This window comes from Sturnira hondurensis, unplaced genomic scaffold (assembly GCF_014824575.4).
Source record: "Sturnira hondurensis isolate 20B ecotype Veracruz unplaced genomic scaffold, ASM1482457v3 Scaffold0022319, whole genome shotgun sequence".
In the NCBI taxonomy this organism is placed as follows: domain Eukaryota; kingdom Metazoa; phylum Chordata; class Mammalia; order Chiroptera; family Phyllostomidae; genus Sturnira; species Sturnira hondurensis.
The window spans coordinates 4,270,623-4,414,801 of NW_028094950.1; positions in this window are offsets into that span (position 1 = coordinate 4,270,623).

Consider the following 144,179-nt stretch of genomic DNA (forward strand, 5'->3'; position numbering starts at 1 on the left):
AGCACTGAGTACAAATGAACAACTTCATGCATAAAAATTAGTCATCATGGAAATGTGAGCTTTTCCTTTGAAAATGTAACAAAATCAATTTATTTAAACCAAAAAGTAAGTGGAGGCAGGGGCACTAACGGGAAGTGTCTGGATGATATTGGCTCCCGAGGTACAAAGCTCAAGGAAGTGGTAAGAGAACCCAGAGGAACGCTAACATTTCTCACAGCTGCTAACAGCCATTCTCCCAGAGAGAGAAACCCTTCTTCACCCTCAGGATGGTGGCCTGTTCATGGGTCTCTCCAAAGTCCAGCAATGTTTAGTCATCTTGCAGCAACATTCTATTTTTAGGACTTTGTCAGATGCTTGACACATCAACAGGATTGCTCTCCTGGCCAGGTATGACTTCTGACTCTGCTTGGCACCAACTCTATATACAGCCTTTGCCGACTTATCTGCCTATCTGTTAACGGCATAGTGGCAGTAGCTTCCAGAGATTTGGTGACAAACAGAAATAATGTGTGTGAAGCCCCCACTCCCAAGCACAATGCTTGAGCACTTAAGAGAATGATTAGGAACTCTGATTCTTAATTGTTACCAGCAACCAACCTCAGAGTCAGCAAAACATATGCCTCAAATAATTTCTGTCTGTTGTTGTTATTCTTTAAGTGACATGAAGAATTAAAATACCCATAGATGAGAGATTCCATTGATATAAACAGCAATTTGGCTATTGACTCACTCTTTGACCAAAAAACAACCCAATTCAACTTTAACTTCACTTCATATTTATAAAGCAATTCACAGGTTCAAGAATATCACCTCATGTAAAAAAAAAAGAAGATAGAGCAGGTGCTGATATCGCTAAACTAAGTAAGGGTTCAGAAGGGATGGTTCACCGAAGATCACACAGGAAGCAGGAAGTCAGGACGGAGCTAAAACCTAGATTTCTGGACTCCAATACAGCACTTGCTGACTTGCATTATGATACCTAATTTTCTGGGCTACCCACCTTTCTTGCTCTTGCCTATATGTAGGAAAAAAGATTAATCGTAATAACTATCTTCCCTCATATGCAAAATAATGGCCTGGACTCAACAGTTTAATTCACATCAATAAATACACACACACACACACATACACACACACACACACACACACACACACACCTTACTCTAATTTAGTAAGATAAAAGAAATTTCTTTATTTTTAATCTAGGTTTTTATTTGATGATATGTGTTGAATCATAAAAGTGATTTCTTGTGTGACATCTTACTCCGATGCTAAATGACAGGGAGTTTACTAGTGACATTTTATAAGGCACCTACTCATTAGTATTAGAAGCTGCTGCTGCTCAAGCGAAATCGGAAATAGAATACATCTTCCATTAAAAGAAAGGTCAAAATCAGCTATTCACCAAAGAGGTTTAAATTTTTAAACACTGTAGTACAGCCAAGGCGACAGGAGAATATTACAGGTGTGAAAAACAAAGAATTCGTTTTACCGTGCAGAATTTAGAAAGCAAATGAGCCAGTCGGTGTGTGGCAAACTGAGAGGGGTTTATCACCCTTCCTCGCCAAGTAAAACCAAGTTATTATTCATGCCGAATTTTAGAGTTCTCAAAACCCAGCACCCTGTGCAGCTGCTGACAGCGAAACTAGAAAGTGAGACTGAGATAATTGGCTATTACAGTGAAAATCATTTTGGAACACAGATGAATGAATTTTCTTTCCTGTTTTTTTTTAGGTTATTGGTTAGGAATCAAGGCATTATGATAATTTTACAGAATTTATTTCTTTGATGCTTCTTCCACATGATATTTTAGTCAGAGAGGAAAGATTATTTCCCTTGAAAGAATGGGCTTAGAAACATTTTTTCAGTTGTCATGCATTTGTTTTGTTTCTGTGTTACACCATGTGTTACAAAGGCATGGCCAAAGGCAGTAGGCAGAGTTTGCTAGCAAAGACGCTTACAGTCCAACAAGGCACACAAGCAGGTGAGCAAGCTCCTCCGTAGAGTCACTAAGCAAATTCAATGTGCAGACTTGGACTCTATTCATAGACTTTTCTGTAAGGGCTATTCTACTACAGAACAGAGGAATGCTAAGTCATATAAGTGAACCTGCTTCTATCTGCCCACAGAGAGTTGCTTGAAAATGATAGGTGATAGTTCAAGACTATTGATCATTTTAGAGGTTCACATTCACTGTCCTGTAAGTTTGGGGCTTGTAATCAATGTCTTCAAAGAATATTACTTTTCTCTCATCTAGAGGAAAAATACAGAAATAAAGATAATGTGAATCTATAAACACAATCATATACACATACCCATGAATATATCCCATGAGATAAGAAGAGTAAATTTTTAGTAACTATGATTTAAAGCTATATTTTGTCTACAAGCTTCTGGTAACAGATGGTGAGAAGAAATAGAAAATTAGTGTGTAGATTCATTTTTATAAAAGGAGAAACGACATGAAATCAAGAAAGACGGAGCAAATGACCCATTTTAGATAGACTCATCTAGGTTTCTATGGGAGCATGTTAATTAAAATAATATATCTCTCCTAAAGAAAAAAAAAGAATGGCATGACTTTAGCAAGATCCTCAGTGTGAGATTATTTATCCTTAACAAGAAGTATGAACTCTAGGAACCAACCTGAAAACGCTTTCCACATTTCTCCAGCCCACTCCCACTGCCCCCAGCTCCCTCTACGACCACAGACCCCTGTATAGGCAGGCGCTCACACTTCCGTGGCTGGTGTGTAACCTGGGGATTGCTGCTCTTCATCATGGTCAAGGTGGCCACACATGCCTACTAGAAATGATGTACTGCTCCACCGTGGTCAGGTCCTGACTCCTCGGAGTCACCTCCTGTGAAAGCACTTACATTACGCATCGTGTAGAACTGCAAAGTCAAATGCATGCCTTACGAAGCTCATCTGCTGTCTCTGTTTTACTAGATATGAATCCCATATTTTTGTCTGTTAATAAACTAACATTTTTTTTTTTACCAATGTATCAGTTTCATTTAAAACAAAATCCAAAAAAAAAGATAGGGAGTTTGAACTATTTCTTCTCTCCCATGATGTTTGTGATTTCTCATAAAGGATTTGAAAACCCAAATAATACAATGTCTAAGAGGAGAAAATGTTGGATATACATTCAGTAACTATGGACAAGAGTTATTCAGTACGTGTCTATCTGCAGAATTAAATACACCAATAAGGTCAGTTGGTGGAAAGGGAACCAGGTTGAGAAAGAGCTGTGTCCTGAGCAGAAATGGGCCAACTGTGGAGTGGCCACAGTGACCAGGACCACCACCTGATGAGACAAGGATCGAGATGAAAAGGTTCCGTGTCCACAATATGTGGATCTCCTTCTCCCTCTGTCAATAATGAAGATGCAGAAGGGACATATTTTCATCCCTCAGGTCCAAGAGGAACCAAGATAAGATCAAGATAAAACTACTAAATCAAAGAGTGTGGAGTATGATGGAAGAAATGGGAAATAGCAAGAAAGAAAGTTTTCCCGGAGGCCCAAGAAAAAGTTAAATCTGCATAGGTCTCCTTTCATATCAATGGGACCATGTGGGGATATTTCAAAGCTGAACTCACACCCTGGTAAAGGCTGGTGTGGGCTCAAAAATTGATGATATTAATGTTCTAACATGTTCCACAAAGGACTCAGGACCTGAGTCAGTGTCACTGCTTAAAACCAGGCATTGCTCAGTACCTTCCACTGCTAAAAGGAGGTGACAAAAACTACTGTCAAACACAGGTGAGGCAGTACCTTTGCTCAAGCTGCCCGGTGAGCAGGAATGAACTATACCTGCCACTCGGGCTGTGATCCCAACGTCACTGACATGGCATTCAATTACCTGAGTCTGGACCACACTCAGCGACCCAGCAGAAGCAAACAGAAAATTGCTAGATGGTGAGCAGTGAGCACCGAGCACGAGGGAGATTAAAAAACAAAGTTTTTAATCCTAACCAAAATTAGTTCATAAATAAAAATTTGGAAAAATTAAATATAGGAAAGACAGTCACCATCAACATTCGGAACATTATTTCAGAGGCAGTAAATTGTAGGGATAATCTAATGAATACTATGAAACAAATGTTTAGACTCTTTCCTTAAATAGAACAAAAAAGCATGGAAAAAAAAAAACAGAAACGAAACAAGAACATGTGGATAAATAACCACTTAGCTTAGAAATGAAAAATATGCGTGTAAACAAAGCTCAGTAAACGAGAAAAGCTGTAGACTGGCCACAGAGAGCGAGACTTCGAAGGGAAGAGCGTGCTAATGAATGCGTCCAGGTGGGCACGGAGTCACAGATGGGGAAAGACAAGTGCAGCGTCTTCTCTAGTTCTTCTGAGGACCCTGGGGAACCTGGGGGGTGCTCTGTTTCCTTGACTTGTGTGACAGCTCTCACTTCACCTCTACCTCCCCACCTCCACAGCCCTCCCCTGCCCCTGCCAAACTCATATCTTATGCTCAAAGACTGAAGAGCTCAAAGAAGAGGAAAAATATGCTTCACTTTTCACATACTCCATTGAGAAGGTTCTAGAAGGGCGTGAGGGTCAGTCTGGACGCCCAAGCTGAGCACAGGGAGAGAAAGGAGTCCCTGTTGCATCACACAGAAAAGTCTTGGGTTCCTTGGAACTGGGGGTAGTGGGAGTGTTAGGGGACACTGCGACCAGCATCTAGCACTTGTGCCTTCTCACCGGGTGCTTTAAAGTCAAGGTAGGCAAAGGCGATGGTACACCATGGAGGGGTGAGAAGAGAGAAAAGGGGTTCGCTATGTCCCTAAAATGCTTCCACTTTCTATGTCCTTTCCTTAACACGCTTTTTTTACACATACCCCATTTCTTATCCTGAAGCTAACCCGCTCATGTGAGAGACATCATCAGGCATCAGTTAGATGAAGGGACCCAGAGAGAGTGAAGGGTCCAAGTGGTGAGGCGCTCTAGCCCAGAAGGATATAAGCAACTCCCTGACTCCTCCTCTTCTGGGCCCAGGTTGCCTCAGGAACATTGTCAGAACATCAGCAGTCTGGGCCTTCACAACTGGCCACACTTCAAGGAGCCTGTTGTCACTCTGTTCCGCAAGGCTGCCTGGTCTCAGAGCAAAGACTGTGTGCCAATGGTCACAAGCCCCGCGTTCTCTCCCCAGCTCCAGTGCACACCCTGGGGAGACTATGGTGGAGTCACTTCTGACTCTAAGAACTCATTTTCCTGCTCTGTAAAAGGAACAACAGATTAAGTCACCCTAATGATCTGTCTTTACCAGCTCCCTCAGGCTCCACTGATGAAATGATAATGTTCGTCCACTGAATACCTTTGCTGCTAATGATGCTATTCAATCAATCCCTGCGTGCTGCAATGAAATGGCGGTAACAGCAGCTCTCTCATAAAATGGGGTTTTTATTATTTACGCTTATTTGTTAGTGATAAAGAAAGGTAAAATTTCTTTTTAAAATGTTGTGGCCGAGTTCTTGCCAACCATTTCACAAAAGGAGGTAATTTAGATCGCCCAGGAAGTCTGACGTTGATTTCAGATCGTGATTGCCAAAGCCGCGTCAGCTCTGCGAGGGGGTGGGCATGCATGGGCACCTGGCTCAGGTTCAGAAAGCACTGCAAGGACCCCTGAACTAAGGACCTCGGACACACTACAGAGGGGGAGGGTAAGAGCCGCCCCTACAGGGTCAGAGTTTAGGCTTCCTAGAGAGAATGTTTCTGTATTGTCTGCCTACCCATCATATCTATATTTCTCAGAGTATGCGTGTATATGTACACACACATATTTATATAGACACATTTATCATATATAATACACCTAAAATAGTTATTAATACAAATGCATAATTTCCCCTTTCTCTGTCCTCAAACTTTCAAGATTTCTAACTATCTCCAGTGTTTCGAAATCCAATTTCTTCTAGCACTGACCTGGTTGATTTAGCTCCAACCCACGGACATGAGTGGAATAAATTAGTACGGCTATGTTAGCAGATAATTCTACAACCACGGAGCAGCACTTTTCTCTCAATGCTCTCTCCGCAGCCCTGTCTCCGGGCAGAGAAAAACAGCAGAGCACGTACAAAACCTCATCATGCCTCACCTGAGTGAAAGTAGAAATAGCCTTCAGGATAATAACACACAGTAAATTTTCTTGGGTTTGTGATTTATATATTGTGCAGGGAATGTTCTTTTAGTAGTCAAATAAATACAGTTTTTGTATAAACCTCTTTATTGGTCCCACTGAAACCAGGAGTGACTAAGTCTGGATTCCACAGCAGACCCTGTGAGTCATCTCACTGCACTTGCAGGCCTCACAGAAGAAACACAGGCCGCATGAGATGCCCAGTCCGATCAAAGTGGGGCACCTGAGACCGATGACTGCAAAGCCTCTGGGGAGGGAACCCTGGCCTGTGGCTGTGGCATGCTGTGGCAGGCCTCTGACAATTTCTCTGGACTATAGTTTACACTTCCCTGGTAGGAAAGTGATATTATTGCATTATATTCCAGGCACTAAGAAAGTGAAAGAACATCTGTTCATTCTTATGGTTCAGTCCTATTTGGTGGCAAACTGTTTCCTGAGAGAAGCTACACTTCTCAATCAACTTTTTTCAGAAATCGACAAAACTCATAAACATCCCCCAAAAGGCTCATTTAGTTCCTGCTGATGCTACTACAGAGCACAGTGTGCATTAATTGGCTTCATTAATTGAGCAATCATGGTAATAGATTGTCCATAACTCACACACAGGTTTTGTGGAATAGAATTATTGTTTAATGCTGGAAATCTCTGCCTTTCTCCCACACTGTGTGAGGAAATAAAGCACATTTGCAGTCTGTGAATCCAGTTTTACAAACTGTCCCAGGAGAAGCCAAGTTTGGAAGAAATAAGTTATCCTTGCAAGTATTAGGCTTTACCAACAACAACAACAAAGAAGTTGATGGGTTTGAGGCCAATTAGGCTCATAAATCATTACCTAATAGATGTAGATTTATTCACCCTTTGTGTATACCAATAAAATGCCACTTCAGTAGTTTGAAAGATCTTGTCCAATGTCAGTATCTACAGGGTAATCTAAGGATGAGAAAAACTCTCCAGCAAGCTGTCCGATTAAATGTTTGCCAGCCCAGGGCACACACACAGACGTGGGGTGGCGGTAGGAGCAGAAATTGAGAGCATCTAGTATTGCAGGAGCCCAGGGAACAGGTCTGTTCATTTGCAATGTAAGCCAAGATTCAAGGTTGAAAATCTTCTTAGGAGAGCTTATGTATCTCTCCACGATAAGAAAAGCTCATCTTTCCCTGGGGCTGTGATTTAGAGAAGAGGGACAGAGCACTAAGCACAGGATGATTTAGCAGAGGGGAGAAGAGGCCCAGACAGGGGAAATGGCCAAGGGGATAGTCTAGGGCTTCCGTGACAGTGCCTGGGAGGTAGGAGTGTAGCCATGTCACCTGCCATCCCTCAGGCAGAGCCATGAGGACTGTCCCAATGCACTGCACCAGGCTCTGTAGCGGTCAATTCGGCAGGGGCAGAATTGAGATCTGGAGAGTAGGCTGAATGAGGGGTCATTCTCTACCGAGAGAATGGATAGATCTGTCAACATAGCCAGATGACTGGTCATGGTCATGATGTGCTCTCGTTGGACAATCCTGACTAACATACACGGTTGCTATTCACCAGTTAATGCCTCCACCTTGTTTTATCCGGCCCAGCACTTGTTTCTACCCAGCGGCAGTGCCGAGCTCCTTGCCCCTAGATGAAGAGTAGTTACATTTATACAGTTCTAAAATTACACTTGGCCCTTTGAAGGCAACCACAAGGCAGATATGGCCCCCGGTGAAAATGAGTTGGACAGTCCTGCCCTAGTGGCTGAGCTAGAATTGTTTCCTATTCAGTTTTCTGAAACCAGATGTTCAAGCATATGGAGATTAATCAACATTACTGTCATCAGATCTGTTTGTTGCAGTCACTGTTTGTGGCTTTAGCTTAATAAAAGACATTATAGACCCATATTTACAAGATGGACTGGGAGGTTTTTTTTTTCTATTAAAAGCCTTTAATCCATAAGAAAAGCAAAGCTAATCAAGAGTTGGAGATGAATAAAAATTTATAGCTTCCTTATTTAAATATATTAGTTTTTTGTATTTAATTTAAATACATTTAATGTTGAAATAAATTATATAGTATATTTTAGATTACAGATTACATTGAACAGATTCAATGACTCTTCTTCCAATTAGGAACAGAAAGATATATCTTATTAAATCATCTTTATTGTCATTTATTACAATTTCCTAATTTTTCACCTTTTGCCCTCTTAGAAAGATAAGATTATTCCAAGAGATAGCAAATAAATATGGAACAAACATAAAACATTAATAAATATAAATAAGTTAGAGTCTCGCTCACTGTCATCTGATACAGAATTGATATGATGCACTGGAAAGACAGATAAGAAGCAAAAAGAGATTAAAATGAGAAAATAAGTAGGAATAAAGTACAGAATTAGGAATCAAAACAGGTACAAGCAAAAGGGACTACAGGAGAGAAAGAGGAGAAATTAGGGAGCTTAGAGACTCAGGGAGAAAAACACCAAGCAATTTAGATGACAACACACAGAGTAAAATAGATGCACCCAAGGGAAGGGGGGGAAATACAGAGCAAGAAATAAAGGAATAAGAAATTAGATTGCTAATGCAATAAATTCCTGTTTTTCATCACAGAGCGTGTTGCTCACTTGCACTACAAATCTTTAAATATTTTGACACTTTCACTACCCTAGGAGAGAAATATTATGGGATTTCACTCATTATGTATTTATATATGCAACGAATAATAATTAAAGTCTCATGGATGAGGTTGAACAAGCTACTGCTAATGCCTCCTATAGTTTATGTGCTGGGGTGAGCAAAATTCAATCCATGTGGAATGTGGTAAGGCTAGCAATACATTATGGTTGGGAACCCCACCAAACACAGTGAAAAAAGAGCAACTCCCCCCCCAAAAAATACCATGTGCCTATGTATATAAGGTCAGGAGAATGCCGGATGCCAATCAGAACTACAAGTACCCAATATTCATTTTATATAAATAAATAAACAAACAAACAAGCCTGAAGCAGATTATCTATATAATTTGGCTACTAAGAGGCCTAAACAGAATTTCAACCCAGATATGTCTATTATAGTCCATTCCATACCATCAGAGTCTCATATTTGAAGAATAATGGTTGAAAATTTCCCAAGTTTGGAGAAACACATAAATCTACACATTCTAGAAAGCTAAGAGAACCTCAAGGAGGTAAATCCAAATAAATCCATGCCAAGGAACATTATAATTTAACTTCTGAAAAATAAAAACAGAAACCATATTGAAAGAAGTCAGAAATACCAAATTGAGTTACAGAGATTTCTTGTCTGAAACAATGGGGGACAAAGAGAAGTGTTCCAATATTTTCCAAGAGCTGAAGAAAAGAACTGTTAACTGCAAATTTCATAATTCGCAAAGCTATTCTTCAGAAATGAAAGGAAAATAAAAATATTTTCAAATGAAAGAAAGCTATGAGAATTTGTTACTTAGCAGACCTATTCTTAAAGAATGGTGAAAGAAAATTCTTTAAATAGAAAGAAAATAATGAAAGATTAAAATCTTAGAACATTAAGAGGAAAAGATATAACAATGAAAAAATATGGCTAATTATTAGCCAAGAATCATCTACAATAGACTGTTTCTCCTGCTGAATTTTCGAAATCTTATTTGGGAATTGAAACAAAAATTACAGTCATCACCATCTGTATCGATAAGCTTGGACTGCCAGGACAAAATCCTGTAGACTGAGTGGCTTAAACAAATGTATTTTCTCATAGTTCTGGAGGCTGGGAAGTCCAAGATCAAGTTTTCAATAGGCTTTCTGGTAAAGACTCTCTTTCTGGCTTGCAGGTGGCCCCCTTCTTGTCGTGGGCTCACATGGCCTTTTCTTGGGTGTGCTTACAAGGGTCGCCAGGGGATAGGTGTTGGAGAGGGAAGGAGAGAGAGACAGAGCTCTCTCCTGCCTCCTCTTGTAAGGACACTGATCCTATCTGATCAAAGCCCCACCCTCATGAACTCATTTAATCTTAATGACCTCCTTAGAGGCTCTCTCTCCACATCCAGCCACACTGGGAGATAGGGCTTCACACATGAACCGTGGGGGACACAAACATCCAGTCCATCCAAAACTCAAGACAATGGTGTTTCAATAGTGGGGATGGCAAAGGGACCAAACGAAAGGTGTCTGTGCTAGAATCAAAGCAGTATAACACTGATAACAGCAGATCGTAATAACTCACACACGTATACTATCATGCCAACAGCAACCACTAAGAAGACTACAAAGCAATGCACACAACAACACTACAAACATATCCAAGTGGAATCCTGAAAAATATTCAAATAACTACCGTAAGAGAAGAAAAAAGAAACAGGGGAATAAGAAATGGAGGGAACGGAAAGAAAAGAAATAACAAAATCATTGACTAAAGCCCTAATGTATTAATTTAAATGTAAATGGCATAAATATACCCATTAACAGGGGGGAGTCCTTAAGAGTAGAGATAATAAAAAAGCTAAAAAACAAAAACAAGGATCTAATTCAATCTATGCTATGACCTCTACCTTGTCCTGCCTCTCTGAAACCAAACTGAGTGTGCTTGCTTTTTTTGGCTCTTTGTAACGGGGATGTCAAGTATGGGCCCAAACCATAACCTGGGCAACTTGTACTCTATTGCATCAAACCGTAGAGATACTCTGAGAAGTAAACACTGAACATCCAGCCTGTTCATATATGACATTAAAGCACTCCGCAGTAAGGCGAAACACGCGGCAGCTGTCCAATTGACATGATCTTTAAACACACCTGATCCGACAGTAGAATTATGATTATTTCAGAGTCAGGCAAATATAACCTTCAAGATTGCCACTCCTCTCTTCTCTCAAAGAAGGTGGTACATATCTAAGAATGCCCACCAGTTCACTAAGTAGACATCAGCCTTTGAGACACCTCACTCCAGTGGCCAGCATGTCTGCAAGGGGACAATATGAAAAGACACATCAGAGATAATAGTGGAGAGACCTGCCAATGGATTGAGAGACCTATCAACGTACGAGTGAATTTTTCTTATTTTGAAATTAAGAAAGTCACTATTATTATCCAAGCAGGCAACAAAAAGAAAACTAACCATTATTGGGAGACTTCATGTCTCTAGAGCATGTTGCAGCTTTCCAAGAACACTTAAAATACACAGATGTGGAGTCTTCCAAAAGAAGTATGAGAATTTTCCATACCATGTCTGTATACCTTTCCAGAAGAAAACTGTAACTTCATACACTCTTAAGAAAAGGGGATGATCCAGAAGTCGTAAAAAGGGCTTTCAGACATTGAAGTTGCATAACGAAGTAATGAAGTACCCCAAGGGGGGGAGTTCAAAAATGAGACTGATTGTCGTAGAGACTCACGATTCCCTCTTAACTCTTCCTCTAACTCACTGCGGGACACTGGGCAAATCCCTCGTTCTTCTAGACCATGAAGAAATAATGACAAGGGCATTCTGAAAAATCAATAGATGGAAGTGACTTTGGAAACATCAGGAAAAATTGCCTTTCAAAGCATTTATAGTTTTATTTAAAAAGCGAAACAAAAATAGGTATCTTTTATTCAAAAATTCCCAAAGCAAAAAAACAAATGTTTTAAAACTGTGAGGCAGGTTACAATGTACAAGGTTAGGTTTCCAGATGAGCTGAGAACTGACCCAGAGATAGAGGCCCAAAGTTTCCCTCAGGCCTCCAGCCCTGGTGCCTGGGGGGGGGGGGGTAAACTTCTAGAAGTTTGTATTGTTTGACAACAGAAAAGGTGGTTCTCTTAATCTACAATGAATTGATACAATATGATTAAAATATAAAAGTTATGCACCAGCTGGTGTGGCTCAGTGGACTGAGTGCCAGCCCGTAAACCAAAGGATCGTTGGTTCGATTCCCAGTCAGGGCACATGCCTGGGTTGCAAGCCAGATTCCCAAGGGGCGGTCCACAAGAGGCAACTACACATGGATGTTTCTCTCCCTCTCTTTCTCCCCCCTCCCCTCTGTCAAAAATAAATAAATAAAACCTTTAAAATATGTATGTATATATATTTAAAAAATCATGTGCTTCTCCCTTATTTCTATACCAGGGTTTCTTTCTATGAGACTGTTTATGGTTTTCTGAAGGCTAAAGAGAGTGTCAGTGTCTAAAATGTCAGATTAAAAGGCAAAAGTATGTTTTCACATTTTCATCCCAGGGTTGGGCCAGTTATATCATGTTCAGAAGTGGAACATTGAAAAATAATAATAATATGTCAATTATAACTCAATAAAAATAAACAAAAAGATTAATTATAGCAAGGCTGAATTCTTTGTCATTTGTCATTGACAAATGTGTGTCTTTTCATGCTTCTCTAAAATCAAAGGATTATCCTTGCTCCAAAGACATTAGGGATATTTATTATGATATCTTTCAAATCTGTTCAAGCAAATATTATTCATCTGTTACTTTATATCATCTTTCAGAGGCTGTCTTTGACCTTGAGAGTTTTAATCATTTCTGTCTTAAGATATAAGGAAAATATTCCATTTGATCAGGAGGCGGTTCTGACTGCACCTCCCCTATCGACCAGCTGAGTGACCTTGACCACTCTCTTAGCTCCTCAGTGTAACACCCATTGTGGTTTTGCTGAAGCATGAGCCATTGGAGAAATCCATCTGGGGAGTCTGAGAGTCACAGTTTAAATGGCAACATGAGAAGTAAAACAAGTTGATGTAGGATAATGGAGATCTTTACTAGTTATGCCAATGGTCTTCTTAGAAGAAAAAGAGACTCAGGTCACTACTTTTACTTATACCCTCTTTATGTTGAAAAGGAAGTTTATACACTTATTTTTTAGAAACCCCAAACACTATAATTTTTAAGTTTGAAATATTATTTCACCATTCAAATTATTAAAAGAACTAAAAACAAAGGAAATAATACAACGATCAAGAAAAACAAGAATTAAAAAGAAAACCTGAAAATCAGAAAGTAAGGGCAAAATGATTAGAGCATCTTCTGCTAAGGGCTTTATTTGGTCAACTAAGACTCTGCCTCACTTTATTCCCAGGGAAGATAGGTCATAATCAATAATGCATCAGTGTTTGCTTTGTTGGCTATTTTGTTGTTGTTTTTGCAAACATGTCAGCAATTATACTAATTTAACTGCAGTCTATTTTAAAAATCTAATAAGTCACATTTAATTAAAAGTTACATTACTTATAAGAGACACTTGAAATTCATGAAAGATGAAATACAAGTTTAGATGTGCAAAAGCATGCCTAAAAAAAGTCAGTAGTGGTAAACAAGATTCAACAGAATTTAGGATATAAAGCAATAGAGCAGAGAGAACAAATTACTACTTATCACTGGTTCAATTTATAACAAAGATATGAATCACAAGCTATGTGAGAAACAGCATAGTTTTGAAGTATATAAAGTAGTTCTTTAGAATTTTAAGGAAAAAATAACTAAACTACAGTATTGAGGAAGAATTTTGCATGCTATTCACAATGCATAACATGGTCATCAATAATGAAGTACAAAATGAGATTTAGTCAATAGGTACCTATTGAATGCTGTACTTTACAAAAAATACGACATCCTTTTCAAGTGTCCATGGAATATTTATAAAAATTGATTGAATACTAACTGGAAAGCAAAGAAATCTCAATAAATTCCTAAAGACAGATATTGTAGAGAACACATTCTAACAATGCCATCAAACAAGTTTTAAATTAAAAATCCAAGTGCTGAGAAATATTAAAATATCCCTCTAAATTATATTAGGCCAATGAAGAAATTCAATAGAATGATAATTTAGAAAAATAAAAAGAATAATATCATTCATCTAGATTTAAAGGTTAGAACATAAGCTACACTTATAGGTAGACATTAGAAACAGTGAGAGAGAAAGGAAGGAAGGAGGGAGGGAGAGAAAGAAGAAGGGAGAGAAGGAGGGAGGGAAAGAAGGAAGAAAAGAGAGGCTACATGTTAAACTTAAGAATCAGTAAATAAATAAGTAAAGCCCTAAGGGGCACAGCAATGAAAAAAATTAAATAAGGTAAAATTAAGAAATTAAAATATTAGGGTATGAACCATGTAGTTTTGGGGGTTGGAACCACATGGCCTGGGAAGCAGGAAAGCAAGATGCAGCAGCTGTGCAGAGCTCTCTCTTAGCAGTTTGAGATCACAGGAGAGACAGAGCAGGACTAGGGACAAGGACAAGGCAGGACAATGAGAGAGGACAATGTGAAACCTTGAGGGTGAAAGGACTCTTGCTGGCTGCCGTGAGGAGGTGCCTCATGGTTTTGGATTAAGGGCTGGAGCACCAGTGAGTGCCACAGCTGATGGTGCTGGGAACTGTGGGAGACCTGCCCAGTGGAGCACGGATTACTTTGTAGTATAGCTGACTGGCCGGGCTGGCAAAGGGGAAGAAGGACTGTGTGTGTGTGTGTGTGTGTGTGTGGGGGGGGGGGGGGGGGGGANGGGGGTTTAAGGGACTTTGAGAATTTAACACCGGCATTCTGCCATTACTCTAAACCTGTATAACTTTTGAATAAATAGTTCCTTTCCTTTTCACCAAAAAATTAATACATTAAAGTTTATTTTTAAAAACCTAAGAACTTGTTCTTTGAAAACAAACAAAAATAAATATAATAGCTCTGGCAAATGTCACTCAGGAAAAGAGACACTTATTAAAATAAAATTTGATAAAACTCACAGGACAAATGTGGAAGCAGAACCAGAATCTGACAAATAAACTGTCTTGCCCAATGAGATTATCAATTACTTGAGAGGGTGTCAATTTTAACTTATCTTTACTTCCCACATAAAACTAAACAGCTTTAAAAAATAAAACAAAGAAAAACTTGTGTTACAGAAGGTCTTTTTTAAGAACACAAAACAGAAATTTGCATAAGACTCCACTTTTGCTAAGAGCAAAGAGAACTCCAACTTTTATTAGTACACTTAGCAATTGAGAAACATTCTGGTTTTCTAGTTATCAGTATTGTATGGTCCCTTGAGAGCATCTTCTGCTAAGAGCCTTACTTGGCCAACTAAGACTCTACCTTATTTTATTCCCAGGGAAGACAGATCAAAATCAATAGTGGATCAGTATTTGCTTTTTTGGCTTTTTAAATTTTTGTTGTTTGCATAACACACTCCTTATCTTTACTAAAGGAAAGTTTTTTCAGAAAAAAAAAATACTTCCCATCAAGTTACTTGCCAGGCAGAGAAGGGTCTTCAGTCATGGGGATGGATACTGTAATCCGGCTTGGAAAACTAGGCCCAAAGAAAAGCTACAAGGTGGGTCCTACTGCTCATTCTTTTATTCAGGTGCATGGGGTTAAAATTTAAAATCAGTACAACATTTACGAAGGCTGCCCCTCAGAGGGGAGTGGGAAAGTTTACCAAGCCAGGCCACTCTGGATTGTTTTTGTATCAAATCACAATGCCTCTTGTAACACCTGTGCCAGCCGAGCCCTTTGCATGGTCCTCCAAACATGAGTCATGATTCAATTCATTCCTCTCTCCCCCCACCCAAAAAATAGTAGACAACTCAATAAATATGAAAATATCAAGTGTGTTCCAATTTCAACCAAAACAGAGCATTAGAATTTAGTCAAGCAATGAGAGGATTAAGATTTTTCAAATGCATCCCTTGAATACTTCTTTTAGTAAATAATCATTTCAGTGATTGAATTATTGACAGTATGAAAACCTAACATAATAAATCATTCAATTGCTAAAATGGATTTAGATCCTGAGACTTGAAAGCAGAAATAAGTGCCCAAATCAGTACCTATGTAAACTGATACCATCCAGGCAAATCAATCACTGTTTCTAAAGTGTTTTTGCTTGTTAGTTAGTTTTGTTTTGTTTATATTTGCTTAGTTGTTTTACCATCAATTATCTTCAGATGCAGTAGAGGCCAGAAACCAGAAACAGTCAGCTCAAAGTTCTGAATTTGGCAGCTTGTGTTGCCTTTAATTCCTCTTGAAAAGGTAGGCATGATTTATAAAGATGATCTATGATTTCTGGATGCTGCTGTCAATGAAAGGATCATTAGTATGGGTCATTAATAAAGTAGCATTCTGCCAAAGAATCCAGAAACCAACCAACCCTTTCTGTGTTGTCCAGAATGGTAGCCACTAGCCATATCTGCCTGTATAAACTTAAATCAGAATTAATCAAAAAGTCAAAATTCAGTTCCCTTAGCCCATGTGCTGTACCTCAATAGCTCATGGTTACCATGTTGAATAGCACAGATATAAAATATTTTCATCATCACAGCAAATTCTAATAGAAATCTGCTTCAGGTGTAGAAATGAAGGTAGACTTGGGCTTTTAAAACATTGACCAAGACTTTAAGATGTTGTTTCTCCACTTTTCCAAAGAGGAATTATTACTAATTAGGGAAATGGCACGGTTCCATGCCCAGACCCATACTGCTCTTCTTCATATTCTCCCCCAGACCAGAATGCCCGCTGCCATCTACCCATCATTCAAAACCATTACAGGGCCTGTGTCTTCCCAAAGCCTTTCTTGGCACCCTACCTCATGGCTTCATCTCTTGCAAAATGCCATGACATTTTTATCTATAGAAGGTAGCATATTGTGTTTCTCCCAAATGTAAGAGGACTCACAGATAGAAAATTACTTACTGCCTCTGCATCCCCCGCCCTTCTTTTTTCTCTCCCTATATTGACAGGTGAACTTGTTGTTTCACAGCAAGCGGGAACATTGATGTTTCGGCATGGACTATCAATATTACTTCTGGGAAAAAGTTGCCAATGTCCCCATACAAAGGTCACGTTGACCTATGTCTTAGCATTGGTTGCATAGGTTTTCCCATAGTCGCTGAGGCTTTCTATGGCTTGAGTCTGTCTCCGCAGCCATCCCATGAGACCCTTACAGCAGAAATCAAGGCTTTAACTTCATCTCCATTCCCCAGTACTGAGCCAGGGCAAAGCTCTACAAACACGTTTCACTTGATAGAAAGCTATTTTCACCTCTATTCCCCTTCCCTTCAAAAAAAAAAAAATCACCTTCAGTCGTTCTCATTTTCCCGAACAAGAGTTTGTTCTCTGTAATGAACTTGCTCACCGATTATCAGACTGTAAATGTCTAATTTCTCACTTACGAGTACATGAGTTTGGCAAAGTAACATGAAAGCTAAATCCATTAACAAAAATTCATGAATTTCTCTGCTCTTGTCCCTGTGTGCCTACACACACACAACTCATACACACAAAATCTTCTTAGACTTAGATAAGTCATCAATTAATGAAATGTCTTGGAATACATGCAACAGCATCTCCAGCACCCTGATCATCTTATATCTACTATTTCTACTGCCATTACAACAACAATGGCACCAAAGTCTTACCAGGAGAAGAGCACTGGGCACAAATCTACTGGATTAGATTTGTCGATTCAGGCATTGAAGGAGGACAGTCCGGCGGAACCATGCAATGCCACTTGAAAAGAAAAAGAAAGAAAGCATTCTTTGTACTGTTTGGGTTCCTAATGAAGGACTTAGAGGAAAATCTAAAGGCGATAGAGACTGGTTCTATAGCTTGGTTGCTGTCTCGGAGGTTGTATTAGAAAAAGCAGGGACTCACTGAGAATTAGGTCTTGAGGTGAAGGTGATTTCGCAGTTAAATATCCCTGGTAATACATGGGAGCAGCGGAGAGAGTCTGGTGGAATAGTACATAGGAAAGAAGTAACCAGTCGACGAGGTAATCATATGGGATTTAATAGTAGCTGCCTGACATGGGGAGACAGTTTCCTGTTAACTTTGCAGCTGCATTTTCTGGACCAGTCCTCCCAGTCCCTTTAATAGGCTGAGCTAATCTTCACCATTTATATCTTGGAAAACTCTTTCAAAAGTTAAACTTCCCAAGGGGTAACTATGTGTTGGGCACTATTAAAAGAGCCTCTTAATTAATCCCCACCATGTTCTATGAAGTAGGTCTAATAACAGCCTACCCCCAATCTAATAAGGAAAAACTGAGGCTCAGAACGGTTAAGTAACTGGCCCAAGGTTGTTCAGCAGGAAGATGGCAGGCTGGGATCCAGATAGGCAATGTGTTTCCAGAGTCCACATCACCAAGCACAAATCCACACTGATACAAACCCTTGCACAGTGCTACTCGGGGAGCCAGGGGTGGGACATTGGTAAATGTGGAAGGAACGCTGAAGCCCTTGCCATTTTTTCCCATACCCAAATTGTCAGCCAGTACGTTTTGAAATACTTACCTCTAAAATTATTTTTCAGCAGTACATACGCTAAGACCTTCCAGATGCATTCACACACCAAATAGACCCTTTGGCCTACTGCTCTGGTTTCTTAATAACCAAGTCAGGCTGCCTCAGGGAAGCCAAGAAAGACCAGGTTCCGTAGGGTACCTTCCGGATTTATGGAAAACAAAAGGTGTGTAGTATAGTTTTTCACTCTCCCAATTCCAAAGTGAGGCTATTTTATGTATCTACTTTGCTGCCCAGGAGACTAAATGAATCTGAAATAAGAGTAATAAAGTGCTTCTCAGATAAAATCAAATTCAAGGAGTTCATCATCACCAAGCCCTTATTATATGAAGTGTTAAAGGGACTTATCTAAGAAAAAGAAGATAAAAAATATGAACAGTGAAAGGACAGCAAACTCACAGTGATTAACAACCACACCTAAAACAAAAGCAAACTAAGAAGACAGCTAGATTAGGAGTGGAACCATAGAAATGGAGATCACGTGGAGGGTTAGCAACAGGGGAGTGGAGTGGGAGGAGGAGAAGGGGGGAGAAGGCACAGAGAATAAGTAGCATAGACGGTAGGTAGAAAATAGACAGGGGGAGGGCAGGAATAGTATGGGAAATACAGAATCTAAAGAACTTGTGACATATGGACATGAACTAAAGGGGGGGAATGGTGGGGGAGGGGTGTGCAGGATGCAGGGGAGTAAAGGGGGAGATGGGACAACTGTAATGGCATAATCAATAAAATATATTTTTAAACAAAGAGCTTTAGTACATAATAAAACCGCCTGGTTCTCTGGGCATGAAGAAGATCATTCTGCTCTGACTTCAGGGAATTTGGACGCTGTCATCGTACCAGTCTGGCAACCCCTCAGTTCCTATTAGTCTGTGTTCATTGTGTTCTGTTTTCCAGCCCCATGATATGCCCAGGGCTTCATCTAGGTGGTTAGCAGCCTTTGATTCTTATCCAGGATGACCCCAAGCTCCTGAGCCGCTGTCCCATGCAGGTGCCCTGCAGGCTGACCCTAAGAGCTCTCCCCACTTGGGTAGACGTGTTTGAATTCAGGTCTGCTGAACACGAGGGGCAGCCCCAGATCCGTGGGATGGCCTGCTGCTCAGTCTTTCCCTGAGGGAAGGCTCGGAAGCCCTGCCTTCACAGAGTGCGGTTAACAGTGCTCAGCAGCCCTTAGTACCCTGAATTCACATGCAAATTAAATTCCAACTCTGCAGCCCTATCCCAGGCTGCAAAGATGGCAAACCCAAAATCTGTAAAGTCAGGGTGTTTTCATAGGAACAGATATTGGAAGATACCTAGTCCACCTTGTCCCCAATTTAAATATGAAAAAAGGCTCAAATCCATAGCAACTTTTTTTGATAATTGCATTTATGTTTTACTAGCTGCATATTTTCTTTTCATCAGTAACAACAAAAACAATACACACTAGTTCAAGGCATTACGCTTCTCAACATGATTTTGCATGCACTTTTAAAGTGTTTTTTTTTTTAAGTAGGAATCCTGTGAATTTTGTAGAATGTTATTGTTATTCTTCCCCAGGGTAATAGGTGAGCAAACTGAGACCTAGCCTGATTAACAATTTGCTGTAGTGATTGTATTTTTGATGTTTAATATGATGTTTAGTGATGTTTAGTATTTCATGTAATTCTGGAGGTAGTAGTTTCTCCTTCCATTTAATACTCTAAATAATGCCATGACCAAGGCAAAAGCTCTATGTGGTGGTGTTGGCTTTCAGTATTCATAATTAAGATAGCCTTTATTGGAACAAATAATTCCATATGCTAGCTCCCTAACAGATGTACTGAAAAAACACTGCAGTGACAAGATAAGTTGTCCTGTTTCATCCCGTACGTCTGTGTTCTAACAATTCCATCATTTTAATTGCTTCCCTGCAGAATAACATTCATAAGCATATGGTATGGAAAATGCTGACCATTTTTGTTAGTATGTATTTTAGAAGCTATGGCCCTAGCTAGTGTAGCTTGGTGGATTGAGTGCCAGCCTGTGAACCAAAGGTCACTGGTTCAATTCCCAGTCAGGGCACATGCCCCAGAAACCCAGGCCTCCAGTGTGGGGCGTGTGAGAGGCAGCCATACATAGATGTTTCTCTTCCTCTTTTTCTCCTTCCCTTCCCCTCTCTCTGTTGCAAAATGAATAATTTTTTTAAAAAAGAATGACAAAAACAATTTTTAAAAAGGAAGAAATTGTGGGGGCCCCGTTTCACTCACCCTGTAAGTGTGATTATGAGACGATTTAATGCAGTTTAAGTGGACTTCTGATTAAGGTCGCAATGCATGTTAGGGGCATAAGAACTCTATTTTCTAGACCTCTTCCCAATGACACCAGGACAAATGGTCAGAAATAATAGTGTTGTTACTTCCTCCCTAGACGGTGGGTTCTTTTGTACTGTATATTTGAAATATGTATTTGTATTATATACTTATACTATATGTATGTATGTGTATATAAATATACATACATACACATACATATATATTTTTTACCAATGTAACTAAAGCTTCCTGGTATTTCTGTTCTGGTTTTTTGCATTAGCCTCTGCCAATTTGTCAGTTTGTTCCAACTGCTTTATTTTTATGCTCATAAAAAAGCTGACCAAGCAACTCCATTAAAGAAATCACCTTCTTTCCTCTACCTCATGGTATTGCCTGCTCAGAAGCCTTTTCATGGTCTGGATTCATTTTGCAATGTTCTGCCCTGGTGAAGTTCCCGTATACCTGTTCACACAGCAACTTGAGTTCACTGCTGGCTCATTCTTATGACTTGGGCTGATTGTACTGAAGGATATATGTGGTACGCCCACCCCCACCCCCATGAGGAGGTGAAAGGATCTGAGGAGTGTGAGGGTGACTCAGTTGCTTTATACAGGGAAATAAGGATGGAAGATTCCCCTCCTCCAGTAGGCGCCTCCAGCCTCAAGGCTCGACCTAAGTTGTGTTGTGAGGTAAATCATGCATGCCACTATCTGGGGACCTTTGTAAAAAAATATCTGGGCTGTAGAGGGGCTGAGTCACCTGGGTGATTTGACATTTTGCCAAAAAACTCTGCCCAAGACATGACACATTGGTGGGCACTTTGTCGTGATGAAGCTGCCACTCACCAGTTGCCCATAGCTACAAGCTTCTAATCATCTGAATGGTTTCCACAGAGGAATGTTCAAGCTTAACACAAAATCTGATGCAGCGTCATTGCTCTGCTCACTCAGTTATTTTTAATGAGACAACCACGCAGTACACACGCTCACTCAAAGACATCGACTGTCTCCACTGACCAGAACAGTGAAGTCATCATTGTTCACACATGCACATTCCAGTCCACTCTCCTTGGCTGCCAGGTTACATTGATGTGGTGCAAACTGTTCTCGTTATATTAACAATGGCTGGACTTTCTCTGGACAGACCTCATATATCATCTATTATATGTTATTTATCTATCTATCTATCACCTGTCTATCTAAAGAGAAGCTTGTGGGCATAACAGAAAAGAATCTAGGGGAAGAGAAATGATGTACCTTCTGAGGAAGTCTCTGGTTAACTTTAAATCCAAAAGAAGTTCACATATTATTATAAGGTGGTCTCTCATGTTCTCAAAGGAGCAATTCACAGGACTATGTTATTGCCTCATCACATACATGCACACAGACTTCCACAGACACACCATGCAAACACAAACTGGCCATTTGCTGACCATGCAAGATGGCAGGGACACCAGGTGCACTGGTAAAAGGGTCTTCATATATTTGTACCAATAGTAATAAACTGTTTCATAAGGCTCAGCTTCTGAGGTGACACGTGCAATCTCAACCTCCAGGTATCTTCTTCATTCCACCCTGTCCATCACACCAAATGAGGTTCCCCAGGCAGCAGCTAATCCAGGGGCTCTCTCGCTGCCCCTAGACCAGGCAGCAACCTGCACTAAGCAGCCATCTTTGCTAACTCGTGACTAGAGAAGGAATGATAAGGCCGAATACATTCTGAGTGATAAGTTTTAATTCTACAGAAAATATAAGCCTGGCACACGCTGGTTGGAGATCTGAAACCCTACGCCATCCCATTAAGAAAGTGTCAGTCTTGTCTGTCCTTCTGGAGGTGCCCTCTGGGGGGCGGGTGCTTGACCCAGGTGGGTCACACGGCTGTGACAAAAGTGGAAGCACAATGGATGTCAGGAGGTAGCAGCTAAAATCTTTTTTTTTTTTGGCTCTCACATATACATGATAAATATGTTTTAACAAATATATTTTGTACTTAAAATAAACTTTTTCCTATTTAAGTGATAATGGTTGGTGTTATGACTCTGGCTTTCGACAACCTATAAAGGGGGGACATACAGCCCTGTAGGAAAAAGGGATCCTTGCTTTCGGATAGAGAATCCCAATAGAGGTGAGAGTACAGGGGAACAAAATACCAGCTCTGCATTTTAGTTTTGGATGGTCCCCAAGGAGAAAAGAATTGAGCGGGCATTACGAACAAAGCTTTCGGCTAAGATAGCATTTGGCCCGGCCTGTCTCTCCCTCCTTCCTCCCTCCCAGGGTGTGTAAGGTCTTGCTGCTCTTGCTTGTCCCCCTTCCCTCCTCCTAGAAGGCTATTTCCCATCCCCCGCAGGGCAGCTTGCAGAGCTGTATACCACGGAGCAGATGCAGGCCCAGTTATTTTCCACTGAAGATTTTCTGCTAGGAGTTGTGCCTGGAAGCTATCAGGCAGCGTGTAACATAGAACTGATTTTAGACAATGGTACCAAAGATGTTTAGATGAGAATATCTACAAACTCACCTCTCCGTGCCACACACAAGCCGCACAACAGAGCCCCTCATATGGGCTCTACCAGAATTGACCCCTGTATTATTTTCTGATACATAAGCACTGTTAGTATTTCTGTAAGCATGGGCTTTTCTGTTGAGCAAGAACCTCAATAAGTCTTAAATGCCTTAAAGAAAAATTGGTGTATGACAAGGTATTACATCTTAGCTCCTTTAAACATTGTTAATGATGATGGTCCATGAATAATCCTGCAACTCTGAAAGAGAAGCTAACAAATGTGGAAACTCAAAAGAGGCTTCGTTAAAGCTGGTTCTCTCAGCAACTGACATAATTTAGCCCAAATAAATGAGATACCTGATATTTTATAGCATTCAAAGGATCCAATTCAGATAATAAAAATCAATGATTACCCCAAAGAGGCTGCAAACTCAGTTGTATACCAGAAGACTCTTCATGGAAAATACTGTACATAATGTTGTAATCAACTTAAAAGAGACACCTATACAATTTAAGCATATAAATAAATAACTCAGTAATGTTACCACTGCTTAACGATATTGCCATAGACTTGGGAGTTAAAACAACACATGTTTACTGTCTCAGTTTCTGTGGGTCAGGACCCAGGCAGGCTTAACCTCTGCTTCAGAATTTCTCTGCGGTAAGTTGTTGGGCCGAAGTCACAGAAAGTTCAGCTCAGAAAGGATCTGTTTCCAGTCTCACTGGGTTGTTGGCAGAATTTGTTCCCCGAGGGTCGTGAGACCAAGGGCCTCTGTTCCTCACTGCTGTGAGTCCAAGACACCCTCAGTTCCTCATCTCACAGACATCTCCAAAATGGCAGCTTACTGCACCAAAGTGGTAGAGAAAAACAGCTAGCAAGACAGAGGTTACAGTTTCTTAAGCTTCATCATGAAAGTAGTGCCCCTTCGCCTCATGAGATGTGTGTTGCTGGAACTGTCCACACTCTAGGAGAGTGTTACCCAAGGTCTTGAGAACCTGGAATGTAAGTCCTCAGGGCAGATCCTGGAGGGGTCATGAGAGAAGTCGCCACCACACCCCCCTTCCCAGTCACTCATGTCCATTAACTGCTTGTTTTCTTCATTGCTCTTAGCACGACCTGAAATTACATTATTAATTTACTTGCACTCATATTTTGTATCTGTCTGCCACCACCAGACCGTTAGTAGCTTAGGATATGTGTCTTGGGAAAGTCTTTATACTTTATACTTAAGTCTTTATACTTAGTGGGATTTGGGTCTTTATACCATCATACAGAATTGAAATTCAACTTCCTGCAGGACAATGAGGAGCACGACTATCCCACTAAAAGGCAAAGTCCAGTCAGAAGCCTCTGGGTTCAAGAGAGAACACAGAGCATTCTGTCCCTCCTGGGATCACACTAAACAGGCAAAGGACAAAAAGATAGGAGCCAGCAACTATATTTAAGAGAATGGGGGAACCATTCCCCACAAGACACAGCCTAGAGACCAACAGCGAATATGTCAGCAGGTACTGTGCCAGACGGGCACTGGAAATACCGAGGGGAAGACTATGTAAAGTGTATGATTGTTTAACCACTAGGCTGTATACCTGAAACCAACACAAAATAATATTGAAAGTAACCTGGAATTGAAAAATAAAAAATAACCAAAAGAATAAATGCCCTAAAGGAAATCCTGGAGGAAGTATACATGTGAGAATAAGAGCAGGGAGGGGGAAAGAGTAGAAAGAGTAATAAATTGAAATTCTTGGGCTTTGTCTCCCACTCCCACCACCAGCCTAAACCACCTGAGTACAGAATGCAAAACAGCCAGATGTTTACCCCAAGGCAAAAAAAATCTTTTTCACCTAGTCTCTCCTTCCCCTGTGGCAGCTACAAAATAGTCTTGGGGATGTAGAGTACAGCAAAGGAAATACAGTCAATAATATTGTATTAACTATCTATGGTGCCAGGTGGGTACTGAAAATAGAGGAAGCACTTTGTAAAGTATATGACTGTCTAACCTCTATTCTATACATCTGAAACAAACATAAAACAATATTGAATATAACTGTAATTGAAAAGAGTTAAAACAATTTTTTAAATCTTTCTTGGGTGAACAAACCATCTAGAGAGAATATGGTATGTATGATAGTTCTCCAGAGTTTAGATACTTTACACACACACGTGACAAGTAAATGACTGAAGGAAACACAGAAGGCACAAAACAGAAAACTTTAAACACCTTCCAATTAGCATCCTCACATTATGTCTCAGGCCAGGCTCCATGGGAAACAGACAGAGAGATCTGCATGCTCCCAGTGAAGGGAGTGAGGTCATGGGGAAGCAGGCTTGGGTAAGGAGAAGTTGACATGTGTTCAATTGTCACAGCAACTCAGGCAGTCCCAGGGGGTGCTCCAGAGCTGGGTGGTCCTTCAGATATTTGTCGAATTAAAGCCAAGAGGCCAGCTGTTTATGCATCCCAATAATGCTCTACTCTCCACCTCCACGGGTCAGTTATCGGACTCAGGTTGCCTGCAGAGGGGACTGTATAATTCCCATGAGGGGACTGAGTGCAGAGAGTGGAGGAATGAGTGATTCCATATCGGGTGGCATGAAAGAGCATCTCTACATATAAATTTCAGAAGCTACTGTATCCGTCAAATAAAAAAGTAATGATACATTGTTGTAATAAAAAATATCAAAATTTTTTATTTAAAACAAAACTATTTGCCAAGTCAAAATATTCCATAGAAGCATGTGTGTATAAAGTGAAGAAATCTCAAATGAAAAATAAACGGACCAACCTATCAGCAAAAATTATCCAAGACAGACATTTAAACCAAGAGTACCGGTATTTGAGAAATAAAGGACATAGAAAATGAATGAAAGGAAGCTAACACATACTGATAGAATAGAATTTGCAAAATGAACAAAGCAAATTAAAGGGACCCACAAAGTACTTAGAAAGATTTTCAAAACAAAATTCATGCTCAGATATGCTCATGAAATATCCGAATCTCAAGAATAAAGAGAAGATTATAAAACTGGTTGGGGTGGGCATAGAATGAAAAACAAATAGCTCACAGAAGATAAAGAATCATCCCTCTGGCATCTGATTTACCTCCAGCAATTAGCTTTGCATTCTTAAAGAAAAGTGACTTTTAATCTAGAAGTTCATCCTACACAATGTCTGTATGAATCAAAAGTGAGTTCAGAAGAAAGACATTTTTTAGACATGAAAGAGTTCAGAAAATGCTCCTCTTACAAATTCTTTATTAGAGGCTTGCTTAAATATATGCTCCAGTGAAATGAGAATATAAATCAAGAAAGAGAAAGAATAAAGATTCGAGCATGAAATTCACATCCAACCTAGGAGAGTCTGAAAAGGGAAGATGGGCTTAAAAAGGAGCCAGTTCAATGTAGACGTCCTGCCACAAGGGGAGTTCCTAGATTAGACAGAATTACTGTGATGTTGGGGAAAATGTTATATTCTCAAAAAGGTAAACAATGCTAGACTTTTTTTTAACATGCCATTGGAAACAACAGGGAGAAAATAAACTGTTACATGAGAAAAAGTAAATCATAGATTCAGGCTCTGCCGTGAACATTTTCACTTAGTCAATAAAATAAATGCATTTTATTGATCTTAAACTTTTAGAATGGTACCCTAGACAAAGCACAGAAAGAAGACTTAATTAAGGTTATAAATAAAAATGTAAAGGTTGAACATTTTAAAGTTGAAGAGAAGAGGGGAGAAGACATATCTACACTTCACCAGGAGAGCGGTCAAGAGATACTGTCAACAAGTGACTAAACAGGCAAGCAACAGAATTTTTAAAATACTGAAATACAAAATTAACCAATAGAAACTAAAAATATTGATATAAATATAAGGATTATATAGTATATAAAGACTACTGCATGAATAAAATCCTCATCAGGAAGTCAATAATTTGTGCCTACAGTTAATGTGCTAATGACTACACCTGAATATTGTCTAAAATATTGCAGAAACTCCAGAATAACTCAATACATAAATAATTTAAAGTATTTATTTCTGAAAAATATACCTTGGGACAGGTCAAAATGTGGCAGAAGTCTTTTATTTATAAGTCTTCTTATACCTGTTTGACCCTGTAAATACACTACTTTCTTAAAATAGCAGATGGCTAAATGAGATAATAAGAATAGATAGATAAGGAAGGAAGGAAGGAAGGAAGAGAAGGAAAGAAGGAAGGAAAGAGAGAGAAAGAAAGAGAGAGAGAGAGAGGGAGAGAGGGAGGGAGAGAGAGAAAGAAAGAAAGAAAGAAAGAAAGAAAGAAAGAAAGACAGACAGACTAGACAAAGAAGAGTCATCCTAGCAATCCTATGTGGAATGAGAGAGAACTAGAAACATGGAGAATAAATATCACTACTGCCCACCACTGCGGATGTTAAAATGGTGAGGGTTGTAATCAAGGTACAACCTTAGAAAAACAATTGTATCTGTCACAACAAATTCAAAATCATAGTCTTATGTACTAGGCAAAAAAATCATTTCATTGAATTAGCTGGCTCTTTATGCTCTCTAGCTGACCAACTTTGAAATACCAGGCTTTACACAGACAGCCTAAGAGTTGAGAGAAAATACACAACAGGATTTCCTGAGAGAAGTAAACTCCAAAGCCAAGGAAGATTTTCTTTAATTTTATTTTTATTTGATTATTTAAATTTTTAAAAAGACTTTGGTGGTCAACATTACTGATCTTAGATTCCCTCTGACAACAGCAATTTAAAACCAAAAAAGCGTTGAGGCAAGAAATGGTGTTTAGAGCCAGCTCTTGAAGGACATGGGAGTACTGAAAAGAAAGCACTCCGCTCAGCCAGGGCTGACGTGTCAATCCCAGAGTCCCAAGGGCTTGGAAAACTCCGGCGCATTGAACCTGAGGATTTCGTCCACGTTATTTCTCTTACTTTTACCTTGTCAAAGGACAGAGGCAGGTTTCCCCAGGTAGGTTCACAGATCACTGCTAAAATTGCAGACCATCATTTGAATTGAGAACATACTCAGCCACGACTCACCAGTGCTGATGGCCGAAAGAGGTTAGTAAAGGAAGGTACAATGGACCCTGTACTCAGTAAAAGTAAACCATTGCAAGAGATTTCTTTGAAGCAATGTCTCTGGATTTAAAGGGTAAATCCCTTCCTTCTCCTATCAATGGCCTTTAAGGGGCAGGTATTTCTTATTCACATTCATATCTCTGTCATAGTTGTTTTATTTATGGTCAAGAATAAAATGACAAGCAATGTGAAAAAATTTAATTTATATATTTGAAATTATGCTCCACATCTTACATATTTTCAACATGAATAACTCCTTGCACTTAAGACGTGAAAGCAGCTTTGGCTGAAGTTATAAATACCACCCATCAGTGAGAACTATAAATGCCAAGGACACTCAAGCGGATTGATGAGGCCATCAGTGTTCATCTATTAGGGATTCTAAAAATAAGTTCATTAAGGCTGTCAGCAACTATTTTTTCACTCTCATTACAACAAAATCACAAGTGACAAAGAATTCCACAATGAGACTAGCATTTGAGGATTATACCATTTAATTACTTTATAAAATTATGCAATTACCATATAATAATAACCACAAGGCACCTTGGTATACCATTTTTAAATCAGTGCTATGGAAAACACTTCCTATATTTTTAGATAAGATTACAGTACCCTTGGAATAGTGATTTGAATTTCTACATTCAGAAGAAAAGCTGAGATATGAACTGAACAATATATTCAAATAACCCTAGGACGGGATGGGAGATTTTTTCCTTGAGAGCTGCCATGTGGATTTGTTAAGAACAAATGGCATTGAAGAGCATAGATTTTATGACAGCATAACCTCTTGCCCATGGTTGGAGAGCTAAACGTTACACACTATTTCCAAGCATTAGGTCCTTTACCTGTGAGGTGGGGATAATAATGTCTTTTGAATGATTAACTGAATTAAATGAACATTTCTTTATAAAATATGTATTACAGTTCCTAGACACTGCAGCTAGACAATAAAGTATTAATAATTCTTAGCTAAAGCTCCACTCCTCGGAACGAGCCATTCATTAACTAGAGCAAGTCTGGGATTGGCAGCTGGGCTAGCAATTGACGCGTTGGGGCAGGACACATGTGTTTAAAAGTATCTACCAAACATCCAGGAAATCATCTCTTAGCTTCAGGAGTAATAGTCTCAATTTCCCAGTTTCCACCAGTTATTCTCTAAGGGTAGAAGCGTATTACTAACAATAATCCAGATAGGGCTGAACTTTCCTTTATTTCCCCCAATGTCACTGCCTTCAGCCCAGTGCACCCACACCAGACAGAAGCGTTGCGATACTGTATAGCATTTGGAATGCGATGAAAAAGTGCCCTGGCAGTGTGCTCTCCTTCCAGAATTATCCTCTGCCGTCCTCATTTCATCCTGCTGAGTTCAAATGAGAGACCAACCAATACCCTCATAACCACTACACACACACCACACACACACACACTCATGCCCATCCACACAGGTACAACAGGTTATGTCAAACTGGCTTCAAATTTAAGGATGGAGCCTGTTCAGTAACCTTTTCTTCTGTACCTTCAATCAGAATAAATATCTTTGACGAATTGTTGGGTGTAAGGGTTTAGCCCCAAGGCAAAGCTTGACTATTTAAAAAACAACTTATTTTTTGTTTTTAGCCTTTCTTGTTTATTTTACTTCTTTAAATATAAGTATATAGTTGTGAAGAAGTATTGGTTTAAACAACCAAGTCCTTACCACATTTTATCTATGCCATCACAATGAACAATAACAACATATTGTTTAGTTTGCTACCGTGTTTAAGGACACCTCATGTGTATATTTTAAATTGGTCCCCACAATAGCTCTGTGAGGTAAATAGGGTAGGAGTCCCTATCTCCTCTACTCTGAGAGAACACTCGGACTTGGGAGGAGTGAATGGACCCAGCAGGAGTGACACCGTCCGTGAGTGGCACACTCAGCCTCACACCGTGTGCCCTCATGCTGCTCCCCACATGACATGCACACCAACACGGGACTGGAGCTCTATGGAGGGATGTTGAGTTTATTATAACTTTTTAAAAAGGTTTTATTTATTTATCTTTAGAGGGGAGGGGAAAGAGAGAAGGAGAGAAATATCAATGTATGGTTGCCTCTCATCTGTCCCCTGATAGGAACTGGCCTGCAACCCAGGCATGTGCCCTGACTGGGAATCGAACCACGATCCTTTGATTCACAGGCCCATGCTCAATCCACTGAGCTACACCAGCCAGGGCTATTATAACTTTATTTTGCACTTTTTTTTGCATTTATATATTTTCAAACATATAGGAAATTTATAAGAAAAAACACTTTAAGGAAGTTGCAAAAATAGTATAAAAATTTATTTTTCATCCTCAGCATTAGCTATTTTTAACATTTTTGTATTTAATTATTCTTTCTATGTTTGCACAAACATCATATAGCATTTAGTCTTATTTTTTTCTTTTATGGATTCTAGAGAGAAGGAAAAGAAGACAGAAAGAAAGGGAAAGAAACATTGATGTGAGAGAGAAACGTTGGTTGCCTCTTGCACATGCCCCTACCAGATACCAAACCTGCAAACCAGTCACGTGTCCTGATTGGAAATCTAACCAGAGATCTTTTGGTTTGCAGGACAATACCCAACCAATTGAATCACACCAGCCATTTTATTACTCTTAAATACAACAAAATATATGACCTAACAATAAGGATAGTTTCTAACAAAATCACAATGCAGTTACCAAAATAAAAAATATGTAGTTCATATTAATGCATACAATTGTTCCAATAAAGTTATTTATGAATATTTTCCCAGCCCAGGATTCAATCCATAATCGTACATTGTGTTTGGTACGCACACTCCAAAGCTTTTGATCGGAAACAGTTCCTCAGCCCCTCTGTCATCACCTAGATATTTTAAAAAGAGAACTGGCCTTTTATTTAGTAGGGTGTCATTCACCTTACATTTGTTCAGTACTTTAGGACTCTGGTTTTGACAGGAACACTGTGTAAGTGAGGATGTATCCTTCTCAGTTCATGGCATCAGGAGGTATATGTTGTAGGTTCCTCCCAGTAGTGGTGATGTCATCACTCAACATTTGGGGAAGGTACTGTCCCCCAGTATCTCCCCTCTAAAGTTACTGTCCTCTTTTTATAATTAGTAGTAATTTTTAAGAGGTATTTTCAGATTCTGAAAATGTACTGGTCTTTATTAAACAGTTACCAAGTAGTTTTTGCATCAGGTAGTGAGTCTTACCTGATTATTTTGTTTACAAATAATGATTTTTTGATCTCTATCATTCTGTCCACATTGATGAGTGCTTTATTAGGACTACACAGTTCTACCATAAGGAGGCACTTTTCCTTCTATCCCTATAAATTAATGTTCATTTTGATGCTCAAATTGGTTATGACCATCTATTTACAGGGTATCCAACCTTTTGGCATCTCTAGGTCACACTCAAAGAAGAATTGTCTTGAGCCACATATTAAATATATTGCAACACATAATCACACAAAAAAACCTAATCATTTTATGTAGATTTACGATTTTGTGTTGAGCCACATTCATAGCCATCCTGGGCCACATGTGGCCCATGGGCCATGGGTTGGACACCTCTGATTACAGCAAGGCACACAAAGTCCCCTCAGGAACAGTGCTTGGGAGGACCTGACAGTCTTCCTCCAGCACCATGAGCTACACTCTACATATCAGGTCCTGTGTGATCTTCATCCACTTCTGTGGGACCCACCACTGACCCCCAGTTCCTGCCAGGGAGAGACCTTGGAGAAATCCGCCCTCTCTGGTCTCTCACACCACCCCAAACAATATCTGTGCAGCGTTTTGTAGTTTTAAAATCTTATTTAAATCCCTTGAAATCCTCCCAGCAGTAGGCCGTAGTGCTCTAAGGCCACAGTGTTTCCAAAACAGGACTCTTGCCGTGTCATGCTGCTGCTAGCTCCTTGTGACACAAGGAATGAAAAGAACAAATGCTAAGCTTGCCATTTAGGCTTGCCCATTATCAGTCTGTCTGTGAGCTGCATTTCTCCTTAAGTTTAACGAAGTTGAACTGTGGCCTTCAATTCCCTAAACTCGTTGAGGTCTCCTATCTCTCTCTCTGCTTTCATGCCTGCTATTCCTTCTTGAAATAACATTCCCCTTGCTTTTGTCTTGGCTCCCCTGTATGGTGAGCTTAAATAGCATCACCTTGTGAAGCCCCAGCTGTCTTCCTTCCTCTCTGTGTTTACTCTCTTCCATCTCTGAACTGTTCCTCAGGCTTCCTGACCCTCTGACCCACCTCCTCTGTGGAAGGGACAAGGTCTCATCCACTCCTGTCTCCAGCCTTTGGCGCACACTGTGTGCTCAGTAATGCTTATTTTTTTAATAATACTGGGTTGGCAGGGTAGGGGCCTCCATTAATTCAACAAAAGGACAAAGAAAAGGAAATTATTCACAGATCAACACACGCATAATATTACAACCTATAAGACCAAAATACAATTAAATGTTAACTGTTTTTAATCATCCTCCAAGCAGCACAAGAATGGGTTATTACCTCTCTCTATTTCATAAATACAATCTTTCCACCTGGACAATTTCTTTGGCTAAAAATTACGTTTACTTAAAGAGAAGTATAAAAAGCAATTTGCCGAGGAATGTATTATCCAATTCACCTGTTTATGCCCAATTCAGAACTTTTTTCCTGTGAAAGGTATAGCGGAAAGAATGCAGATTTGCTGTGTCTACCCACTGTTACAACATTATTTCCATAATCACTTTGATGCAGACAGACCACATTGGAACACCCTTGAAAAATCACTTCGGATTCTTTGATATGAAAGAAGCCAATACGCCACTAAATTATGTATGCGTATCACTGCAGCTCAGGCGCTGAGGACAGCTATCCCAGCAAGGTAACAAGTAGAATCATTTCAATGGCCATTTTTCACGAAAGTGGTCAAGAACCATTCTTTCAAATTTAAGCCACATGGCAAAACCTACTACTAACTGTCTTCCTCGTTCAGGGATCCTAACCCACTGATAAGGCCACCAGATATACAAGATGACCCTCAATCTTAGGTACAACTGAAGCTCAGGGGGCTTAAAGATTAGCCATGACAAATATTGCACAAATTCTCTGCCTGAGGTTCCATGTGAAGCTGAGAATTTACGGAGGATATTTGTACCTAAGGTCATCAATTAAATATGTAAATATAGATCCAACATAGTTCTTCTTCAGCAGGAAAGTAGGGCCACCACCTCTTATACCAGCATGCCTTCGTGTATATTAGGAAGATGCCACCTTGGGGACCTACCAAAGGACAGAACCATACTTCTGAGTTACCATTTTGANCCAGATATACAAGATGACCCTCAATCTTAGGTACAACTGAAGCTCAGGGGGCTTAAAGATTGGCCATGACAAATATTGCACAAATTCCCTGCCTGAGGTTCCATGTGAAGCTGAGCATTGACGGAGGATATTTGTACCTAAGGTCATCAATGAAATATGTAAATATAGATCCAACATAGTTCTTCTTCAGCAGGAAAGTAGGGCCACCACCTCTTATACCAGCATGCCTTCGTGTATATTAGGAAGATGCCACCTTGGGGACCTACCAAAGGACAGAACCATACTTCTGAGTTACCATTTTGAGTGGTAACTTTGTGCCAACACGGTGGTATTTTATGATTGCGGTAGGGAGTAATCCTCACAGGAAGAATGGGTATGATTATACCCATTTTACAAATAGAGTTACAAGCTCAAAGAGGTGAAATAACCTGAGAAGATTCACTCTGTTACAAAAAGCAGAAAATCAGGAATCAAACTGAGATCTGTCCGACCCCACAGTTGTAGCTATGACATGGGATGGCCTTCAAAATACCCTGGGTCTCATGGAAGAAATAGACTGCTACTAATGAAGGTTCTGGCCTTGATTCTGCATCCCTCACCTTAGCTGCAAGCTCTTAGAAGAGACTGAGATCTAGCTATCTCGAATCACTAAACCTGAACATTAACCCAGCTGCCATGTCTTCTCACTTTATTAGTAAAGAAGAGCTAACAGATTACATCCCTGAAGCACCCTCTCAATACTGACATATCGAAATGCTAATGTAAATAGATAAGCAAACAAACAAATCAAGAGAATGAGAACTCCATAACCTAAGTAAAATGGGGGTCCAAGTGACATGAAAGGGTCAAACCCAGCTTTCCCCTGGGTCTAATGTGCCGAACCTTGAGTTTGAGCTCTACATCCATCATATGATTACATCTGTACATGATATTCTTCCATGTTTTCTCACTACTAGAATAACCTGATAGAGTACTACACATAATACATATAAATGACCTTTAAAATGAATTGTTTTATAAAAAAGGGATGAAATTAGCCACACTTTTCTGTATGCCTCTTTTCCTACTCAACTGTACACCGTGGACTTACACAAGTACTTTGATATAGCTCTCATTTACTTTTCTATAATGACCACATCATACTGTGGCTGCTCCCTGATTTATTTAGCCATTCTGTAATCGGTGGTCATTCACTTTGCTCCTACTTGGGGACTAGCATAAAAAACACTGCAGCAGACATCCTTGAAAATATGTATATGGGCATATCTCATTTTATTGTTCTTTGCTTTATTGTGTCTCACAAATAACTGCTCCCCACACACACACACAAATTGAAGGTTTGTGGCGACCCTGCATTGAGCAAGTCTGTCGGCACCATTTTTTAACAAAATTTGGTCTTTGTGTTTCTGAGTCACAGTTGGGAAACTCTTGAAATATTTCCAGTGATCTTGGTGACACTACTGTAATTATTTTGAGGTGTCATGAACTGTGCCCAACCCATACAGCAAACAATCCACAGAGGTTGTGTGTGCTACGACTGTTTCACTGACCAGCGGTTCCCTCATCTCTCTCCCTCTCCTCAGGCCTCCCTATTCCCTAAGACAGAATAATATTGAAAGTGGGCCAATGAATAATGCTACAGTGGCCTCTCACTGTTCAGGTGAAAGGAAGAGTCACACATCTCTCAGCTTAAGTCAAAAGCTAGAAGGGATTAAATTTAGTGAAGACGCATGTCAAACAAAAGCCAACACTGGCTAAAATTAGGCCCTTTCTGCCAGTTTCCAAGTTGTGAAGGCAAAGGAAAAAATTCCTGAAAGAAGTTACGAGTGCTACTCCAGTGAATACACGCCTGATAAGAAACCAAATCAGCCTTATTGCTGATGTGGAGAAAGTTTTAGTGGTCTGGCTGGAAGATCGAACACGCCACAACATTCCCTTAAGCCAAAGCTAAATCCTGAGCAAGGCCCTGATTCTCTTCAGTTCTTTCAAAGCTGAGAAAGGTAAGGATGCTGCAGGAGAAAAGCCTGAAGCTGGCAGAGGCTGGTCATGAGGTTGAGGGAAAGAAGTCATCTCCGTCACGTAGAAGTGCAAGGTGAAGCAGCAAGTGCCGATGCAGAAGCTGCGGGAATGTATTAGGAGACCCAGCTAAGATAATTCATGAAGGTGGCTCCGTCAAATAACAGATTTTCAGTGTAGACACAACAGCCTGATATTGGAAGAAGAAGCCATCTGGGGAGTAAAAGACAGAAGAACACTGTACTTGAACAATTAAAAATTTTTTAAAAAGCCATCTAGGAGTTTACGTACAGCTGGAGAGAAGTCAATGACTGGCTCCAGAGCTGACTCTCTGGTTAGGGCCTGGTGCAGCTGGTGGCTTTAGGTTGAAGCCAGTGCTCACTTACCATATTCTAAAAATCCCAGGGCCCTGAAGAATCACACTAAATCTGCTCTGCCCGTGCTTAATAAGTGGAACAACAAAGCCTGAATGACAGCCCATCTGTTTACAATATGACTCCCTTAATATTTTAAGCCCACTATTGAGACCTACTGCTCAGAAAAGAAGAAGAGAATTCCTTTCAAAATAGTACCGCTCATTCACAATGCACCTGGTCACCCACGAGTTCTGATGAAGATGTACAACAAGATTAACACTGTTTTCATGCCCATGAACACACCCAGTCTGCAGCCCATACATAGATCAAGGAGCAATTTTGACTTTCAAGTCTTATTATTTAAGATACACATTTTCCAAGGCTAGAGCTGCCATACATAATGATTGCTCTGATGAATCTGGGCAAAGTAAATTGAAAACCTGGAAAATATTCATTATTTTAGATGCCATTAAGAATGTTCAAGATTCATAGGGAAAAGTCAAAATATCAACATGAACAGGAGGGTGGAAATTGATTCCAACCCCATGGATGACTTTGAGGGGGTCAAGACTCCAGTGAAGGAGGTCTGCAGACATGGTGGCAATAGCAGGAGAGCTAGATTAGAAGTGGAGCCTGAAGAGGTGGCTGAACTGCTGCAGTCTCATGATACAACCTTGAAGAGATGAGGAGTTGCTTCTTATGGATGAGCAAGAGAGTGGAGTTTTGAGTTGAAATCTACATTTGGTGAAGATGCTGTGAAGGTTATTGAAACAACAAAATATTTAGAATATTACATAACCTTAGTTGATAAAAGAGCATCAGGAATTGAGAGGACAGACTCCAATTTTGAAAGTTCTACTGTTTGGAAAATTATATTGAACAGCATCACACGCACCAGGCAAACTAGTCATGAAAGAAGAATCAACAGACATGGCAAATTGCATTGTCTTATTTTAAGAACTTGTCAGAGCCACCTTGACTTTCAGCAACCGCCACCTTAATCCATCCCATTGGGTGCTCAAGATTCAGTTTGGAGGTGGGGAGACAAGTTGCCCCAGTTGGTCCAGAAGACAGGACATCAAACCAAAGAGGATTAAGTTCTGCTAAGAGTTTTGACTCTTAATATCCAATGGCATTTGCCTTGCTAGATTTTGGATTTGGTTGGGACCTGTCATGCCTTCGGACTATAGCCTGGGATAACAACTTTACCTTTACTGTTTTTGCTAAATCAAAATATAGAAGGGAATATTTTCAGGCCACACAAAACACTGTGTGACAACCTCCAAGAGTCAGTCTATCTTGCTTGCTTCAACTACCAGCGACAATCCACCTAGCATCTCTTCAACCATGTGAAATTTGGTAAGCCCTCTCCTCAATCAGCTCGCACCCAGAACTGTGCCCACTGTCACCCCCAGGGAAGCTGCCCCAGCTCACGGCCCCTGGAAGAAGGCCTTTCATCTTCAGGTGTCAATTCATTTAAGCTTCCTCAGTTACCTCATAGATAAATGTCATTGTTATTTTATCTTGATTATTTTAGCATTGCAACAAAATGAAAATCATTATTATCCATACACACCCAAATTAAAATCAAAATCTACATTTTTAGGTTAAACTTTTAATTTGTTTTGAGAAAATATTTCATTTAGGGAAAGAGATATCACTTCTAAGTCACATGAACATTAGCTGAGTATATAGCAACGAATTTGTTCTCAATTGCAAGAAATGTATTCCTATTAGTAACTAGTTTATTTAGATTCCTATTTATAAGTAATGTGGTTCTCCATCGTTTTTCTTGGTTACTGATGTCTGAAACAAACCTCATCAATTGTTTTTCAATATAAAACACTGAGTTATGTAACCACTGATTTCTTTTAACTAATAAAAGAAACACAACCTTTCTGACTGTGTTCCAGAAGAAAGAATTTATAGATGGCAAGCCAAGTTTTTGATCTATGTAAACAGGGAAACTGAATTCATTTATAAGTTTTATTTATTTCATTCAACAACCCCTGATATAATGGAAAACACTGTGGAATATTAAGTCTTGCCAACTTAGATTAATAGAAAAGAATAGCAGTCCGAATTTTTTTTAATTCTAAGTCAAATAATTTTTCAAAATAAAAGAGCTGTTTAGATTAGGAGTATAAACAGATTCCCAATGGCTATTAGTAATATACTAACAGAGATTTTACTATGCTACCCTTCACTAACACACATAGAAAGGAATTGTAGCATGAAATTTACACAAATCGTTCCCTTTTGTACATATTTTTACGTTTTCAAACATGTTCTTTCTCGGTCATGAAAGAACTAACTCAGATTGAGTTTATTGGGCTCATTGTATTCACTGCACACACAATGAATGTCATATATTATTCTTTGAAAAAATACCCCAATACACCATAGTTTATAAAAATGATAATTTCACCAGGATGCATTGTTTTACTGGTACATTTTTGCTTTGATGTTTGATATATTTAATCAACATCAATAGGCTGTCAATTAAAAAAAAAATACCTTTTAGTTAGAAGATGATTTGCTGTACCTTGAATACAAAGCACCATTCACCAGACATAAAATGTTTATAGTATCTTTGATTTCAGACTATGAATTGGAAGTTCATGTTCTGACAACAGTCAAACTGACCTTTCATTGTGTTTTTGCAGAAAATGTCCCCCAATTACCATAGTTCCTCTTTTCCTAATCACAGCTTTTACTTATCACAAAATAGGACCCTCTATAGCAGCCTGGTTAAAAATCACTACAACCGGGGGGTGGGGTGGGGAAGGACAGGACAGGGCATCACCCTGGATCTCACCCCACATCCTGCCTTCTGCGATTTCTCCTTCTACGGGGGTTTCCTCACTGACCCTGTGACACTGAGCATCCTGTGTGGTTGCTGCCTCAGAAAGAAACTGTCCCTCAACAGACCCCCAAAGGGAGCACCCCAAAGAGGGCCTGGTTTAGAGAACAGACCCACAGGGATGGCATTGGGGGTGGGGGGTTCTCCGCCACTTATATGTTTGTCTTTAGTCCTTTGGATCTAGTCACACAAACCTACCTCTTCTTATTCTCTTTTCACCACCTTCCTCCATGGACACGGGGGTCCAGACGAGCTTCACGGCTTTATTTATTTATTTATAAATAAATAAAATAAATAGAATAACTACCCATCCCCTCTTTGCATCTTGAGCACAAAGTGTTGGTTTTACTACTTTCAGCACATAAGTTTAAGACCCAGCTCCAACAGTATCTTGTCCAGTAAAAATGACTAGATTCCCTTTTGATGTCCCTGCATTGTTTTCTGTTCTGTTTTGCTAGTAATTCGTATCACATCTTCCACTTCCTACATGGCTGTAAGCCACGATACATACAACTGCATCCGGGGCAGCACCCATTAGGTGCTTAGTGTGTACCCTCAGAAGAAAGTTCGAAGGAACACAGTGTTTTCAAGGAAAAGCCATTTATTTTGCACATCAGAAAATTAGACCAGTGTGAACTACCATGATAATCTTATTAAGTCCTACCAGAGATCTGAAGTCTGAACAGAGACAATAATGATTTTTAAGCATGCTGACCCTTTCTTTCTTAAAAAAGAAGGATGAGAGAAAAGGTGGGGATAAGTAGGAGACAGTGGAGGAGAAGGTAAAAAAGAATAAGTGGAAAGAAAGCTGTTAGCTGGACAAATGACATCTGATGATCTTTGGGGTGTGGCGCTGGTTTTTGGGCAAAGCCAAAGACCTTAACACTAAACAAACTGATTAACTGGAATGATGATCAAGATGCTTTTCACATGCTGTCAATGACTTCGAATGGCATTACAGTGAATAGCGGAAGGGATGGGGTCTCCACTCCCAGTTATCTAAGTACACTTGTTGACCCTGGTCAAGACTGCCTGCTTGCTCATGGGATAGAGGCTGTGGAAATGCCGCGACCTCAGAGCACTTTTGCTGAGTGGTGCTCAGCCTTGTGTTACTGTCTGGGGTCAGGGAAACTTCCCGTTACAGTTGGTGATGCTCATGGACTGTCACGTCCTCAGTACAGACTCACACACTACGGCCCAGGAGTTGGGCTGTGCTTCTTTCAGGATGTATACTGGGACTCAGCGGTCCCACTGTGTTCCCCTTAGTGCTTAGGACTGGCTCAGAGATGAGAAGACCCCAGCTCCAAACAATGAGCAGAAAACTTGCCCGCTCTGGGACTGAATTCCACAGCTTCAACACATAAGGCCCCCGTCCTCAAAAAAACACCCTTGGTAAAATCCCTGGTGGTTGAAATCCCTTGCAGGTGAGAAGCCACAAAAAGGTCAGATTTGGTGCCCAGCTGTCCTTTCAAGAAGGAAAATCTAGTTTGGAATGTGATTTACCAAAACACAAAGGAGTGTGGTAAAAACTTTCCCCAGGAGCAGAGAGTCGTAGGGAGAAGCTGCCGCTGAATAAGCACACGGTCCATCGCTGGCGCTGAGCTCAGCGGGTCAGACCTTCCTCACTGCTCCCTTCAATCTTCGTTCTCATAATATGCTCGTGAGGTAAGCATTCATATCCCTGTTTTACACATGGTAACACTAACATGCCTAGGTTTGGAGTAATATGCTTCAGATAATAAAGCTAGCAAATTGTGCGGTGGATACTTGTATCTTCATGACAGCAAGCTCCCCACCCATTGCACCACACTGAGTGACACAAACACTTCCTTAAGGGGAACAGGTGGAAGAATGTTCCAGGAAGGGTGAAGAGTGTTAGGAAAGAGGATTTGGGGCTCTGAATGGACCTCCCCTCGACTCCACTACCCAGTGTGACTCTCTTTCACTTTCATCCTTGCCCTCTCTCCCTCATGTCCATGGAACAAGGCTTCCCCATAACCTGTGCTCGTGTGAACTCTTTCCCACCAGTTCCCCCAGCCTTCTGGTCAGAGGCAGGAAATGTCTCCTTTGTGAGCCCCAAAAGCATCGCACAACCTCGTTCATAAGAAATCACACATTGCCCTCCCACACAGCAGTGTCCTACGATGGTTCCACACGAGGACCCCACCGTCACACTGACCTGGTTCAAATACCAGTCCCAAGACATATTGCATATATTATCTTAGGTAAGTTACTTAATGCCTTTAAAGCCTCAATTTCCACATGTTTAAAACAGGGGTAATCATAGTGCCTGTTTGGGGGACAATTGGCAGGGTTAAATGAAATAGCTCATGTCCAGCGCTGAGTGAGATGTGGAACACATAAAAAAAAACTTAAAAAATGTTAGCTGTATTTATTGGGCATCCCACAGAAGAATGTAAGCACCCTGAGGATACCAGTATTGACCTGGTCTTCGAATGGGCTTGGGACATAAAGCGTAGCTAGTGGCAATTAGAAAAGTGCCTGTATATCTCTGAATGTGACATAGTTTTTGAATAGAAACCTTTCAGACCTTTTCTCGGGGGCCTCTTTACTCCCTGTCACACAGGATTGGTTGCTAATAAACTCTAAGTGCATGGCTATATCATTTCTGAAATACAGAGAATGTAAATCATTAAATTAGAGTAAGATCAAAGAACAGGCTCAGAAACCAGACTGGGCCTAAGTCAAGAGCAAACTGTACAAATAAGTACATGCAAACAGATCATTTCACACGTACCTAGGGACCTCAGACTTTCCCTCATGACCAAGAAATTGTGAGAGCTTCCAATAAAATTTTGAGTCATCAAAAGTTTTCAATAGATCCCACCACCAATTAGTCAGCTTGCAGGACTCCATATACCTAGGGTGCTTACAATTTTGACAATGTTTCTAAACATAAATGTGATGCATTGTACCTAAACATCTTAATCAGCTGAAATGAAATTACTTAAGATTCCCCCAGGATCTTATTTCCTGATGGCTTTGGAACTAAAATTAGCTTTAATTCAATAGGTTATGTGTTCATCAATTTTCCAAAGAGAATGAGGAGAGGGATGAGGGAAGAGAGGAGAAACAAAGCTACTTTATGATTTGTGGCCACGTGACCTGTGCATGGTTTCTGATGTTAAGACCAACCCTGGTGTCACTACAGCCGATGACTTCCCCAGGCCAGAGTGCTGAATCCCTTTAAGCTTCAGGATTATAGAAGACTTATCATTGCAAACATACATCATAGAAGTGGAAGAAGGAAAACACATTGCAGTAGAATCCAATTGGATTAAAGAAACAAATAGATCCAAGGTGTGTTTGTGTAGCTGCAGGAGTTACAGCAAAGGGTTGTGCCTTCTCAGGGTCAGCCTGGACCAATTCAGCAGCAGTGTTGAACTGCTCTTGACCTTGCACTGGTCTAGTCTCTCTGTGAGATTAGTGAGTAGTCATCTGTTGACGCAGTCATTTAAATATAACATGTCTGAGTATATCAGAAATTTCAGCCATCCCAGGACTAAAACAGACACATTGGAAAGGATTAATACGGAAGCCGTCCTAATTTCCACTGCCCTCTTGGTCAGGACAGCTTGGCTGAGGCTCATTCCTTGCCATTCTAAACGGCAGAGGTGATTTCAAAGACCTGCACTCGGCCATCTATCCTGCATAGATGTTCATAATGCCTTCACACAGGTCTGATACAAGACAAGCCTGCAGGGGTATGGAGAGCACCAGAACTGAGGAGAAACTCGTACAAACGCTGGTTCTGGAAAGGCTGTCTGGGAGGTTCAGATGGCAGTGGGATTGTGGGAAGAGAGGCGGTCACAATCTCCGTTCTTCTTTAGCTCAGGGAGGCTGAGAAATAACAGGAGGGAATCTGGATTTGGGGCAGATGCTCCAGAGGTGGATGGTTGTTGCCTGTTGTTCTGGAAATCATTGCATAGACAGCGTGGCTCTGATTAGTAGCCAAGGGGGATTGAATGGGACCAAGCCAGGGAAAGAGGACTGACAAGAGCTTGGCTGGGCCAGTATCTGTTTATAACTAAGAAAAGGGTCTGCAGCAAATAAACAGCCTTATGAACAGCACCCTTGGCCACCTACAGACATATGATGAAGACTAGTCGGGTGTCTATGATTCATCCATGAAACAGTAAGACAACCCCCAGAGTCATCACGAAGAAAAGAAGTACCCCCGAGACTGCACGAAAGCCAGGATTTATGACTTGTCCCCTGGACCAGTGACTGTCAGATTAAAAGTCCTAGCCCCTAGCTGGGGAGGCTGCTGGGTGGGAAGACACTGTTCTTATGAATCCTTTTTCTAGGACTCCCTGTGCCCACCCAGATGGCCTGACACCCTCTAAAGGACTGCACCCCCATACGTGCAGGCAGAGCTTTCTGTGCTGACAGTTCATCAAGAATAGTTACATAGCCCCCCAATCCAGGGACTCTGAGGAAAACATTCTCGACTTGATATAGGTCTCCCCACACTAGATCCCTTAGGCCAATATCTTGCTCAAATAGAGGACATTTCTGGAACTCCCTAATATAATGGTGACAACACTACACTCAGTGGCATGGAATGGTCAGTCTAAAGTGCAACCAAAATGAACACCAAAGGCAACACTGGGCCAATACAATGGGTTGTTGGCCAATAAGCCTTAAGTGTGTCTGCGGTCTCACTTGAGGAGCAATAACCACATAGTGCTGGAACATTGTTTAAAAATGAAACTGCCCTGGCTGGTATAGCTCAGTGGACTGAGCAAGGGCCTGCAAACCACACGATTGTGGTTTGATTCCCAGTCAGGGCACATGCCTGGGTTGCAGGCCAGTTCCCAGCAGGGGACTCACGAGAGGCGACCATACATTGATATTTCTTTCCTTTTCTCTTTCCCTTCCTCTCTAAAGATGAATACATAAAATCTTTTAAAAAATGAAATTGTCGTGTTTTATAAGACTCCAAAAATAAAGAAAAAAAGAAGACACAAATCGTAAATATTGAAGACACAGACATTGATCTCCACTCTTGTAAATACCATTCCTGACTTTCTGTTTCACACATAGTCCCTGTAATCAGACACACTGGGTTTCCAAATCATTGGGTAAAACATTTAGCTTTTTCTAAATCTCAGTTTCTTCATCTTTAAAGTGGGAATGACAATACTCATTGTGCACACTGTGGAACTCGGTGAGATCATGTTCATGGAGTGTTAAGCACAATGTCTCACTCAGAGTAAGAGCTATATAGTACCAAAGAATACTGGGTTTGCAGACATTGTATCCATCAGTCCCTTCCTATTGACCTTACAGTCTCATTCATCTGTTTCTTCATTTATGTTTCTTCAATTCACTCATTAGCTCAGTCAGTCTGTCACTGATTTGCTTAATCATAACACAACAAACACTTAATAAATATCCACTGTGTGCCAAGAACTATGTCAGGTACAGAAAGGATTAAATGTCTATCCTGCTACTGAGGATTTCTACNCACTGTGGAACTCGGTGAGATCATGTTCATGGACTGTTAAGCACAATGTCTCACTCAGAGTAAGAGCTATATAGTACCAAAGAATACTGGGTTTGCAGACATTGTATCCATCAGTCCCTTCCTATTGACCTCACAGTCTCATTCATCTGTTTCTTCATTTATGTTTCTTCAATTCACTCATTAGCTCAGTCAGTCTGTCACTGATTTGCTTAATCATAACACAACAAACACTTAATAAATATCCACTGTGTGCCAAGAACTATGTCAGGTACAGAAAGGATTAAATGTCTATCCTGCTACTGAGGATTTCTACAAATTTAATATGAGACTAGACTATGGTCAGTAGTAATAATAATGCAGTGTTACGTTGCACATACTGGGCTCACTGAAATGTATTAGAGTTGAAAGAAGGAGTTACTTTAGCAGGGGAATCGGGACAGGCTTGAGAGAGATGGTGCTATTTAAGCTAAAGCTTGCAAAAAAGCAGCTGAAATTGGGCTTTCAGAAATGAGAAGGACAAGAACTTTTCAGGCAATCTGCTGTTCCACCTTTTGCCAATAACCCCACCCCACGAATTCCAGATCCACAGCATGTAAGAGCTGTTCAAATATTTATTCTACACATGTCTAGGTAGCAGAGCCGAATTACAACACAAGCCGAACATCAATGACTTCACTTGCATTTGGCACAAACACGGATATGTGGCTAAGGCTAGAATCTGTCTGGTCTGAGCTGCAGTCTGATGGCCACTTCCATAAAGCGCCTAACTTCCCATCCCTGCTTCAGTACTGATCCTGATACTGAGGTTAGTTCCACACCCGGCTATTTCTCCAGTACATATTCTTTGATTCCACCAATATATAGGGTCACTCTTATGTGCAAAATCAGACACCTAGAAAGTAGTGAATTTTACAATTTTACAACTAAATCATTGGATCTTTGGTGCCACTTATGAACAATAGACAGAGAACAGTGGCCCTCAAAGAAACAAAGGGATCAACAGCCAAGCCTGGGAGGGAACCTGAGACAGCTGGCTTCCTGAAAGTTCTGGCAAAAAGCCAGCAGAGGAGCCGGAGTCAAGGGAGGAGTCCTGGCAATCTGGCAGATTAGGGACAGGGCAACTTTGGAGAGGACAGGCGGCAACACTCCAGATGTAACAGTTCTGGGCGTTTGGAGCAGGAAGAGGTAGCTTGCCGGTTTGCCCTTCAAGACCAGAAAACCAGATAGGAATTTATACCCACACATGAAACATAGCCAGGGCCCTGCCAAGCCAATTCCACCCTTTGCAGGACTCATGCCTCAGTGACGTGAGCTGCACGCCTGCCTGAAGATCTGACCTCTCAGCTTGGGACGGCAGAAGTAGGTCACGGTCCCCAGCCCTTTGACCTGGAGCCCTGACATGGAGAAGCAGGTAGGCAGTGTCCTCGCTCTCCGGGCTTGCCCAAGTAACCAAAATGACTATTATTATTCAAGGAATGAAATGATTTAGCCCACCTCAAAACTTTTTAGTTGATTGATCAGTCATCTGCATACGCTCTAAGTGCTCAACTCAACGTTACATGGGTAAAAATTCCCATTTACAAGGAACTGATAATTCAAGGAGCTCGTATTTTGCTTCAAAAGCATCCACCAGGCAGCTTTGGTGGGTTTTTTTTGTTTGTTTGTTTTCTTTCTTTTGTTTTTCTACTTATGTACTTACTCATTTGAATTTAAATTGTTAGGAAATGCGTTACTTCACTCTCTACTGCTTCCCTTGGATTCTAAAGAACAAAAACAAACTTTATATAAATTCTGTAAATTACCTTCCAAATCAGGAGACTCGGCCCTGGTTTTGTCAGCATCTGCTTAGGGGACCTGACCCACACACTGTCCTTTCTCTAGGCCTTAATTTTACTTCCCTGAAAATTCAGGGAGATGGATCAGAGATCTCCAAGGCTCCGTTCAGGACTTCAATCCGGAACTCTCTCAGCAGAGCCTCTCCTGTATACATACACTCACACCTCCTTCCACTCCTTCCCCAGCAAAAGCCAGTTTCCTGACTGGTAGACAAAAACAGTTATTTCAGAGAATACTTCTGGTTGGGAAGCTGTGCAGTGCTGAGAATTTTAACAGTCAAGATAGAGATACCAGCAATGCCATTTTATACGAAGCACTTGAACAATGCTTTATTCCCTTCAGAGCACCACACCTCATGGACCCATTCTGCCCCTGGTGAACCAGACTAAGACATTTCATTAGCGGCACGGAGAAGCCAGCCTGCTGCAAACAGAGAGTCATAAAACCGCTATTACGTGCGTATTAAAATTCTAACGGTGCCAGCTGTTGCAGACAGCCATAATTGGGCTTAACTTTCCTCCTCTGATAAATGCAGCCTTTTGCTGATAGGACCAGACAAGGCAGAACGGACCAATTCATAAGTACTTGGGCTTTGCTGCAATCCCAAAACGTCTAAGAAAATTACTCAGGCAAAAGCAAAGCTGTTGATTTCTAGAAGGCCCCTCCACTCTCTGGGCCTCAGGTTCTCCATCTATAAATGGAGGGATCGGGGAGTCAACAGCTTAGGTCCCTTCCTATTGTACCATTCTGAGTTCTCGCCATCTCGCAAGACCCATGATCTAGGCAGATCCTGGTTCTGTCTCCCTACGTCCCGCCGAGATAAAGAAGGAGTGGATGGCAAACCACATTTTGACTGTGGCCACAGTGAGTGGTCAGGAAGGGCACTGTCAGGAAGCCAGAAGCCAATTAGATTTCAATCAGGATTCCTGGGTGCCTTCATACAGCCCTGACCTTGACCAAATGGTAACAAACACCACTCCTGAACGACAGACAATTCCTAGGCACCACATTGGTGCTTTTGTTTAACTCTCACAATCGCTTTGAGAGGTAGGTATTGTCAGGCACATTTCACAGAGGAAAAAAACAAAGCTTAAAAATGCTGAATAACCTGTTCAAGAACCTGAACCAGTTCAAGTTAAGCAGCATAACCAGAACTGTGGGATCTTCCTAGGAATTAGGCATTCTTACTTTCTGTACTTCAATTTCTCTCCTATGGAATAGAATCACTGACACTTAAACTTTATTTTGAATTACTTTTTCAGAAAAGGTAAAAATTAAATCAGCAAAAAAAAAAATGCAAAATGACCTTGAAGGAACAACTGATAAATCGAGGAGAAATGGTTATGCCTTGTTAAAGGACATTAAGTCCCCAAATAGCTAGTTGCATTCTCTAAAGTCCTCATTGCCCAGCAAAGCTCGAATAAAAACTCACCACTCTGAGCTTGGGGTGCAGGACAGGAGCGCAACTGCTGGAGAATTCTGCACCACCGCAAGTCCCTTGGCTCTGCTTCTGCTCGCACCAAGTGGCCAGGTTAGCAAGTCATGGCGTTTCTCTGGAGTTATGGGGTCTTGGTATCCACAAGTTCCCTCTGTCTCGTTCATTCTAAACACAAACAAGTTCTCTCAGTCTCTTTCATTCTAAACACAAACAAGTTCTCTCAGTCTCTTTCATTGTAAACACGTCCTCTAAGAAGCTTCCCCAACCCCCAGATGTACGCTTTGATGTGAACAACATACGGGAGCTCTAAAGTGAGACCTGCAAGAGTAAACCTGCAAGTTTGTTAAAGAAGTACTATTATTGACTCCTAGAAAGAAGAGACCTACCAAGAAGGACTTCTGTGGCTAACTTGTTTCAATTTTAAAAAGTTCCTAGCAGCTGTTTCTGAACAGGGGCCATCCACACAAACTACAATTCAGGCAGAAGCTTGCCCTAAGCCTGGTGCCTCCTGCACGAACTGCCTACCTGCACTGTGTTCCTACCGTCAAAGCCTTCCCTTATAAAGGACTTCCTGGAATTGTGTTTCATCCAATAGGACTAAGACTCTCTCTATCCAATCAGATTGGAGCCATGCAGCAACATCACCATCAACATCTTCACCAACCAATCAGAACAGTTCCATTCTGACCAATCAGGACAATGTCTTTGGGGCCACTAGAATTTTGAGAATTTAGAGTTCTCATCTGCACGAGGATAGACCAATCAGGGACCAGAAGTGAGACTTCTCTCTCTATAATTCAGCTCCCTTCTGCCTGGGGGAGCTTCATTTCCCTTTCCACGGAAAAGTCCCTCTCCCATGTTGGAGCTGAGACACAAAGGCATCTCCCTGGAGTGGAGCGGAGCAGCAGAGCAGAGCTGTCTAGCCAGAGGACTACCTCGCAGCCATGCTGTTCTGCAGCTGTGCAGTCTCGTAACTGAGCTGTAACACTGCAGAGCTGCTCTGCAGCTGAACCACGTCACAGTCAAGATGTTTGCACTGAATAAAGTTTCCTTGTTCACCACACCCCAAACTGAGCATTCCTGTTGGCGTTGAATTGGCACCAGTGACCTCTGGTTGACACTCTACGGCTGTAATTCCCGAAAACTCAATCTGCTGGCTTTTGAAAACATTAAGCATCACCTTATATTTTATTGTTTGACTTACCTAATGGTGACCAGGTCACCAAAATTTCAACGCCACTTAGAACTAATTAGTGTGGTACTCTAGAGTTTGCCCTGCCATTTACATTACAAAGTATCTCTCAGACACGAGATACTTACTACTAGTGTCCGCAGTGAGAAGACTAGCATTTACAGAACAGAGTGACTGGCTCCAAGTCTCGTCTTCAGTCAATGATTGAACTGACCGAGAATCCAGGTCTCCTACCTCCGCGCACCCACCCCTCACTCTCAAGCCTGCGCGTCTTGGCGGAAAGGCCCCGTGGCAATACTTGGGTGCAGGTGCTGAATGCCTACCAAGGCGGAAGTTTTGCATAAGACTTCCAGACATCTCCTTAAAGGGAGAGTATCTGTCCTCTGCTCCAGGCGCAAACATTCGTTATGAAACTTGCAGCCGTGAGAGCGGCAACCTAGCAATCCCATCATGGAGTAAAGCTAGAAAGACTCTGCTTCCTCTGTGACCCAGAGGCTTAATCATTGTGCTAGGCTAGAACCACCTACTTCACGACTTTGTTTATTTAGCAAACAAATACATATTGTGCTTAAGCCTCTAGTTTGGGGATATCTGTCATTCAGTGTTGAACATGAACATAATTAATGCACCTGCCTCATAGGATTCTTACCAAAATTAGGAGAAAGTAATCAAGGTCAATAGGTGTCAGCTGTAGATAGAATGTATTTCCCTCTCATAGGGGCGCCCACTGTGTCTCTGGGTGTGGGTATGTGTGTGCGTAGGTGAGTGCATTTTATGAGCTGTTATACTGTATTTTGTACAATCTCACGGTGACTTCTAAAGGGCAGAGGCCCTGTATTATTAGTCTTTGTGCTACAGGTCCCAAGCACGTTGCTGGCAACAAAGCATCTCTGTGAGTTGACAGTATCCCCTGAAGGGGCCATACAAAATGTAAGCGCTGGTAGAATGCAAGGACACAAGGTCGCAGTTGTTATTTCAGTGTTGGTTCTCACCCTCCGGAGCTTCCTGGGCAAACTCTGAAACTGCCCCCCCGCAATACACACACAAAGGGCAAAGAGAGAAGGAAGAAAGAAGGGGTCCCTTCCAGATTGGTAGGTGGCAGGTTTAGTAAATAACAAAACATATTTAAGGTTTGTCTCCAGGACACAAAACAAATCGATCCTTGCACCCGCCGGCTAGGATCTTAAAATTTTATAGTGAGGCCTTAATTGGTTTCAGTCACATATTGAGTCTGGAAGACAGTTGTCTCTCAATACTGTGTCCTTGAAAATGGCTTGCCCTGTGGGAATGGTGGGCAGCACACACACTCCAGGGATAGGGGAGGGGGTGAGGAGCCTCTGAGTGCCCGGGTCCAACTCACACACAGGTCATCAGCCACCGTGTCCTCTTGATGACCTCTCCCAAGACTGAGAATACAGCAAACTGAAGCACAGACAATCGAAATGAATCAAGTTATCGCATTGTCTATGCTTTCTGGGAAGAAAGCTTACATGGGAAGACTTATTGTGACTGCAAGCATAAATGCTATGCACGGAGTCCCAGTAATTCAACTGATTATGTGTAAAGGTAAATTAGTAACCTCATGCAAACGCAGAGTGATTTGAGGTTAATTACTCTTCCTTTTTAAGGCAAAATATAGGTGCAGCGCTACTGTCCAAAACCCTGTAAGCTGAGAGAACACATAGTAGGCATTTCAGGCCCTCAGGGGTCTAGGGCACAGAAGAATATGAGACACTTTGAAGAACGACCCACAAGTACAGGAAGACTGTGTGGATGCCTAAGCATTAGAGTCTGAATTTTGATAGGCCCTCAGGATTAGGGATCAGATCATCGATATGGGTTTTGGCTATGTTATCCACACACTGATAGAGGAAAGGAAAAAACTCACACGGATGAATCACGTCGAGATTCCTTCCTCGACCTGTGGTGAAGTGTGAGCATCCCAGGAGCACTGGTGTGCTCACAGAGACCTAATTTTCTTTACTTCTTCGCAAGTTCACGTTGTATTACCCTTCCCCTTGCTGATGTGCACCAGGCATGAGAGTAAAGAATGAAAAATGCCAGGAGTGCCTGGTGCACAGGAAAATGGCACCTTCAAAACAGTTAACCTTCTAAGCAGCAATTGTTTTATTTTAGACTTTCAGTGGAATAATATTTTAAAATCCCTATTCTTCAGGGTTAAAATAATAATGATGCTTATTTACATATTATGACATTCCAAGACAGAAGAAGAATGGATGACTTTATAAAAGACACTGAGAAGGATGAGAAATCTAATAACTAGCCTGGAGAATCCCTCATTTTGACATCAGTGACTTTTTGCAAATATACTTATTCCACACTATACTTTAAACATGGAATCAATCCTCAATCTTCAGGTTTCAAAACTTAAATTTTAACCATTATTCTACTGAAAATGACCAATGTCAACTATTGGCCAAAAAAAAACAAAACAAAAACAAATGAGCACACTAGTACTTGAGAGGGTTAGGAAGTTAAGACATAGAGATTTCTGGAAATATGCAATGGTGTAATGGCAAGAGCATCATTTTCCTTCTCCCTAGGAGCATAGTCCTCTGCTTGCTTAGTTTGCAATATCTATGAATAATTGTTTTATATATTTTATCCAGTTTTCTAGTTGTATATGACAGGAGGATCATTTCCGACCTTAATAGAACCTTAATATAGCTGTGAATATGGCTCCTTCTATGAGCCACAAAGTAAAAAGAGCAAAGTGGACCCTACAATTACCCCAGATTTCCATCTAGACATCTATTGTGGGCCACAGTGCAGAGAGGGGGACTCCTAGTGGTACAAGGTGATCTTCTTGAGATGAGAAGACAGAGATTAAGTTAGAATCCAGGGAAGACGAGGCAGCAGGAAGGTGCAGGAATAAGTTCCAGAGAAGTGTGTGCTACAGAAAAGAACTCCAGAAATCTCACTGGACTCTCCTTGAGTCTTTGCTGAAGACTGAGCTGTGCTTCCATAGGATTACATTGCACGTGGCCAAGGAAGGCATGACTCGGGAGCCACCAGCTGAACAATTCCCAAGCGGTGCACAAGTTGAGAAGCAACCAGCCAAAGAAGAAAATACTCATTGACAACTTGGGGCAGTCAGAAGAGACCAGCCTGGGGTCATAGTAGAAGAACTGGGCTCCATTCTCACTGAAAATAACATTTGAAAGTTCAGGCAAAATAGAGACTTTTAGACAAACAAAACCTGACATATTCTGTCTTCAGAAAATCTACACTCAAAAAAAGTTAATGATAATTTTTCCATTAAAGAGAAAATGATGCCAGCTAGGGACTTGGGTCTATTAAAAGGAATAAAAAGTGCCAGAAATGGTAAACATGTACATAAATATAAATTAAAAATTTTAATTCCTTTAGAAATAATTGATTTTAAAATGATAAAAACGTGTCGTTAAATTTGTAGTATGTGTAGAAGTAAAAATGTATGACGGCAGAAGTACAGGAAAGGGAAGGCGGAAGTGAAAGTACGATGCTTCAAAGTTTTTATATTTTAAGTGGAGTGGTATGATACTACTTAATGGTAGACTGCTATAAGTTAAACATTTATTTATATCTCATTTAGAAATGAGATATATTTATTTACATTTTTGTTATACTATAGGCAAATCTGGAGTAGGCAAACATAGAACATAAAAAGCAAGTTTACAATTTCTGTTTTTCAAAAGACTCCTCTTTCAGAATGGAAGGGTAGTCCACTCACTGCCTGAAAACTATTTATAGATATGAACAGAGACAGAGATAGAGACAGAGACAAAGATAGAGATGGAGATATCACATCCAGGGCTCACATGTATAATCACATCTATAAATATTTACCTATGATAAAGGACTTATGTCCATAATATGTAAAGGCACAACTTAAAAGGCAAATACCCAATAAAAAATAGACACGAATTTGCATACATCACAAAAAATATATAAATGACTAACATATACCAAAGATATGATTGGCATTTGTCATCAAAGTAATAGGAATCACAGTAAAATGCATCTACTCCCTACCCATCTGAATGTTAAAATCAGGAGGACTAATGTGCCAGTGTTGGCAAAATGTGTGGAGACTGGAACTTTCCAACACTGTGGATAGTAACACAGAATGCTGCATCCACACTGGAGAACAAGTTGATAGTCTTTTATAAAGTTAAATATAGCATTTACCATATCACCCAGTGATTTCATTTCCAGGTTTTTACCCAAGACAAAAATGAAAGCCTACACCCACTCAAGTGCTTTTACATAAGTGCCCACGAGCAGATGATGGATAAACAAAACGTCCTATGTCCAGTCGATGGAATAATGGCCAACAAGAAAAAGAACGCCTGCAAGAACATAGATGTCTCTCAAACACATTATCATCAATGAAAGAAGCCATACACAAAGGATGCACATGCTGTGATTTTTGTTTGTATAAAACTCTAGAAGAGACAAGTATAACATAAACTGTCAAGAAGCCAACTGGCGTTTCCCTGGGCCAAGGATGGAGGAGTCAGAATTGTCTGGCAAGGGACACAAAGGAAATTTCTAACATGATAGAAGTGTTCTGTTTCTTCCTTGTGACAGTGGTTACACAGGTGAAAACATTTTTCAAAACTCGGAGAAAGGTACACGTGAAATGAGTGCTTTGCACACATTGAGGTGTGATTTACAACTCAGTAAATCTGATTTAAGAAAGAAGATGCACGGGCTTCCTCTTCCACACTCTGCTTCAGTGTTCGGGGTTTATGCCCTGAATCTGGAATTCAATTTTTCTGCCCCTTCCAGATCGTGGGTTAATTTTTTTCTTTTAATAAAAAAGATCTGAATGTGAAAAAAAATCATCCCAACCCCACAAAGAAAAGGAGGCTTATCCCGCTAGACATATTACAATAGGAAGACCGTGTTCATCAGACAAAGCAGCACAGTGTGTAAACCTAGGCTCTGGGCACAGCTGGCCCAACGCGGACCACGGGCCCCAAACAGGCGAAGTCAGGACAGCGGTCTGCAGTGGAGTGACACACTGGCCTTAGGTTCTGATTCCAGCTACTCCAACCGGTGTCTTTGCTGAGAATAGTTTTGATTTTTTTCTGGATTCCTGGGAGGCTAATGAGAAAATCAGGCCTTGGCTGTTTGTGTATTGATCAGTCCAAGCTCATCAATAACATCACTGGCTGCTCCATTGGCACTCTCTATTGCTATCAAGTAAAAAGGGGAGAAAAAAAAGCCAGTATTGACTGGACTCCAGATAATCAGAGAAAATCTGGAGTTGCCTTCAGGGAATGCAACCTTCGTGGCCATTCCAATAATAAATAGGGACTAGGGAGAACAAGAGAGCTGGGATTTTATATATAAATATATACTTATATATTCATACAGTTATATATATACATATGGGTGTATATTCCTAGAAAATTGAAGAGCCAGGAGAAAAGAGGAATTCTAATTTTTATCCATGGTTGAGGCATTTCAACACCGCTATTGATAGAGAACACACATTTGTCAGTGGTGACAGACTGTTCTCACTCAAAGAAACAGTAAGTTGGAGGTATCATCTTTAGGATGAAGCAGACTTTCAGACTTATGTAAATAGGTACCAAACAAATATAAAATGTTGGAAGTCACAACATGTAATTTCCTTTCAGATTCCTTCAAAGAAGATTTGCAAAGAATAAAGGACCTGTCTCCAAATTATTGAGAGGCTGTAATTTGCAAGAAAAAAAAATATATATTTTAGGTGGAATTTAGGATAAATAGATGGAAGTTATACTGGGGCAAATTGTGATTCCATAAGAGACTTTTTAACCTGGAAGCTGCCCAGCAATGCACGGCATGTGTGGGCACTGGAGATGTTCACGATGAAGTGGAACAACCTCCTTTTGGGGGTGGTCTTGAGAGGAAGTTTGCAGTAGATCACAGGTCATTCCCAAGGGTGATGCAACAATTCTTGAAGATTATATAACTTTCTTAAATTCCTTTCAGAAAGGTGAGGATAATAAAATATTGCTCATGCCTCAAAGATTGCAATTCCCATTTTTACTGGCTCCCAGATGAATTTATTTGACATCTTTTACTACAAGGATTTAACAACTTTTCATTTAGCAAATAAGAATCCTGCTTCCAAATCATTCTCTGACTCTAATGATATGCATATGTCAGAAACTGAAAAGTCTGGTTTAATTTTGAAACAAGCTTGGGCTCGATTTCAAAATAGTTCTTGAAGTGCACCCTTGGCACATCTTGATTTAGCAAATTCATGTCTCTCAGAGGAAGGTGAACAGTGATTCTGCTTCTCACAAGGCCCTGGTGATTTTTCTTTTCTGCCAAAAAATCAGACCTAAGTGCTTTTCATTCTGATCTTGGAAATTCTTTGAATTCTTCAATTTCTCACAAGTGGTTCCAATCTCATTTCTTCTAGAAGACATTTGGGAGAAAGGCAATCACAGGAGATGCCATTTTTTCATGAGAAATAATGAGATATGTTCAGTAAATTGGGCTTTACTCCTAGGAAGAACCACACCAGAGAAAAATTCAAGATCAACGGCATTTTTCTTCTTCAGCACAGCCTCTCCCAAATACAAGGAGCGCAATTAAGCACAATCCAGTTTGAAACATGTTTTTAAAATGTTGCTCCAAACTTCAAATATCAAGAATGAATGAATGAATGAATGAATGAATCTGGTTTTATTGCCTGGAAACTGAAGTACACATTTCACCAACGCCTGTAGGTTTTCCTTTGCAGACTCATGTCACACTCCCTGACCCACGAGGGAGGAAGTTTATGGTAAAGACCCATCTCCTTACTCCTGACAGATGATATTTAAGGATGGCTACTGCCCTTCGCCCTGGCCAGAGGTGTTCTGTTCAGAGTCCACATCATCTTTCTCTCCCTCACATTCGAGAAAAAGAAAGAACAAAGTGGTGGATAAGTCATTTGGTGCAATATAAATAAATAAGTAAGTAAGTAAGTAAGTAAGTAAATAAATAAATAAATAAAATCCAGTAAAATGAGGAAACCTTAATTCCCCTATGAACCATGTTCTCTTCCCTGACAACTTTCTCCTGAAAGCATTATCCTGATAGACCCAGACACTCCCGCTTTCCACAAAACATGTTTGTACTTTCAAATTTTAATATGGGCAATCTAATATGCACAAGATCTGGGTTGAAACTTAAGAACACTCTTATAGTTCAGAGTATAACAATGTACTTTCATGCTCATTTATTTAATTTCCAAAACAGTCCTGAAAGTACATTTTATAATACTGCCAAGTGAGGACAGAAGACTTGAAGACTTACCAAAGATGCAGGAGCTAGGAAACAGCATCAACAGATCAGCCGTTCCACCCCCCTCCCTTCTGGCCCTGAGTATGATCAGTGAGAGGCATCAGGTGAAGGACGTTCTCTCCCGCACGTTCCTTAGCTGCTCTGAATCAGCACATGCTGTCCTACTGAAAGAGTTGCATCATTTCCCTATACTTGGAGACTTCTATAAATGTAAGAAATTCGAGGAGCAATAAATTATGACTCATTTTGCACCAAAAAATTCCTGACACCCTCTAGTATTCCTGTCGTATTTCTCAATGTGTCCTGAGAGGTGGCCAGCCTAGAAGTCAATTGTTATTTGTTTCATAGGGAAGTTTGGTAGCAGACAAAGAAATTGAATCCAAAGGAAAGCCATTCTTTTCATTATTTAGAAATTCAGATGGTGTTTGTTATGGTTGGCTGCACACGAAACTTATTATGCCCTCTCCTTAAAACTTTTGTTTGTTTGGTTTTATTTCCCAAAAGAAGCCAATGAGTTTGCAGTTAGCAGATGGACAACAGCTTAGCTAATGACTACCTGATCTGAGAACTAAAACCTTCCTCCCATCTTAAGGCATCATTGCCCTTGAAATTGAAATGGATTTAACTGTTGCAGACCCTGAGAGCCTGGCTGGAGACCCCACATTTCCCCAGTCCTCCTGCACAGAATGGGTCACAGCCTGCAAGCTGCACACTTTTAAGGTAGCTTGGCAAGCAGGAGTCAGTCCTGCACAGATGACAGTTTGATATTGGTGGACCTGACAGATGACATACCCACTAATGTCATGAATGCCAAGCAGCTAAGTTTTCCGGAAGCAGCACTCTCTGTGGGTTCACACACACAATCAACTTCTCACTCTTTTCTAAAGAATTTCGAAATGCTCAATTGTTGAAAACAGGGTGTGTTGAGAGACAGCTGTTTCCTGAATACACAGGATTGAATGTCAGGATCCTTGACTTGGATTCTTGGAAGTAGAAACTAGTTGGTTTCCACTTCAGCCTGACCTGGGTTCTGGGTTCAATACCAGGGGCAGGCAGAGAGGGAACACAGAGTCAGTAAAGTGCAATGGTATTAGCTATTAAATTCAATGGAAAGAGCTCATTTATTCAGCATTTCTGGCCATTCCGCTCCAAAGCAATGCATGTAAGGGTTAGTCTTCTGCCTTGACCTTCTTGTTTCTTGTAACTAGAATCCTATCCTGAGCTCCAATTCCTTCCAAAGAGCCCTCCTCTGCCTTATGCATCTACTCTTTCTCTCCAAGGATGATGTTCTTTGCCCCTGAACAACACATTTTTATGACTATATCTCCTAAATAAATTACCATCCAGGACAACCTCTGCAAAAGTCTTAATTTGTGATTTTTTAAATCTTTTTCCAGTGTCCTGCCTATTTTTTTCTTACTACACTCATCCCCTAATTTGCAACAAAACTTCAGACTCATGTCCTTACATGCCTGAATCTAGAAAAAAAGAAAATAATCTCTGAAATACAACTCTTTTTCTCTTCCAGAGCTCCTCAAATATCAGTGAAGATTAACATGAAAATTCTGGGCTGAATTTTAGGTGAGACATTGAAAGGATGAATATTGGAGGGTAGCACTGGGCCCTCCATTCAGAGCCTTACCATCCCCAACATCAACAGGGGGCCTTCTCATTGAACTAGGGTCATGGTTAGCAAATGAGTGCCTTTGTGATCCTGTATTTGTCCAGATAAGGCACTTATTGTCTTGAAGTATTCCATATGGTCCAGTAGTTAGATGGAATGAGGAGGCAAAACACCATTTCCAATCATGACTCCTTTTGATCAACTACAACAATGAATTTCCCAAATTATCTCAGTTTTGTTCAACTAGTTTCTTTCAACTTTTTTCTTCTCCTAGAATTTTAGGATTCCAAAGAACTCAAAAACATGAAGCATGGTGGAGAAGAGTCCTCTTGGGTGTAACAGGGATGTGGGGCCCCTTAATTAAAATGTATCTTTAACCTTGAATATTCAACCTCTGAACTGTTCCATCAACCTCAAACTCTCAACTGTGAAAGACATTGACCTTGACCTTATTTGATGCCACATACCCTTTGGAGAGTGGCTCCCGCTCTCAGGGCACGGTCAGGCAGCCTTCCTGAAAGGTCAGGTTTTTGCTTTATTTTATGTTACTGCACTGACTGAGAAAATATGGAAGTGGAAGAGTCCTTGGAGCTCCTCAAGCATGAACCCTCATTTCACAGATGAAGGAACCGAGATGAGGATAAAGTGACAGGTCAAAGGTCACCCAGCTTGAACTCAGATCCCTTAGCTCCTAACTCGTGAAGCCACTAAGGAGCTCATTACATTACTGAGTTTCTACTCAATACAAACACAAGTTCCTGCTTTCCTGAAGATGGTGCACCCCAGTGCCTCCTCCTTGAAGCTCAAAACTTCTAGGGGCTTTTCATTTTGTCAGCCTCAGGGAACAATCTCACTGGACAAAAAGCCTTTTTACTGAGCTGAGTGGTTCACCCTGAGAAAGAGACTAAGACAATCAGCCTAACTGCCTTCACCTACCTTCTCCTCCCAACGGCTCTGCTGTCAAAGGGCAGAGTTTGGACCAGAGTAGCTGCCAAGCCAGGATTCGGGAGACCCTCTTCTTGGCTCCTGTAGTGCCCTGTTCATACTTGGTGTGCACATCTGCCTCCCTCATTAGACTTGAACTTCTTAAGGACAGTAATTTATGAATTTTTTCCATAGTACTTAACATGGTGCCAGGCACGTAATGGGTTCATACTGAATGATTTTCAAATCCACTAATAACAGTCATATGTTTAAATTAGCTCAGAGGAAGACTGCTATGGAGACAAGTGGTAATAAGTGGGAATTACAGGCTGCAATTTTGTTCTGCATCCCTGTCGCCCCTCAGAAAGTGTTTTTGCTCTGTCACTTTCCAATCCCCGGAGTCCCCAAATGTGGAGCAGGCACCCCATGGCAAGGAGGGCAAGGCTTCTCCCCCTGGGTTTCCTGCTTCTCCCCATCTGGAGCACCCAGCAGCAGCTGCCCTGCTGTGCAGACCTCGTACCACCGTGGAATCCAGAACTGCGTGCAGGGACCCAGAGCGCTGTAGACGAAGTCACACAGAAACAGAAAGGTTAAAACATTCTGCCTACTTCCTCTTCACATTCATGGGGGGAAAAAACAATACAAAAAGAATTTTCTACTCCAACGATTCCAAAAAGAAAAATGCCTCACAAACAGCGTCTTCCCTTGGACATCAAATTGCTCTGCTGACAGCATTTTTAATCAAAAAGTCTCTCAAAGAAGAAAGATGAGTGGAATTCACACAGAAGCAGTCAGAGAGAATGAATGAAGACATTCACCACGAAGGTGAGGCGTCACCAGAGACTCGTGCCTCTGCTCTGGGGACTCTTGATTGTGTTCTTGGACCAGCTTACTTTGAGTTCCTGGATACAGTGACCTGAACAGCATCAGGGTACTTTGGGACATGTGCTGTCACCAGGAGGACTCCAGCTTGTCCACTGGGGACCCTGAAGTGCAGGGCTATCTGACAGAAGACAGAAGGACACGGTGACAAGAAATGCTGGTGCCTTTGCACTATGGAGGCTCACACAAGTCCTGGATTCTCAACGGTAACCAAGTGAAGTCATGATGTAGAAACTCAGAATGAGTCCTACCTGGCTTCTTACGAGTCTGCTTGTCATGAGAAAATTCTGGGGAGGAAGAAGGGGTTTGTTTGCCTTGGGATTTTAGGCTGTGCTCATCTGCCGCCAAAAAGAATAAGACAAGGAATAAAGACAGAAAGGGGAAAGAGTTTTTGACTTCTTGAGCTGGGCTATCACCCAAGCCTGTGAGGGGATAGCAAGGATTAGCATGAAGCCCAAAATAAGAGGAACTGTGTTTTGTCTCTGCTCGCACTTTCTCCAAAGCTGTTGGTGAATTTTCGAAATTATGATCTGAAAGTCATGGCCTCCTACTAGGGTGCATGCAGCTCCTAGCACACAGTAGATTCATCTTACACAGTGGTTGATATGACATGACTTGATTGGGTTTACTAATCAGAATGCAATTTGCGGCAGCGTTGTTCTCCAAGTCCCATCAGACAAGCTCACCTCCTCTGGTGCCCTGATTATATATCTATCATCATGCCAAGATTCTCAGCCAAGTTAGAAAAACCGACACACGGGGCCCGGTGTAAGTGAAACCTCATAAGCAGCAATTCTAGGAAGAAGGTGATATACCCTGTGGATTATTACTTACAGTGACCCTTGCCCAGCTCCCCATGGCTGGCCTTATCAAACTCACAAAGGGAACGGGCAGCAAGCAAAACACCAGAAACAGGAAAGTGAGTAAGATACACACCTGCCTTGAAGCACTCAGAGTGTGGTATGAAAAGGGAGGGGTAAACCAGACATGCAACGAATAACTCCCACGGAACATGGAAGCACCATAATGGAGGGGACCATGAGTGTCGAGACATCAGGGAATTGGTCAAAGAATTCTGTGTGTTTTGGTGAAATGGAATGGCAGGAAGAAGGTAGCCTTGGAGCTGGAACCTGAAATACCTGTCAGAGTTTATCCATAAAGGAGGAAGTGACCAACAAATCTCCCCAAAGGAAGCAGAGGGCACTCTCCAAATGGAACAATTCCAGGAGAGTTTATCGTTCAGGGACAATTTCCAAAGGTGCGGGTGAGACCAGCCCCAAGAATCCAGGTGAGAGTGCGGCAACTCAGGGCTGTAGAAGTTGCACTGGTGCCAACCATAGGCTGGAAGGATGTGTAGTTACCAAAACCCAACAAGAGGCGGTCCTATGTTGTTGGACACCTGGAAAGGAACCAGGACCACCGGTCAGGGGACAAAGCCATCCTGAGGTGACTGCAGGACAGGAGTCAGAAATACAGAGTCTGACTTCATTCTACTCCCTCTAATCTCCTGCAGGGGGTGTCCCCTTGGCCAAACCCGTCTGGAAGCCCAAGGGAAAGAAAACCCACTGATGTCTGTTCAGGATGGAAAAGAGCAAAGAGGGGGTCTGGAGGGGCTGAACAAAGGTATGTGCTCAAGATTGAAACAAAGTCACAATATAGACAAAGACTTGACTTTGGAGTGTGATGACCTACTCAAGGAAAAATGAGAAGCTGAGCATGCCTATAACCCACAGAAATATCAGATGGGGGATGAGCGCCCCCCCCCCCCCCACCAGGCTAGGGCTAGCTGTGAGAGGTCTTTACTCCGGCCTCGGGAAGGGAATACAAGGTCTGTCCAGAAAGCATCCAGCCATGTACTACGAAAAATAGAGACATTTATTGAAGAAGATATGAGATACAAGGAACATTGTGCATAGGATAGTGAAGCCCCAGTCCTCTTCAAAGTAGGCACCTCGGGACCTCACACAGTTATCTCAGTCATGATTAGTTGCCCCATCGTATTTTCCTGAGTCTCATCCATGGTCTGAAATCCCTTCCTTTCAAAGGTGATTTCAGTTTGGGGAAAAGCTATAAGTCGCAGGGCACCAAATCTGGGCAATAGAGAGGCTGAGTCACTTCAGTGATTTGATGTTTCACCAAAAAACCGTGCATAAGACGTTATGCGTAAATGGGCACATTGTCAGGATGAAGCTGCCAGTCACTCGTTGCTCGTAGCTGTGGCCTTTGAAATCATCTGAATAGTTTCTTAGGAAAAATGTTCAAGCTTCATGCAAAATTTGACACAGATTTATTGCACTCTTTCAGTCATTTTGAATGCGTTGGCCACACAGTACACATGCTCACTCAACATTGTCTACTGCCCCCACTGACAATACAGTGAAGTCATCATTGTTCACACATGCACATTTCAGTCCACTCTCCTTGGCTGCCAGGTTACATGGATGTCACACAAACCATTCTTGTTATGGCAACAATGGCTGGACTTTTCCCAGACAGACCTTGTATTTCATCAGCAGTCTGAGTTCTGAGCTCTAAGACCCTTCTCCTCGATGCCCAGGCCCCATCGTGAGCCCCACCACAACTGTGATCATCCCTCCCTTCAAGCCTTCATACCCTCTTACTCTGACCCCAAGACCTACACTTGAGGTCAATGGAGAGAAGCAGGTGAGCTGTGAATCTTAGTGTCTATTTGTGAACCTGCTCCCCACCCCTTGCATTAAGAGCATCCAAAGAAATGACCCAGGCCAGGAAATGCCGTTGGTAACAATGACACCAGGCAACAGTGATAATGTCACTGTGCCTTGCTGTGTTACATTACTATCTCTAACCTGTACCCCAAGCTGAAGCTACTAGATCTGAATTTTAACTCAACCAGGACTTCAAATCCGTTCTGACATCAAAAAGGGGGGTTTATTCTGTGCTTCAGTTTCTTACCTGATAACACACCTCCTGATCCAGGCTCTTCCTGGCTCTGGAGACTTTCTCACTCAAAAATTTACCTAATGACACCCTCAATCAGGGGAATAAGATCCAAGACAGATGCTTCCAGGGGAAGGAATGCACACGTAGCTGAACCATACTGTAAGCTCTATAAGACGTCCGGTGCAGTTCAAGCCACTAAACTACTAGCTTTGCATCTCAGCTTAAGAAGCACCTTCTTGACTGGTTTGTAGGATCCCTGCCAGTCAAGGCATCCTATCCAGGCTTCCTGCTCTGTCATGAAAAAGGGAGCAGGCAGGTCCGGAGAGGGACAGGTCAGAGTCCCTACAGACTAGTGATTTATAATCTGGTGACAGCCTCTCGCCTGCCGCCTCCATCCTTTTCCCACCATGACCCTGCCTAGAGCACTGCCTGCCTAGGCTGCTCCATCCCCTCTGCCTGCAGCCTCCCACCTGCTGGGCCTGTTCCCGACACCTCTGCCTTTTTCTGCAGGGTGGGGGCGTGGACTGGAAGGGCTGTCTCTTCATTCTAATCACAGATCTCCCCCAAAGGCAGGCCCGTTAAAGGTGTACTTCACCAGTATATCTTTTACGAGCTCCATTTGCCCCCATGTCACTGCCTCATGAGATTAAGACTTCTAGCCACAATAAACTTGATACACATGGTGTCAGAATATTTTCATTTGTTCCAGGGCTTTCAATGATGAAGACAAAAGGAACAATTTTACACTGAGAATTTATGGCGCAGTTTTATTAACCTCCATGGTAAATAGTTGCTTTTCGAAATGAGAAGCTGCAGACATTTTTCTCACTAATGTGCACTTGGTGTGGTGGGGATATATATTTCTGTATTTTTTTTTTTAAATAAACAGACCCAGGGTCTCCTCTGGGAGCATGCAAGTATAAGTAACTGGCAGAGAAGGCAACAAGCACCTGGCTGGTGAGTGCCTCCTGGGATTCGCCTCCCCTTGTCCAAAATAAGACTTGAGCTTTGAAGCAATGAGTCTCTGGGTGTATAGAGAGGTACCCGGACATGTAGCTGGTGTGCATCCATTAAACTCCATGGAACCACATTCCTAAAAAGCCTATTACAATATTCATTTATTGTGGCAATAAGAAAGATGGTTGACTTTTCCTGATTTTTACACCTCTCTTTATTGAGATCTTCTGCATTTCATATTCATTGGTACAAAATTCCTTGCACATTTGCCCCCAAGTATAGAGCAGGCTTCCTTCTGCCTCCACAGTGCAGGCAGTGTTTGCACGCGGATGAACACTGTCCTCGTATACTTGGTTCAGGCAGCTCTTGACAGAAATTCCTTATTTCATGTTTTGACATTTTCTATTCTGATGAAAGTTTACATCGATGGTCAATCTGACTCCAATCTAATTATTGCCAGAAAGCAACAGAAGAAAAATCCATGAACCAGACACGAGAGACTTTCATTCTCATCTTGGCACNGTATAGAGCAGGCTTCCTTCTGCCTCCACAGTACAGGCGGTGTTTGCACGCGGATGAACACTGTCCTCGTATACTTGGTTCAGGCAGCTCTTGACAGAAATTCCTTATTTCATGTTTTGACATTTTCTATTCTGATGAAAGTTTACATCGATGGTCAATCTGACTCCAATCTAATTATTGCCAGAAAGCAACAGAAGAAAAATCCATGAACCAGACACGAGAGACTTTCATTCTCATCTTGGCACTGGTAGTTCACTAATCATTATCATTCTGGGTAAGTCAAAACCTTCATCAGCTTCACTGGGCTTCCCCGACAAGAAGGATAATGACATGGCCGTGCCTAACTATAGATATTGTAAATGTTCATTGAGATAAAAGAGGATCCCAGGGAGCTAAGAAAGGTTGTGTAAATCATCGTGGCTCTCTGGAAATCTCCAGCAGAGTTGACATCAGGTAGAATATAAACAATGCTCAGCAGTTACCCATTCTTTTGGATGTTTGGTTTTAATGTGTCACAATGACCTTGGAATAACCCCTCAAGAGCCAGGTATCACACTGACGAGCATAACAGGCAGAGAAGGTACAAGACAGATGTGAAGACATATCCAGGTGTCACATCACGTGAGACATTGCAGGTGTGGTAAAGAATCTGGATGTTATTTCTGGGACAATGGGAAGCTACCATAGGGGTCTGGGCAGGGCATGACCTCAGTTTTGATGGATGCATTCAGAGACCACTGTGGCTGACCTTGCCAAATACTCCCGTATCGGTGCAGCAGAAAGACCGCTGCGAAGGATTTGCAGAAATGCAAGCGAGAGGTGAGGATGACTTTAAGGAAGAGCGTTTATAATATGCTTTGAAGGTACATTGACAAGGATTTGCTTGTAGATTGGATGTGAAACATGAAAATAGAGAAAAAAATAAAGAATGGCCCTCAGGGGATACTTGAGCAGCTAGGTGAATACATATGCCATTTGTTACGATGGGGGATGCTGGAGGAAAGAACCAGGTTTGAATGGAAGTCAGGAATCCATCCTTGGCCATGTCAGTTTTGAAATGCCTAGTAGACATCCAACCAGCCTAAGCTGTGTCGCCGTTCATCCCTGCTGATCACAGAGAGTGGCTAAAAAACAAACATTCTGCATCTGCATCAACTAAATGGAAATCAAATGAGCCGTAATGAATTAGAGTTTACAAATCTACCGGAATTATATCAATGAGGACATTTTGGTGTCAGAAAGCCAATGGCAACTGATTCCACTAAATAGAAAAATCTATTGGCTCCTGAAATGGAAAAAGTCCAAGAGGAGACACATGACTGAATCCAGGTGCTTAAATAAATCTGTCCCTCAGTTCAGCTTTCATTGTGTTAGCTTTCCTCCCAGGCAGGGTCCCCCAAGGGATGGCAAAGTTTCCCCAGGGTCAATTCTAATGTGCTTCTTACTGGTCTAGCAACCCTATCGGCAAAAGGGCACATTTTGTCCAATAGCATCCAAATCTCACGTGCCCATCCTGAGAGCCTGGCCATCCCTAGAGCCGAAGAGGAAGTCGGCTCCTGGCAACTGACATGAGCTGAGGTAGGAGTTCCCCAAAAGGGAATAGAGGTGTTTTGGTCAGAAGAGGAGCAGACTGCTGTTGGACCAAGTTGAATGACACATGCCATAAGGAAATACTATCAAGTGTGAGTAGCTTAAGCGACAGAGATCTATATTCTCGGGGTCCTACAGGCTGGAACTTTGAGACCACGCTGCCAGCATGGTTGGTTCTGGTGAGACTTCTCATCCTGCCATGGGACGACAGCAAGCTCTCTGGTGTCTCTGCTTATAAGTGTCTCTGCACTAATCCCTTTGCAGGGGTCCAACCTAAATAACTCATCTCACCCTAACTTCCCAAAGGCCCCATCTCCAAATGCCATCGTGTTGGGAGTTGGGGCTTCAAGACACGAATGTGAGGGGGACACAGCTCAGTTAACAGCAGATGGCCATAAAACACGTATAGAAATAACCTGAAGTTTTAATAACAAAAAGACAATATATTGTTTCCCAGAACTTTGCTAGCATGACAAAAAATTTGATTCCTCTCACAACGTGTGTGACAATAATGAAGGAACATTTAGTTTTCCTACTCAAAATTTACAATTTCTCTTGCCACACACTAAAATGAACTCCAACTGAAGTAAATAACCAGATACAAATTTAGGGTAGAAAAACTACTAACATAGAGTTGTGTATCTGTCAGGTCTTTGAATGGACAGTTTTCTAAATTTTGAAGCAAGGAAAGGAAACAGAAAGAAAAATGTTGCCAGGTGCTCCTGAAGCCTATATAATTTGATTAAGCAATGTCATCCCAATACATTCAATAAAAATCAAATAAATAAAAATAAAGATGTATAGCACTATGTAGGCAGACAAAAGTACCGACAGCTGACCAGGAATATATCTGCATTGAGAATTCCTTCTACACCCACCAGTTTACCTGTTACTTAGCAAGTGCTCACCAAGTCCAGGCTGTCACATCCAATCGGGCTACCTCTTCTCCCCTCCTCTTCAGGTTAAGGCCATACTTTAATTATCTTAATTTCTACAAAAACCTGATCTTGAACAACTGTATGCCCACAAATTCAGTAACCTAGATAAAACGAACCACTTCTTTGAAGGACACGATCTGCCAAAAATCAGAGGAAATTGCTCATCTGAATAGGCCTATGGATAATAGAGAAATTGAATCAAAAATTGATAACCTTCTACCCTGGCTGGTGTGGCTCAGTGGATTGAGTGCCGACCTGGGAACCAAAGGGTGACTGGTTCAGTTCCCACTCAGGGCATAGGCCTGGGTTGCAGGCCATGTCCCCAGTAGGGGGCACACAAGAGGCAACCACACATTGATGTTCCTCTCCCTTTCTTTCTCCCTCCTTTCCCCTCTCTCTAAAAATAAATAAATAAAATACTTTTTAAAAATTGGTAACCTTCCAAACTAGAAAGTGCCGGATCCAGATGGGTTCAATGGTAAATGCTACCAAACATTTAAGTAAGATATTATGCCAACTCTTTACAATATCTTTGAGATGCTAGAAGCAGATGGAATACTTCCTAATTAACTCTTTGAAGCCAGTACTACCATAATACCACCACCACACAAAGACATTACAAGAAAACTACAAATTAATATCTCTTATGAACAGAGATGCAAAACTTTTCAATGAAGTGTTAGCAAATCAAATTCAATAAGCTTAAAAAGAATTATACACCGCAACCAAGATCAAGGTTAGTGATACTGTGTTGTGGCCCTTCAGAAACCCTGTTAAAGAGACTTTGACTTAATATAAAGAGACAGGTTAGAATTCCTGAGTGGATATCTGGTGAAAGAGATTGTGCATTGGTTTTCTAGGCCCACCATAGCAAAATACCACAGCCTTGATGGCGTGAATGACAGAGATTCATTTTCTCACATTTCTGGAGGCTGGAGGTTTGGTGTCAAGGTGTCAGCAGGTGTGGTTTCCCCAGAGGCTTCTCTCCTCGGCTTGCCAGTGGCCATCCCCTGCTGCCTCTGCACAGGGCGGGCCCTCTGTGATTGTGCGTCCCTGGGATCTCCTCCCCTTCACACAAGGACACCTGTTGTATTGGCTTAGGGCCCTCTCTAATGGCCTTATTTTAACTAATCATCTCTTTAAAGATGATCTCTAAATACCGTTACATTCTGAGGTACGGGAAGGTTGGGACTTCAATACATGAATTTTGGGGAACACAATCCTGACCATAACAGATGGGGTACTCTGTCCTCCAAATTGCAACTACTGAGAATTTAACCTAAGGAAATGTTTTATGCATGTACACTAATATACCTAATGGGGAATTCTTTTAATAATTGTAAAAATGGAAAAAAATGGAAATAACTGGAAAATAAATTTGTTATAGAAACTTCAAGCTATTTTCTTGGACATTGAAAGTATAAAACAAAGACTATGTCAACAGTATGGGAGTAAACTCTTCTATGACTTTGACCAAGTCTCATTAACGAAGGATAATTATGGGAGAGTCATAGAGCTGCCACTAGAGGGAGTGCTAACCCAGAGCTGGGCGTAAGTGCTGAGGCATCTGGAGCAAGCTGTTGTCTTCCCATTCGAAAAACAAGAGAGACACAGAAAATCAAAAGATAGCATATGATCCCACCTTTAACTGGAACATAATCAACAAAAGAAAAAAGCAAGCAAAATATAACCAGAGACACTGAAATTAAGAACAATCTAACAATAGCCAGAGGAAGGCTGGAGGGGGCAGTGGGGAGAAGGGCCTTCAGGAACTTCAATAAAGGACACATGGACCAAACCAAGGGGGAGGGTGGAAGCAAGGGAGGGAGGTGGGTTTGGCTGGGGTTGGGGGGGAATGGTGGGGAGAAAATGCAGACACCTGTAATTGAACAACGATGAAGTCATTTTTTTAAAGACAGCAATAGTAGCTACAGGAATGAGACAGGCACCCCCCCATGGGAATCACAGTACTCAGGGAAGAACCATAACTATCAAAGGGAAGTCTCTCCTAGGGAAGAATTACTTCTTGCTCCCTTTCTCCACTTCTGCCCTCAGTGGAGGTCATTCCTGTCTCTTGCCTTCCATGTGCAATTGGTACGGGGCTCTATTTGTTTAGTGGTTGGGTTGATGTTACTTTCTTCAGCCAGTCCAATTTGTTCTTACACCACCATCGCGCAGTGAAGGTCAATGGTCTCTGAACAGTAAAATATGTGCTGAGAGGGCCTCTGCTAAACGGTGTGGGTCTTTATGAAAATAGCAGCGGGAATCGTGTGGGTGCACCTAGTCAACGGATGGACTGAGTGTGCGTAAGACAACTCCTGAAGAACAAAGAGGGGGCCATGGCATTAGGGGGTGAGGAAGGCTGTGCAAAGGGGACAGCAACGGGGGAACCTCGGAGTTTGGACCTTAGATCACTCTCTTACTCCCTTACTAAGAGGAGCATACGGGTTGGAGCCTTGTAAATTCTCACTTACACTCCAACTCCACCTTCCATGAACTGTCAGAGCTCGGTAAGTCACTTCTCTCTCAGCCTCTATTTCTCCCCCTGTAAAAATGCCTCCGTGGGCCATGAAAATTGGGAATGATGCGTGCAAGGCCGAGCACCTTGTTGGGCGCACTGCAGCTGCCCAGTAACTGGTACCTAGGATCACTTTAGCCTCCTATCACATAAATTGGTAGAAGCAACCTCTTATGGGGGGGAAGTTACAGCTCTTAGATGCTCTGTCTGTGCTGAGAGGTTAAATTCAGTTGGGGAGGGGCTGAGGCAGCAGCCAGGCTAGTGATGCAGATAGGAGCTCCACTCTCCAATCTAGGTTTACCAGCACATAAACTGCTCTTCTGAGCCCCGATTCCTAATTCCAGTTGGTTAAAAATCTGGTGGAGAAGAGTCCTTTTCAGAAACCACCAACACCTAGCATTTGTCCCTAGGCCTGACACAAGCCAATACCAATTAACTTATTGATTGAATAAAGTCAAAAATGCATGAAGTAGAGGTGATAAAATACTTATCACAAAGCTATGAAAGTTTTATGGAACCCTAAACCTATCAGGAAACAACATGTTAGTGCTACCTTAAGTTAGCCTGTTAACACAAATTAATAGTAATTGATATAAAACCATCACACGGATTCTCACAGAAACTCGTTGATTTACAAATGCATGCTGAAAAATAGCTACTAATTTAATAAACTGTTTGTCTGACGTCTCCACTGTCTTCACATTAAAAGTCACTGGGGACGGGTCCAGCTGGCAGGACAGAGATGTCAAGGAGGAGAGAGATTCTGGGAGGCCACACTGGCAGCTGCAGTGCAGGAGCGTTTACAGCAGGAAGCAAAAAGCTCTAAGCATCTCACTGCAGATTCCTGAGAACAAAAATACTTGTATTTTGACGAGGAAGCTAGTAGGACATTGCTGCTGAGTCATCTAGAGGCAGTCCAATTATATTCTCTGTAAACTACTAATAAGGATGAGAAATGTGTCAAACTTTTAGGAAAGGCTTTTATGGTAGCTCAGTTTTTTTTTAGTGTTCATGCTTTCGTACTCCATCCCTGCTTTCCGGATCCCTCAGTTACGGGAATATCTCCATCTGTCATTGCTCGCCTAAGGGGAGGAACCAGCAAAAAAGATGCGACTCGAACTTTCACGAGCTGAGGGCTGGATGTTTTAACTTTAACAGTGTTATGTGGCACCAAATGGAATCTCACCTTTCAAAGTTAGCTTCACCCAACACCATTCATTTCAAAAGAACAGAAGTTGCCACTGTCTTTACAATTGTTGTTATTGCTTCAATTAAAGTTTGACTTTCAGTTGGCACATTTAGCATATGGAGCTCAACCCTTCTTTCAGAAGCTTAAGAGCTCCCAAACTAATGAGAAATATCAGACCTATTTCACAGGGACAGAATTAGATAGCTGTTAAATATACAATTTTATGTATGAGACATAACATCAATACATAAAATACAATGCTATCCATTGCTGCCTATTCTGTAAACACTGCATTAGCCACCTTTAAGAGAAGTGTCACTCCCAAAGCTAACAGATATCATTCAAAAGCATAGGCATTCCTACGTGGTCTAATAAGGTTGAGAAGCACTGAGTTAAACAGTTGGGGCTTGTTTATTACAGGACTTTTCAGCAAATTCAATCAGTTCAAACAAGGTGACAAGCTCTCGGGGAGGAGGCCATAGCATGTATGCAGCGTCCCCCAAACTTACTAGCTATGGAACACACTTCCTCCAAAGAGCATACTTTGGGACCAGTGTTTTGCAGGTGACATATTGGGATGCCAGGAAGCCACTATGCACAGGATACTAAGATGGGGAAGTCACAGGCTTTGCCCACAAGAGGCTCGCAATCTGAGTTGCTAAGGAGGCAAAGACCCAAATAACTGCAATAAAAAGAAGAAACAAGTGTTCCGTGATACAGAGTTCTGAGGCTATCTCTCAGCAATGCTCACTGAACACAAATTAAATAAACTGAGTTAATATCTTCTCAAGTTTGGATTAGAGGAGTTTTTAAACTATCATGACCTCTTTCTGCCTAGCATTTTACAAATATGATCTTTAATCTCACAGAAACTCTGCAGGGAAGGAACGGTTTTATTTGTTATTTCTGAAGTTGTTGTCGAGAATTGCTGTCTCTGATGGCTTCAGGCATCGCTGCTGTGGAAGCCGTGAATCCAGAACTCCATCCATCCCTACCTGCAAAAAGGTAATTTTTTCTCTAAAATACATGTGTCTTTGAAGAAATATTTAAGGATAAGAAGATACAGAAATACCAGGCCATAGTAATGAACCATTCAGGTGTGGTTGAGAAAAAATTCTTTTACACTGAGTTTGATGTTCAAACAAAACAATCTTTAAGGTCTGTTTTCCAATAGAATGCCAAAATAAGAAACAAAAATGAAGTTCACAATATTCATGTACTCATAGTTGCTTATAAGGAGAAAGAGAGGAATAGAATGAAGATACCAGGGAGAGCCTAGATGTGTATCCAAACTGAAATACCTTTCCAAACTTTGATCAACTTCTAGTCTTGTTTTACTTCTCTGCTATGTTTGCCCTCTTTGAATACAAACACCATTATGAGGGTTTGAAATACATCTCTGGGTATCTTTTCAGCTCATTCTCCAACAGAATAATTTATGAGATAACCTCACATGCAGATGCTGAAAGCATGTATTATGCTCATGTGCCACACTAAGGCAGAATTTCAATCACTCTGTTTTTTAGGAGATCAAAGAATATGTGTTAAATATCTCCAAACATTAAGAATCTATGCTTCAGTTTCTGTGTAGCTGCCAGCCCCTGATGTGGTCAAATAGGTTCAGAGTGAAAGAAATGAGGAAAAATGAACAATCTGGGTATGGAGAGATTAACTGTGCTTCAGTGGTCTTTTCTGAATGAGGATTAGAAATGTCTGTTTATAGCTAGATTTTCAGTGTGTGTATATGTCCACTACAGGGGTACTGTGTAAGATCTGCCATGAGAATGTGGAAAACTCTGATATAATAATAATAAGAAGATTTTGAATTTGGGTCTTCATATTTAACTCACATGTGCGTTTGTAAAAGCATACAAAACCCTCTTCGAGGTGTCACATTATGAATTTTCTACCCCAGCCGGGAATTGTCTCGTGATTTTCAAGTGGCCCAAATGTCAATACCTAAAACGAAAGCCATCCTCAAATCTTGCAAGAAATATTCTAAAACCAATCAATCCGTAATCAATACCATTATGTTCAATCCTTTTGTGTAATCAGGCAGGTTGTTGTCGAGAGACCAGGGAGATAAAGGAAATAAATTTACCCGGAAGAATTTGCTAAGATAACAAATTACCATGTTCTTCAGAAACCTCCCTAACAATTAGCATTCCATCCTTGATCCCCGGGAGAAAACCAGTGCATTGCAGCTGCTTCGTACACGTCCGCATCCATGTGCAGGAAAACAGGTCTTTAAGTGGGCGTAGGTGAAGTGGGCAAGCAGAGGTGTTTTCCTTTACTCCCAGTGAAAATGCCAGTGTCGGGCTGGTGTGCATTGTATCTCTAGCCGTGTCTATTCTCACCGTCTCTGTTGCTGCCCAAATCCCTTCTGCTTTCTCGCTCTTCCCAGAGAATATTCACAATCCCAGTTTCAACCCAAGGGTGGCATCCTGTGGCTTGTAATTGTGCTGAGGAAAAGTCATTTTTAAAAAGGCTTACTTTTTCTCCTGCCCAATTAATTTCGCTGATGAGTAAAGGCCTGCGGCATTGCTGACAGCTCAAAGTTTGGTCTCCTACTTACTTCTTGCAGGAAGCCATCTCTTTCTTCTCAGGAACTGCATCCTTTCCCTGAAATGCTTATGTGTCTGTCCATTTTCCTGGGGCTCAGTGCTTAGAGTTCTGTTCTCAAAACTCGAAGACCCATGGGCAACACCCACGGAACCAGGTCTCCCTGGTGCTCCAAGGCTCACAGCCTTGTTTTGAATCCGCATCCCCCACACCACTGAGCACAGCCCTGGATGTGTGGGAATTTATCTGTTTTATGTGTAACGGTAGTCAGTATACTATTTTATATTTGTTATATTAGTTTCAGGTGTACAAGGTAGTGATTTGACATTTCTATTCCTTACAATGTGATCACCCCACTAATTCTAGTAATAACCTGTCACTGCATAAACCTATCACAGTGTTGTAGACTAGATTCCCCTTCCCCATTTTTGGTGGTTGCTTTCCTATTCCCAGTTTCCTACCTGTGTAGACGCCTCCCCACTCCTACCATCCCTCCTCACACAAACTAGCCTCCAGAAGGTATTTTTCCAGCATTTTTTGTACAGGGCCAAAGTCAGACTTTTGAGCACATGAATGACACATGTCAGTTTTATTTGTTGCACAGGGCACGTCTCAAATGCTCCTACTGTATACACACACACACACACACACACACCACGCACACGTCACTTGACATCTGCCATCATGAAGGTCTAAGAGGATGTCCACTCTGTCTTAGGAACCAGGCCCTGCTTTTCATTTTAAAGAAAAATATCTCCAAACCTCCCCGCCACCACCAAAACAAGATTGCATTTTTTCTCCTAAAAAAATCTAGCGTTTGGAAATCTTCACCTTCACCTGCCCATTCATGCTTGTCATCTCCACTGGTATAGCAGGCCAGCCCACCACAAGCCCGTGGGCTCATTCCAGCCAGGAGCTCACTCACCACACCCTTCCATTAGTAATTTAAGGTAAATATATCACTTGCTTAAAATGACCAATAGAAAGGGCCCAGGTCATTTGAATGACAGCGCTCTGGTTCTGCAGAAATAATAACTCAGATCCAAACGAAGATGGGGAGTTAGAGATTCAAGCGTCACCCCCATCAGAATCCGAGCCCTCTGACATGCGTTTCTGCTCCAGTGGCAGCAAACAACCCTCTGTCCCAGCCGCTGTGCTCCCTGTTGCCTGGCTCTGATATTCAGGGCTCTGATATCCCTCCCCCGCCCCCGCCCCAGCCTCCACACCACGTCCCAGGCAGTCCTCTGTGGATGGACATGCCCATTTCCCCGGCTTCCAGGCTATTGCTCCACCATGCCAGCTGGCCCCTTGGTGAACGTCCTTTCTTGATCCATGTGCTAACACCATGCTCTCCAGACTGGTCCTGGTGGATTTCCCAAGCCAGGCAGGATGAGAAACAGACATTCTCTGAGCAAATGGGACTGCTCTTGCTCTGTCCACTGTCCCCACCCGTCCTTTTTACTGGTGGCAGTCTGTGCGAAGCAAGGGTATGATTAATGTTGAAAGAGATCATGCTCTTGGAATGCTGTGACTGTGAGCTAAAGAATTCAAGAGAAGACATGGCCGGAAGATGTGTCCTCCACTTACATTATGAAATTCCAAACAGCCAATTTAATTTGGCCAGGACTCTTTCCCAATAGCACTTTTCCACCTGCCCTGGGTGAGATCTGCATTGGTGGTCACTGTCAACAAAGTACCTTTGAGGGGGTGATAGACAGTGTTCAGAAACAGAGCAATAGATGGCAACGCAGTGTCATGAGCCCTGACGGAGTCAGCCTTAAATAAATGGAGTTAGGAAACCGCAGAGATATGAAGTTCTATTTTGTTTCAATACAAGCAGATTCTGAACAGCCATGGCATTGTGACGGCTGCATTGCTATCTTTTTCTCGTGGTTAGAAGATATGAAGTTAGCCTGGAATGGCACACTTGACAAAGAAGAATGTAAAGAGATGGTTCGGGCCCAGAATAGACAGATGGTGCCTGAAATTTATAAAGAAACTGTGTGTGCACTGATTAGACTGTAACAAATACATCAGTACCTGTTCTCTACTCATCATTCTAGATCTCCATCAGTGTCACTGTATCTAACACAAGCCCATTCGTTCGTAATACATTTTAAAATGGAACTGTTTATACAGACATGCACGTGCTCATTCTGAAGCAATCCCTCTGGCGGAAGGGATGTCGTACCCTGATTGATAAGGGGTTGGTTAAAGGCCCGGGACCAGGCCCAGGTGGGTGGAGTCAGTTTTATCTGAATCATACAGACTGAGGGCCAGGAATGGAGAGGTTCCCGGGAGGGAAATTAGGCTGCTATTCCCAGAACCAGGAAAACAGAAGCAGCACAGGCTAAAATGAACAGATGTGCATGCTGCCCCTTGCATGGTAGGTTAGCATTCTCTCTGTTTATCTGAGATACCTAAAGAGTGGGAAAACCGGGCCATTTGTTCAAGGGTCCATGCAAATCAAGGACTTAGCCAAGAGATGGAGCCACATCAAGTCTGATGAGTTCAATCTGCAACTGGCTGGGCTCCTTGGACGATAATTAAACCCAGAGGTTCAGATCTGGCAAAGGCTTGACACAACAAAGCTGAAATAATGTTGGATTCCTCATTTACTAGTTGTGTGATGCTGAAAAACTTGGTTAACCTCTCTGAATCGGTTTCCTCACATACAAAATTTGGTATAATAATAATTTCCTTGTGGTTTCGTTGTTAGCACCAAAGGACAGAACACGTAAAGAACTACGCCTCGTGTGTTACTAGTAAGTTACATAGCAGAGTCTAATTCCTACTATAGTAATTGCGGTAGTTATAAAGGACCTAGTATTTCATTTCATTCGTTTTTAACAGACTCTAAAATACCACTTCTTTATGTGCCAGGCACTATTCCAAAGACACCATAAACCCTAACTCCAGTTACGGAGCAACGCATGCTCCCTCTTTAAGTAAGGAGGTCAAGGCCCAGAGAAGTTGAGTGACTCGCCCACGGTCACAAGCTCACGAATGAGGGACCAGTGTTCTCACCCAAGCAGACGGGCTCCAGGGTCGGGCCCGTAGGTACTCAATTCTACTGTCTCTCAGGAAAAGGCGGTTGTTACTACCAGTCAGTAAGAAGTAGCGTGTGATCGTCGTTATTATTATAGACGGAAAGACAGACATCTACAGGCACCAAAATAGAAGCTAAGCAAAAAATAAATCCTGGGTCTGAGGCTTCCCAGTCCACAGCCCTTCCCACTGTCCCAAACATTTCCCACTGAGGGGCAGAACTGCGTGAAGGAGAAGCGACAGGATTATCTGTCTTCTGATATATGAGGTATTTTCATGCATTGCAATAAATACATCGGGTGCAATTACAAGGACAAATAAGAATTGTTTTCCCATAATAGATCCTAATTGTGTGTAAGGCCGTAAGAGAAATACAGTGAACCTTTTCTTGTTTCCAGATAGAAATAAGAAACACAACACAAATTCGAAATTTCCGCGGGTTTGGGGAGTCACGGTGCCAGTTTATAAACCAGCAGTATCACAATTCCATTGTGAAGCACATCAGTGACCCAGGCAGACGCTAGTGTCTGCGGAGGACTGAGGAATGCTCTCAGGACCTGCCATTGAAACAGGGCAGCTGTCTCCTAGGGACTGAGCGGAAACAGAGCCACCCACATGAGGCACCATCCCAAGGCCAGACTGAGACACTCAGCATGCTCATAGCACTCCCTTCTCCCCGACGTAGAGACACGCCTCGGAGGCTCCTTCAGGCCCATCGGTCTGTTTGAACAAGTCCCCAAGGACACACGCCCACTGAGAACCACCGACTAACTCAGGGGCAGCTTCTGACAGTCGCCTCACCTCTCCAAACCTCAGTTTTCCTTACTGGCAAATGAAGATCATGAAACCTGACCACAAAGCCCTGTGCAGACTAATGAGAAGATGAATACCAAGCACTATGCTCAAAGAAGTGGTCAGTAAATTATCTCATCATGTTCTGCCTCAGAATTCTTAAAAAATCTATACCTTCTCTTTGCAAAGTTTTCAACTTTTTGCTTTTAACACATTTAATTCCTTGCCCGATGGGGACATAAATGGATAGTTCTGCTAAATGGAACAAAAATTATATACCGGATGCAGATAAACAGGACATGATGCTAGAAAGGTTTCCTTTTTACAGAAGAAAGCTGCCCAGGGAGGTAGGAAGAACCCTGGACTCGGGTGTGGGAAACTTGAGTTCCAGCTCTAACTCTGCGTGGGTCCCTTTCTGTGGGAAGCCATGTGGAATGGCAGAGGAGGAAAAAAACTAGGGATTAGGAAACTCAGGTTCAAATACCGCCTCTGGCATCGTACAAATCTGCAGGACAGGTTCCAGCATCTGGCACGCACAAGCACGTCAGAAAGCCTGGGCTGGCTCCTCCTTTCTGCCCCCAAGCCTTTGAAGTTCATCTCTAACTAGGCAGGAGCTAGTGGGAATTTCCACCACGAGTGGTAAAGAACAGGGAGAAACTGTCCCCTACACTCCTCTTTCATTGGGTAATGCTTTAAATCTTAACTCCTTTACTCCTCGTCTGCTGCGATGTCACTCAGCCTTGAAAATGCCACCTGAACCCAGACAATGGGGACGTCACCGCCCTTAGACAGTTTGCTAGCAATCAGAGGGCAATGGCACCCATGCTCAGACCAACCAGTGAAAACCACAGCCAGGGACCCCTGAACAACCACTTTCTGCTCCCCAATTCTCTGTGCCTGGCCCAGATGCCACCCACTGAACATTTATTAGCACTGACTCTGTGCTTATGACAAGAAGTGGGCACGTTCTGTGAGACCTCAGCTACGCAAGGCCACCCTGCTCCAAGAATTGCATCGGCGCTGATATGAATAGCAGTCCTCCGGTGTGTACATTTCCGGTGGTTGCTGTAACAAATGATCCCAAACACGGTGGTTTAAAACAAGCAGAGTTTATTCTCTCATCGTTGTCGGGGTCAGAAGTCTGCACTCAGTTTCACTGGGTCAAAACCAGTGTCTGCGAGGTCCGGCTCCCGCTGGAGGCTCTGGGGAAAATCCTCTGCCTTTTCAGCCTCCAGGGCTGCATCCCGGACACTAGCTGGCCCACAGTTATTCCATCAGGGTAGCCAGCAGTACAGCATCTTGTTTTGGTCCTCACATTGCATTTTTCTTTTGTAGTCAAAGTTCTCTCTGCCTCCTTCTTACAGGGACGTTGTGATTAAATGTAGGTCCTCTCCAGATAATCCCATCTCAATATCCACCAGAGTCACTTTTACACCATACCTTTTGCCATTAAGGTAACATTCAGAGTTGCAGGGATTAAGACTTGTGCATGGGGTTGAGGGAGGATGGGGAGGGCATTGGTCAGGTTAGCAGGTTTGGTATCAAGTGTCCTTCTCTGTTTAAATGATAAATCTCCTTTCCATTCAGTGCCAAGTGGTTGAGATTGTTATTTTTACTCCCATCAACCTATAGAGAGGAACATTAACACTCATGGCTTAAGAAGAAGATTCTTTCACACCTGGTCAGGGTTTAGGTGAGAAGGTAGGTGCTGCCAAGGCCCTCAGAGCCCACAGGTGGGTGCAGCCCCTTCCCAACAGTGATCTCCCACCAGGTTTCCAGCGCTACAAAATAGGAGCGAAAAATGGAGCCTTCCCATTGTGACAGCGTGGAGGGACCTATAGGAAATTATCCTAAGCGAAATAAGTCAGCCAGAGAAAGACAAACACCATGATTTCACTTTATGTGAAATCTAAAGGACAGAACAAAGGAACATGCGAGATAGAAACAGACTCACAGACACAGGAGAGCGCCCAACTTAAAGACCTGTTTTCCTGCACATGGATGCGGACGTGTACGAAGCAGCTGCAATGCACTGGTTTTCTCCGGGGGATCAAGGATGGAATGCTAATTGTTAGGGAGGTTTCTGAAGAACATCGTAATTTGTTATCTTAGCAAATTCTTCCGTGGTGGATTGGGTGTAAGAGGTGAAGGGGTTGAGGAGTACAGATTGGCAGTTACAGACTGGTCTCAGGGATGTAAAGTACAGCATGGAGAATATAGTCTATAATATTATAATAGCCATGTATGGTGCCAGATGGGTACTGGGAATATCAGGGGAACTCTTTGTAAAGCATATGATTGTCTATGCTGTACACCTCATATTAATACAGAATAATATTAAATGTAAACTGTAATTAAAAAATAAAAGTTAGAAAAAAAGAAGCTTTGCTTAAAAAAAAACAAAACCCTGAATGAGACATGTGTGAGACGGTTTATCCAGGATTTGTAGAGCAATAAGCATGCTCCCCTCCTTTTTCTCTGCAGGCTCTGACTCCCATCTATGCAAGGAAGTTGTTGCTCAAGATGCGCTCCAGGCACATCTTAACTTCTGTCACAGAGACTCCTGCACAGATGGAGAGGCCTCATCGGCTTCTCTTCACTCCGGGCAGGACCCAATCCGTTGATCTGGGGCCACTTGTAAGCCTGGACGCTTCTGTCTCTCACTTGCCCCTTCCTGGGTCTGCCCTGACATCTTTGTTCCCCAGAACACAGGCTTACCTCCAAGTTATCCTGCCTGCCCTCTCTTTTCCTTTCCTCCCCTCCACATTCCAATATTCTAGTTCTAAAAGCATTTAACAGAGAGAGAGTGAATACCTCTGTTTACCTTTCTATGAGATAAAAAAGAATATATATATTAAAATGAAAAATCAAGCAGCTTGAATGGTTAGATTGACTGGCTAGAAATTTGTTGAGTATTTGCTTTGTTCTTTTTCCCCCTTTTCTGCTGATGCAACATGGGTTATTCATAACTTGAGGAGCTGATAAGCAAACACATCAACCAGCAGACTATTTAGAGGAGCAAATGATTGGTATTGTTATGCTGCATAAACTGTATCTGCTCCCAGCTTCCCAGCTTCTGGAATATCACCCTCATCTGTTCTCACAGCACTCTTAAAGAAGCCCACCTAGATGCTGAATGTTTTGTGGGCAACAAAAACAGAGCTGGAACTTTGCATATATTTTTACAGGCAATAATCTTGCCACCTAAATAATGTCTTCATTTTTCAGATGAGGGCGCACAGCTCAGAGTTGTTGAAAGACTTGCTCAGGCCCCTGCAGTAGATGCAAAGCTTGAACTGCAGGAGGGGGCAAGGGGTGGGGGTGGGGGAGAGATGCACAAGACTGAGCATCCCAGACCAAGGCTGCAGTCAGCAATACCACCCATCTCATGTGTGGCTGTTAGAAAACCTCACCCACTTCCAGGGCCAGAGTTTTCAGCTCTGATTTCAGTCAAGATGATTCCCAGCTTCCTCCCGTAGTGCATGCAGACAGACGCAAACATGCACACTAATGCTGCAAACACCAGCTGCATCCGCTTGCAACAGCGTGACTTCAGTCTTCACACGGCCTTTTCCCTGTGTGCATAACTGCTCAAATACCCCCTTTTAAAAGAACACCAGTCATATTGCATCAGGGACCCGCTGCACTCCAGTCTGACTTAATTTTAACTAATTACTCCTGCCATGACCCCACGTCCAAAGAAGCTCACATTCTGAGGTTCTGCAGGGTAGGACTTCAACACACAGATTTGGGGAGGGCACCATCCAACCCCTAAGAAGTGCCTTCCAAAGAACATGAGCTGCAACCCAGGTCTGTTTCCTGATCTATGAAATGCAAGTGACACTGAGTGATCTCTAAGGGCCCTACAGCCAGGTCGCTCCACAGTTCTATCAGTAACCATGGTTTGAAACTTCAGTGCACATCAGATTTATGTGGCACAACTTCTAAAACTGCTACCCCTGGCCCAGAACAATTAATCAGACTGGACACTTTAATCCCCCTAGATGAGTCTAATATGTAGCCATGTAGAGAAGCCCTCCTCTGTAATATTTCCTGAGAATACACGTGGGAGTCTGAGATACCATCCTATGCAGAACACACAAGCACAGGGTTTTTCCAGGCAAGAATCTCTGCAACCACATTATTCACAAATGCTCATCCTAGACGAGGGATAGCTACAATTCTGAGAACGACCACTAGCATTTCAATTGAAATTCCTGTTTTGGTAATAATCAAGACCAGGCCTTGCTTCTTCAGGAAGTTGTCCTTGACAACTTCCTGAAGGCTGAGCTGAGTCTCTCTCTTGCTCACTTGGGTTTTCTCCTAACAGAGTCCTTATCACTTCTTTGGGACTGTCCTCACCATGAGGCCCTGTGCTCCCTGTGGACAGGGTGTCTTACTCATTGCTCTACCACTTCTTCCTGATGCACAGTTAGCAAAGGTTTGTTTTTTTTGTTTTTTGTTTTGCATCAATGAAAGCACGAAGGGATGAATAAATGAATGAGGAAGTGAATGAATCAGTGTAAAGATTTGTGATGAAAACTTTGAACCCAACAGATGTTAGCAAAGGCCTGTTGCTATAGTAATTTAAAAGAATGATATATTTGCCATTCTGCCAAAAATATACTTTATTTCATTTTATACTCTTGATTGCAAGAATCCTCATTCACCACCAAAGTTAAGAATACAGTGAGTTCAGCTCATTTCTTGTAAGACTATGCTTTCTAGCAAACATGCTTCAAGGCACAAATGCTCAGACTCTGCCCGAGACTTCACTCTATCCAGAGAACCAGGAGGTTTCTCCTTCGGAATCATCTATGAGCTCACAGGTTTATGGCAAATCGTGAAGGAGGCGGGGTAACACCCGAAACAGAAGTCCTGGTCAGGAAACCTTTTAAATCAAATGATTCCAATCCAACATTTATATGAATACAAGAAAGGCCTTACAAAAAGGCAGGATGATAAACACGATGACAGTATGGAACGCAGACGCATGATTCTGTGATATGACTTGAAGCCCTCACACAAATCCAGTCATGCCTGACAGCTTCTCTTCCAAAAAGCAGGCAGACATACACAGGGCAGGTATTATGCTCATTTTTTCAGGGCACTGAACTGCAAATATGCTTTAAAATGCGAAGATATAGCCACACATTAATTTATTAAGTAAATGCATTTTCACAGAATACCTTCTATGTTCCATGTTGGGTATTATACTCAACACACATTATACCCATGTTGGGTATATGTTCCATGTTTGAGGGAGATAGGACCCTTTTCTTAAAGGAAATTTTATGCTAACATGGAAGAGAAAAGAACACTAAATAGTTGTAATATCAGATATAATGCTATTTCTGTAGTAAAAAAGAAAATGATATTTTAACATTATATTAAAGATTATGCTTTTTTTACAATTCCCAAATTATTAGTTTTCTAATTAGTTTTTGTAAAAAGATATATGAGACTATCACAAAGGACTTTGAGTCTTTGAGGCATAAAAATTGTCAAAAAAAACCCAATGAAATTTAGACTTATGTCCAATCTGTGTAGAATGTAATCTCCTAGCATTGCAAAAATATTTCAGTAGGGTCACCACTAAAGTCCTAGCAAAGGGACATTTTTAGTATATCAATCAGACTTAAGCAGAGCCCACGTAGATTTTTTAAAGTTGTGTAATTTAAATCCTGCCCTGGAGGAAGTTACTTGCTCAGACTAGGGGGTAAAAAATGCTCAGGGGAATTAATGGCTAATCTCCAGAAGAAGATGTCACAAACTCCAAGTATTACTTTTTCCCCTCAAGCAAAACTGCTCTGTGTTCTTTCTCTTGGTTTTCCTCTCAGCACCCAACCCAGCAGGAAAGAAAGACTTTAAAAACTGTGCCTTCCAAATCTCCCCCTTTTCTATCTGAATTGTAGTCCTAAGAAAATAAAAGCAGACCGCAGCTATATAACTTCCAGCCTGGAGATATTTCATTTTCATCCAAATAGTTTAAGCTCCATAAAGCACAGGGAGCTATATTTTCGAGTTTCAAAGGATGTGGCAAATGTGTTCTCTCAGCATCCTTTAATATTCGACAACTTGCTCCTAAATAAATTTGCCATCTAAATATACTTTTTTGTGCAGTTTTTAAAAAAATCTATTTGGCGGAGTTTTTAAAGTGTTTCTGTCACTATATCACTTTTGACTCATTATTTAAAGCACAGAATTATTTTGTTGCTGACAGGTTAGGAAATAATTCTTTGAGACATTATATTCAAGAACCATGTATTTGTTCCAATGCCCAGGAGTGAGATGCGTTTGAGAAATAGCACACTTAGTGACAGTACATTCCATATGTAACGTAGGAGACAGCCTTTGGAGCAGCTATAGGGCCACCTATATCTTTCAATCATTCTTATGCCCACAACTTGTAACTCCTTCCTCCCAGAATCCCTCCCTCTAACGGTGCCTCTCCCACCATCTTTGACCAGACAGAGGCTCTGCATTCGTTAGCTGGTAGGTACATCTGCAAGTGGATTTTCTATGCACTAAAATGATTCTGAGATTCTATTTAATTCATCCTGATTGCCCTAGGGCTAAGTACATTTCCTGAACTCTTCTGAGCACTTAGCAAACCCTTACAGGAGAGAGAGAGAGGGGGGGAGAGAGAAAGAGAGAGAAGGAGCTAAAAACATCTTTCTTTTTTTTTCTAATTCTAGATTTGGTTAATAAATCCCTCTAATAGTTAAAACAATACAAGTATGAGTACGGTGGCCTCAGGGACAAGAATCCTCAATACTCCCCAAGAGCTACAACAAGGAATGCAGTAGGGTGGGCTACTCGGATCCACCTTGTTTGATGGCAATCCTTATAGTCAACATGACTGTCTTAGATCATTCTGGCTGCTATAACAAACCACACCATAGACTGGGTGGCTTATAAACAACAGAAATTTATTTCTCACAGCTCTGGTGGTTGGACTTCTGCGTCTAGGCTGCCGCCATAGCTGCATTGTGTGAGGGTCCTCTTCCGGGTTTGCAGAGGCCTATCCTCCCTGCACCCTTACGTGGTGGGAAGCAGAGACAGCTGCACAGGGCCTCTAACAGAGACACTAATCCCATTCATGAGGCCTCCATCTTCACAGCTTGATTATTTCTCAAATGCCCCCACCTCCTAATACAGCTACATTGGGGGTTAGGATTTCAATGTGTGAATGGGGGGGGGGGGGTCACAGACATTCAGTAATGACCACATGGGGTGCCACTTCCTTTGGAGAATGTAAGATGCACAGAGCCATCTATATGGCAAGGCTGAGTTCACCTACTCTGAAAGGTCTGGGCGATGGAGAGAGGAGAAGCTGAACGCTACCCAGGGCTTTCAACCAAAGTGTTACCACCCGGAACATTCACTCCACTGGCCTTGATATAGCAAAGCAGGGAGCCTGATCGTATCAAAGAGGTGCTTCTCTTTCTAAAATGATTGATGTGATCCTTTCCCACATAGTTTATTTCAGCAGCTTCACATTTGAACTTGTCATTTGTTATTCTTATTTTAACTATAAGCAGCACATAGTTCCCCTAAACTTGGAGTTTAAAGTCTCTTTTTCAAGTTCTCTTGAGCTAGAAATAGTCTCATTCTCTGATGTTTGTGGTACTCGGTGTTTGAGCCTCTTTTATCTACTGTTTGTTATTCACTTTCCTTTCTGATAGAGTCATCCCACTGGATCCAGTTTTTAATTAGCATATTTTGAGCACCTACCACACTACAGTATCTCTAGCACATATCCTAGGAAGGGGAAGCTAAGGGGCTTTCTAGGGCAGTGGTAGATTTGCAGGTTGAGCTTGGTTATGAGATTTATTTCTTATTTGCAAACACAGGTGAAGGAAGAAGGAGGAGGAGGAGGAGAAGGAAAAGGAGGAGAAGAATAAGAGTTAGAAGAAGGAGGAGGAGAAGGGTTCTGAAGAGTGGTAAGTTCACTGCTATGAAGGAGGAGAAGGAAGCAGGCCGGGAAAAGCCTGAGTAGGTTTCCAAGGCAGTTGTCAGCTGGCCAAGTAGATGAGGCCAGGGAGTAAAAGGTTAAACGGGGTCACCAGGGGCCATCCTGGCTCAGTGCCTCAACAGGTCATCATTACTTGTGGTTGCTGCCTTGTAAAGTGCTTCATGGGAGGGCTGCAGTATTTAAGGATTGAGAACAATATAGATAAATGTAGACAATTTCACTTAGGGTTAAAAATAAATTGCATACGTGCTAGAATGGGTGACTTAGACTGACAGAGGATTTTTAAAGATATTTTTATTTTAAATTGTGACATATTTCAAATATCAACTGAACACAACCACGATATAAGCCAATAGGATTCTGAGGGTGACAAAAAAAAAAAACCCTAAACTTAAATTGTTGCGTGATTAGACAGTAATGAAAGAAATGCAGTGCCCAGCCCCAGGGCAGCCATGGTTTCATGGGACCGTCTGGGCCAAATACTTTTTTGCATTCTCTTTTCTTCCGGAGGGGCCTTGACCCATGGCCCAAGGCCTGTAGTCAGAGTAATGAAAAGATCAGCCTCCAAGACCTGTGACGAATGCTTGAAGGGGCTTGCACCGGTCAATCTAAAAACGAGGCTCCGGGGAACTGTGACAGTTGCCTCACCCTGATTGAAGGGCTGTCATGGACACAAATGGAATTGACTTACTCCCATGACTCTAGAGGGCTGATCAGTATCAATGAGTAAAGTCACAGAGAGGAAGAATATTTCATCTCAGTGCAGAAAACTTTCTAACATGATCATTGTCCCCCAACGGACTGTGGAGTGTTAGGGGAAGTGAATTCCTTGTCCCCACTAGGCTCGGTCAGAGGCTGGTTGTCACCTCCTGGGAAGGCTGATCAACAGATTTCTGTATCTATGGAGAAAGTTGGAAGAGGTGATCTTAGAACCCTTTATAACCCTCATGTTTCTTTGACTCTGTCTATGGTATTGTGCTGATGTGAACTAGCTTAGGTAAGCTATTCCTTCTCCAGTCCCACTTTGCAGATGAGAAAACTGAGATGCCTGGAGATTAACTGCAAGGTCACAAAGCATGCTTATTGTAGAGGCAGGGGCCAGATCTTTCTAGGCCCTTCTAATTGTGTTCCTTCTGTGCCCTGGTGCTTGTTAAAGTGATTCAGATCAGTGATCCAGCAAGCCTATTTTTTTAAATGGTTGAGCAACTTTCAAAATAACCCTATATAGGTAAAAATTCATTTAAATGCATTTTCCAGATGAACGAGTGGGAAAATAGATTTCTGCTGAAAGCAATAGTTGGAAATGACTCTTTTGCTGCAACAATCTTCAGGCTATCCCTTGGTTCACACTCCTTTAACCCTCAGCTAATGCCTATGTGCCATATACCAAGCTAGTCTTGGAGAGACACAAATAAATAAGACACTGCTTTGTCCCAAGGTGCTCTTAGTCTCAAGGTGTAGGAGATGAGCAAAGAAAATCCCACACAATGCAATGTCTGAGTACTCAACAAAGAGCTTTATACAGCGTAGGGCAGATTATAGTAGGGAACTTCTAACTCTGGGCAGGAAAATTAAAGAAGGTTTCACATACAACCTGAGGTTAGACCTGCAGTCTAAGGTGTGTAAAAAATAGGACAGAGGAAGCAGTATGTGTAGGACATAAAAATCTACATAAGTCCTGAGGAGCTCACTGGGCCTAAAATACTTAAGTCTGAACAGAAAGTTGTGAAAAATGAGGCCATCATTGAGAAGTATGCCTAGGAATTTAGAATTGACCACATCAGCAAATCCCTGAATACACCTATTTTTTCCAAGGGGATTACTTTGGCATCTGGATTAAAGGGAGATATCGTGTCGATTATGTTCAATGAGCTCATATGTCAGAGACAAGTAATACAGTCCAATACCAGTGTGTTTATCAGTTTATTGAGTCTCTTTCCCAAACTTTAACACTATGATATTCATATCATCTAGAGACATTTCAAAAAGAGAAGAGCAGAAGCCCTGGAAATTTCTGTCTTGTCTGTTTATTTCAGGGGACAGCAAGCCATCAAGAGTGGAAACACCATGGCACCCCAAACACCCGACACAGCTCTCAGCCACGTGAGGTCTCAGTAAATGTCTAATAAATTGACATATGGAGAAGACGCATTAGTTTTGAAAACCGACGATGGGGAATAACAGCAGAGTATACCAATCATACATTAACTTAAAAATAATTTGGAAGAATTACCACTTTTTTGCTGTAATCACTTCTAATGCATTTTTTACTAATCTGTCTGCTTAGTTACATAGAGTTTCCATCCCAAACTCCTTGACCCTTCTTTCAGTAAAGTGTTCTTGAAGTTTACCTACTCCCAGCCCCTGTAGTGTGGTTGGAATTGAACTCACTCCCAGCTCTAAAGGCAGATCCTTATCTGCCTGAGCCAATCAGCACACTTCAATTCCCCTGGCCAGAGCAACTGGTTTGGAGATGGTTCAAACACACAGTTGGAGCCAAGCAACACCATGAAAACTTTGTTTAGTCCTCTGGAAAAGACACTGTCATGGACTTGAAGCTGGAGGCCCGGGGACGCAAGGCCAGGAAGTTCTGAAACCAGCTTGTGACCGTGGAGGAGAGTCACCCTGGGGATAGGGCATTGAGACCACGGTCCCAGCCAGGCAGCAGAGAATAACCGCCTCTGAGGACACCACTGGAGCTGGATCCAGCAGGAGAGTTTTCATCTTCATTAGCCATTTACTGTCTCTTTTGCTTAAGCTAGTTTCAATGAGATCTTTCTGTCACTTTGCAACCCCAAACTGCTAACTAGATATAGTAGATATAACATTAGGGGGGAAATTGACAAGATCAATTCATCATTCACTTTATTAAGAAAGTGACCTCTGTGATTAAATTATTTCTCCAGGAAAAGCTCACGTGGTCATCTTTCTAGTTCTGCTTTATGAAGGTACAGGAAGTACCTTCTCCAGCCTCCGTGCTCCGATACACCGTGAGATTTAGTTGGCGCTTACTTTGTCTCACATAACAGATGTTTGTGGATTTGTCTTTATGTTTTATTGGGCTGTGGATTTCTATTAAGTGAGGGCAATTTCTTGCTTATCTCTAGATCTTGCAGAATCCTAGCACAGGGCCTGGCATGTAGCAGTTGCTCAATAAATACTTGATAAAGTAATTTGCATTCATTCTACCAATTCAAGTACAATATCCTCCCAGGCTACATAAAACTGAATTTTGAGTTGTTGTGGCAGTGCTGTTATCTTTAAAAATCAATAGAAATAAACATGAAATTAGTAAAAACATTTTACTCTGAATCACTCATAGATTCTGCAGGACTGGTGATACCAAGTGAATAGAGCCAGTCACACATTTTGAAGGGAAAATTAATAGTTGTCTAAATGGTATTTTTTAAGAACTAGACCATGTGAAACAAAACCTTTTAGTTTTATTTTCATAGAAATAGAAAATTATGTTTTGTCAAGAGTGAAATATAAATCTGAACACAGAAAAATTCAAAAGGTATGTTTCAACTTTCTCAAAAATAATAATAATAATTCATTCTATCTGAAAAAAAGGGCATGGCAAAGGACAGGTATTGAATTAATTAACATAATTCATTCCCTCTTTTTTATCAACATTTTAATTATTCCTGGGGTAAAAATCATGTCAATTAATGATCATGGCTTCCCATGTTCCTCATGGAAATCTAGCAGTTTTCACACTGTCTGCACATTTTTGGTGCCCAGCGATATTGGTTGAACTAAAGGAAAAGAAAGAAACTGACTTTTCTGAGTTTTACTATATATCAAGCACATAGTAAATTGTTTATCCCAGTTAAACCTTATGACAATTCTTTTACTCATCCATTCATCCATTTACTCATCATTTAAGAAGTATTATTAGTGGCCTACTGTGTGGTAGGTAAGTGAGTAGCAGTATCAGGCCATATTAATGGACGCCTGGCTCCAATACTCTAATATCTGTATTATTTCTCCCTACTTCTTAGGTTGCTGCTCAAAAATGGGGCGGGGGGGGGGGAGAACAATGATCTTAAGCACAAAAGGAATCTTGTGTTGGAATACTAGGAGCCAGGTTGGCTAACATTTCTGATGTCAATGGTAGTCAGCTGCAAAAAGCCAGTGCTTTCTAGAACCAGTACGAGCCACACTTTTGGAGAAGGGAGGCATAACCTGGAGGACAGAAGACGATGTAGGCTCTGCACTGCCTTAAGCCACAGAGAAGCAAAATTCCTGACATTCAGGCTGCATAGAGTGTTGAGAATCAGCCAAGCCAAGGACGATATCTCAAAATGATGCAGCAGCAGTGAAGTTAACATCCATGCAGTCTCGAATTGATTTCTAGAGATTATCACGATACATCACTAGTTGGGGGTTGCAGGAGCAGGCACTTTCAGCCTGCCAGCACAAACGTAAAGGATGTGTGCGTGTTTATCCCATGTCTCTTGAGGGGCTCCTTGGGTGCGGAAGAATATGGTGTTGCTCCCATTCATGGGAGTTGGGTTAGGGGAAAAGTGTACTGAATTCACTCCAAAATACTATTTTATTTTCAAGGCCATCTGTGCACAGACATACCCTGGAGAAAATAAAGAGCTACATTATTCTTCATTATTGTCCTGGAAGAGCACTCTGGCTTAATAAGGGAGCCCTGATTTCATAAATGGGAAGGAACAGCAGTTCCCTTGGATGGTGAATTAACTTGCTTTTGATAAATAAATGAATTTTGTCCCTGAGTAAACTTTGCTAAAATAATTCCATGTCTTATTTTTTTCTCTATACTAATATATTCTAATACCACAGAGCTCTGTATCTGGTTAATAGTTTGGCTTTTGTATCTGAGGTTGAGTTTCTATTTTGCTAATGTTAAAAATAATCTTGATTTACTCGTGAAAAACTTGATTAAATATTTGTTAAAGGAAATAATTTTTCAAGAAGAGTCACAGTCACTAAGTGAGCGAAGGGGGGAATCTGTCTGCATGGCTGTGGGGAGAGTACAGAAGCATCTGCCCACTCCTGAGATTAGAACGACCCTGCATAGCCTTCTGGAAGGTTTACTCTCATTTCCAAACCCTTTGCCACAAGCAATCATAAGTTACGGTTTCTTTAATTTGGGGGTTGGGACTTAATACTCAACTTCAACTTTGCAAAGATATTTTTTATTAGAGATTTTTTTTTTAGTTTTTTAAAAATTTGTTTAATTATTTTTTTTCTCAATTTTTTTATTTAATTATTTTTCAAGTACAGTTTTCTGTCTATTACTCCCATCCCAACCCACCCCCTGTGCTCCCTTCTCCCTCCCATTTCCACCCTTCTCAGTTGTTGTCCATGTATCCTTTATATATGTTCCTCTAAATCCCTCCCCTATTTCCCCTGAAATTCCCTCCCCTCTCCACTCTGGTCACTGTCAGCCTGTTCTCTATTTCAGTGTGTTTGGTTATATTTTGCTTGCTTCTTTGTTTTGTTGTTTAGCTTCCTGTTAAAGGTGACATCATATGGTATTTGTCCTTCAACACCTGACTTATTTCACTCAGCATAATGCTTTCCAGTTCCATCCATGCTGTTGCAAAAGGTAGGAGCTCCTTCTTTCTTTCTGCGGCATAGAATTCCATTGTGTATATGTACCATAGTTTTTTGATCCATTCACTTACTGATGGGCACCTAGGTTGCTTCCAACTCTTGGCTATTGTAAATTGTGCTGCTATGAACATTGGGGTGCATAGGTTCTTTGGAACTGGTGTTTTAGGGTTCTTAGGATGCAATACTAGCAGTGGAATTGCTGGGTCAAAAGGCAGGTCCAATTTTAGTTTTCTGAGAAAATTCCATACTGTTTTCCATAATGGTTGTACCAGTCTGCAATCCCACCAACAGTGGACCAGAGTCCCCTTTTCCCCACACCCTCTCCAACATTTGTTGTTTATTGCTTTGTTTATGATAGCCATTCTCACCGGTGTAAAGTGGTATCTCATTGTAGTTTTAATTTGCATCTCTCTGATAGCTAGTGATATTGAGCATCTTTTCATGTGTCTCTGGATCCTCTGTATGTCCTCCTTGCAGAAGTGTCTGTTCAAGTCCTTTCCCCATTTTTTAATTGGGTTAGTTGTCTTCTTAGAGTGAAGTCGTGTGAGTTCTTTGTATATTTTGGAGATTAAACCTTTGTCTGAGGTATCATTGGCAAATATGTTTTCCCATACAGTTGGTTGTCTTTTTATTTTAATGCTGTTTTCTTTAGCTGCGCAGAAGCTTTTTATTTTGATGAGATCCCATTTGTTTATTCTTTCCTTTATAGTCCTTGCTCTAGGGGACATATCAGTAAAAATGTTGCTGCGTGAAATATCTGAGATTTTCCTGCCAATGTTCTCCTCTAGGACTTTAATGGTGTCATGGCTTATATTTAAGTCTTTTATCCACCTTGAATTTATTTTGGTGTATGATGTAAGTTGGTGCTCGAGTTTCATTTTTTTGCATGTAGCTGTCCAGTTCTCCCAACACCATTTGTTGAAGAGGCTATCTTTACCCCATTTTATGATACTGCCCCCTTTGTCGAATATTAATTGACTGTAGAGAGTTGGGTTTATTTCTGGGTTCTCTATTCTGTTCCATTGGTCTATGTGCCTGTTTTTATGCCAGTACCAGGCTGTTTTGATTACAGTGGCCTTGTAATACAGTTTGATATCAGGTATTGTGATCCCTCCTACTTTGTTCTTCTTTCTTAACATTGCAGCTGCTATTCGGGGTCTTTTATGGTTCCATATAAATTTTTGAAGTGTTTGTTCTATGTCTGTGAAATATGCCATTGGTACTTTAATAGGTATTGCATTGAATCTGTAAATTGCTTTGGGTAGTATGGACATTTTGATGATGTTAATTCTTCCAATCCATGAACACGGTATACGTCTCCATTTGTTTGTGTCTTCCTTGATTTCTGTCTTCAGTGTTGTGTAATTTTCTGCATACAGGTCTTTAACCTCCTTGGTTAGATTTATTCCCAGATATTTTATTTTTCTTTTTGCTATATCGAATGGGATTTTTTTCTTGATTTCTGCTTCTGCTGATTCATTGTTAGTATACAGAAATGCCTTTGATTTCTGGATATTGACTTTGTATCCCGCTGTTTTGCCAAATTCATTTATTAGTTCCAGCAGTTTTTTGGTAGAGTCTATAGGATTTTCCATGTACACTATCATGTCATCTGCAAACAATGACAGTTTTGTTTCCTCCTTTCCGATTTGGATGCCTTTTATTTCCTTTTCTTGTCTGATCGCTGCGGCTAGAACTTCCAATACTATATTGAATAGAAGTGGTGAAAGTGGACAACCTTGTCTTGTTCCTGATCTTAGTGGAAAAGCTTTTAGTTTTTGCCCATTGAGTATGATGTTGGCTGTAGGTCTTTCATATATGGCCTTTATTATATTGAGGAATGCTCCCTCTATTCCCACTTTGCTGAGTACCTTTATCATAAATGGGTGTTGTACCTTATCAAAAGCTTTTTCTGCATCTATTGATATGACCAAGTGGTTTTTGTCTTTGCTTTTGTTTATGTGGTGTATTACATTTACTGATTTGTGGATATTGAACCATCCTTGCATCCCTGGGATGAATCCCACTTGGTCGTGGTGTATGATCTTTTTTATGTATTGTTGGATGCGATTTGCCAATGTTTTGTTGAGAATTTTAGCATCTATGTCCATCAGTGATATTGGCCTGAAGTTTTCTTTCTTTGTTGTGTCTCTATCTGGTTTTGGAATTAGGATGATGCTGGCTTCATAAAAAGAGTTTGGGAGTTTCCCATCATTCTGGATTCTTTGGAATAGTCTGTGAAGAATAGGGGTTAGCTCTTCCTTAAATGCTTTGTAGAATTCTCCTGTGAAACCATCTGGTCCAGGGCTTTTGTGTGATGGGAGGTTTTTGATTACTGCTTCAATTTCATCTGCTGTTATTGGTCTGTTCAGGCTTTCTACTTCTTCATTGAGTTTTGGAAGATTATATTTTTCTAGAAATTTGTCCATTTCACCTAGGTTTTCAAATTTCTTGGCATACAGTTCTTCATAGTAATTTCTTACAATCCCTTCTATTTCTGTGGTAACAGTTGTAATTTCTCCTCTTTCACTTATTTTTTTGAAAACATTTTTTGTTTGTTTGTTTTTAAAGATTTTATTTATCTCTAGAGGGGAAAGGAAGGAGAGATAAAGGGAAACATCAATGTGTGGTTGCCTCTCGTGGGTCCCCTGCTGGGAACTGGCCTGCAACCCAGGCTTGTGCCCTGACTGGGAATTGAACCTCGATTCTCTGGTTCGCAGGCCCGTGCTCAATCCACTGAGCTACACCAGCCAGGGCTCTTTCATTTCTTATTGTGTTTATTTGTGTCCTCTCTCTTCTTAATTAGCCTATTTAAAGGCTTGTCTATTTTGTTTATCTTTTCAAAAAACCAGCTCTTGGATTCATTGATCCTTAGAATTGTGCTTTTAGTCTCTACGTCATTTAATTCTGCTCTGATCTTGGTTATTTCCTTCCTTCTACTTGCTCTGGACTGTCTTTGTTGTTGTTCTTCGAGTTCTTGCAGGCATCAGGTTAGGTTGTTTGTTTGAAATGTTTCTATCTTCTTTAGGTAAGCCTGTATTGCTATGAACTTCCCTCTCTGGACTGCCTTTGTTGTGTCCCATAAGTTTTGGGTTGTTGTGAGTTCATTTTCATTTGTTTCCAGGAACTTTTTGATTTCTTCCCTAATTTCAATCTTGACCCATTCATTGTTTAATATCATACCATTAAGTCTCCATGATTTTGGGTGTTGGGGTTTTTTTCTTTGGGGTTGGTTTCTAATTTCAGTCCCTTGTGGTTGGAGAAAATGCTTGGTATGATTTCAATTTTCTTGAATTTGCTGAGGCTCATCTTGTGTCCTGTCATGTGGTCTATCTTTGAAAATGTTCCATGTGCATTTGAAAAGAATGTGTATTTAGCTTCTTTGGGATGAAGGGCTCTATATATATCAGTCAAGTCCATTTCATCTAGGGTGTTGTTTAGTGCAGCTCTATCTTTGTTGATATTTTGTTTGGAAGATCTGTCCATTTTTGACAGTGGGGTGTTAAATCTCCTACTATAATTGTGTTGCTGTCAATATCTTTCTTGAAGTCCTCTAGGATTTTTCTTATATATTTGGGTGCTCCTATGTTGGGTGCATATAAATTTATGATGTTAATGTCTTCGTGGTGGATTCTTCCCTTGAGTATTATGAAGTGACCTTCTGGGTCTTTCTTTATGGCCCTTTTTTCTCTCTCCCTGCCCAGATAGCTATCTAGTTGTCTCAGCTCCACATATTAAAAAGGCCACCTTTCTGTCAGAGGTTTAAGATGCCACAGTTGTCACCAAATATCGGGGTGTTCAGGTGTCCGATTCTCTCCCAAGCTTGTCATCTCTTCCCAGGTGTGGGATAGTGGTGCTGACATCCACAGCACAGGCCCAGGATTGTGGGAGGTGGGGCAGCAAATGGCCACAATGGCTTCAGGGCCTTTTATTAGAGGGCTTTACTTTTGTAACAGAACTGCTCAACAGATATGAAAGCTTGACTCCTCAGCGAATGAGAGAAAGCCAATTGGGCAGGAGGAGAGCTACCAGGAAATTCTGCACAGCGTGACTGAGGCACCCTGGAGTTTGGGAGGTGAGGCCAAGGGTGTCCAACGCCTGGCGAGTGTAGTCTTCAGAATTGATTACAGCCATCCGATATTTCATGTCAGCAGTCATACCTGATTCTACCATGACGGGGTTCACTGTCTGAACCAGGACTCCCTGAGTGAAATACTCTGTTCCCACTGCCTGGGAGAAGCTCCACACGAAGGCCTTAGAAGCTGAGTAGGCAGAGAAGAGCGGGTTGAGTTTCTCGCCAAGAATTGAAGAAATATTGATGATGATGCCTTTGCTCCTGGAGGAGGAAGCCGAGTTGAAAGGTGGGGAGGAGGGGGTCCAGGTGATTCCCACTATTAGAAATTATTAAATGTTGAGGTTTGTATTTCTAACATTTTAGCACATTTTCCATGTTCTTCCCACTTCTGATGGAGGTTCCGTGTCCTGAACTCCCCATGTGACGGGACTGCACACGGGGAGTAACTAGAGATCACAGTCTGAAAGAGAAGGCCGTTCTGGCAAAGTTGTACAGGGAAGGTCAGCTTTGTGGGTGAGGAAGAGACCGAAGTTCCCACCTCGCTCAGTGGAGGGGCTCTGTGAAGCCATTTAATCTCACCAAACCCCAGTTTTCTCACCAAACGGACACAATCCTTCATCCAAAGTTGGTTGCCAGGATCCAGTGAGATGATAGATAGAACACACCTAACAAATGACAAAGCCTTTTTTGGGAAGCTTCAATAAGACTGCCCAGCCTCATGCTTATTAGACCAAAAGCCCTTTGAAGTCAAGGGCTTTTTCATTCAGCAAATGGGAGGCAGATGACAAACACCTAGAGAACAAAGGTATGAGGAAATCATTGAACATAGCAGATGCTCAATTAATATAAGTTTCTTCCTCTTCTCCACGAGACTAGAAATGGTGCCCTGTATTTAGTGCTTTGAAAAGTTCTGCTTTCAGTTAACAGATGTTATGGCATCACACCTTGTGCCCCACCCATACATCCTACAGTTTCTGGTTAATAATTCTGTAAAACCCAAGTGCCAGTTCTGAGACTGGAGTTTAGGATTTGATGCAATATCAGATGGAAAGTTTTGATGGGCCTGGCAAGCCACAAACAGCTTCTCAGCACACCTACAAAAAGAACCAGCCTGGCCATGGGAAGAGAGTAAGAGGAAAGTGGCTAAAGGAAGGTGACAGGGGTGGAGAAGGGGTGCCTTAGACAGGCGCCAACAGTTCACAGGGGAGCGCAATCCCAGGAAGCAGAAGACAAAGGGAAAATTCAAGGAAGTGCCTTATGAAGTAGGTACAGCCTCTGCAATTTCCTGAAGCTACTGCATCTCTGAATAGTGTTTCTTGGGGGAAGAAGTGAGAAACGTATGTCCACTGGCTCCACATAAATTCACCCATGGAATGGACTCCTCCCAAGTCCAGGTTGCTTGAGCTCAATGCTAAGGGCATCTTGCAGAACAGTGGGCAACAGACAAGCCCCAAGTCGGGGCCCATAGCCAGGGGTAAGGCGGTGCACTGTGAGGCATGCCTGCAAGTGGTCTGGGGGACCAGGAGCAGCCTCCTCAGAGAGCATGTCCATCCGCAGTGTCCATGGAGCTAGTGGACCTGGCTCCCAGTCTACGGGGCAGCACAGCTGAGGCCAGGGCAGGTCTGGTTGAGTGAAAGCTGGTGCAGAAATATCTTGGCATTTTCATTCTTGAGATAGTTTTATTAATCAAGACTCTGTATATCCCATAATTTTATGGGTGAGATAGCATGGTGGAATGGAAATAGTAGAGGACATTGAGCCAATCCTGGTTCAAACCCTGGCTCTAAACTAAACTGTAGATTCCTGTGGCTTGGAGTGAGTCACGGTCTGGGCCATGATCCTGTTTCAAGATAGGAGTGATAGCATTCACCTCAAATGGTGGGCTGGAGAGTGGAGATGATGTAGATAGATAGATAGACAGATATTTTATATATATACACACATATGTGTGTAAGTATGTGTATATGCATACATGTGTGTGTATGCATATATGTAACATACACACATGTATATATTACGCACATATGGCCTCGTGTGGTGATTGGCACAAAATGCATGGTCAGTAAATGCTACTGAAATTAGAATTAGATTGAAGTAGGCATTTCTCAGGCAAATGTGATCTTTAAACTTAAATTATGGAATTCCTTTGTTCAGACCTCCCAGGGGTCCCCCACGGCACCTGGAATAACACACAACTGCCCCTGCCCCTGGCTGACGAGGCTCCACCTGATCTAGCTCCTGCCCACGTCTCCGGCCTATACTGCAGCCCCAGCTGTTCCATCCCCCAAACCCACCACACTCTTCTCCACCTCAGAGCCTTTCCACGTGCATGCTTCCTGCCAGGTCACTGCCCACTTTGCCTCTTTCTGGGCCCCTCCTTCTCACCACAGATCTCGGTTCAAATATTAGCTCCTCAAGGAGGACTTCGCTGGCACCCCCACTTAATGCACTCCCTGACCCCGCCTCACCTTCTGACTGTTTTCATGGTGCTTACCTCTACTCACCTAACAAATATTCACGTAGCTCTTTGCCTATTATTTAGCTCACACATGGGAATATGAGCTCCCTCCAAGCAAAGTCTTCATCTTGCCTTGAATTATAGAGCTTAGAATAATGCCAACACATAATGGGGACTCCATATACATCTGTGAAATGAATGGTAAATGAACTTCCACCGTCAACCAACTTCTCCCCAGCACTGGGAATATGGCGGCTGCGGAGGATCTCAGGAGTGAAGCAGCATTCAGGATTGGCTCCAGACAGCCATGAGGTGTGAGACAAGGATGAGCCTGGGCAGCTGCACTGTGACTCATTATAATTGAAATAACTAATTACTGGGAGCAAGATCTTGAAAGATTCAAATTCGAAAAGATTTACAAGTGTTTAAAACCCATGCTAACAGCAAGCTCAACCCATAGACACAATGTAGGTGGTCTAGATGCTCCATCTGCTCCTGACATATTTCTCTCTCCTTTCATCTAGTCAGCATCAACCAAAATGCAGCATCCTGCCAGCCTCTGTGTTTGTTCCAAATGGAAAGCTCTTCCAAAAGAGCTCTTCATGTATTATTTCAAGTAACTTTTGAATGCAGCTCCCTAACTAATCATCATCGCAAGGATACATCCAAGGATAAACAGAACTGCAAAGAAATATTCAAAACAAAACCTGTTCCTGGTATAAAGGAACTCTCCTCCAACTCTTCTTGGGTCAACGCCACTCTACAGCAGGCTCCTTTCCATCAAAGCCCTTAACTAGAATCTGGGTCTCTCTTAGCCTCTCATTTCTTAGCCTTGCCGTGTTCTTAACGCAGGAAGAACACTAGCTTTGTCAAACAGCCTGTACTTAAGATCTTGGCTCCATCATTTGCTACTTGTGTGTTTTTGGTCAAGTTATTACAACTCTCTTAGTTTCAGTTCCGTCATTTGTAAAATGGGCATCATAATAATCTCAGAGGGCTGTTTTGAGAAACAAATGTGGAAAAGTATGTCAAGTTCCTAGCACAATAGTAGTTGTTCAGAAAATGGGAGTTACAATTATTAATGTTATTTTTATTATTGCCATTATTGTCTCCTCTCTGCCTGTGTTGGCTTATCGGTTGGTTCAGTAGTTGAGCCAGAGAGTGAGTTTCCCTGTTTTTTTAATCCTTGCTGATATGACAATAACAGATGTTTTATAAAAGCTTACTAATCAGGTGTATTTTTATGAAACTTAAGAGTTGAGTTTAACGACTATTTATTGAGCCTCTCCAATGTGCCAACAGCTGTGGTAGACACCTGCGTACCTATAAATGAAAGAGGAGGCCAGTCCCAGGTGTGACCTCAAGGGCACCGGTAATGCCAGGCTGCCCAGTCCCATTTTCCTTCTTCCCAGGGCTGATGCCTGGAATTCAATCATCTACACGCCATTTGTTTAGTTTAAGACTGTTCTCCCAGTCATAAGGAAACTCCCATGGAGGGCTTTAAAAAATTGTAATGGAGGAGTCCAAGAGTATTTACCTGGAATAAAGGGAGAGAATGGGGACCCTGGAAACTGGAGGGAGGACAGAGAGCCGGGCCCAGGAAAGCTAGAGGACCTGAGGCCAGCTGGTCCTAACCCAGACATTTTCAAGGGCAAGTTTCCAAAGCAGCTGTCACAGAGCCACACTGCTGGATGAAATGATCAGCTAAGTGAGGGATGGGCACGAGGCCCACCTGGAACTTTCCATAGCAGGCAGAAATTGCCTTGTCTCCATCTGCATTCTCTGGGGTCACATGAATCCCACCCCGCCTGCAGCACTCACCCACCCAGGAGCCCAGAGGATATACGCCTCTCCTCCCACTTTGTCCTGAACTGGTGACCACATGCTAAATTTATGGGCTTCCCCGTGTTGCCTCCACCCAGGCATTCCCCTGGGAGCAAAGCCAGACAGAGACTCGGGGAAGGATCTGATGAGACTCCCACCTGCCATTGCTGGGTTTGATTACCAGCCCGTCTGACTGCCAGAGTGCTTCTCCAGCATCCAGCTGCCTCCAGCTTCATTGCCAAAGATCAGCACTGAGAGTGATTGCCCCAGTGTCCCCTGACACCAACCAGCTTATAAATGCATGCAGATAATCTCACCTGTCATCAGGAGAAGAGCTACGTTTAGGTGGTTTAGAAATTCAATCGAATTTGGCCAGCCAGGGAACAAGCCCAGCCTGACCCTCACTGGGAAATCAGAGGTACATAAACAATGGCCCCTGCCTCAAGGAACTTGCAGTCCAGTGGAGAAGAAAGTTTCCAACACATACCCTGGCCTAATAGAAGTCCGATCAGAAAATGCATTAAAGTGGAATGTTTCTAACATGCGGCAGAATGAAAAATTTATAAAAAGCGATGCTTTCTAAATTGGAATCCACGCCACATAACAAAGGAAGGAGGAATTGGTTCCGACCATATCAAGCTTGGGAGGAAGAGCCTTTGCAGGAGGCAGGCAGAGAAGGCTGGGCACCCACCACAGGCAGAGCAAACAGCTGGAGCGGGACAGAGGTGGGAACACTGAGTTACCCCCAGTCTGGCACGAGGGAGTTTATGCGAGAGTGGGGAGAGAGAAGGCTGGGAAGGAGGGATCCGATTATGGACTGAGATCAGGTTGTGGATTATGGAGTGGCTGGAGGCTCTGACAAGAAACTTTTTATTTATTTATTTCTTTGTTTGTTTGCAAGCAATTAGTGTTTGACAAAGTCACAGAGTACAGAATGCTGGTAGCTGTGTTTTAGGGCAGACCCCAAAGTCACTGGATGGAAGGGCATCCTGCTGCTGGCCAGGAGTCAAGGAAAGGTGAGAAACAGTCTCTTCTGCTGAGATCCTGGTGGACCCCACTCGATGGCAAACTGCCAGAGGAGGGGGCGATCCTGAAAGCTGGGGTACCGAACACAGAGACAGCCTCTGTGCCAATTGATAGCCTTCCTCTTGGAAAATAGATCCTGGGTGGATTGTTCAAATTCCAGTCAATGTCCCAGTGCATCCTGGCAAACGGATAGAGATAGTACCTGGGACACAGACAGGCTGCCTGCGAACAGTCACAGCCAGTGTGTGCATTCGTTCCTCAGGAGCCTGGCCAGCTTTGGCACAGAGCCCTGTGCTGGGAGGGTCACCGAGCCCTCTGGGGCCTTCCTCCCAACTGGCAGACCCACTCCAGCCAGACTGTCCCACCAGCCAAAGTCCTGCAGGAAACACCAAGGAGCCTTGAGCATGGAAGCACCATATTCGCTGACTCACTGCCTCATCCACTGCACAAATATTTGGGGAGTTCACCCCAATGATTAAATCCTTTCAGCAAAGGAAAAGGACTTTACCTTGCTCTTTATTAGTTATTGGATTTTCCATTTCTCAATGTGGGAGTGGAGAAGAAGATGCAATAAAGGCAAACAGTTTGAAATTGATTGTTTGCTATGCTCCAGGGTAATTTTCTGGAAACCGACAAAATACACAGGCTATAAGAAGCAGTCACGCACTTCTTGTAAAACTTCTTTCTTTGTATGTTAGATTTTTAAAAATCTTCTTAAGTCCTGGTTTCTTTATTTTTAAAATGAGAATAATAGCACTAACCCCTCGCAGGGTCACCAGGTGCAGGTTCGCCATGGGAAGGCGCAGCCGTGCCGAGCTCCAACAGGCGCCATTCACGTAGATTGCACGGTGAACCACACCTGCTGGAGTTGAGCAGAACAAATCTCCGCAACCAAATGAAAGAGGATCCGGGGAATAAAGCCAGGAAACCACTTTTTTAAACTGTAAAGATCTGTTTATAATGATTACACCTATTGCTTGGGATATCCAAGGTGATCCTCAGATCCCAACAGTGAAGCCAGAGACATGACTGAGCCCTGAGCAGCATGAACTGACCACGGGGCTGGATCTCTACAACAGCGACCAAGAACTTGACCAGTATGTATGGGAAACCTTTCAAGCCATTTGACCTGCTGAGGAAACTACATTAGGGATCACAGGAAAACTGGAGAAATTAATCACAGTAGCAGATAGACACTGAGAGTTTAATTCCAGGCACTATTATAAGCATGTTGTGTGTCTAATCCTCACTATCACCCCCATTGCTGTTAACACCTCCACTTTACAGGTGAGAAAACACTGCACAAGGGTATTAGCTACTAGATCAGGGAACCGTGAGTGTTAAGCAGGGGAGCAAAGAGCTGAAATGAGGCAGATTTCTCCAGCATCTGTGATTTCAACCACCTCCTGCCTCCATAAAGGATAAATCGCAGTGAGCCCTGAGGTTTTCTGTGCAGAATCTGGGTATCGTCTCTCCAGTGAGAGGAACAGAGGAGGCCAAGGAATCAAGTACCAGCGGTGCACTGGGCTCTTCCTGGTGCTGGTCCTTGCGTGTCAGGAGCTTGTACCGCATCTGCGGCCATGATAAAACTCAGCAGACAACCTTACCTCAGAGAAGCCCATTCAATCACATCGTACCAAACAACTTGGTGTTTACAAAAGGAAAGAATTTTCTGAGAGGCTTTCTGAAGGACCTAGAGCCCAACCGTGGCCCTGCAAGGAAGAATTCGAAAGGATGTAGAGAACAAGTCCTGTCTGCAAATTTCTCTCCTTGGGGTGTGATTGGGGTGTGGGTGGGGAGATGAGGTCGAATTGGCCGGGTGGTCCTGACCAAGATACTATTTGTCAAGATTAGTTAGAGGGGAAGAAAGTGGTGTTAATAGGGTAGAAGTAGTTCCCTCCTCAAATGGATACTTCTGGTTTTCACCATCTATCTTGATTCAAGGTTTTTATATTGTCACCAAGCTTCATTTTCTGATATTTCCATCAGGTTTCAGTTATCTAGTCTTTTTCCCTCCAGAATATCATGATATGACTTTGGGGGGCAAAAGGCCCCACCATCTTCCTCCCTCTTGATGAGATGCATGGGGGTGACACACAAAGCCAAAACTGTGTGTCATAGAGATCAGGTGAGCCTTCAAGATGGAAAGGGAACAAGAGATGAGGTCAGAGAAGGGGAATAAACAAATCAAGGGTCCAAAGATTGGGAGCTAGGACCCAGAGACAGAGGCGGGGCTGCAAAGAAGCCAGAACAGCAATTGGTGAGCAGCGGAGAGCAGACATCCGGGCCCCTCAACAAGAGTGGGTGCTCTCATTGAAAGCGGCACATAACTGCCTGCAGGGGTGGGTGCTTGGAGTGCTTAGTAGACATGGAGACAAAGGCCAGGCCAGGCTATTTCAGTGGAGAGGAAAACTCAAACCAATGGGCACAAGAAATGTGTAGGGCATGCATTTGTCCAGAACGCTTATTTAAAGGCCTTGCTTCACAGTTTTGCTGCTCTTTCAGTCTGAAATACTCCCGTCAGTCTGAAATATTCCTGCCCCCTCCCCAATCTTATTATCAGACACACTCCCTTTCTGGCCCTCTGCATATATTTCTTTTTTTAAATATTTATTTATTTATCTTTAGAGGGGAAGGGAAGGAGAGAGGAAGAGAAACATCAATGTATGGTTGCTTCTTGTGCATCCCCTGCTGGGAACTGGCCTCTGCCAGGAACTGGCTTGCAATCCAGGCATGTGCCCTGACTGGGAATCAAACCATGATTGTATGGTTCGCAGGCCCATGCTCAATCCACTGAGCTACACCAGCCAGGGCTCTGCATATATTTCTATCTCACTTCCTCTAACACCCCTCTAATAACAATCTCCACAATCCTGTGACACCATAAGGACATCAAATATTTTGCTCTTTTTCTTGATCAGTTTTTTTTTCCCTCTACACCCAGAATTGGATGCTATGAGGTCTGTGCAGAAGGTATCCAGTCATGTGATGTGAAAAGTAGAGATATTTATTGGAGAAGACACAAGAAACATTGTACACAGGACACTGATGCCTCAGTCCCCTTCTAAGTAGGCACTTTGGGACCTCACACAGTTCTCCCAGTTGCCATCAGCTGCTGGTCTATTTTCCTGAATCTCATTGATGGTCTGAAATCTCTTCCCTTTCAAAGGTGATTTTAGTTTTGGAAAAAAGCTGAAGTCACAGGGTGCCAAATCTGGGCTATAGCGGGACTGAGTTACCTGAGTGATTTGATGTTTCACAAAAAAGCTCTGCATGAGACCTGATGCATGAGCGGGGGCATTGCCTTGATGAAGCTCACCAGATGCTTGTAGCTGCAGCCTTCTGAATCATCTAAATAGTTTCCACAGAGGAATGTTCAAGCTTAATGCAAAATTTGGTATAGATTTGTTGCTCTACTCATTCAGTCATTTTGAATGCAAAGCCACACAGTATACATGCTCACTCAATGGGGTCTCCTGCCCCCACTGACTAGTACCTTGAAGTCATCATTGTTCATGCATGCACATTCCAGTCCACTTTCTTTGGCTCTCAGGTTACATCAACATTGTGCAAACCATTCTTGTTATATTAACAATGGCTGGACTTTTTCCAGACAAATCTCATGTGGTTCATCATTATCATCACTCCCTTGCCATCTCCTCCTCATTCAATTCTAGTCTCCCTGCTGGAACTGGGGGGGGGGGCTCCATTTCCTCCCTTCTGGCACCAGGCTATGGCTGACAAATGAAGGGGCCTCAGCCAAACGTGGGCTGCAGGTGGAGAGTAATTCACAACACTGGAGACTGGCCTTCTTTGATATTCGGGATGACAGATAATTAATTCATGACCAGCACTCTGCACTGCCTGGCAAGCCTCTTCATTGTCTAGGCCATTCTCTCTCTCACTCTGCTAAAATGCCGTTTCTTGTCCTCCCTTCTCCTCTGTCTAACCCCTGGAACAACTTCTCCGCCCCACTTGCTCTTGGCTGATGACCCTGCTTCTTCATTCCCTGAAGAAAGAAAAGCACTCAGAAGAGATATTTCCTAAGCTTCCATGATCACGTCTTCCATGCTACCTGTATTCGTACCTACAGAGCCTCCCTGTCTTCCAGTTGCTCTGCACACACAGTTGCGCTGCTTCCCAAGGCACAATTTAAAACGTACGCCAAGTTGCATCATCCTCTGTTCAAAATTCTTTAATAGCCTTACATGTCACTCAAAACTTGGGGGGTGGTAGGGAACAAGAGCTTTAAATCATAACCTGCCCATCCCGCATACCAACTACTCCTTCTCCAGACTCATTCGTCCCTCATCCCCCCTGTCCGAGGGCCCCCTTAGCCTCCTGCTCTCCCCAGAACTGTGCGTGCACACACCTACCGCAGGATCTTTGCACCTGCTTCCTTGCTTGAACTACTCTTCCCCCTGACATTCCAAAGGCTCCTTCCCTCACCTGCCCCAGGTCTCTTAAAGTGTTAACTTATCAAAGAGGCCTTTCCTAACCACCCTACCTATGGCATCAGGCTTGGGTCTCCCGAACTCTATTTCCCACCACAGTTTTCTCCAGGGCCACGTGGCTTTTGTTGATGTTATTACTACTGACTCCTCCTCACACTTGGATGTAAATGCTTTGAAAACCAGACTTTTGTCTCTTTTGTTCCATTGGAAAAGGCGAGACAGACAGAGACTGGCATTTGTAGGCTGTGACATCAAATAATATCTCGTGAATAAATACATTAATCTGATTTACAACTTTAGTTTTCACATAAGATTTTGTTCCAATACAGGGCGTTGCTCCTTAAAAAAAAAAAGTCTGAAACTCCTGCCCAGCTCACAGAAGCTATTACTTGCACAATTTAGCCCATCACTTTGAAACATTCTGGAATAATAGCTCCATTTCAGGGTATCATAGACTCTGCACTTGACAGTGACAAGGTGAAATCCGAAGCAAAGGCCTGGTTTTGGGGAGTAAGCAATTGCTTTATTTTCTCCCCCAGTTCAGTGTTTAAAGGATCCTTTCCTGCAGCCCGCTCTGTAAGTTCCCACAGTGAGGCTGAGACACGATGATAAGGGTGTCCCCGAGCAGCGTTGTCAACGTGACAAGATTACTAGGCAGTACTTCTTACATCGCGACGGAGCCCACGGATCCTGGGGTTTGTATCTATTCCTGAAGCACTTTGAGTGCAGTCCCTCCGTCTGTGCTTGGCTGATTGAATCAGACCGATTGTCCTTGGATGACTTTGCTTGCCAAGCTAAGGGGAAGCTGTCCCTCAGTGATGAAGCTAGAGAGGTTCATTGGCCACTCATGGAGATTTGTATTTCTTCAAATATTCCTGTACCCAGACTTCAGAATTCATTCATCCCTACCTGCTAGCGTGTGTGCTGCATGAAGACAGGGAGGTGATGGGTCTCAGAGGTTTGTTCACCGGGTCCTAGAGTGGCTCCTGACCCGGAGTCAGCACTCAAAATCAATTGTCGGATAAATGAATATAGAGAACCGATGCATTTATTCCACCAAGAATTGCTTAGTACCTTCCATGTATCATGTACCAACCGATAGAAGAAAAAAAAAGAGAGACAGATTCGTAGTGTTGAAGTTGGAGAAACCAATAACACAAGCTGCCTAATGGGTAGAAACAAAACAGGAACCTTACCCTTGGGGGCACTTGGTCTAACGTGGAGTGAAGATGGAAATTATAGACAGCTATCTATAAAACAAAGCAGGATAATATAAGAGCAAATAAAGTTTTAAGCAGTGCAGCAGCTCAGGAAAGAAACAATTAAGTCTGACTTGGGAAAGACAGTCACAGAACGTGCCTCAAAGTGCAGTTGGAACAGAGCCTTTAAGTTCAAGAACAAATTCTTCCATGAGTGCTATAGTGGGAGGGAACGGTAAAATATAAATTAAATCGGGATGGTCCTACCTCCTTGCCTCTTCCTCCCAAACAATGGGCTGAATGTCAGTGGCGCTGTGCCATTAAGGACCATTTTTTAATTCTTTTTAGTTCTTTTTGAAGAACCATTTTCTAAATGTCTAGTCCACTGTGGGCTGATACTTTTGATAAACAGAGTAGAAATGCCAAAACAACGTCAACTTGCTATGAAAGGTTCTGAATGCTCACTCTCACCTCTATACCAATCTTCCTGTGGACCAACAATAAGCACTTTGAGAGGCACTGGCCTAGGGGCAAGTTGACGGTATCCAAGAAGAAGCTGGGCAGCATCGCTGTGTAATTTGGAAGCAAGTAAACATCGGTCAGATTGCAGAGGCAAGCACCAGGGCTGGCCAGGCTGAGCACCGGAAGGCCCGAGGTGTCGCACTGTGAAGAGCAACCCTGTACCTGTCCTCCTTTAGTTTCTCTTTTTTCTAACCAGAATTTTCATTCAATATCATTCCACATCAGTTCCAGATGTACAGCAAAGTGTCTGGAAAACCATGTGCTCCAAACGCTCCTGCTGCCCCACGCACCCACCTGGCTCCCTAACCTGTTCTCTGGACATTGCTGATTGCATTCTCCATGCTGCAATCTGTATCGGTGGCTACTCTGCAGCTGCCGACTTGTACTGCTTCGTCCCTCCACCTTTTCACCCAGTGCCCCCACCTCGCCCTGACGGCTGTCCCCCTACTCTGTATCTATGGGTCTGTTTCTCTTTTGTTTGTTCCTTTTATTACTCCTTTGGTTTTTAACCTTTAGTGCTGGTGAATTCTATGGAGAACGTGGGGCCATCACAGAATTAGGAACCATGTGAGACCTTCACCGCTCATTAATTCAGTCACTTATTAATTCGATCTTTTCCTGAAAGGTCTTTTTAGGAGAAGTGTTGACTCCTGTCAGAATCGCAGAGCAGCCACTCCCAGGAGTCCCAGGAAGGGAGGTGGTGCGATGTTTCCAGGTCGGGGACCTTGGCACCTCACAGAAGAGTTACTCTTGGTAAGTGTTATGCATACATCCAGCAGAATTACTACCTCCAGTGTAATCATCACCTTTAATGAAAGGCATTTTCAAGCATTCAAATGTAAACCTACATTTCAGTTAAAAACAATAGGCCAACCAGAAGGAAAAGCCTATGTCAGTTGGTGTGGTTACTTTACAAGCCCAGTTATCACGTTTCCTAAAACTGTGAGAGGAAAGGATTCCACTAGCAGGAGTTTCAGGGAAAAAGACGTCCCTGCAGAGCACTATCTGATGGGGGGAGGAAGGGGGAGCAGGGGGGAGAAGGGGGGGCAGGGGGGGCAAGGAAGAAGCCCGTGACCTCCCCTAGTCTCTTGTTGGTGCCTGAACAAAAACAAGAAGCAAAAAGAAATAAAAGGTGTAAAAACTAAGAGAAAAGAAACAAAAGACATTATCTGTAATAGAATTTTATTCTAGTTAAATGTAGAAAGTGTATTTTTATTTTTAAATATTGTGTTTTTTAAATTTTAATTGTTGTTCAACTATAGTTTTCTGCTTTTTACCCCCATTCCAGCCCTCCCTACCTCCTTCTTGTTTCCACACCTTCGCCTTGTTTTTGTCTATGTGTCCTTTATACTTGTTCCTGCAAACCCTTCCCCTTTGCCCTAAAATTTCCTCCCCTTTCCCCTCTGGTCACTGTCTGCCTGTTCTCAATTTTAGTGTCTTTGGTTATATTTTGCTTGCTTGTTTGTTTTGTTGATTAGGTTCCTGTTAAAGGTAAGATCATATGGTAATTGTCTTTTACCGCCTGGCTTATTTCACTCAGCATAATGCTTTCCAGTTCCATCCATGCTGTTGCAAAGGGTAGGAGCTTCTTCTTTCTTTCTGCTACATGGAATTTCATTGTGTGAATGTGCCATAGTTTTTTGATGGATTCATTTACTGATGGGCACCTAGGTTGCTTCCAGCACTTGGCTATTGGATATTGTGCTGTTGTGAACATTGGGGTGCATAGGTTCTTTTGTATTGGTGTTTCGGGTTTTTAAGATATAATCCTAGCAGCAAAATTGCTGGGTCAAAAGGCAGATCCATTTTTAGTTTTCCGAGAAAATTCTGTACTGTTATCCATAGTGGTTGTATCAGTCTGCAATCCCAACAGTTCACTAGAGTCCCCCTTTCTCCACAACCTCTCCAATACCTGTTGTTTGTTGCTTTGTTTATGATGGCCATTCCGAATGGTGTGAAGTGGTATCTCATTATGGTTTTAATTTGCATCTCTCTGATAGCTAGCGATACTGAGCATCTTCTCCTGTGTCTCTGAATCTTCTGTATGTCCTCCTTGGAGAAGTGTCTGATTTTATATGTTGACATGCAAGAAAAGCTACAGCATCAGTATCGGAATTATTTGGAGAGCTTAGCAAATTTGCAAGATACAAAGTCAGCACAAAAATTAATTCTGTTTCCACATGGGCCCACAGAGCGCTCGTAGTTTGCTGGTCAAAAACAAGTCCCTGAACAAGTCCTAGCAAACCTGGCTGCAGATCTTCGTTCCGCCAGCTAGTGACTGTCCATTTCCCAGTGACCTCACAGGTGACGTAATAACACACACTCCCCACAGCAGTGGTTCTCTAAGTGTGGCCTCAATCAGCAGCCGCAGCAGCCCCTGGGACCTTGTTAGAGATACAGATCCCCAGGCCCAGCCCTGACCTGCTAACTCTGAAACTCCGGAGGCGGGCCCAGACATCTGTGCTCACAAGTCCTCCAGAGGCGTCTGGGGCGTGGAAAGACTGCGAGTCACTGCCTTAAATTTTGAGCCTGAAATGAGATTATGTCTATAAGGTGCTGAGCCTGGCTCTTGATTCAGAATGTCGGAGAGGTCATGATACTTCAGGTTCCTTTAAAAACAGGAGGAGCAATAAACTGATGAGTCACTGACACTGTAGTGCACTGTAGTGTGAACTACTTTAAACGATGTTATGGAAGTATTTGAACCTACAAAGCAGTGTGATTTAGCAAACCGGTATTTTTTTCTCATTTAAAAAAAAACAGATGGCAGAACTGGAGCTCAAAGAAGTGAATGTTTTCCCCAATTTACCTGAAAAAAAATCCAGAAATAGAATGCAGACTATCAACCCTGCAGTTGGTTCATTTTCCAGCCCCCACACTCCCATTTAGCAGAAAATACCAGCACTCCAATAAGAACAGACTCCATCAAGAGCTTATCAAGGCCCTCAGCACTGGCTCAGGCTGGGCATGGGGCCTGAGGCACTGGCTCTGGGCTGAAAACCTGATTCTCAGAGAGGCCAGAGGTCTCCTGCTTGGGGAACCAGCTGATTGTTCTTCTCTCTGCCCTACTTGCTGATGAAAACAGGAAACTTTGTCTCTGACCTGTAAGAAGGCATTCATCTCTCACTCCTGCCAGAAACAAAAGAATGGTTGTGACTGAAACTCACTCGAAGATCGATTTAAACAGACCTAAATAGGTCACTTGCTGTAATTCATTTACTATATTATCCAGCTAGTGTTTTTAAGGTAACCAAAAACACCTGCAGGCAAATTCAACCTGATCTTTCGTTAGTCTGAACTGACACCATGTTCTGGCATCGTGTCCTTGTATCAGAAGGACCCTACTCTCACAGGGCGTGTGCAATGATGCTAGAATAGCGGTCCTTATTTGTGGTCATTGTAGGGTTAAGATATTGTTTACTCCATATTAGGGACCAGGCAACACACCAGATGGGACTGGGGTCTCATGTGCAAGGTGGAATTAGCCACTGAGACAGTGATTATGTCTGACAATAGCCGAGGGAAAGGGCCAGAACATCCTCTTGTTCTTGACCAGGAAGACATGGCGGCATCACAGAGGACAGTCTGCTAAGCGTGGGGTCAGCCATTCTGAGCAAAAGCCTGGAAACGGGACCAGTCAGAGGATAGGATATGCAAGTTCAGGGGCTTCCTCTACCAGCCAGCTGTGGTCAGACGTTCCAAGACCCCATAATGTGTGATTCACATTGTTCTGTGCCCTTCCATCTGGGTCAGCCTTCCTAAGGTTTTCCCCTTTGGTCCAGTGCGGTCTTTTGAGAGTCTTGCTGCTGGTGAGAGCCCGGAGGAATGCTTGTTTTCACACTGGCACCTCGGTATCCTAGGGGCACCTGAAGGGGCCACAGGAGTCTGAGCGGCACTTAGGGAAAGGGGAATCTTGGGAAGAAAGTGCCTTAACTTGGGAGTTTGACAGGCGCTTCACTTAGAGAGGTGGGCTCCTACACCAGCCAATGCTTTCCTCAGGTGAGTAGAACGAGTCCAAGTATATGGATTCCAATGCCTCCTTTTTTAAAAGTATAATTGAATTTCTAGAAATACAGCCCAGACACGGCCTTCCATACCGCCCCAAGGTAACGGATCAGAGGAGGTACCCTTCCTGTACCTCACACCCCTGGAAGCACCTGTATTGAGGGAAGGGGCTGTGGAAGACAGGAGCTTTTCCACACACCAACAGGGGCCCTTTCTGTCTAGAAGTTGCCCTGCCCCTTTTTACCCCTTTACTACCCAGGAGTGGAGAGACGCTTCTTGCGGAGACAGCCTGATTCCTCTCCATGTTTCAGATAACCAAGGTTGCTAATGTTAATAGGAAAGCGGCCAAAGACTCCCTGAAGTCTACAGCCTGTGAACTTTGATCACTTGGTAAGTGCAGAAGAGGTTTGAGGTGGCCACGATGTGTCATAAAGCAGAAGGGGTTTTGCCCCACTGAAGAGTGAGGAGCTTTGAAGCAGCCCCTTCAACCTCCTGCTCTGAGACAGCCCACAACATGAGACTGAGACCCGGAGATGGTCAGAGAAGAAACGTGAAAGCTCCTCCATCCGGTCTCTCAAGGAAGCACAGAAGGGAGAAGTCGGAAAATAAAGGGCAGGACGGAGTACAGGCAAACACAGTGAGCACAGCACCCTGTAACCCGCCCGGGACCTTCCTACCAGCGCCTTAGCCCGGCTACACTGGCAGAGCCTGGAGGCCAGACCGGGAGGCCTCTGCCCGTCCAGGAAGACTTCTGTCCCTCCCTTTCCACTGGGTAGGATCCAACTGCTGTCTCTGCTTCCCTGTCCTGTTCCTGGCATCCTGCCTTCTCCCGTGTGCTTCCTGCGTGCAGGTGTGACCATCTCAGCAGCTCTTGTTTCTGCCTCTGCTAGGTCTTCCCAGTGTTGCCCCTGCCTTCACTGGTAAGAACTGCCCCTGAAGATCAAGTCCACATACTTCCTTTAGCTACAAATTCCTGAGCAGTAAGGTTCAAAGGTGCATTTTTTCCAATTCCATTTATGTTCTAATATAGCAGAGAGTGCTCTGAGTCAGGAGTCTAGTCAAGGCCAGTTATGTGATATTACACAAATTATATACATTCTCTGAGCTTCAATTTCTACGCCAGAAAATGAGAGAGTTAATAACAGAGCTCCTACTTACAGACGATCAATGGATGAGATATGAAAATGCCTAACTATGTCTGGCATAGACAAAGACAGCTTTGGTTGGTAAAATAATATATTTTTCCTTGTATAGTGGGAGAGAGAGAACCTTGATTCTGTGTAAATACGCTTTTCACAATTCTTTGACAAATATTACTTGGAAGAACTTAGCCATGAGACCACAGTGTAGGTTCTGACATTTTCATATTGACACGTAACATTAAATAAATGTTCTAGTTCAAAGAGGCCTTTTTGAGGAATGCCTGGAGAGGTTCCTGCCTACAGACACACAGCCTTAGATGTGGGCCAGAATTTGCATCCAAACTCTGCTTCCCACCACATCCACATCCTCAAAGTGTGCACTGAGGGTCACCTGCACCGAAGTCACCTTGGAAGGCGGTAAACAATGCAGATTCGGGAAAGAATTTAAAGCACACCAAAGAGATATTTATACAGCATTTTTCACAATAGCCAAAAAGCAGAAGCAACGCAAGTGTTCATCAACAGATGAATGGATAAACAAAACGTGATCTATACTACAACGGAATATTATTCAACCTTAAAAAAAAGAAAGAAACTCAGACACATGCTACAGCATGGATGAGCCTTGAGGATACGATGTTCAGTGAAATAATCCAGTTACAAAAAGACAAATACTTATGATTCCACGTATATGAGGTACCTAGAAGTCAAATTCACAGAAACAAAAAGTAGGCTGATGATTGCCAGAAACTAGGGGGAGGAGAGAGTGGCAAGTTAGTTTTTAAGGGGTACTTAGTACTTGCTCTGCCAGAGGAAAAGCGCTCTGGGGCTGGTGGTGGTTACACAGTGGTCGGTGTGAATGTTCTTAATGCCACCGAATTGTACGCTTAGCTATGGTTAGGATGGCAAATTGTATGCTATGTGCATTTGACTATAATTTTAATTTTTAGGCTTTATTGTTCCTTTGAATTTTTTAAAAATAGTAATTTTAAAAGGCAAAAATAAATGCAGATTCCTCAACCCCCCTCTGCTTTCTCCAAAGCAGATTTCTTGGTGGTGGACACAGGAACTGTGTGTTCCTATGTGTGATTAACAAGCTTGTGTGTGATTCTGGTGCACACTCAGGTGTGAGGGCCGCCCCTCTGCCCTGTGGCTCACCCACAGTGCCTGGAAAACCCGAACACAGGTCCCAGTACTTGGGCGGGGCCACTCACAAGAAACTTTACTGAACTATATAAGGGACCACTGTTTTTGTGCTACGGGTATCACACAGTCCACTTTGCTTTTGCTTGAGCCAGATATACTGCTAGGTGTTTTTCAGCCCTGACACTCTGCTCTGATAGCTCTAACTTTTTCTGGGCTCACACACTGACTCTCTCTTCATGCTGGAACAGGATCACTGCCTCGGGGTAATGAGGTCCTGCCTAGCTCTTTGTACTAATTAAAAACCCCTTTTGCCAAATAAACACTTAGGCAAAGAGAATCGTGTAGCTTTTCGGAGGGTGAGGGGGCCTGCCATAACCTCCTCCAAGACACCACCCATACAGCACATCTCTGCTTCTTTTCACCCAACTCAGCCACCCAATCTGCCACCCCTACCTTTGCTGGTACCCTCAGAACCCTGGCTGCAGGAAGGAGAAGAGAGTGAGGAACATAGAGAAGAACAGATGTGAGGGGACTCACAGATGAGACCGTGACTAGTGAGAAGAAAGAGAAGTAAGTGGCAGCTGCCTTCATTTTAATAGCATGGAGGGGCACAGTCATTTAATGAAAGGAAGTCCAGGTTAGTGGTGGAGGTGGAAAGCAGGCTGGCACAAGACGAAGTGTACTCGAGAAGTAAGGAAATAGGGCCAGGAGGGTATGTAATTCTTTAGAGAAGGTGTCGGGAATACAAAGAGAGACAGTGTGCTAATAAGCTAGCACAGTAGGCTCATGGGAAAGATTGTGTTTAAGGACTATTGCTTTGTGTTCAGATGGGAAAAGGTTGGGCACCGTGAAATGTTGATGGGAAGGATTCATTTCAGGAAGAAAAGGCCAAATACGTAGGGAAAAAAAAGAAGATAATCTGAGGTGAAGTTTCCCAGGTGTGCACAGCAGAGCAGTGATGGAGGCCTTGATCTGAATAGATAGGGCACCTTTATTGTAACAGAAGTAAAGGAGAAAAGAGAGGACAAATGCAGAAGAATTCTGAAATCTGATGGAAAGAAGTTATGCAATTTCCCCGTACAATGGTTTTAATTTCCTTTTTGAGGTCAAAGAAAATGCGTTTAGAGTGAGAAGAAAGAAAGGAAAATGGAGGTTTGAGAAAGCTGGATCTTACTAATGAAATTGGGTGATACAGGTGTGTAAAGAGGAATGAGTATTTGCAAACCAAATGCAACAAGGAAGGAGACTGGAGCTAGGAAATGAGGGACAGATGACTGGAGAATATGAAGAAAGTGTGAATCTTCTTTGATGTATTTAACGTGGTGAACACTCCAATGGCATTCACCATGAGGGGTTCTATTATGAAATGCTAGCAGTCGCAAAGAGAGTTCTGTCAGAATATTACATTTTAGTAATGGGGAGAGGGGGTCCTTGGAGATTTCCTAGTCCACTATCCTTATTAGAAGCAAATCCATGCTCACACTGGGCAAGTCTCACTATTGTTGATGGCAGAGCCAGAACCAGTGACCCCACCCACATCTCCCAGACCCAGGATGCGCGGGACACCAGTCCCAAGGCCAGGCCCTACAAAGATGAGGAGTCAGGGCAACTAGCAAATGAATGAACTGAAGGGATGGCAGTTAAAGTGAACTTGCCTTTTCTTGCCCAGACTCAGGTTTTGGACCTTCCAGACAGGTTTCCCCTGAATTCAGGTAGTAATTCATTGAACCACTTCTGCCTGGGTCCCCAGAAGTTTTGCCTCCTTGTGGGGTTGAAGGAGTTTCTACAGTGATTCAGCAGAACTGAGGAGACCCATCGGGTGGGGATTCCAAAGTTCCCTCAATACATGGGTTTAGCTCCATGATGAAGAAGAAGTAGCTGTTAACCAGCCTGAGTGCTGAGTTCTCTTCCTTACTGTCCCATCTTTTTGCTGGGTGAAATCAGCCCAGTTAGCCTTCTCCATGCTAATACATTACTGTCTCCAGCCACATACTGCATTGTTTGTCTTCCCAGCACACTTCAAAGCAAAGCTTTTGAAGACGGACTTACCAGTATTCTAAGTTTAGAGAGAAAAGTCCGCAAGTCACCATGCTTTGATAATTTCCATCTCATCACATCTTTTATTCCTGGATCATAAAGGCCCATTCTTATTTTACAGATTGAAGAATTAAAGAAAGTGACACATGGAACACCAAAACAATTCTGTAATACCCCTGAGGATGTTTATAATGAAGAAGAGATTCGAATTAGGGCATATAATAGGTTTTATTGTCTCACATAATGATATAAAGGCACTTTAGCACAAAATAAAATAAAATTGGGTTTACAAGCTATTCAGGATTTATCATTTTCTTTTCATTGTGCATGATTGCAGTAACCTAGGCTCCCATCAATCACCCTGGAAGATAACAGTCATAATGTATTCAGCACCAAGGTCCCACCATTGTCTCTGAGAAGCTCTCAGACAAAGGACAGAGCCTACAGCACTGTCACCAGAGCCTAATGGGGATTCCTTCTCTCTGGGAGGATGGAACTCTTGGCTTCCTTCTGTGTCATGATAACAACAGCCACAATTATTGTTCTTGGGAATGGAAGGCCTGGGGTATAGAATCCAAAAAAAAGGGGGGGGGATGGAAAACTAGTATATCATTAACATGCCTTTGGGGAAGTTCCTTTGGCAACTCCAAACACATTATCCAGGATCCATTTTAAGATAAGAATCAATTTAATTAATTTTAAATAGCTTTGCACATTGACAAAGCCAAGGACTAAAGGAAATGGGAACCTAGTGCAGATGCATTCTGGGCAAAGAACCATTAGGGAGAGAAGACAGAGCTCGGGGAACACTGAGCTATTCCCCTGTGCACAAGCGCAGGGCTGGTTTTCAGGTCCACAGTCCTAACTGTGCACAGTCCTAATTACATGTAAGGGTAGTAGGTGTGAAAAGCAGAGGTGGTTTTAAAAGACCAGAGTTTAAACCTTGATGCTGCAATTTATTAGTTGGGCATTGTGAGCAGATGACTTAACATTTCTAGAGCCTCAGTCTATAATTTATGGAAGATTTCCACAGTGGCCATTAAGGTATGATATTAGATTCTCCAAATACTTCCCTGAAGTTCTCTTCATTTATCATAGATGTACTTGTGGGGTACCCTGGCTTATTTCATTACCTGTTTAATTGTCTGACCTCATATTGTCTTGACTGTCTGACCCTCACAGTGTCTGTGAGCACGTGGTGGATGATTAGTGGGTCCATCACAAAGCTACCTGTGTGTCCAACCTCTATATCCAGGTGTGGAATTTGAAGGAAGCATAAGGCTCCAGCACTGGTCTCTGGGAGTTTGGGGCAATGTTCAGAAATGAAATGTACATACCCACAGAAAGTTAAATGCCACACAGTCCGATCTGTACCTCATGACTTGTGAGTGGCATGCATATTGGTGTTAGAGAAGATGAGAGGTAGAGATGAAGGAAGAAGACCCTTCTAAGAGAGGGGGGCTATACTTTAAATATGAGTAAAATTTGGGTTATTTCCTGCTTACTTAGACTGGATGACAAAGTGGCATAATATAGAGATATAGTTAAAACCTCCAGCCCAGACTCCAGCAGATGGGAGGAGCCAAATTTTCCCAAGCAGGTTCTATCTCCACTGCATTCCTAAAACCATTCCAAGCTATTCCACCACCAAAGAGGGACAATGACACAGGAGCAGCTGGCTGGGTCTATTTTGAGAAAGGGCCCTGGGACTGGGCCAAAAAATGCCAATCCCTAGGAATCATGACCTAGGAGCTTAGTTGGAATTAGTGTGGTACCTCTTCTCTGCAGCAAGATGCGCATCCTGGGGACACTCTCAGCAACAAGCCTAGGGCTTCCAGGGCCAGCAAGACAATTCAAGCCAATGCAGCAAACAGTTCCTAGGCACTTGTGTCCAGTAAGAGAGAGTATGCTGAGTAAGACATGGTCTCTGCTCTTAAGGAGCTCATGAGTTGGACCAGTATATCTATAACTACTCTACAAGACCAAATAAGCTATGTGACAAAAAAGAAGAAATAAACGTGTGCTTTGAAGTTTAAAGAACAACACAATTAGATCATATAGGAGAGATTGGGAGAGGTTTCTTGCAGAAGTAGAGATGGTGTCTCTGTTCCTGTCCCTTCATCCATAAACTGGAGATAATATTTGTACTTGTATTATAAGAATTGGATAGGTTACCCCATGCTACAAACTAAGGATAGCTGCTGGCACGTAGTAAGCATTTAATATCTGTTAGCTAATTTTTGTTATTAACTGAGAGTGGCTCTGGAGGGTGGTAGCATCTCATAGACAAAAATGAAGGGTGGACGAGTGCAGTCTATTACCACAGCAAAGGTTAATATCTGTACCCTCACCCAGCTACCTGTTTTGTAAAGGAATCGGGCATGGGAAAGCAAAGAGTATGTTCAGGAAGCAGTAAAGCCAGGGAGCCCACCTTGTTGACAGTGAAACAGAAGCTTCGTATAGGAATGTAGGAGACCAGGCTTAAAGACAGTATGCGGAGGGCCTTGAATGCCAGCTGTAGAGTTTGCACAAATTCCCGGCCCTTTAATAACCCGGGCACCCATATTGTCGCAATCTGGCAAGCCCTGCAGAGGGGCCCAGTTCTGTGTGTGGCATCACCACTCGGCTATTAGAATGAATACAGTCTTGAGGGCATTGAAATTGGGAGTTTTCATCGGAGCTAGGCAAAATAATTGATTCGTGCTTTCTTTGGTGCCTTGTGTCTCCTTGGCTGGACCAACGCTAGCTGCATTTGTCTGAGAACACTAGCCTCATTCAGCAAGATGAGGAATGGGCAGGCTGTTCAAGTGTCAGGAAAATGGCTGAACATAGAAAGTTTGGGCATCAGTATAGAGATAGATGCATAGCATTTAAGACCAAGTGCAAAACACCTTTTCAGACAAACCTTCCTTCTTCTGAAGGAAACTAATAAAGGCCAGACAAAGCAGCAGCATGGAGCCATCATGAAGCAAGGAGTGACCCGGGGCTCAATGGGTAGGTCCACTGCCAGTGCTCTCAGTGGAAGACCTTGGGGTATCAACAAGGTCAGGAAGGTGTGTGGGAGTCAAGGAAGCCTTCATGGGGATGGAAGATCAGTAGGTGGAGAAAGACCAGAAAGACAAGAAGTGTTAACAACTTCTTCCATTCACGCATGCATGAATGAATCTTTCCCGAGCTCCTGCTGTGGGTCAGGCACTGTGCTGGGCATTCAAACAATGAGCATGGTAAAGTTTCTGTCTTCATGGGGACAGAAAATTGATGAAGAGGGAAATAAATACATATATAATATATTATCACTGAATAACTACTATGAAGGAAATTATAAGTACGTTAAAGAAATGGAAGCATGCTCTTGCTTGAGTGGTCAGGGTGGACATACTAGTTTTTTCAGGCTGCCATGACTAGGTGGCTTGGACAAAGGAAATTTATTGTCTCAGTTTGGAAGGCTAGAAGCCCAGGATCAAGGTGCTTCAGGCTTGGTCTGTGCTAGGTCCTTCTTCCTTAGCCAGCAGGTGGCCACCTTTTCACTGTGTCCTCACATGGTCTTCTTTCTGTGCACATGTGTCCTTGGTGTCTCTCTGTCCAAATTTCCCCTTTTAAAAAGACATCAGTCCAATCAAATTAGAACCCATTCTAACAGCCTCATTTTCATTTAATTACCTCTTTAAAGGCCTTATCTCAGAAAACAGTCACATTACGCAGTCCCGGGGCTTAGGGCTTCAATGTATCAATTGGAGTGTGGGCACAATCCATCCCATACAGTGGGTCATTCTGATGAAGGGAAATTTGAGTAGAGACCTAGATGACCTTCTGGACTGAGCAAGGAAGCTATCTGGGGCAAAAGAGATAAGCGTGTTCTCGAAAGAGCACATGAGGTAGGTATGGCTGGAAAAGCAAGCAAAGAGAATAGCGGGAGGTGACAGTGGAGAGGTACACAGGGACCAGAGTGAGTAGGGTTTATAAGCCATGTCACATGAGGATTTTGAAATTTGGGGAGAGAACAATTTGGAGGAGTTTGAGCAGATCAGTGACATATTCTGGTGTACGTCCTAAACTAATCACGCTGGGTTCCCAGGGGGAACTAGAGTGGAAGCAGGGAGACCACTAGGAGGCTGTTGTGATCGTCCAGGAGAGAGAGGCGAAAAGACTTGGCCCCACGATTACAAAAAGATAGTGGTATTTCTGTGCTAGTGAAGGCCAAGTGGGGGGCCTGCTGCAGATCGGCCACAAGTTAAAAATGCAGGCATTTTGCCAAGAACTTGAGATCTGGAGTCCTAAAGAAAACCACCCTCGCTCCACTCCCCAGAGGCCTATCAACCCCGTACAATTAATAAAGAGTCAGACAAGAGGGGCGAGCCAGGCTTCCCGCTGCTTTGTGGCACTCCTAAAGACAAAAAAGCATAGCTGACTAAAAACTTCCCCAGTCAGCTCTCGTTAGCTACGTCATTAGAACAGAAAGGTCACTGACAATCCAAATACCTCGTATTTGTTGCTATTGCATTCAACAGGCATCCCTGTCCATCCTGTTCTGTTTTGTTTATGCCCATATATCAAAATTATCACTCAAGGCATAGAGAACAGTAAATATCTCTTGCCAGCAAAGAATTCCACCTGAATAACTTTTCTGACATGACTTCAACACTCACGTCCCTTTGGACACAACAATCAATGTCACTTATTATTGAGTAGAACTTTCTAATTTTCAAAAGGGTTTAATAACTATTCTTCCTATTTAATGCTCAGAACTGTTAGAGGGAGAGTGGCACGCTGTCCCTTTATTTCAATGAGTGAAAATCACACCTAGAACAACATTTTCAGCCTGTTGGGAGGAATATGTATCTCTCTGGTGAGCGCCCCGTTTCTGGCCTGGTGGAGTCAGTATTTAGAATCAATGCACCTACGTAATCTTGCCGTCTTTCCTGCTCTGGAGGCCCTGCGACCCTATTGCCACCAGCCAGTAGTGCAGCTGAGCCAACCTCTGCTTCTCAGGTTCCTCCTCTAATGGCAAGTCCCAAGGTCTTAACTGGGAAGAGGGTGAGAAATGCAATGGGCGGGGGTGGGGGGGGAGGGGAGCGTAACTGGGGCCCCAAGGTCAGTTCTCCAAGCAGGCTTCCCCAGTAACCCCGGAAATGTTTCTGTCTCCACCTCTCTTGTTCCTATTGCTTTATTGGTCGGCATCCAACACCCTGGACGATGATCTTAAAATCTGAGGTTGCCAGTCAGACAAAGCCAAGAAAGATCGTAACTAATAGTCAAAAATAATTTTAATACCTAGGAAAAAAACACTTGAGCCTGCATACTAAAAGGGAGGCATAAGAAGAATTAAATTTGGTCATGCTTGAAGACCTTTTGAATTAGACTAGAGGATGTTTAAGTGTCTTAACAGCCAAAAATGCAAAATTTCACCTAAGGGATGATGAAGATTTACTTGAGTGGCCAGTAGAATTAAATCAAATATACTTTATAAGAAATGAGTGCTGTGTGACCAGTTCTGAATTATGGAGGCCTTGTTATAGATACAAATAGGGCCCGGAACGGGGTATTGTCACTAACAATAAATCCAGTCAGTTTGGGGCCAAATATTTTGTTGTACGGCCTTACCACTTCAGAAGGTACCACCTAAATTAGCTTAGGATGATGTAACTGTTTAATTAGCAGATAATCAGCCTTTAACCTAGGAAACTTAGAATTAACTATGCAATTATATAAGAAGATGATATTTTTTAACATTTTTTATTTAAGAAGCATTATGTAATATTTTTCAAAAGGTGACCTATTTTCTTGCAGATGAGGCTTGCAATTTTATTTACAATGCACAAGTGAATAATTAATTTAGACCTTTTACAACTGAAAACTTCCCCAGTTTATATTTACAGCATTGGAATATTTAAGAAAATTTTAATTCACCATAGCTATAACTTCAATTTATTAGAGTATAAGCTATTTAAGTACTTGTAAAACTTTTATTTGTAAGTCACACAACTGATATACTTCTAAATGAAATCAGATATATTACCAGATATATTAAATTCATAAATACAGTTTGAAATATCAAAGGAATTTAATTAAGTCGTTAAAACTCAAACATTTTGTTAAATATGCTAACTATATAAATAGTGTGATAATATTTGTAAATAAGCTTAAAAGATTAAGGAAAAACTAGGTTTGGAATTTGTAAATATAAACATTTAAGTACGAATATCTGAAACCAGAGTTATTTCTAAATAATCCCCTTTGCACAGCAAAACCAGCCATGAGGACACAAAAGTCACATTAACATGTGCTATGAGAGAGAGAAGGATGTGACTCGTCAAACCTGGCAGACAGTGCCCATAGGGCACCTTGAATTGGCGGTCAGAGTAGGATCTGAGATCAGACTCAATCTGTTATATGATCTCATATATGTTTCTTAGTCTCTCTAAGTCTGATTCTTCATCTGTGAAATGAGACCAAATAAGATTGCCTACCCTACTAGGTTGTTCTGAGGAGTAAATGAGACAGTGAATGTAGAAAACAACTTGCTGACTGTGGGATGATAAAATCATATTCACACACACATGCGCACGCGCGCACACACACACACACACACACACACACACACACTAGTAGTTACTATTACATAGGGGAATTTGTACAGGTAAACCAAGGTACCAGTGGAAGAACTGACCAAGATAGACAGCACTGCTAAGTATGAGACAATCAATACTATTTATTTCATTTCATCTTACTTCATTTCTACTGTGTTATACCATATACCCAACTCTACATTTTAGTTTTCCTGTAGGACAAATAATGCTCTGAACTTCAACCAGTGAAAGGCCAAGTAACCACGCTGATGGCTTTGTCATCGCAGGCCCCCTTTTCCCCAAGTGTGACAGCAGATCCCCAGCGTCATAAACACCTGGTGGGTTTAATGAAAATCCAGATTCCTGGATCCACCCCAGAACTACTGGAGACAGAATCTCACAGGGTAGGATCCAGGAACCTCACTCTAACAAGTTGCATGGGTGATTCTCAGGCATATTTCGGTTTGAGAATTACTATTTCATATAACTTGAATAGATCACTTTTTAAAAACCCGTCAATGTGTAGCCCCATAAAAGTATAAACATTATGCATCCAGGATTAAACTGAGGATATGAAATTCACTGTGGCGGCATGCTTCCCACCTAGGAGAAAGTAGCAGGCAGGCAATCTATAAACATCCTCTGCAGCTACCCCTCGGCCTTTGGGGAACCCCCAGATGCTGCCAGATTCTGCCTCCTGCCCGCCCTGTCCTAGACACACTGACTTTGCTCTCCATCCTTAGTCTTTATTTCCACTGTTCGTACGCTTCATTATGTTTGTCATCCACAGTGACTTTCTGCCCTTCCTTGACTCCATTCTCCACAGCCCAAGAGAGAACCTCCCATCAGACCACTACTTGCAGCCCAGATGCCCAGAAGCACTCTTGCTCCCCTTCCCCAATGCAAGTGCATCTGCACCGGATGATCTTTCGTGCAGCTCTCTCCTCTGGAAGGGGTTCTGATCCTCTAGCACGACGTGCATTCACTTTGAAGCCCTATTAGTTAAAGTGTGGTTTATGTACGAGCGGCAGCAAGGGGCTTGTTAGAATGCACAAACATAGGCTCCTCTCCGGACCTACAAAATCAGAGTTGGCATCTTAACAAGATCCCCAGGTGATTTTAAAGCTGAAGAAACACTACTTGGAACACTTTTTCACGGAATGTTAATGAATCTAAAGAGTCCATGCTGAATCTTCCAAATATTGTCAAGGTCCTCAGATCAAATATTTTGCATATTAATGTGCATGCTAATTACCTGTAGCTCTTATTAAAAATGCAGATTCCTAGAACTCCAGCTGGGAGATTCTGACTCAGAGGTTTGGAATCAGCACTCTGAGAACCACCATCAGGTATGCCAGTGAGCCTCATGGGGAAGAAACAGTGGACTAGGGAACAAGGAGCAAGGGATGCAGCCAAGATCAGAGCTCCCCTCCCTGGTTGATGCAGAAACCAAGCGGGCGACTAAAATTGTAGGACAGGCTTTCTCTCATGATGACATACTTCTTTGTCTAAGGAACATGGAATCTTCCATTAAGCGTGTGAGTTCCTGACACAATTTCCAAATGAAGTTTTATTGTTTCAAACCCTTTTATTTGCAGCAGTGCCCAAGTGTCTGTTTGATGCTGTGCATATACAGGGTCTGGCACAAATAACGCCTTTTTATTACAAAATCATAAGCATGTAATTCTATAACATAGTAATATAAAACTCAAGCACACCATACGACATTTTAGGTGAAATGTTAAAATTAAAACTATAAATTATTAAAGCCATATTATTACCCTACCAACCACACTCAGGCAGGCATTACTTCAGCTGGACCCTGTATGTCCAGAAATGCATTTCTGTGATTGATGTTTTAAGTCCACAGATGCTAAAAAGCTGCCAAGACCTTCCTTTCTCCTTTTGTTTACCTGCCCACTGTGTATCCACCAGCATATTAATCTTTATTTGGGAAACTGGCTTGTCTCTTTAGCAGTCCACTGATGGATCGGGGCGGGGGGGCGGCGTTAAATAACTACTTCTAAATGAATGGTAGGACATAAAAGTGGGTGGTTCTGAATTACATCTCAACATTTATCCTGATAAATTTAAGATACATTAAGCCAAATATCAGGGTTTTGTAAAGATTAAGAATGAATCTCTACCTGCTCTTGAAAAAGGCAAACAAGTCGATGGGTTTACTTCTGGAGCAACTAAGTGTGGCCACACCCAACTCTGCTCATTGATTAAGCAAAGATACAGTTGAGATTTGGGTCTCACTACTATACGGGATGTCTTTAGAGACTGCCTTTGTTTTTTGAACACTAAACATATAAACAGTGCTTTGAGTGAATAACAAATTAATTTTTAATAATTGGATTAAGGCATAATTTGTGTACGATAAATTTCACCTATTTTAAGGGTATAATTCAATATTATTAGAAAAATGACTCAGATGTATAAACATCATCAAAATCAGCAGCATTTTCATTACAATATTTGTTACAATAAAATCAATCATTACAATAAAATCCCTTATGTTTACTTACAGTGAATCCCTATTTCTACCCCCAGCCCTGGCTACTACTAATCTAAGCCAAAAATTTTTTCAAGTACCTTTGTTGGGAAAGTGATGCTTCTGTCATTGAAGCAGTCATGAAGGAGAATATTAGGAGAAAATGAAGAAAAGCATTTTATCTACAAATTAATCAGGATGCGTACACTCAGTGTACACCAAGAATAATAAATGTTTGGCTGGGAGTTAATCTTGGCAGGAATCACGGTGTCTGAAAAGACATTGTCTGGTGCAGTGAGTCCTCACTTCACTTCGTCGATAGGTTCTTTGACTTCAAGCAAAATGATGTATAACAAAACCAATGTTATTGTAGGCTGATTGTTATAAACAAGAGTTAGGTCGTTAGGCCATCTCATCAACATCACAACAAAATTACATTGGCTGGAGTGACTGACGGGACTGAAGGGTTTACTGCAATTGAAATGCGGATGGAGCACAGGAAGTTTGGTGAGTTTACCTGGAAAGGCAACCTGGGCTCCGGTAGTTTGCAACCTGTTCCAAGGGGCTCTTAAAAACGTTGGAAGGCATGCAAGTTCTATTGGAACAGGACATGTGTATTTCTGTGCTGATTTTGTACGGCTCCACATCCTGTTTATGCCAGTGGTTTACTCAGACGCTTGCTTTCTTGAACATTCGTCCACTTCACAAATATTCGAGTGCTTACTCTGTGATAGCCTCTGGGATAGAATGATTAACAAAATAGACAGTTTTCCTGCCTTCACAGAGCTTCCAGTGGAACTTTCTACGTTGAAGAGCTCATGCTAATCAGGAAGAAATCACACCCCCATGTTCGAGCAAACTGGCAGCAGTAAACCAGCAGTTAACCTCGTCCCATACGAACTCCTTTCATGCCGTGGGCCGAGACTTTGGGGACCTAGAGAAAGGGCGGGGGTATATTGCACGTGGGATGGATATGTATTCTGGAGGACCAGAGGGTAGACAGTGGGAGGCAGAATAATGACACCCCTTCTCCAAACGTGTCCATGCTCTTAACCTTACATGGCAGAAGGATTCTGATTTACAACTGGGTTCCTAACCTTGAGGACGGGGAGATGACCCTAAATGATCTGAGTGAGCCCAACCTCAGCACAGGAGCCCTTAAAAGCAGAGAGCCTACCCTGGTTGTGGACACAGAGCGAGGGGGCGGTAGAGGAAGAAGCATCAGAGAGATACAGTGAGAGGATTTAGCTCTTTGCTGCTGGCTCTGAAGATCAACACAGAGGCCCGTAAGCCTGGGACTGTGGGGGCCGCTGGGAGCTGGAGAAGGCCAAGGAACCCATCCTCACCCTGAACCTTCAGAAAGGAACCCAGTGCGGTCCACACCTGGCTCTGAGCCCGTGTCAGACTTACTGTATTTTTGCCATGTATGATGTGCAATTTTTTGCCCAAATTTTTGAGGAAAAAATAAGGATGTGCATTATACGTGGGTAGTACTAATTCTGTATCTACATGAATGGTTTTAATTCTTTTATTTATGCTTATGCATTAAAAGTGTGACTCTAGCCCTGGCTGGTGTAGCTCAGTGGATTGAGCGCGGGCCTGCGAACCACACGATCGCGGTTCAATTCCCAGTCAGGGCACATGCCTAGGTTGCAGGCCAGTTCCCGGCACGGGACACACCAGAGGCAACCATACATCGATATTTCTCTCCCTCTCTCCTTCCCTTCCCCTCTACAAATAAATAAATAAAATCTTTTAAAAAAAAGTGTGACTCTAGAAAGCAATAATGATACCCATATGCAAAATGGTAGCCTGGAATATGAGAATTGGTTTTGTTTTTAAATATAAAGTAATTAATTAAGTAAGTGAGTAAATAAAGCAAAAGATTATTTTCCTGATAGTTTGGGCCCAAAATGTGGGTGCACATTATACATGGGAGCATATTATTCATGGCAAAATACAATATAAGCTACCAAATGGTAAGATGATACATTTTTTCTTATTGAAGACATACAAGTTTGTTAAGACACAGGAAGTTTCTGATCATTTGTTATGGAAGCCATAAAAAATAATACACCCTATTAGGCAACTTATAAAACCTCTCCAAAGCCTGTTGTCCTTACCTGTGAATGAGGATGGTGGTACTGATGGAATTGTTTAAGGACTCGATGTGACAAACTATAAAATCATTAGTGCCTGCCTGGTGCCCAAGGATTACTTAGAAACAGGCTCAGACAGATCCACCAAAAAGCCTGAAAAAGGAGGCCAAGGAAATACCTCTTGCCACAAGTCAGCAGGCTCGCTTGGGACCAGAGCCTGGTACCAAGGAGATGTATGTAAGTTTAGGCAACTCACGTCCTCTCTGAACTAAAGCTTTTCCGAATGAGGAATGTGAATTAGAAGGCTTATTTCTAAGGGCATGTCCTGCTCTGACATGGGTGAATAATAGAAATGAAAAGTCATACACCTTTTGCACTTAAGCAGGAAGAAATAAGATACTGTTACAAGAAAGATTTGATTTGATATCCAGGATTTTGGAAGGCTATCCCCTTACCGAAAGGTCACCAAAGGGTGAGGCTTCAGGTACCGGCTGCTCCTGCAGCACTTTCCCCTGGCCTCAAAGAGGAGAAATGCTCTATTTCATAAGGGCCATAGGATCAAAAACAGTTAGGGCTCTACAACACCTCCCCGGAGCCCCAGTGTGTGCACTTTCCTGAAATTAGGATCCCAGGCAAAGCCCCTCACAAGAAATTCCCTGGAGTGACTTCAGATGTTCTTCAGACACACGGAGCATGACAAAGAGATAAAAGGCCCTTTCCTACCACTAGTCAGAGGGCTTGCCAAACGTCAAAATATCTTTAATTCTTTTCTGCTGCAGTTCTACGTGAAACTAAAAGAAAGTGATTGGGGAAAGCAAAGAGCACAGGAGGGCATTGGGGATTTTAAGTGGAGGGAAAAGTGTCCATTGTGGGTTCCTGGAATATTTCTGTTCAGCTTACCATAGGACAAATAAGGACTTTTTCCTTGCCAGGCCCTAGTCAATCTCAAAACCTGAGTAAGGGATTAGCCTTAATTGGAAATGATTGCTCCCCCTAGGCGAGCAGGCCAGGACAATGAGGGGTTTGAGTTATCTCTGGAGAACTTCCCACCTCTGGCATAGGGGTCCTACTGCAGAGCACAGGTTGTCAACAGTCTGGCCTTGGACGCCCCTTTGGGAGGCCCGACCTGCAGTGAGGGGATGGCTGGTCCGAGAGCAGAGGGGTCTGGGCTTTGGCTTCACAGCCTTTCTGACTCTTCTCTCCCCTGTGTCCAGGGAGTCCTGGGCTGGGAGATTCTCAGCAGGGCTGCTCTCAGGTTGTCATGAAAGGAAGTTGTTTAGTTTAGGGGTCTGCTCTTTCCTGAGTAGGAAGTAATTAACTTTTAGTTCTTCACTTCTTCTCTTGGAAAAACGAGGCAAAAAATAATTTGGGGTTTAAAGAAAATCATGTGAAAGCTAGGAGGAAAGGAGTATTCTTGTATTTTTACCCAATTGCTGGGAATATAAATCTGTAATATTATTTGATAGACAAGCTGATGAAGACAGTTTTATAAATTGTGTATATCCTTTGGCCCAGTGACCCCATTTCCATAAATGTATTCTCTGGAAGTAATCATAATAAGTGTATTCAGTTATATGCAAAAAGGTATTCATTGCAACACGGTTTGTTATAATTTAAAAAATGCCAACACCCTAAATATTCATCACCAGGGAATTGGAGAAATACATCTTAGCACCACTACACAAATATGAGATATTTGTTATATATACTGTGTTAAATATGTTGATATTTATATAACTACTTTTATATAGAGAGAGATTTGGAAAGATGCCTAGTTGATCATTTTAATTTAAAAGTCATAATAGGCAATAGCAAGTATAATAATAAACCATTTCCACATGGAAAACCTACATGTCTCTATTAATTAAAATAAAGCTAAATGTAGTTTCCAAAATGTTCACAGGATGAACAAGAAGTAATAATTTCATTGCAATTTCAATTAGCAAAATTTATCACATCATTAAGAGATCAGTCACATTGAGTCCCTTAGTCCCAGCGGCAGGTTATAAGGATGGCTGACTTGGGAATGGGGGATAGGACACTATGGAGGGAGAATGGTCCCTGAACAGGGTCTGGGGAATAGAGAAGTCCAGTAGCCAGTTTCCAAAGGATAACAGTGTAGAATGTAAGATGGCACCTTACCCAGCTGGCAGGAGACACAAAGGAAGGAGACAGGCAAAGTGCCCATTAAGTTCACCTGCCCAGGGGCTGCTGGGTGGTGCTTTATTCAGACAGGATGTGGAATTAGGCAAATTCTGAAAGGCCTTGGAGCCAAGCAAGACCAAAAATTCATACGTACAAGTCAGACTCCATTTTTTCTTATTGTATATTATAGGTGCCTTCCCTTTATTTTTTAAGCCTTATGTTTGTAACTGTGATGGATTAAAAATGACTACAAATTCTTTGCCACCTCTCCCATAAAAGGGTAGAGTCTAAGTCGCCTCCACTGAGCTTAGGCATATGACTTGATTTATCCAATGGGCTACGGACAAATGGGACTCAAGCAGGGGCTTGATAAGTGTTTATGCAGTTGGGGACTGTCCTCTGGGAACTGTGCTTTGAGGAGGCCATGCTGAAAGGAACCTGGTGTTGTCTAGTGGAGGCTGGAAGGCCAGGTAGAAGAGGACCGAGGGCCCAGGATGACAGCCAGCACCAACTCCCAGACATCTGCGCCAGGTCATCTTGGACTGTCTATCCAGCAATCCCATTTGTCATCTGGAATCAGAAGAGTGAGCCCAGGACACACCAGCAGAAAGCCCACAATATACCCTGAACAATAATAAATAATTTGGTTTTGAGTGCTAGTTTGGGGGTACTTAGTTACATGGCCATGAATAACTGGTACAGTAGTTATTAATGTTCTTTTTATGATACATTCCAGCCAGTCTCATCGGTACTATGGAGTAACAACACTGGTCACAAAATCAGAGATCAAAACAGTGAAACTTAGTGGAACTGGGGCCTGGCCATTTGCTCATTTACCACCATCACCCCAACCTAAAAAAAAGAATGCCATTCAAAGCCACTTTCTGCTTAAATTTTGGAGAACTTTAAAGGGAATCATTACCTTAAAGACCATTTTGCTCTGCAGGGAATGATACGACAAGCCTATTTAATATATGAGTATAGGAAAAATAATAACCGTTTATAATAGCGATAAAATTGGATAGCATTTCTTGATCACTTGCAATGTAGAAGGACTAGAATAGGTATAATTATTGTCCTCATTGTTCAGATGGAGAAACTGAGTCTCAGAGAAGTCAGTGACTTGGCCAACCTCACACAGCCAGGAAGTTGCAGAGCCAGGCCTCCGTCTCAGATTTGTCCGATGAGAAAGCCCTTACTCAAAGCCATAATTCAATACTTCCTCTGCAGCCTTACGCTAATTTCTTTTTATTTTCTTGACCAGTCCACTCAGATGGGAAATGGGTACCTTACATTTCTGAATCTCAGTCTTCTCCTAGGTGCCCATCCCATAGGCTTCAGGGAGGATTCAGTGAGTTGTTGTGTGCAAGCCCTTAGCCACAGTGCCTGGCTTCCAATAAGCGGTGGTAGCTGGTCATAACGGGAGTAAAGGCAGCAGCCACAGTGGCAGGGGAACCAGCAGCATCATTCCCTCCAAAGGGAGTGAGAACTCACTGTCTGGCTACATCAAAACCTGGTGGAAGAGCCATGTTGCCTTCTGTGGTTTAGACCAGGGATCTGATCTCTACAGCAATGTCTCTCCGAAGTGCTGGATGCTTTGAGTGCCAATCACCTGGACCCACAGCTAAAGCTTCTGCAAAAGAGAGGACAGAGAAGCACCACGAATCTCTCCCACTAACCAAACGGGTCTGCAGGTCTTTGCTCACTGGGGCCCTTGTCAGCAGCTGCAGGATATAAATTCCATGATCCTGGTTGGCTGAAAACACAAGGAGCCCTGGGAAGATGCTCTGCTGGCCTTCAGAGGCAGGAAATTTTCTCTCTCCTACTCACTGTCTGCCCCCTTTCCATTCTGTTATTCAGAAGAACAGTGGCATTAGAAGATAAGGGCGTTTTGTTTCAGAGATTACATCTGTTCACGGGAGACTGAAGCCTGGAATTTGCTAAGAGGCATATAGAGCTTCCATACGCCTGCATTGCAGATAAAACTTTACCATGAATTTTAATGCTGTCAAATTTGCTCTTCAACTGATGATTCAACTACCATCATCAGGAAAGTTATCAGCTGCCTAAAACCTTCCCTCCCCCAATTATAGAATATATTTTGGGTTTCCTTGTTTGTTTATTTCTCAAAAAACACAATGCTCCTTTCATTATCCACCCACTGTTTCTCATTCTGAAAAATGTAAGGAGGGCTATTGTCTCTCTGTTGGAACACAGATGTCGACCAGAGTCACCCTGACTTTGAATATCTAAGTAAAATGGGCTTTACCCTCTAGCCTTCCGCCTGGCAAGGTTCAGCACTCTCCCCAAGACACGGGTGAATCCCCAGGGCCAACAGTCTCATGCCACCTCTTATTCCTATCTCCCATCCTTCTGAACCTTCCCCCGCTGATTTCTTGTCTATCCCCCGCTGTCCTTCACTCTAGCTATTCTCTCTGCCCCACTGATCCAAAATGGAACACCACTTTTCACCAATTCCTTCGAAATCAAACACTGACACAGTTGTATGGAGTAAACTTTCCTAAAACAGCCAGACTGAGACTCGGAGATCATAGACAACACAGATACTAAACTTAGGACAGAAAAATTTAAACTTTCCTGTTCTTTAAAAGTCCTTTTGCCAAGCTTCCCTTAGGGAATTTTTCGGTAGCATTTATGTCTAATGCCTCCCTACTTTTTGCAAAATACAGTCATACTTTGGGGGCCACCACACCCGATCCCAATCCCACTCAGTGTCTTAAGCAGGAATCCAGTTTTCTCTTGGTTTGGGCCTCCCCCACCTCCCTAGCCCAAAAGGTTCAAAATCGGGCCAGTCCATCCAGAACATTTCTACACAAAGACATTTCTCCCGTGGGGAACAATTCTAATGTCGTAAGTTTGGGTCAGTACTTTCTAAGCCGATGTGCACTGTGGAGTGGAAGAAGCAGCAACTCAGAATCAGGAGACCTAACTTTGAATCCTGGCTCTGCTGTTTCCCGATCTTTTGTTTCTATGAAAAATAACGTCCTCTCTCTGATCTTTTCTCTCCCCCTGAAATACATGCCAAACGAATCCCTCCCAGGGCTCCTACTAAGGCAAGCAGCAGAGTGGGTGTAGAAGCATGAGTGGGCTTCAGAAATGACTGTTGTATGCCAGGCAGTTTGAATGACACAAAGCAACTGTTGAGAGTAACCTGACCCCTGCCCACTCTCAGGAGCTCACATTTCAGCTGAAGAGAGCAGGAGGTACCAAAGGTTTGTGAGAGGATGATCCGTGACTATAACGACCAACACAACCTACACAAAGTGAGTTAAACATGATTTTGTGCCCGTAGATCCGTAAGTAAAATACAGAATTGTGGATCAATGAAAGATATGGACATGAAACAGAGGGTGCACAAGGAAGTGACAGTTTGGCTATAAAATCAAACAGATTAATTCTGAAAGAGATGCTCTCAAGGAAACACAGAAGAGATCTGGCACAGAGCTTCGCCGCACCTCCTCTGAATGGCACACAGCGAACAGAAAACTGGGAGCGAGGGAGAACTGACCAGTGTGGGCTCGATGACAGGGCTGCACTGTCCTGTGTGATGAAGTCCAGGCCCGGTGAGATAAAAGCAAAGGCCCTGGGCAGGCTGGACAGAAGGGAAATCACAAGAGCGCATTAGGATCCAGAGAGGGACATTAGGCCATCACACTGGAGGTGACAACATTCCACAGGGAAAATTCGAGGGAAACGAATCCATGCAGCAGCCTAGGATTCAAGATGAACCGCACAGAAAAACAGCCCAGATGGGGACTTCAGATTCCAATACAACTGGTCCTGTGCAGTTTCATTTGACAGTGTTTGTTTCCATCAGCACTCCTTCCAGAAATCCTTGGGCCTTCCTTACATTCCCGCAAGTGCATCTGAGGCATTTTTACTGGAAAAGGATTTTGGTTCTTAAGCCTTGCAGATACCGTCTTATAAGATGTGGGGAGAAGGCATTCCAGCTTGTCAAATAAGAAGAGTACAGGTGCAAGCAGATCTCAGTATACAGCATAAAAGAAGACGCAGGGAAATTGAATTTATAGAAAGCATGCCATTAGCCACAACTGCTGTAACGAAAGCAATATGAACATCACTCTTCTGTTTATATCTAAATAGGGAAGTTGTGAATCAAATAGATATGTGCGAACTGGTGGAGAGAGTGGTAGTAGGCAAGAGAGGAGAAATGAAATTCTATTCATCAAAAACACAAAGAATTAGCTGAGAAATGTTTTGATGCCACTGGGTCAATGCAATATGGAATTATGACTTGCATGACCTATGCTGCTATTTCTTTGAAGTCTTGACAATCTCCACTCTTATCCCCTACTGCCTGTATCTCTCACCCAAATGTCCCACTGTAAATTTTTTATGTATATTTGTCTTAGTCTGATGAGGTCTTAGTTCTGGGACAGGTAAAAAGAACATGGTTTATAGCTCCTCCGTACCATCAACTCAGTCATTATTTAGAAGTAATAACTGGGATACTGTTGAGATATATTAAGTTTTGAAAACACAATAACATCAAATGACCAAACAGCTGGGATGTTTTATAACTGGGGGATAAAAATCTCTATTACTTCCCTCTAAGGGGCTCAGGACTGTATGTATTGCCATATATTCTTAGTATCAGAACTTGAAACTATTTCGCTGACTCAAAGTGCTAAAGAAATCTGGACATATATCATAGAAACAACAACTGCTTAATTTCTGATTGGCGGAGACCTTCTATATCAAACCCTCACATTTCAGAAGGCAAAGCACTGAATATATATATGTAGACTTTGTAAGCCCATAGAGTTTAAGCTATCTCCAAAATTTCTAAAAGAAATATAATGCATTTTTGTATCTGACAATTGTATTTGTGGAGGGAGAAAAAAGACAATGGACCCAGAATACTGGTTTTCTTCAGTTCATAATAAGCCATCTCATTACTTTAAGACATCCTTCACCTGATCACACCCAATTTGGTCTTAAACTAAAACATCTTTCAATGTAATGCCTTTGTTCCTATTTATTTTGAAGTTACACCTTTTGAATAAAAGGTGTTTTTATTCTTTATTTTATTTTTTTAATCTTTACTGTATTTTTTCAACCACCATTTAGTTCCTTTATAATCCCCTCCCCTCGGCAATCACCATACTGTTGTCCATGTCCAAGAGTCCTTTTTCCATTTCGCTCCATCCCTCCACCCCCTAACTTCCCCACCCCAGCTGTCATCCTGCTCTCCATCTGTGAGTCTGTCCTCATCCTCCCTGTTAGCTCAGTTTGTTCACTAGATTTTACATAAGAGTGAAATCATATGGTATTTGTCTTTCTCTGGGTGGCTTATTTCACTCAGCACAATGTTCTCCAGGTCCATCCATACTGTCACAAAAGGTTAAATGTTCTTTTTTATGGCCAAGTAGTATTCCATTATGTAAATGTCCCATAGTTGTTTTATCCTCTCATCTACCGATGGACACTTGAGCTGCTTCTACACCTTGGTGATTGAAAATAACGCTGCAATGAACATAGGGGCGCTTATGTTCTTTCAAATTAGTGTTTTAGGGTCCTTCAGATATATTCCCAGAAGTAAGATAGCTGGGTCAGAAAGCAGATTCATTTTTAATTTTCTGAGGTAGCTCCATACTGCTTCCACAGCGCTGCACCAGCCTACATTCCCACCAACAGGGCAAAAGGCTTCCCCTTTCTCCATATCCTCCTGGCACTCGTTTGATGATTTATTGAGGGCAGCCATTCTGACAGGTGTGAGGTGATACCTCATTGTGGCGTTAATTGGCTTTCCTATGATGATTAGTGACATTGAGCATCTTTTCATGTCTATTGGCCATCTGTATGTCCCCTTTGGGTAAGTGTCTATTTAGATCCTTTACTCATTTTTGAATTAGGTTGTTTGTTTTGGGGGCAGGGGGTTGAGTTGCATACATTCTTTATAAATTGTGGATGTATCAGTGAATATGTTCTCCCATTCTGTGGGTTGTTTTTTTCATTTTGATGATTTCCTTTGCTGTGTAAAAACTTTTCAGTTTGATGTAATCCCATTTATTTTTTTCTTTTTTCCCTTGCCTAGGGAGATATATCTGATAAAATATTGCTACAAGCAATGTCTGAGATTTTGCTGCCTATGTTTCTTCTATGATTTTTATGGTTTCGGCTCTAACATTTAAGTCTTTGATCCATTTTGAATTTATTCTTGTGTGTGGTGTAAGAAGGTGGTCTAGTTTCATTTTTCTGCATGTATCTGTCCAATTTTCCCCACATCATTTATTGAATAAACTGTCTTTAGCCCATTGTATGTGCTTGCTTCCTCTGTCTAATGTTAATTGACTATAAAGATGTGGGTTTCTTTCTGGGCTCTCTATTCCGTCCCATTGATCTATGTGTCTGTTTTTATGCCAGTACCATGCTGTTCTGATTACAGGATGGCTGTTGCTATGCAGGTCCTTTTGTGGCTCCATATAAATTTTTGAAATATTTGTTCTAGTTTGGTGAAATACATCATTGGAATCTTGATGGGAATTGTGTTGAATCTTTACTTTGGGTACTTTGGACATTTGAAGTTATCATAAAAGATGTTTTATATTTTTATATTTTTTAAGATTTAATTTCATTATTTTAGAGAGATGGGATGAGAGGGAGAGAGGAANGTGCCATGCTGTTCTGATTACAGGATGGCTGTTGCTATGCAGGTCCTTTTGTGGCTCCATATAAATTTTTGAAATATTTGTTCTAGTTCGGTGAAATACATCATTGGAATCTTGATGGGAATTGTGTTGAATCTTTACTTTGGGTACTTTGGACATTTGAAGTTATCATAAAAGATGTTTTATATTTTTATATTTTTTAAGATTTAATTTCATTATTTTAGAGAGATGGGATGAGAGGGAGAGAGGAAGAGAAACATAGATGTGAGAGATGTTTCCTTCACAAGAGAGAGAGAGGTCTCTCATCTAGAGAGAGATATAGTGACTGGTTGCCTCTTGTGCTGAGGAGTTGGCTTACAACACAGGCATGTGCCCTGACCAGGAATCGAACTGGTGACCTTTTGGTTTGCAGACCAGCATTCAATCCACTGAGCCACACCAGCCAGGGCAAAAGGTATTTTTAAATGTTGGCAAGGACATAGTAAACTGGCACTTTGGTTCCCTGCTGGTCACAATTTAGATTGACCAACCCGTTTCCCAATCATAAGACTATGTTAGTCCTCCCAGTTCTTAGATGCAGAAATTTTCTTGCCTTGGCTAGTCACTAGCTAAAGATTGCATCTGCAATGCTCCCAATGTTATATGAGATAAGACACTCGACATGCCACTTTAAGACCTAGTTTTGCATTGGAAGTAAGAGGACTAGGGACCAGATACAAGCTAGCATGGAACCACCAGGTAAAGAAAGATTGATGATCATTGGGGAAAATAAAAATCAAGGAAAGCAACTTAAAACAAGAACCATAAGGAAATTATAAATAGATTTTAGAAATCTAATGGGATGAATTGTTGCCATCAAAATCACCAATTTGAAAATGAATTTATTTCATATGAAATTAAATTTATGGAATAGTCCAACAAATATTAAAATGCATATATCTAGGATGCACGACTTCATATACCAATTTCTTTTTATCAAAAGCTTATCCTTCTACCTAGAAAGAAGCAAGGAGATAAGGATTGAGGTAGAAGATATGGAAAGAAGGAGAAGAGAAAAAATAAGGGACAATGTAGCACAACCAGGAGGACTATTGCCACCTGGAGGGTGGGCTATCACTCCTGATATTTCTGCAGTTAAATGCTTTTACATCTTTTCTTCCAGAGAGAATTCTGGGATAAGAATATCTGAGATGTATAATTGTAACAACAAGCGTATGTTCTGAAATCATAGATACTGCATGCCATTATTTCACTGCCCACACAGGACTTTACATTCAAGGAGAAACATTCCTCCGAGGAGCTCAAGGCATTTTATAAAATATAATTCCAGTCAACCACTCTAGTAGGCCTAATAAATCATTGTTAAGACAGCATTCTCAGCAGACACATAGGAATTTATTTAAAAGTCTGGTAATAGCTCTATACGATTCCCTTTTCTTGATTTCTCCAAGAAATTCCTCTTTAAAATATAAGACTATCAAATAAACTATTTCTGCCGTAAGCCATGCACAATTTCTTTTAAAAGGAAAGAGAAAAAGGACCCTCTTTAGACTTCCTATTATTCATTGGTTTTCAGAAATCTTAGATATTGCGAAGTGTCAAATGTCTAAGCAAAATGAGGAGCAAAGTTTTTTACAACAAAAGCGATTATACCAGAGAGTCCCTGTTTGCACCCTCAGGCTCATTCTCCATCCTCTTCTTCCTGCTCTGTGGCCAGGAGGCCAACCTCTAGGATGCTTTCCTGGCTCTCTGGCCTCCTGGCCTCCTGTGAGGTTCAACCATGGGAGAAGGGCAGGAGCAGGCTGGCAGAGAACAGGAGCAGAGGGAGCTGGGGTCATTTTTCCCCTGTTCCCACTGTGCTGGACCACAGTTGGGGTGTGGCTGCCCTTCCTACGGCCACAATGCCTGTCAGGTGGCTTCATGAGCAGTTTCAGTTCTTTGACATTGCATGAGTAGCTTGTCTCTCTCCTTCAGCCCCCAGACTGGAAGTGGCAATGACTCCCCACTGCTGCCAGTCCATCCCTCAGCATCACCATCCCTCCTCAACACTGCCCACCCCTCTTTAAATAGGCCATGACTCGGACTGTAAGATGACTTTGATGGCTTTGATCTTGTCATCTGAATTGGGCCAAGAGCAAAGTACCCCTACTGTGCCCTGGGGTCAGCTTTCTGAAGTCAGCTTTCTCTTTTCTTTCTGAGGCCAGCGTTCTCTTTTCCAAAATGGGAGGAAAGCCTTCTCTTTGTGCAGAAATCAACAATGGTGATGTCTACTTCAGACAGAAAGTGTTTGCAGTCTTTAAATCCATGTGTGGGTATGAGCAGTGAGAAAGAGAGAGAGAGAAAGGGAGAGGGAGTGGGGAGTTGGGAGGAGACTCCATGTGCAGAGAGCAGAAAAAGGAGCAAAGTATGCAGATGGGGAAGAAGATAGACGTGGGAAGCTTATAAGGACCAGGAGCGAAGCCCTAGAAACCATGATGGCAATCTCACCTGCCGGGAGACATCTGCAAGTCCCTGCCACGTGCTTTGCAGGGGCAGAGACCTTGGGAGAAGTGAGAGCTGAGTCATTCTGAGATATCACTGGAGAGGATAAGGGAATCACATAAGGAGAGACAGGGGAGGGTAAATGAGTGTGGTCAGTCCCCTAAAACTTGAGCTCCACTCAACCTTGTAGTTCACTTGGAGGTGAAGTGTCAAACATCTGTAATTAATGAAATAATTTAATTTATGTACTAGCCAAATCTAATTAAAATATGCTCTGTAGTATATCCTAAGTCCATCCTTCTTAAGGATGGCCTTATTGCTGGTCTTAATTGCTGGTCTCTTTTTAGAACCCAGAGAAGCTACAGTTTTGTATTTAAAATTAGTTGATGTCAGGCAGATCTGGCCAACTGTCTGTTTGTTTAGTGGGTGCTCAGGTGGGGGGAGACTCTTCCCAGCCCACTTGGCAGAGAGAGGTGAGGTACACGGAATTGATCTCAGGATAAAGAGAGGTACACTTTCAGAAAAAGGAGAGAGGGAAACACAGAACATTGTAAAAGTTTAGAGCAGAAAGAAGCCACAAATATCTCCTGCGCCATTTTGACACATGAGAAAACTGAGGTCCTACATGAATGAAGGACTTACCCAGTCTTACCAGGCCAGCACTAAACTGTAATTCCCTAGAGTCCTAGAAAGCTGTCCAGACAGGATCACACGTAATTCTCAGGGCCCATCCGTCTGGAGAGCTGGCAGCTCTGAGAGAAGGGGGAGCCCACACGTCTTCAGTTCACACTGACATGTGTACACAGTGTTGACATTTCTTGAGAGTCTATCAACAGAAGATATGCCTTTTTTCACCAAGAAAAATCACAAGTTTATTGCAAAATCACCAGTAGATCTTCCTTTGGATTTCTACGCGTGGAGAAATGCCACAGTCTGGGCTCAAACCTGCCCCATTTTTGAGGTCACTTATTCTACTTGTTTGCTTGCAAGCATTTTGGCTGGGGGACTAGAGATTGCTCTGTGAATCAAGATGACATTTCATGGAACACATTCACAAAAACAGGTTCCAAAATGGCCATTCAAAAGGGAAGCCATTATCCCTGGAATGTTTACAAATCAATGTCCCCACAGTCACTTCCCTAGACCTCCCTTGCCATCTGTGGGACTTCCGTGCAGATGCCCTTGTCCCTGACTTTTTGAAGATGGCATTGGCTCCGTGTGTTCTGACTGCAGGGTGGGACAGAGAGGGAAAATAGATAGATTGAGCTATTCATACAGGACATAATGCATTCTAACTGATAACACTTATGCTAGAGATTCCTGAGGTTCTCTCAAATAGGAAAAAACATTTTAAAGAGATACAACTCTTTGTACTTGTCAACTAAAAAGAGGGTCTGAAATTAATAAATACTAATGGCTACAGTGCCAACAATTGGTTGCATGAACCAGGTGTCTATCAGGCCCAGAAAATCAGGGTCATAGTAGTGAAAGAATAGGTCATACTGATGGAGTCTAGGATCAGATAACCAGGTAGACCCTTGGGATTGGATAAGGGCCAGGATCTGAGAAGAATGAGGCCATGTAGCAGATTTCAAATGTAGAAATATGACCATAGGACTAGAGGAAGAAAGATTGTGATAGAGATAGTGAAAATCCCAAACTAAGGATCCAAGATCTGTCTTTCTAAGGCAGTCAGGGACTGTTGAAAGCATAAGATGATTGGGGGCAACTTCCTGGAAAGGTAGTAAGAGATGGAGAAAAGTGTTCTAAGAAGGCTCTATGATCGTGACTTTCTGGAAAGGGGAGACACTTTCTCTGACTACTTTGGTGAGTCTAAGGTTGTTCAAAAGGTATTGGCTACCTGATTACATAGACTAGGAAGCCAAGATCCATGTGGCAAAGTGATTTACTTCGGGCCAGCCAGCTAAGGAACAGCGTCTCTTGGACTAGAATGAGGGTCATCAAATAGCCAAGAAGCACAAGGAACCTGAGATAAGAAGTTTTTTTAAAAGTTTCTGATTCCGTTGCTTCTGTCTAACTCCATCTCCCCGATTTCCTCAGTTATAAAGTGGATTTAATTACAACTATATCATAGGATCATTGTAAGGATTAGATTAGATAAAATAATATTCATATAAGCTATGAAGCAATGTGTTCTACAAATACAACATATGACCCTGTCTACATCATTGCCATACTTTTTCAGAAGTCATTAGTGAAAAAAACTCAACCATTTCAAGCTGTCATAAAACTTTCAGGTAGTTGGTTACTCCAGGAATTGCCACTCATGCCATCAATTTCAAAACAATTTCTTTCCTTCCACCCAAAAGAGAGCACATGACAGAACACATTGACCGCCTACTATGTGTAGCTCCACCATGTGCTGCATCAGCTCAGGCATTTACCTGACTAACATCACGAATGATGCCCTTATTATGAATAGTCAGACTATGGCCACTGCAGAAAACTGAATGACAACAATATAGCATTTTATCTCAACCTGAAATTTGACCCCAAAAGTCTCTGGACATCTCTCAGAGTGGTGAGAATCAGCTTTTTCAGACCTCCTCAGGCTCTGATTAGTAATTCCCATGAATGCTCATTAGATAGTAATCTAAGATATAGCTTGTACACACAGCAGGGTATCTGTCAAAGTAGCTAAGGGCTTAAACAGGGGATTTCAGTACTTCATAAATCTAAAGCTTAACAGGTTCTTTTTTTTTTTTTTACATTTTCCCCAAGCCACAACATCACCACCATCACTATTAATCACAGGCATCATATTGTGCTTTCTTTTTTGGGGGGACCCTACACATTTCTAGCCATCAGGGAGCAAAAAGCAAAGAGTGGTTTTGGTGTATGTCCCACTTTTTATAGCAAAATGGCTTTACTACTAGCTTGAAGATCTAAAAATCAGCTTGTTTAAATCCTCTAGCCTCTCCTCCTGGCTTAGTAGAATGGAGTAATCTGAATAATAAGCACTCAAAAATGTTTTAAAGGTCAAAGAAATAATTGAATTCCATGCACAAAAATGGAAAAGATAGAAGTTACAGTAGTTGCCCATCCTCAATTGACCCTGGGTTGGGGGACACTGTGGTCCAAGCATTTCTCTTCTCATGTATCAGAAATGGAGGTGATGGTTATTACTCTCTGAACTGCGATTTTTGGGCTGTGAACCTCCCCCATATTTTAGCCTGCTGATTGCCAAGTGAAGCCCTGAGGAGTCCACCTATTTCCCCCCACTGCCACATGAAAAGCGGGACCCTGACTTAACTTCTCATTGTGTTCCTGCTCCTACCCCCTGCTCCTACTTTGTCTCTTGCTGGGTGATTTCTTTTTAAGTCTCAGTCAGCAGGTGGACCAATCAGTACTGACTTCACTGCTCTTTCTTAACTCAAGGGACAGTTTGCTTCTAGTCACACTACAAAGGAGGACATTCCCCTGGTGAGGTCTTACAAACCACTATAAAATTATCTCTAATTTATTGTACATTTTAAACCACAACAGACTTGGAATATAACCCTAAGCATAAGCAACATAACTTTTAATTATCTTCCAAGGGAATATAATCCTAACAATGATGTGCAGAAATTTTTCCTACACAGGCTGGGATATGCTTTTCTTCTTCCCATCGACCCCATTCTGCAAGATAATAACAAGTGGAATTGTAGAAAACCCTCTAAGCAGAAGAAAAATAAGTCAGGCATCACTCTTGCCTTAACCAAAAGCAAAATAATAATTAAAAACAATGCCCTGAATTAGCCAAATTCTTATTTTGGCAAACAGGTCTGTGTTCATCAGAGCATGACTGCAAATGCCCAGACTGACATTAAGGAAGAGTTCTAGCAATGGGAGGAGGGCTTCCCCACCTTGCACTGTGATAGGAATTTGTCACCTGAAACAAAGCCAGAGGGTTCAGGGAAGCTGCAGTGTCTCAGACTGAGCCCTGCACAAGGGCACCCACCTGAGGGCCAAGAGGGTGTCCAACTTAAGTCCAGAAATGATGTCTCTTTCAAGCCACCCAAAGACCCACCCACTGGCAAAACCCATCCACAGGGCTGCCACGTTGTCCTCATGTAGGACCCAGAGAGAATGTCACCTGACAGGATGAGAGGGTCCTAACCTCAGTGCCTGACATGGCTCTGCTCAGCTCAGCCACCTTCTCTGATCAGTTTCTACTGAAGAAGAGGAGGAGGAGGGCAGGGAAAGGAGAGAAGAGGGGGTAGCATTTTTGCTCAAAACGAATAGCCATCAGGTCCAGCTGCATGCAGCTCACCCTGGCCAGTTTCTTGGAATGTGTCATCTTGACCTTGGCAAGCCAATCACCAGCATCGTATCTGTCTCCAAACAGAGACTGAATGGGGTGCAGCTGCTCGGGCTGCCAATATCCAAACCCAGAGAACCAGTTCTGTGCCCTCTCCCACTACCTCGCCGGACTCCCAGGCACATGGACAGCCTTCCCTGCTTCTCTGCATGTAGATCCAGTGTGGAAGCTCAACTAGACTGGTGGAAAAAGTCTATCAATGGGGAAGGCAGAAACCCCCTGATGGGTACAGTACAGTTCCCTGTCCACAGGGGGAATTTTTATATCTGTACTCACTACTCTGTTTTCAGGGAGCAATACAAAATATAGGTATGTTAGTTGGGTCTACAAAGTCTTCCCTCATCTGTCACTTCTCAAGTTAATGATTCGTCAGCCCTGAGAATTCACATTTCCTGTGCATCACTGTGCCCTGACAGCACTCAACTGCTCCTCACTCAAGCCGTCTTCACCGTCAAGGGTCAACACCTGCATTCTACTCTGACACCTCCTCTACTGGACCCCCTGGAAATACTTATCTCCATCACTGCATCAGTCACATTGTATCATGAAAACTCGGTGTTGATCTCTCTACTGAAGCTATCGGCAACTTAGGGGGAAGCACTGTGCCTTATTCAACTCTGAATTCCTAGCACTTAGCACAGTGCCTGGCATCCGCCAGCACTCCACCAGTGCTGTTTGCATGAATGACTGAATTGAATGACTGACTGGCACAGTGAGCACAACTTAGTTTTCAGGGAAATTAAATGAGAAGAACAAGCTAATCCCTACAGAGAAATTTGGAATCAGGAATGTAGTTTTCCTTTTCACCCTCCTTAATGTCTTTTCTTTTTTTTTTTTCATGTTTTATTTTCTTTTCTTCCATTATTTCTAATTTTATTTTAAGGAATGCTAAACTTGTAGAGTAAATCCCTTTAAGCTTAAGGAAGGGAGATCAATATAAGTCAAGATATACAGGACACCATGGGTAGAGTTTATGGGGACAAAGGTGAAGTTGAGGGATATCACATAGATAACTTCAGTTTCCTTTGATGAAAACAAAGGGAAAGTCTGCAGATAATGAGGGGAGTCCTCAGATGGGGCAGCAAAATAATAAGACTATGAATTGATTGTCTAGATGACAGAACAGGTCAAGTGTTCAGCAAGCCAGGGAAGACTGAGTAGATAAGGAAGATAAGTGAAGAGGGAGCTGAGAGACTGGACGGAGCAGGAAGACCAGGAGCTGCACATCCGGGAAACAGAAGCAGGTACTGTGCAGAAAAGCAGGTCAGAGATCTAGGAGGCCAGGAGGCTGTGGTCCGGTCTCTGACGTGAAGTGCTTCCAAGTAATCCTGAGGAAAGCGTGCTGAAGGAAAAGAGGGACATACAGCCACTAAATGGCTGGCCCAGACACATTTTGATGCCACTCAAGTACCTTGTTGGGACCTGACCAAATACCAGTGGAACAAAATGGGAGCGGCATGGGAACCTGGGAACGTGTTGTGAAGGGCTGCTCTACCCTAAAACAGCATGATACACAGCTGGCAACGGGGGACGATGCGTGAGGCCAGGGAAGGGGCGTGAGTGAGTGTGGGAACCCACGCCAGTGACAGCTTGATAACAGCCCAAGATCTTCCCCTTTGACACAGGAATCAACAAAGCTCATTTCTTGGAGCCTAACAATTTGAAATATGGCAAACCAGTTTAAAAAGGCCATCTGTTTTCAACTAAATTGATAACTCTGGAATGAAACATACTGCTGGGAAAACATTCTCAAAGATAAACACGTTAGTTCCGGGGGCCCCTTCCTCGTCTTTATTGCCTCTTTAGCGTGTAGGTTCTCAGCTAACTTGGCCTGAACTTCTGTTTACAGCGGCACCTGGCTTTTATAGATGAGGAACTAACACCTAGAGGGGAAGTAATTTGTTCAAGATCACAGAGCAGGTGAGTGGCAGAATGCAACTTGGGACCCTGAGCTCCCCGCCACTAATTCAGTCCTTTTTCCACTACATTGTGATACACTTGGGGGTGGAAGGAGGGATTCAATTCTGTGGAAGTGGCTTTTCTCCCAAGTAACTGAACAGCAATAAGGTCTTCTGTTACTACCAGACAGAAAGACTGTTCAGATATTTCCTTCAATTTATTATCTTCTCCCCTGTGAACTTACTCAGGTCGTTATCTTCCAGATCACGTACTGATGTGTAGTAGAATATGGAGGGTATACCTTTATTCTGACATGTTTTGTAGCAGGCAGTTTACATACTTACAAAAACCAGATGGTCTCAGTTTGGGGGAACAGTTTTATCTGCAGTATTCAAACATTATATTCCCGCATTTTATATCTATTTCCATGGAACTATTTTCTCTCCATAGTGATTTCTTGTTAAAATGACTGCTAAGAGGATTTAAGTTTATATGTTCAAAAGATTTTCAAGTAACCCACTCCACAAATCAGGGGAATGATCTGTCATTAGACAATGAGCTCAATTTGGTGGTTTGGGAGAAATGATAAAAAACATCACCCAATCTTGTTTTCTCCTCTCCCTGCAAATTAACTTTAAACCTACCCATCAGAAATTAATCACTGTGTTCCCCAAATCTGACAAATAAAATACAGTGAGATGGAAGTTTCCAAAGGAACAGTGATTGTGTTGTGTATTTCAGCTTCTATGGTAGCTTCGTGGCAGCAGGGAGACCAAGGCAGAACCCAGTAGCAGCTCACCTTGGGGTCACAAATTCTCCCCAGAATCAAGGCTCCCAAAGCTGGTAGCTCCAGGGGGTCCGCAGGAGTTGTTTATAATTGTGCTGATCCACAGACATACCCCATTTTCTCAGTACTCTTCTTGTTAACAGCTCTTGCAGCAATTAAAATTAGGTACAGCTACCCAAAATGCAGGGGGTTGGGGGGGGTCCCACAATATAATAGTACTTTAAAATATAAAACAAATAGTATTTTGAACAAAATAACAGTGGTTCAAACCACAAACAGTAATTTTTAACTATGTTACAGAAAGTAAGAACTGGGTGTTAAGAGCAGATTAGCAAAGAGAAAAATCAGCCAAGTGTAGAAGATTTAAATAACATAATTAACATAAATGACAACGTAACTGTCCCCAGTGCCTGAAGTACACTTATGGAGTACACAAATGAAGTACATTTATTTGTTATAAATGTCAATGAACTCTTTACTAAAATTGTCCCCATGCTAATCTGTGAAGCAAGCAGCAACAATTTCAAAGGTCAAAACCACGCAGTATATGTTCTCTCACCACAGTTATAAAATCGAGATAGAAACCAATAATAAAGCATGAAGATACAACCCCTAAATTTTTGGAAATTAAGTGATATACTGCTAAAAATTTCATAAATCAACAAATGACAACAACAATCATAAAATTATTTTGAAACAGATGATACTGAAAATTGCAAAATGAAAAAACGTGTGGGGTGCCAACTTTTCAAACTTTAATTGAA